Here is a 139054-nt window from a genome sequence, read left to right as displayed (position 1 = left end):
AGTCGTACTGAGTCATCTCCAACAAAATTCAGTCAATTTCGATAAAATTTTCTGATATAAACACGTGGTTTTAATTTCAGAGTCCAGCTCTCACGTGGGACCCACATTTATATATAGTTATACTATTTTGTAAAAAATATCCATTTCAACCCACCCCAACCCGCATTTATATAGAACCCGCCCCGACCCACCCCATTAACTAATACAACCCATTTTAAATCATCCAAACACACTCCATTTCAAAACCCACCCCATAAAACCCATTTCAACCCAACCCATTATCAGGCCTATGCAAACTCATCAACTTAAAAGTTATTGATGATTTATATTCCCAATGTTTGACCCAAGTTTTGTCCAAAACGCCAAGTTTTATAGGTACGGAGGGAGTACATCTCAAGGCCGTGTCCTAGTTGGTGTACCTAAAGAAAAAACTTTAAAAGTTGTATCGAGATGTGGGCCATGTTTGGATGAATGCATCAAATTTTTTTCACAAAAAGACGAATGCATGCATGAAGTACTAAACGAAGTTTATTTGCAAAACCTTTTTAGAAATGGGTGTAACTTTTCGAGACGAATCTAATGAGCCAAGTTTCATCATAATTGGCTACAGTGATGCTACAGTAACCGCACACAATCATCTTCTAATCGTGCGGTCAAAGACCTCATTAGCTAGAGCAACTGCTACAGTACCATAGTTGTGGAGGTAATTTTATAATTAGACTTTATTTAATACCCCTAATTAATGGTCAAAGCATCATTTCTCTCTCATCAAAACTTTTACACACCTAAACCAAACATGGCCGTGATGGATGCATGCATAAGCCATTAATTGCAACCGATAGATAGCATCTTAAAACTACTCAGCCTAGGCAGCCTTATCCAATTGCTGGTATGCTCAAGTACTAGCTACAGGTTGTTATATATTCATCATTAGAGCAAGTATACTGATCGGCGAGAAGCTGGCGCAATACAACGTGGCAGAGGAAAAAGTGAAGAGAGAGAAACATGCGAGCGATTCCCCACTCGCCCGCTTAAGCTGGCGTAGAGGTGATGGAGCGCCTGCTATTGGCTGCAAGCCGTGCGCCAGACGTGGGGCCCTCCTACCACCGCTGCAAGCCAGGGCCGAGACGCCAGCAAGTGGGCGTTTTTATTAGCTTTGCTCTTAGTTTCGCTGCTAGTGTGCACATTATATTCAAGCTCCATCCATCTCATTAGCACAAACCTCCACATGCCAGCTGCCGGTATTCATTACAATAATTACTACTAAATTCCAAACAGGCCACACCAATCAGACTCGGTATTTAATTTTTTTAGGATATTATGAACTTGCAGCCTTTTTTCTTCCTAATTTATTTAATTGGTGTACCTAAAGAAAAAAACTTTAAAAGTTGTATCGAGATGTGATGGATGCATGCATAAGCCATTGCAACCGACAGATAGCATCTTAAAACTACTCAGGCAAGGCAGCCTTGATCCAATTGCTGGCATGCTCAAGTACTAGCTACAGCTTGTTATATATCCACCATTAGTTTCGCTGACAGTGCGCATATTATATTCCAGCTCCATCCATCTCATTAGCACAAACATCCACATGCCAGCTGCCGGCAAAATATTCATTACAATAACTACTACTAAATTCCAAACATGCCACACCAATCTGACTCAGTATTTAATTTTTAGGATATTATGAACTTGCAGACTTAATATTTAATTCTTTAGGATATTATGAACTTGCAGCCTTTTTCTTCTTGGTATCGATATATCTTATATAAGTGCATACTCCCTCCGTACCCATAAAACTTGACGTTTAGGACAACGACACGGTCTCCAAAACACAACTTTGACCACTTGATATTATAAAAATATTTATGAAAAAGTGGTATATGTATATTTTTATGAAAATATTTTTCAAGACAAATCTATTCATATAATTTTCACATTTGCAAACTTAACCCTGCTAATGGGTTGGAACCCGCACCATACCCAACCCCACCCAAAATTAACATATTTACATACACAACCCCACTCAACCCAATTAGTTAATTTCTCAACTCTAACCAACCCGCCCCATTATAAGCGGGTAACCCATAAAAACCCATGGATTCTACTATGCAGAGGAATTTAGTGGTTCTACTCTTAATGTGGAGACCACATATATGTCTAGCCACACTACTTTGCACAGAGTATCTGTCAGTCATATTGACTCGTCTCTAAAAATTTCAGTCAATTTCGATAAAATTTTATAGTGTGAACGCGAGGTTTTAATTCCAGGGTCCGGCTCTTGATGTGGAGCCCACGTATAGTTCTAGCCACGCTATTTTGCACAGAGTAGCTGCCAGTCATACTGAGTCATCTCCAACAAATTTCAGTCAATTTCGATAAAATTTTATAGTGTGAATGCGAGATTTTAATTCTAGGGTCCGACTCTTGATGTGGAGCCCACGTGTAGTTCTAGCCACGCTGCTTTGCACAGAGTAATTGCCAGTCGTACTGAGTCATCTCCAACAAATTTCAGTCAATTTCGATAAAATTTTATAGTGTGAACGCGAGGTTTTAATTCTAGGGTACGGCTCTTGATGTGGAGCCCACGTGTAGTTCTAGCCACGCTGCTTTGCACAGAGTAGCTGCCAGTCGTATTGAGTCATCTCCAACAAATTTCAGTCAATTTCGATAAAATTTTATAGTGTGAACGCGAGGTTTTAATTCCAGGGTCCGGCTCTTCATGTGGAGCCCACGTGTAGTTCTAGCCACGCTGCTTTGCACAGAGTAACTGCCAGTCGTACTGAGTCATCTCCAACAAATTTCAGTCAATTTCGATAAAATTTTATAGTGTGAACGCGAGATTTTAATTCTAGGGTCCGGCTCTTGATGTGGAGCCCACGTGTAGTTCTAGCCACGCTGCTTTGCACAGAGTAGCTGCCAGTCATACTGAGTCATCTCCAACAAATTTCAGTCAATTTCGATAAAATTTTATAGTGTGAACGCGAGGTTTTAATTCCAGGGTCCGGCTCTTCATGTGGGGCCCGCAGGTAGTTCTAGCCACACTGCTTTGCACAAAATAGCTGCCAGTCGTACTGAGTCATCTCCAACAAAATTCAGTCAATTTCGATAAAATTTTCTGATATAAACACGTGGTTTTAATTTCAGAGTCTAGCTCTCACGTGGGACCCACATTTATATATAGTTATACTATTTTGTAAAAAATATCCATTTCAACCCACCCCAATCCGCATTTATATAGAACCCGCCCCGACCCACCCCATTAACTAATACAACCCATTTTAAATCATCCAAACACACTCCATTTCAAAACCCACCCCATAAAACTTATTTCAACCCAACCCATTATCAGGCCTACCGGGCAGCGTGGAAAGTGCGAGGGCCAAGGTCGTACAGCGTGCTTACGTGCACCATGCCGAGCAGCGAAGCCGGTCGTCGGTCTGGGGTGTGTGATCACACTGCCATCGTCAACTTTCTCCGGCGGCCGGAACGACGACAGCCACCACTGTCAGCTCCACCGTCCTGGAAGAAGCAGTGATGGCGCCTGCTAGTTGCATAGCCTGAGTTCCAGTAGCTAAAAACTTTGTAGCTCATGAAAAGTTCTTATCGTGGCTATAGAACAGAGTGTCATTCCTTGACTAGTTTCCTAACCCTTATAGAAGCATCTAGATTGTGTTTGGATTTGTATCCCAGTAGGTTCTAGATTGTGTTTGCTCTGTTGTGCACGAGCTAGAGGAAGAAAAATTAGAGGGCCAAGCTAGGCCGTGCACGTAGAGCTCAAGTGGCATTGTTTAGTTAGAATTCCGCGAGAGTCCAGAGCACTAGGCGGCCCTAGCTTCCAGTTCCCAGGGCCATTAGCCTTTCTTTGTCAGACAAGTACCCTCCTCACCAACTCCTCCATCTGCACTTCTATAAAAAAAATGCAGAGATCGAGTTCCTTTTCATCCTTGAATCTTTCTTCCATTCATCATCTTCAATAAAAGCACATCCCTTCCTTAATTGTGGCGCCGATCATTGCAGGCTTTAGAATTTCTGTCCCTGCAATTGAGAAGGAATGTGAGCAGCTGAGACTTGAATACTGCCGGTAGCTCAGTGAAGCCGAGAAGTTCTGTCCCTGCTTTTTGACTGCAAATTCCGGCGGCTTGGCGTCGGCCTCATGGGAATTCAAAAGGTGGACGCGAGCAGATTTAGCAACTCGACCAAACGTATCGATTGGCGCATGCAAGTTTCCGGTTTCCTTGCACTTTCTAGGGTACTGTCATCTGAGCAACCACACGTCATCTGAATGTACACTTGGTAGTTCAGGGCAGATTTGATCAGCAAACTATAAGAACAGAAAAGAGAGAGCATTGTGCACAGGACATGTTTGGAACGCAGGAATTCCAGGGAAAATTAATTGTGTTATGCGAAGAATTTTCGCTTTTCGAGAGTGAGCTTGGTATTTTTGTGTTTTATGAAAAAGTATATTTGTGTCATGCAACGGCTGGAAAGGAGTCATAACACTCCATCATATCATAAGTAGTAGTCATGAGTGTTCACTTATAATAAGTAGCTGGTACTAATTAAGTATAATAATCCAGCACACACTTCCTCTCCTACCAAACACAAGACATTATTGGGTCACGCTCATCTACGCAAGAAAGCTGCATGCGTGCGAGTATGTGCTTCTTTTTTCAACGGAACCTGGTGCGATGTCCTTGCCACGAAGCAATCCGTTAGTTTTTTTAAAAAAATAAAATAGTGGATTTCCCAGTGAATCTGATACAATCTGATCGTAAGCTGTGACATCCTACCATGAAAGAGGGCTACGTGTTTACTGGAAAATAGACAAGATGCTTGCACACTTAGCTCGTAGGTGTAGCCATGGGCATGACTTCAGGGCGACTGTATCATGCAAAGTCGTTCACGGTTACTTTGGTACCCATTTTTCACATTTCAAAAATAGACAGTTTGGTAGTGACTTTGACTGCTCTGATTTTCCAAGACAGAACAGAATTGGGCAATTGGCAGCATCGCTTCTTCGGTGTTTTAGCATCCAGGATCCAGCAGAGTCTAAACTTTACAGCAGGCGGCAGTTTTCCTACCTTTCAGGGAAAATTGGTATCCTGGTGATTTCTACATTGCAGAAAGAGAACGTATAATAGGTGCTAACTTTGCATGATGAGGATGTAAATTTTTCAAGGAAGAAAGAATCACTGAAAGGCGCATATTACAGCAAAAAAAAATGTAAAAAAAACTGATAAGGGTCACCAGTGAAAGATCATTGGTTAGTAACTGAAACGCTGACCATTCCTCAGTGTCGCCGCGTTGGCCATTTTCCCAAGGCCATCTCTCCGATCCTATAGCACCGTTGAACTGAAACGCGTTGTGGTTTTTGTCATTGTTCTTCATTGTGCTAAGATGCTCCTCATAACTTATGCGTGAGAGAGAGAGAGACTGAGAGAGCCAAACCACCATGAATCGAACTACAGGTTTACCGTCCTTTTTGTCTTATTAATATGTTGTTTTTCAGTGGTAAACATTGTTATAACTGCCAGTCTTAATATCTATTGATGCAGTAGCGTGATAAGTGTATGCATCTGTAGTGTGGTAACAAAAACTCTTGCTCTTCGTGAACTTGCAAAAAAAAAAGCAAATTCTTTGCATGGATGGACATATTAATATTATCCAAGAGCCCTTATTAAGAAGCCTAGATGTAGAGTTTGTCGTGGTGCTGCAAACCACGGCCGGGTGGCGGAAGGCACCCGCCCTAGCCCAGAGGGTGTGTACTCAGGGGGTAGCTAGTCTTAGATCGATCTCACTCAAGAACACGAGGAACACAGCAGGATTTAGAGTGGTTCGGGCCGCCGGATCAAAATACCCTACGTCCACTGTGTGTTGTATTGCCTTCCCACGAGAAGGTGCGAGAGCTTGAGTCTGTCTAGCTGAGTCTTGAGAGAGTCTCCGGATCTTGTGTTCTAACGGGCGTGCTCTCCCTTTTATATGTCAAGGGGAGCACGTACACTGAGCGGGGCCTCGACAGGTGGGCCCGGCGATATATTTGATATTGTACATAGGGCTGGATATCAAGCCAGCTCGGCTCGTTATGGCTCGGCTCGTTATAGCTCGGCTCGTTAACATATTGGCTCGGCTCGGCTCGTTATACTAACGAGCCAGCAGGCTAGCTCGGCTCGGCTCGTTAGCGAGCTCGAGCTAGCTCGTTTGGCTCGCGAGCCAATGTAGAGAGACAATATGAACACACATCATCACAGAGTATGGCTCGTTTGGCTCGTTATAGCTCGTTTGGCTCGTTCCAATTCTTGCTTCTTATGCTGCTCTTCTTACCCATTTTCCAGCATTGTTCCAATTCTTGCTTCTTATACAACTATTCTAACTCATTTTTTATATAAGCAACCTCTTGTTCATACCTTGAGGAGTCATAAAGCTGACTAAAATAGAACTGAATATATATCATTTTAAACTTAGGGTCAAGGATTGTAGCAATAACCATGACATTGTTCTTCTCTTCCAAATATTTATCAAATTTGTTTAACATTGCAGCACTCATTTTCTTCAAATATGAGTCATTAGAATTTTTTTTCTTTAACAATGCACCCATTTAAATTTGCTGGCTTCATAATTAACTGGCTCGTTATGGCTCGCGAGCGGCTCGCGAGCCAGCTCGAGCTGGCTCGTTATAAAACGAGCTGGCTTGTTATAAAACGAGCTGGCTCATTATAAAACGAGTCGAGCTCGAGCCGAGCCATTAACGAGCGAGTCGAGCGAGCTAGCGAGTTACGAGTTTTTCGTCCAGCGCTAATTGTACACAGCGGAGCCTTAAATGCTACAGATCCGGAGATCTTCGTCGTCGGCTTCCGTCGTAGCTTCTGACCAGGGATGGTCTTGAGCTGTCCTGTCAGAGTAGAGTCTAGCCTCTGCAGCCGCGCGTCGAGGTCATGATGAAGCGCCGAACTACTGACGCAATCCACTGTAGCAGTGTGCACTGTTGCTCCAGTCAGTAGCTGGTCATCATGACTCGTCGCGTATGCGCACGGCGCTGAGTCTTTAATGCTTGTCTTTAGTGTGGACTGACAAAAGCTGCCCCCTGCCCAGAGGCAGCAGAGCCCACCTCAACCACTCGCACTTAATGCGGGTGGGTGAGGGAGCTTCCAGCGGAAGGCTTGCGGCCGCGGCCGCGTGACACGTGGTGGCTCCGGACCCCTCCCGAGCAGCTAGCTGAGCCGAGAGCTCACGGGGGTCCGGATAGGCACGTGGAGGTCCAGGACCCATCTGCGGGAGTTCGGATGGCACGTGGAGGTCCCGGACCCACCTGCGGGGGTCCGGGTCCGCGGCCACAGGTACTGAGTATTTCCACCTCTAGGACACGTGGTGACACCGGACCCGTCCCCGAGCGGGAAGCGGGTCCGGGACCGTTGGTCCGGTGAGATGGAGTCGGACCCCAGGGGTCCGGCTGCTCAGCTCCTTAGGGCGTAGTTACGGATAACTACGCGAGTCTTGGCACAGTAGGAGTGGGTACCCCAGCTGCAGGGTACCGACAGTGGCCCCCGGGCCTGCCTCGGGAGAGGCAACGAACCCGCAGGTGGGGCCATTACTGTGAGCAACTTGGCTGCTTCTAGCGCCCAGCGGTGCGCGCCGCAAGGGTCTTGTCCTGCATCGTCCATCCTTTGGGTCACCTGCTGCATCATCACGTTTGGACCTGCACATGACTCAAGGTAGATGCTTAGTAGCGTGCCCACGGGTCCCAAATCCTGTTGGCTGTAATCCTTTGAGATAGACAGCTAGGTTCAGTGAACGGAGCTCAAGGGGCCGGCCTTTAGGTTAAGAGAAAGTCCGGACCTCCAGGTTCCCAGTCCTAGGTACTACGGCACTCATTCACAGGAGGTGGTGCGTGCAGGCTTAGGGTATGGAACCAGGCTAAGCGGCTACACGGCTCCGGACCTCCCCGGATAATGAGTGCGCTTCCCTGAACCTGCAGGTTCCCAGGGGTCCGAACCCCTCTCTTCCATGAGGGGTCTCGAGCTAAGTCACTAACTAGCCAACTCAATTCGGACCACAATCACCGCACAAGAGTAAGAAGCCACGTGGGGGTCAGCGCAAACAGAATGCGTAAATTGAAATTGGAATGTAACATCCTTAGAGGCGAACTGAGAATAAACTTTTTCTTTATAACTAGATGTACATGAGATGTGCGATGTAAGCCAGAACACGGGTTTATGAGGCCGGAGCTGTCCGGACCCCCGGGCCCCCAGTCTTAGGTACTACGGTACTCGCCCTAAGGAGGTAGAGCATGCAGGCTTAGGGTACGGAACCAGGCTAAGCGGCTACACGGCTCCGGACCTCCCCGGAGGGTGAGTACGCTTCCCTGAACCTGGTTCGCAGAGGTCCGGACCCCTCCACGGGGGAGGCTCACCGGACTGGACCACACGGAAGTACTACCTAGTTACAAAGGAAAATGTTTTATTCCTTGCTGGGCCTCTAAGGGTAGGACTTACAGAGATGTAGAGTCGGGGGTGCGACCGGAGTCGGCTTTCCGCCGGAGAAAGCCACCAGAGTCGGCTTAGTGCGACCGGAGTGGGCTTTTCGCTGGAGCGGGCTTGGTGCGACCGGAGTCGGCTTTCCGCCGGAGCGGGCTTGGTGCGACCGGAGTCGGCTTTCCGCCGGAGCGGGCTTGGTGCGACCGGAGTCGGCTTTCCGCCGGAGCGGGCTTCCTCTCATGAGTGAGGTACGCTGCGAGTTGGGATTTGTCGCTCCGCCGCTCGTAGCTTGTGAGGGGGCCCTTGACGGGCGCCCTGACTCTTGCCGACGGTGGCTGCTCCACGGGCACGGCTGCCCCTGGCGCAGGAAGGCGAGAGGCGTGTGGCGCGGATGACGCCACACCCTCCGTCATCTCCACGTCGCCGTGGTGGTGGGAGTGCTCAACCACCCGAGCCATGGAGATGGGCAAGAGACGAACTGCGACTAGCTAGAAGCCCCCTACCTGGCGCGCCAAATGTCGTGGTGCTGCAAACCACGGCCGGGTGGCGGAAGGCACCCGCCCTAGCCCAGAGGGTGTGTACTCAGGGGGTAGCTAGTCTTAGATCGATCTCACTCAAGAACACGAGGAACACAGCAGGATTTAGAGTGGTTCGGGCCGCCGGAGCGTAATACCCTACGTCCACTGTGTGTTGTATTGCCTTCCCACGAGAAGGTGCGAGAGCTTGAGTCTGTCTAGCTGAGTCTTGAGAGAGTCTCCGGATCTTGTGTTCTAGCGGGCGTGCTCTCCCTTTTATATGTCAAGGGGAGCACGTACACTGAGCGGGGCCTCGACAGGTGGGCCCGGCGATATATTTGATATTGTACACAGCGGAGCCTTAAATGCTACAGATCCGGAGATCTTCGTCGTCGGCTTCCGTCGTAGCTTCTGACCAGGGATGGTCTTGAGCTGTCCTGTCAGAGTAGAGTCTAGCCTCTGCAGCCGCGCGTCGAGGTCATGATGAAGCGCCGAACTACTGACTCAGTCCACTGTAGCAGTGTGCACTGTTGCTCCAGTCAGTAGCTGGTCATCATGACTCGTCGCGTATGCGCACGGCGCTGAGTCTTTAATGCTTGTCTTTAGTGTGGACTGACAAAAGCTGCCCCGTGCCCAGAGGCAGCAGAGCCCACCTCAACCACTCGCACTTAATGCGGGTGGGTGAGGGAGCTTCCAGCGGAAGGCTTGCGGCCGCGCCCGCGTGACACGTGGTGGCTCCGGACCCCTCCCGAGCAGCTAGCTGAGCCGAGAGCTCACGGGGGTCCGGATAGGCACGTGGAGGTCCATGACCCATCTGCGGGAGTCCGGATGGCACGTGGAGGTCCCGGACCCACCTGCGGGGGTCCGGATGGCACGTGGAGGTCCCGGACTCACCTGCGGGGGTCCGGGTCCGCGGCCACAGGTACTGAGTATTTCCACCTCTAGGACACGTGGTGACACCGGACCCGTCCCCGAGCGGGAAGCGGGTCCGGGACCGTTGGTCCGGTGAGATGGAGTCGGACCCCAGGGGTCCGGCTGCTCAGCTCCTTAGGGCGTAGTTAGGGATAACTACGCGAGTCTTGGCACAGTAGGAGTGGGTACCCCAGCTGCAGGGTACCGACATAGTTGATTTGGTAGAATCACTTACGACACCACATTTTTAACTCAGCCTGGAGTTATGCTGTGAAGATACATTCATAAGGATTCTGCATTCCATACATCTCTACGTTTGTTATTGCATTTTGCAAGTTTTGTGTTTATTGTTTAAAGCGGAAAACCCTCCACACTATGAGATATTCAAAATTTTCCCCATTTTAATTTCTACAAATACAATAAGTTTAATATTAGTCTTGTGACTTACCCTCTATACAAAAACTAACTAGTAAATAATAAATTCAAAGATTAGGGTGTTTTTCTTTTGCGGAACACAATATAGGCACAAACGCTTAGAAACACGCATGCACACTCATCCATGTGAAAACACACACCCAACCCTACACTTATGAGTACCTTTGAGACTCGAAGAGACTGAGTCGGCAGATATATGAGATTGACGAAGTCACCACAAGCACTTCACCGTCAAAGGGTACGCTGCCTAGTAGGCGCCACCACTAAAAGAATTGTGCCGGTTAAATTCTAGAATAAATCTAGAAAAATATGAGTATCTATGTCGAGTCGAGGACTCAAACCTAGGTGGCCAGGTTCGATCACATAAAACCTTCCAGCTGAGCTAAGCTTAGTTCACATATTAAGATGTTAGGTGATGATGTGATGCACAAATGGCCAATATAAAACAATCCACTGAAGGCATTATCAAATTGAGGTATTTTTTTGTCAAATAACCCACTGATGTTGTGTGTGTATTTTGTTTGTCAAGGTATTTGGGACGCAACGAGTATGTACAGTGTACAATTATTGGTATTGCGTTGAGAGGCGCCTGACATTTAGGACCAGTGGTCAATTAGAACCTTACCTAATAACCTGCGCAAGGCAGCCAGGCACGGCACCCAAGGTGCTTGCTACTCAACTAGTTCTCGCTAAAATGTTTTTATATAAATGTTAGGTAGGTTGTTTGACAAGCAAAGATCGTAGAAGAACAAATTAACCCCTAGCTTAATACTACCACACTCAGAAAAGGGGCAGGTTGCTGCTAACCACTGTTCCTATCATCGCTCCTGCTAAGGTTCGTATATTAATATTTCACGTGTGTGTATAGACTATTCACACATACTATACGATAAAAAAATCGGTCACATGCATTATGTGCGAGAATCACATTACACATACTATTTTACTGTTAGGTGAAACGCATATGCCCTAGTTAGCATGTTTTATTTTTTTGAAAAAAAAAACTGATCTTGGTCCTTTGGAGGCTTGGACGTGGTGTGAAAAAAAAAACTTCACTGGAAGGTGGGTATTACAACCAAAAAATGCAAAATATAGCCCATGATAAGAGTCATCAGTGAAAGCTAATTGATCAGCAAATGAATTGTTTTTTCAACAAAAAGCAAAGTTCATGCATTTCTATGGTCCGGCCGTCCTCTTTCTTCTTTTTCTAGCGAAACACCGTTTCTATTGACGGTCCTGCATGGGACGTACGGTAAGATGCTTGTTGTACTGTCAACCTTAATTTCTATCAATGATGCGCTGTGAGAAATGTATGTGTCTGTAATGTGGAAACAAATTCTGTGCGTGAACTTGAAAAACAAAAGAGCAAATTCTTTGCATGCATGGACATACTATGCAAGAAGCCTTAAGAATAGTAGATGTATATATTTTTTTTGGATAAAATCCATTTTTGGCCATCCAACTCTTGCCTCGGTTTGGTTTTGTCCATTGAACTCCAAAACCGGGTATCCTTGACCATCGAACTCTCAAAACCATTCACATTTGGCCATCCTGGTGGTTTTGGGTGTAGTTTTGCTGACATGGCTACCACATGTCGGTGGGACCCACCTGTCATCTTTTTTATCTCTCTTCTATTTCTCTCTTTCTTCCCCTCTCTCCTATTTCTCTCTCCGCCACGCGCAGGGCAGGCCGCCAGCCCCTCCCTCCTCTCCGGCGCGTGTGACCCTCTGCCCCCTCCCTCCTCTCCGACGTGTGCGGGCAAGCGGCCCTCCGCCCCCTCCCTCCCTCCTCTCCGGCGCACCCTGGCGGCGAGGCGCAGCGCTGGCAGCGCAACCTTCTTCCCCACCCCCGGCCGTCCTCGATTCATCGTCTCCGATGAGGCTCCCTTCAATTTGTTGCGCAGGGAGCTTCCCCATCCTCTCCTCGACCGATTCCGGTCCTCACCCGGTCGATTCCCCTTCCGCAGGTCCTCCTCAGCGGAGCTCCATCGCCACCACCGCCGGACGTCGTCGCCCCGCCTCCTCGCCGCCGGTCCCCACGCTGCGCTTGGCCAGTGAGCTTCGCCGCGCCCTTGGACAGCTGGTGCGCGCGCGCCCTGCCTCCACTAGCCTCCTGGCCGCCTACCCCCGCTGGCCGCCGTGCCGAGCCGCCGCGGCGTCGCGCCGTGCACGCGCCACGGGCGTGGGCGCCACGCCATGGGCCGCGCTCGCGCGGCGGGTCAGGGCAGCCGGCCGGACACGAACAAGGGCGGCGAGGCAGGGCCGGGCAAGCGGCAAAGCAGGGCCGGCGACAATGGCAGGGGCGGCCGGCGGGGCAGGGGAGGAAGGAGGGAGCAGCGGTGGCGGCCGCCGGGGAAGGGGTGGGAGGAGGGAGCGCCGGGGCAAGAGTTGGATGGCCAAAAATAGAATTTATCCTATTTTTTTAGACAAAGAGATGTAGAGTTGATTTCGTAGTATAATTTACGACACTACATTTTTCAGTCAGTCTCGGGTTAAGTTGTGAAGATGCATTCATAAGGATGGAACGTTCCGTACATTTCTACATTCGGTGCTTGTTACACATTTTGTGTTTGAAGTGGAAAAACCTCTCCTCACTATAAGATTTTATGCATGTTTTCTACAAATGCAAGAGAGTTTAATTTTTAGTTTCTTGACTTGCTGCTTACTACTGAAAGAATTGCGCCGATTAATTTTTGAAATAAATCTAGAAAAATACAAGCACATGTGAATTGAGTCGAGGACTCAAACCTAGTGGCTAGGTTCAAGCACATCGAACCTTACCAGCAGCTGACGGTTAGTTCACATATTAGGACGTTAGGTGATGATTTGATGTGCAAATGGCCAATATGATATAATGTACTGGAGGCATATTGTCAAGTTAAGGGTATTTTTTTGTCAAACTATCTAACGAAATTTTCCACAAGACATAACATTCTCACCAATAAAAATGACTGACAAGAACGGACCTGTACTGTCCCCTTGTTTAAGTGCATAAAATGCTGTACTGAAGCAGATTTCGATTCCAATCGTCCATGTTTCACCAGTCTTTCAGTCGTTTATAAGCAGTCAGCCATCCTATTCCTACATGCCCTGACAAACTTCGTCGTCAACATTCGACACAGCGGAGTCTTTTTTTTTTTTGATGCTTCGACACAGCGGAGTCAGTTACGTTAGTCATCACCAACCGCGCGCAGCCCTCTCACACTGGCTGACTGTCTCACGTACACCTCTATTTAAGCCGACGAGATGCTCGCCAGAACCCATCGCCAGCTGCTCCTCAGCACCACGAGGATCGGATCGATCGGAGGCAATGGCGACGGTGGAGGTGTTGACGTCGGAAGTGGTCGTGCCAGCCGAGGAGACGCCGTCGGGCGGCCTCTGGCTGTCCAACCTGGACCTCGCCGCGCGCCGCGGGTACACGCCCACGGTGTACTTCTTCCGGTCCAACGGTGAGCCGGGGTTCTTCGCCGCGGACACCGTCAAGGGCAGCCTCGCCAGGGCGCTGGTCGCGTTCTACCCGCTCGCCGGACGTCTCGGCGTCGACGGCGCCGGGCGCGTCCAGGTCGACTGCACCGGCGAGGGCGCGGTGTTCGTGACCGCGCGGTCGGGGTACGCGCTGGACGACCTGATGCGCGAGTTCGTGCCGTGCCGCGCGATGCGGGACCTGCTCGTGCCCGCGACGCCCACGCCGGACCCGCCGTGCGCGCTGCTGTTCGTGCAGGTCACGTACCTGCGCTGCGGCGGCGTCGTGCTGGGGCAGGCGATGCACCACTCGGTGTGCGACGCGCGGGGCGCCGCGCATTTCTTCGAGACGTGGGCGAGCATCGCGCGCGGGGACGCCGCCGCGGACGCGCCCGTGCCGCCGTGCTTCGACCACGGCCTGCTCGCGGCGCGCCCCGGCCCCGCGCGCGCGGTGCTGTACGACCACCCGGAGTACAAGCCCGACCCGGAGCCGCCGGTGGACGCCGCCGGCGGGTCCGACTACTCGAGCGCCATCCTCACCATGACCAGGGCGCAGGTGGGCGCGTTCAAGGCGCGGTGCCCGGGCGCGTCCACGTTCCGCGCCGTGGCGGCCCTGGTGTGGCGGTGCGCGTGCCGGGCGCGGGCGCTGCCCCCGGAGGCGGAGACGCGGCTCTACTCCATGATCGACATGCGCGCGCGCCTGGACCCGCCGCTGCCGGCGGGCTACTTCGGCAACGCGGTGGTGCGCACGTCGGTCTCCGCCACGGCCGGGGAGGTGCTGTCCAACCCGGTCGGCCACGCCGCGCGGCGCGCGCTCGCGGTGACGAGCCAGGGCGGCGACTACGCGCGGTCGCTGGTGGACTACCTGGAGGGCGTGGACGCCATGGACCTGCCCCGGAGCGGCATCTCGCGGGCGCACCTGCGCGCCATCAGCTGGATGGGCATGTCGCTGCACGACTCCGACTTCGGCTGGGGCGCGCCGGCGTTCATGGGGCCGGCGCTCATGTACTACAGCGGCTTCGTGTACGTGCTGAACGCGGCGGGCAAGGGCGGCGGCCTCGCGCTCGTGCTGTCGCTGGAGCCCGAGACCATGCCGGAGTTCAGGAAGGTCTTCGCCGAGGAGCTCGCGCGCCTGGAGGTTGTGTAGGGGTATGCACAACTGCGTATATTACTGTTGAATGTTGATTCATGGCGTTCCGTGGCAGGTTACGAACGTCCATGGCATATTGTTGTACATGCACGTGAGCGAGACAGACTGTTCAGTTCTAAGATGTGAAGTCTTTGGATGCCAAGTCATGCGTGAATGTTTGAATGTCTATATGGGTTTCAATATATATAACCAATAAACTGAACACATTTTTTTTTTTGATACTAACTGAACACATATTTTGGTATTTCAGTCCCAGATTGCTATCATTCATCTTCATATTCAAGTGTACTGATCAGTAGAAAACTCCCCGACTTAATTATTTGAGAAACCATAGTGGGCCGAGCTGAGATTTGATTTGCGCGTCTGCGCGCTCAGGATTACCACGAAGGAATTATGAGCCCCAGTGCGTTAAAATTTCATCAATATGGAAATTGTACGTTTTCTTTTTAGTGAACATGCTTGGACACATGATTAAAATTTCAAAAAGACAGCCATAGAAGCAAGGTCATATAATAGAGAATACTATGAATTGTAAGAGCATCTCCAAGAGTTTGGCAAACCGAGTTGTCATCTTTGATTTTTGGCAAAAACGTTAAAAATACTCCTCCAACAGTTTGGCAAAAGACTTGTCAATTTTTGGCAACTTGGGAAAAACCAGCCTCCAGTGCGTAAATATACGCGCGCGGCGCGCGGTTGACATCGTGGTTTCTAGTCAGGTGGGAGGGTGAAAAAAGAAATAAATAACAGAGAAGGGTTCCTGATTTAAGTTTTCAAGAGGTGGAAGGGCATAAATATAATTTTGTTTCTCTCTCAGGGTTCCTGATGTAAGTTAGATCTGGATTTGGCAAGTGAATTATGCCAAACTGTTGGAGATAAGCTCTTTTTTTACTTAGTATATCTTTTTAGAAGTTGGCAAAACACAAGATATGTCAAGTAAAATATGGCAAACTCTTGGAGATGCTCTAACCAGCCATTCTGTTATACTCCCTCCGTTCCAAATTATAGGTTGTTTGATTTTTTTTATTCCAAATTTGACTATTTGTCTTATCCAAAAAATCTGTGCAAGCATAGTCAAATTTAAGTCATTCTTGAAACTTGTACTGATAAAGCAAGACACAACAAAAGAAAGTGATATTTTGTACAAATTTTTGAATAGGACGAATGGTCAAACTTAATGTTAAAAAAGTCAAATAATCTATAATTTGAAACGGATGGAGTATTTGACAGTAGGCAATTGGCATCGATTTCTCATAGCGAACCAAATACAAGGCTCACCGTGGAGTAGTTTGGGTGGTTTGGCTCAAAAAACGATAGTGAACATGAACTTCAAGCCCAAACAATGCATCTCCGCCATTGCTTTGATACTCTCTCATCGTTTTACTTCTACAAGAAGTGATGGAGAGCACGGTATCTTTTCATTTTCAAGATGCACTGTCAATACCTTAAATTAGTCCGTCTGAAATTACAAAGTTAATTAAGAGTTAAGCCCATGAATGAAACCTGGAAAGAGACATGTACGGCAGGGTTATACCACATGCAACCGACCGACGCAAGGTGGGGCCTATCGGAAGGAAACGGATGATTAGAGGGTTGGTGGTCGGCACCTTTGTTTGGATTGGTCCATGGAGCATGCAGCGGGATGTCCAAGTGCATGCATGCAGGGCAGACCGGCTGTGACCTCTGACACTTCGGTTAACGGACAACTTAGAGCATGGCTAATAAAATCGACAAGCGGATTAGCTCTTGCAATGTTTATGCGCGGGTGAACAGTGAATGAACATTGGAACAGTGCAATAAACAGTGCGATAAACAGTATGTGAACAGTAGATGTGCTCGGCGACGGAAGCGGCGACAAACTCGGCGCTCTCTCTCCTCCAGCTCGATAGGCAGCTGACGCGTTCGGCGTTTGGCCGATTATTGGACGTGCTCTAAGGGCCGTCCCAGGCCCAGCGCACAAACTAGGAATAGTTTTCATAGTTTAGGACTTTGTCCCAAGAAACTAGGCCCTTGTTTAGATGAAAAATCAAAATTCCAAAAAAAATTTCCGACACCTGTATGGAGACTTAAATCTAGACGAAATAAAAAACACATCGCGACTGCTGTCTGTAAATGGCGAGACGAATCTAATGAACCTAATTAGGCTGTAATTAGATGCTAAATTGCTACAGTAATTCTACAGTAATTAACCTCTAATGACGGATTAATTAGGCTCATTAGATTCGCCTCGCGATTTACAGACGAGTTCTATAATTATTTTTGTGAATAGTCTATGTTTAGTGCTTCAAATATAAAAAGATGTTTTTTCAAAAACTTTAAAGAGCGCAACCAAACACGGTCTAGTTCTCCCAACGCAGCTTTTTCATCTAGAGAGCAAATACAGATCTGACCAATGATTCACCAGGTCCGTATCTGGATCCTCTGCACCCGTGGCCGCATGGACGAGCCTGTGCCGCTGTGGATTAAATCAATATGCAGTGAACATGCCTACATCCTCGCCACGGATCCAGAAGGAGCTTGGCCGGTTGGCTGCATCGTCCGCCGGCGGTTGGCTTCTCGCACATGGCACATCCGCGTCCTCGAGCAGAAGGGGACTCGCACAGTCGCACATGCACATTGCCGATGGGTCGCGACGAAGTTAGATGAAGACGAAGCACGCCCGCTCGGTGGCCGACCACGGGGAAGATGAAGACAGAGGCGCAGGGAAAGCGACATCCACGATACGGGCGTCGAGCGGCCGGCATCTGCGACGCGGGCGTTGAGCAGTATCGCACGAAGCGGGCGTCGAGCGGCAGCGTGCGGAGGATTAGAGCAGTGAGGCAGGTGCGTCGAGGCGGACGGTGAGTCGGTGTTGAGCGGCGCGCGCGTACCGGATCAGGAGCGCCATGGAAACCAGTAGTCCCCCCCCCCCCCCCCCAATGCATTTTCCGTAGTTTCTTCCTGCTTTGATTCGCGTGAGGACGTCGTTTCTCAGGGAGGAAACGATTTCTTCCTTTCATACTCTCTCTCTACAATAACTTCATTGCCACATCATCAAATTGCTGAGTTGTCACTATAATCAAGAGGGATAGAAACTACCATCAATGCCCCCATTGGGACTGCCCTAAGGCCATCAATGCCCCATTGGGACTGCCCTAAGGCCTTGTGTTGACCTTCCCAGCTGCTCAAGCTATAACAGGCCTCGTGTTTGTTACTACCCCGTCTATAAATATAAAAGATTCTACAGTTCAAATTTTTATCCACACTTATAAGGGGTTCTATTGTTAAAACTGTATCAAAAATAAACTTTTACGGCGCACAATACTAGTACTACTGAATACTCCCTCCGTTTTAAAATGTAGATCGTTTTGACTTTTTTAAATTCATATATTTTGCTATGTATCTAAACATATGTTATATCTAGATGCATAGCAAATACTATGAATCTAAAAAAGACAAAATGACCTACATTTTGAAGCGGAGGGGGTACTATATTAGAAGGCCACACATTAATTCTTTAATTATAATTCTCTAACAAATCTCATTAATCACCTAGGTAACTGACCAATTATTTAATCCCATAAACAGGGCAATCAAAATCTGCCCACAAGGATTTTATGAGGAGTACATGTGTCTTCCCCTATTCAGTTTAACTTGTCCTAATACAAATACTAAAATCTCTTGTGTTAAGGTGGGCAGAGGGAGTAGTTACCCCCTCTTATCTGATTTCCTAGTCGTATGTGACATGACATGCATTTGATCATTTCCCTAAGTACACATTGAAAAGTTAATTGCAGTATATGTACATATATGAAGGTAATCTTGGAGATATACCATGCCGGTACGTGCTATGAACCGACAGTGTTTTTCTGGCAGGGGCAGGCCAATAGGGATATAACTGTTTTTTTTCTTCAGATTGTGGTACAATTCCTTTGCTGACATAGTACATACTCCCTCTGTTTTAAAATGTAGGTCGTTTTGACTTTTCTAGATTCATAGTGTTTGCTAAGCACCTATATATATTATATGTCTACATACATAACAAAATATATGAATCAAGAAATGTCAAAATGACCTACATTTTGGAACGGAGGGAGTAGTTACTTAAATCATCATATATAATGTCGATCATGTTCAAAAGTTACTTGAAGCATTACAGTTACTAGAGTGTTTCGCCGGGTCTCTCTGTTGACGTTTGGCTAGCTATAGAAGTCTTCTCTATTTGGGGTGTGTTTTTTTGTCTCGTTGGTGGCGTGGTGGCCTGTTTGTAACACTTTGCTGGACGTCGAACTGTGTTTGGGGGTATCCGGGAATCCCTGATACTCCATCCTAGGGGGTCTACCGGTCTAGTATGAATCATGTTAGAACTCTCTTAGGCGTTGCCTCTTTTCTCTGTTTCTTGTATCGAACTATCGGATTTTCCGTTCATGCAATGGAAAATGGGGGCACCCTCGTGTCGAAAAAAGACTGTTCTTCTCCGGTGGCCTGCTGCGATCGTCCTAAGAATCCACAGATTCTTTGTTGTCGACTTTTCATATCAACGTACGTGTGGTCCAAGATTGAGATTCTTGAGCGAGTTAGGCAATCAGCTAGCCTTCTTAGCATATACTAGTCCTCGTCGAGCATTCTGCACAATGGGAACGAGAACTCTGACCATGCATAACACCATGATCTGATGATCATCAGCTGCGCCGTACCAGCCTTATCTTCTGAACACCTGGCCGGCGATCATTCCGGAGAACCTACGCAAGACCTGTCCCTCCATGACACTGACACCGCATCTGCCATCCTTTGAACGTATCTATTCTAGCTTCTTCGTCCACAAGCGCGCCGCGTGATGAAGGACGTCGAAGCGAGTGAACGGCCATGGCCATGGCCATCCATGTGCTGAGACTTGAGGCAGAACCTTATCGTCAGAGACAAGCAGCTAGACAAGGATTGGTTGCGATCGAAAGGCTAACAGAGCATGGAACGTGGCGGAAAAGGGTCCAGGCCTTCAGGGCTTCAGGCGTCTTCGACAGCTCGTTGAAGATTATATTGGCAGCAGGTTGCTGAACGCTCCAGCGGCATGATGGCTGCGTCGACCTCATCGTCAATGTGAGAGCACCCAGCTGCCCCCAGTCGTCGTCGTCGTCATCGTCGTCGTCGTCGTGAGTAGTCAACTGTCAAACTGGTTAATTTGGGGGTTGGTAGTTTCCAATGATCACCATGAAGCGAGGAAAATTGATCCCTTGGATTTGCTTTACGTGTGCGGGTGTGCCACTAACGGAACCCCTCTTTTGGCAGTGGGGAACGGTCAGATTTGCATCCAGCTACCTTTTTGACGTTTGCTATGCAGGAAAATATTCTATGTTTGACGATGAAAAGTTGCAATCTTCTCATGATTGGCTAGCTTATGCCAGGAGGAGTAATAATATGAATTCACAGGGGTTGATTTATTAATCTACGTTTAATTTACTGCTAATAACAGTTCACGAGGTACTTCCTCCGTTCTAAATTATAAGTCATTTTAAGAATCTTGAAGAGTCAAACTATCTCAAAGTTTGACCAAAATTATAGAGAGAAATATAAAGATTTATGACATCAAATTGGTGGACTATGAAAATATAGCTAATAACAAAGAATCTAATGATACTTAATTAGTAATAGTGAAATTATCCTAAAAAAGTGATATCGCTGTTTTTATCACCGGCTGGTCAAAAGCATCGTGCAACGTACAGGTGGCGATCAGATCACAGGCCAGTCAATATTGGTCCAAGATGCGTGGTGGAGACGAATAAAATGGAAGCGGCATGGGAAGGGAAGCAGGCCAAAATATGACCAGTCCTAATCAAGCCCAGCTTTGCAATCCCCCTGTGATCTGAGCTCCAACTTTGCAAGCTAAAGCACGCATCAAACCGTTCAAGCACTAATTAAATCAAGAAATTAAACAACAGGCGTTGTGTGTGTATTGTATTTGTCAAGGTATATGACACACAACGTGTATTTGTCAAGGTATGTACAGAACAATTATTGGTACTGTGTTGAGAGGCGCCTGACATTTAGGCCCAGTGGTCAGTTAGAACCTTACCTAAATAACCTGGGCAAGGCAGTGAGGCACGGCACAAAAAGATGCTTGCTACTCAACTAATTCTCGCTAAAATGTTTTTACATAAAGGCAGGTTGTTTGCCAAGCAAAGAAGGTCGTAGAAGAACAAATTAAACCCTAGCTTAATACTGCCACACTGAGTAACAGGGTCGATAAAAAGGATACATTCAGCGTCAGTTGCTGCTAACCACTGTTCCTACCATCGCTCCAAGCTAAGGTTCGTATATTAATATTTCACGTGTGTGTGTGTAGACTATTCACATACTATATGTATACGATAAAAAAAATCGGTCACAAATGTGCGAGAATCACATTACACATACTATTTTACTGTTAGGTGAAGCGCATCTGCCCTAGTTAGCATGTTTTATTTTTATTTTTTTAAAAAAAACTGATCTTGGTCCCTGACATGGTACGTCTCGATCTGGTGCCGAGGGAATCGGGGCGATTAAATAAGAGGGGTTAACTCAGCACACGCGTTTGGTGCAAAAAAGAAAAGAATTGTGGTGTGGTGGTGTTCCTTCTGAAAAATGGTGAGAATATGTTTGGTGGCGGGATGGCCGCCACTCGATCATCAGGCACGGTGATCTCCCCGCCCTAATTAAATTGTTCTACTATTCCCAGATAACCATGTTGATATGTTCCGTGCCTTTCAGATTTCGCTCGGCTTGCTCGTGTGTTTGGGAGACATAGCAAGGGAGATGCGGCCTGGCCAGCAGCCTCGCCATGGCCATGGTTGGCGCGTGACGGCGCCGCTCTTCCTACCAGCACTAGGCCAGGCTGCGACGCGCTGAGGCGGGCTTGTGGCCGGCGTGCCCAGTAGGGCCCAGTGCGCCCGGCAGCACGACGCAAGGGCGTGGCGGTGTTCCGGCGCCGGCAGAGCCGGAGTCGAAGGGGAAAGGGACGAGGAGATGCGCGTGCTCACCGGGGTTCTCTTTTTGCGGTGGGTGGGCAAGGAGGAGGACCGGAGAGGGGTCGTCGGCGTAGGGGCGCAACTCGGGTAGTACAGGGAGGCCAGCGACCGGGGAATCCTGGATTCCCAGCGAGGCAGCCGGCGGAGCACGGCTACGAGGGGTTGGGGAGGGAGCTATGGACGTGTGCGAGCTTCGGGTGCGGTGGATTTGTAATCCATGGTGGTAAGATATTAGTGGTTGAACAAGAGGACATGACTGCGGGTCTATGGACATATATAAGGATGGATTCAGATGTTTATTCGAATGTTAGATTTTTAGTCATTTTTCTTCGATTATGGACAAATAAGATATAGAATTTACTATGTAAATTCATAGCCTTGTATTTAACATTGATCTTGTAAAGATTCATAAAAACTAAACCTCAAGTTTATCATATATATTCTCAAATAATAGATATAAAAATTCGAATACGGATCGGATACGGATTCGAATCTTTTTTCACCTTTTTAATTGTAGGGAGCAAATAATACATAAAAAATCTATACAAAATTTTATTCTTATGTGTAATAATATGCTTGATAATATAAAAAAGATTAGCATAAAATTTTAAACATATCTATTTTAAAATATCAAATTTGTTCTAAGAATTCGGATGTCTAGATCCATCCTTAGACATATACGGAGAAGCTAAAGTTGAGTGCTAACCTTATATTAGCACCTATGCAAATGCTAAAGTTTTTAAATCATAATTAAAGTTTAGCCTATCCCACGTTCGGAGAAACTAGTGCTAAAGTTTATCACTTTCACTCATCAGTACCGTTGGATCCAAATAGAGCCTATATCTGTGGAATAACACAAGTCACCGAAAACAGCCAAACCGGAATACCCTTTGCAGGATAGACGAACTCACGTGTGAATAAAATAACTTTCTTGATGTCCGATTGTACTAACCTATCAATTCATGCTCCCGTATGGGATAATTGGAACTACTGCAAAAATAAGGTTTATAGATAATAATTATAATTATCTATTTCACATCCTCTTTCATCTATTATTCTAACACATACTCTAAAAATATATATTTATCATTATCTAGTTGCGATAGATTTTCAATTTGTATCACACATCCATATGTGTTAGATATATATTTAATTAAACTATTTGTTTATGAATTAATACTCTTATCTCTTCCATCATACATGAACATATGTGGTGACACACACCGTGGGTAGTATTTTTGTATAATCAATAATATAAATAATATACTCATGATGATAGAAATAGAAGCGAAAGGGTCTGTAGCCTAGTGGTTATAAGAGCATTGGTAGCACCTCAGGCCATAGATTAGACTCTCCGTAAGACGAATATCTGGATAGCGACATTTTGCTATCAGTGGTAGACGACATTCCCATCGACAGTGAGGGGCATGTGGAGACTTCGTTAGTCTCGATGATTTGCCGGCTCAGTCTCCAAAGATGGTCATAATCATAGGAGTAGAGTTTGCGTATGTGTGTTGACTGTGTTCACAAGGGTGAGTGTGCGTTGGTTATGAGTGTCTGAGTTGTACCGTGTAATCTAAAAAAATGATAGAAATAGTAATTTAGAATTTATATTGGTGCATTTTAATATTTTGTTACACTTATATAAATTAGATTCATATTTAGGGGTTACTTTAACTTTTAATAATAATATAGTTAGATAACTTATATGTAACTTTATGTGGTTATTTGCATTATTTTTGTAATGGCATAGGTGGGTAATTTATATGAGGAATAGGGGTTACTTTATGTATTTTATAATGGCAGAAGTGGGTAATTTAGGTATATATTTAGATAGTTACTTTAGTCTATTTTTATAATGATAGAAGTGAGTAATTTATTAGAAAAAATAACATATCCAATGACTGTTGTGTTTAGATTTGTCGGATTGGTGGTCGGATTTTTCTGATTTTGTGAGAATTCCTAATTTTTTTTATTTTTAAGAGTATACACCTATAATCTTATCACCGGCTGGTCAAAAGCATCGTGCAGCGTACAGGTGGCGATCAGATCACAGGCCGGTCAATATTGGTCCAAGATGCGTGGTGGAGACCAATAAAATGGAAGCGGCATGGGAAGGGAAGCAGGCCAAAATATGACCAGTCCTACTCAAGCCCAGCTTTGCAATCCCCCTGTGATCTGATCTCCAACTTTGCAAGCTAAAGCACGCATCAAACTGTTCAAGCACTAATTAAATCAAGAAATTAAAACAACACCCATTGTGTGTGTATTGTATTTGTGAAGGTATATGACACGCAACGTGTATTTGTCAAGGTATTTACAGAACAATCATTGGTATTGTGTTGAGAGGCGCCTGACATTTAGGCCCAGTGGTCAGTTAGAACCTTACCTAATAACCTGGGCAAGGCAGCGAGGACGGCACAAAAAGATGCTTGCTACTCAACTAGTTCTCGCTAAAATGTTTTTACATAAAGGCAGGTTTTTTGCCAAGCAAAGAAGGTCGTAGAAGAACAAATTAAACCCTAGCTTAATACTGCCACACTGAGTAACAGGGTCGATAAAAAAGATATATTCAGAGTCAGTTGCTGCTAACCACTGTTCCTACCGTAGTACCGTCGCTCCTGCTAAGGTTCGTATATTAATATTTCACGTGTGTGTATAGACTATTCACAGACTATATGTATATGATAAAAAAATGGGTCACATGCTTTATGTGCGAGAATCACATTACACATACTAATTTACTGTTAGGTGAAGCGCATCTGCCCTAGTTAGCATTTTTATTTTTATTTTTATTAAAAAAACTGATCTTGGAGCATGTACTTGGTGTGCACGTCTCTGGTGCCGAGGGAATCGGGGCGACTAAATAAGAGGGGTTAACTCAGCACACGCGTTTGGTGTAAAAAAAAAGAAAGAATTGTGGTGTGGTGGTGTTGCTTCTGAAAAATGGTGAGACTATGTTTGGTGGCGGGATGACCACTCGATCATCAGGCACGGTGATCTCGCTCCCCACCCTAATTAAATTGTTCTACTATCCCCAGATAACAATGTTGGTATGTTCCGTGCCTTTCGGATTTCGCTGTTAATTAATTTAATTACTAGACTTACTAGTAGTTACTAATTAAAGCAAATCGCACCACTGCATCTGCAGTGATGAGCAAGTCAGTGACGAAGCGCAGAGAGAACGAACCACACGAATACACGATTAGGAAACTAAAAGTGATCGGGACTTAAAAGAAGCTTAACTGACCATGTGCAGGAGTCGTAGTCCTAGCTGATGCTCATCAGTCATCAGTCATGTGCAATCTTTTCCTTTCCTTTTCTCTCTTCAGTACTATGGTTGGTTGGTATCAGTCAGTCAGTCAATAAGCAAGCAAGCAAAGCGCGGGTAATTCTTTTGTTCATGACGCCACCGTGCTGTGTCACTGTGCGGACCCCGCAACCCCAGTCTCATTTCCGTCGACGTCGGCCGGTCACGTAGTAGGCTAACGCTATGGATAGGCTAGGGATCGCGCCTGCTTACGTGTACGCGCGCCAGTACTGGGCCGGCCGGCCCGGACCTGCCGCCGCACCAACCCTTGTGGACTTTAGGCGTCGACGGAGACCTGCTTGGAATTTTGGCACGCGTAGATGTAGTGTGTTTTTCGTCTTGTTGTTACTGGCTAAGCTATAGGTCTTTAGTGGTGACAGCACTGATGCCGTCATCCTCGCGTACTGCCACGATGAACGGCAGACTAAGTCAGCGGCCTGGTCTGTCATCGGAGCTGCAGGCGTGCAGCTCTATCTCCATCGAGCATCTACAAGAGTGCTCAATAAATCTCTCCAATAATCAATTTTGGAAAAAAAGATCTGAAAAATAAAAGTCCAACGGTGCTCAATATTCGTTTATAATTTTTTTCCACGTGGCCGATAACGGAACTATTTTGAACCAAAATTTGACCTTCTCTTTGCACTATCAATTCCTCCGTGAGAAAAAAAAGGCCACGAGGAGGGGAGATGGAGGGGGTGCGTAGGTGCTGTGCTCTTTCTTTCACGAGAAATAAAAGTGTTGGCCCGGCTTAAGTTATTTTTATTTTGCTAGTTTGGCAAATATTTAAGGTGTGGTTGAAGAGGTGGGTATTTTTTATGTCCAAAATCCTTTTAGCAAGGTCTCAATACAGACGCATCGGGAGTAAAAAATTAGGCACACTCTTGGACATGCTCTAACAGTAGTAGAGGTGAGGCATGTTACCTGAGGCCATAGCACATTTTTATTCGCTAACAGCTCTCCATCTTAGGAAATTAATTAAGATCACGAGTTTTGTCCCATAACTCATTTTCTGCCAGTGTGTCATTATTCTTTCTTGCAAATTGGCATCGCGCCACGTTTTCTACCAGGAATTCTATTTTTCTTCGTTCTGGAGTATGTAGAATTATGCACCGCACGCGCAGAGTGGAACACAATTTGATCATGTGTTCGTGAGCAGATGCATCAGGTAGGTGTGGACAAACGTTGTGAAGTCAAGAATTCAGCTGGAGCGGGTGTTGAATGTAAACAAATCCACACCAGAGGAGAGCGGTCACCCTCACACCTCTGAGATGGATAGATTCACGGAATCCATGAACGAACCTGAACGGTCCAACGGATCGAGAAGGAATAATTTTCGAAACGGATCGAGAAGTAACAGGTTGATTTTTGAAGGAATTTGTGGTGTCGGAAGGGGATTCAGATCCTCCACAGTCGGACGTCGCGACGTCGCTCTGCAGTCGCGCTGATCCACCGTCCAGCCGCGATCCTACGAGCCTAACGCTCGGCTCGCTCGTGTTTTTGGGAGACAAAGTAAGGGAGAAGCGGCCTGGCCAGTAGTCTCGCCATGGCCATGGTTGGCGCGTGTCGGCGCTGTTGTTCCTGCCAGCACTAGGCCAGGCTGCAACGCGCTGAGGCGGGCTTGTGGCCGGCGTGCCCAGTAGGGCCCAGTGCGCCCGGCAGCACGACGCAGGGGCGTGGCGGTGTTCCGGCGCCGGCAGAGCCGGAGTCGAAGGGGAAAAGGGACGAGGAGATGCGCGTGCTCACCGGGGTTCTCTTTTTGCGGTGGGTGGGCAAGGAGGAGGGCCAGAGAGGGGTGGTCGGCATAGGGGCGCAACTCGGGCAGTACAGGGAGGCCAGCGACTGGGGAATCCTAATCCTGGATTCCCAGTGAGGCAGCCGGCGGAGCACGGCTACGAGGGGTTGGGGAGGGAGCTATAGACATGTGCGAGCTTCGGGTGCGGTGGATTTGTAATCTATGGTGGGAATCGACAGAATTTCGTCAGAGAAGATGGTATGCTCGGGCTTCGCCGCCGCTGCACCATGGAGTTGGATTTTATTGGATGGATTTGGATTAAGGAAAGTTGGATTGGACTGAATGGATATTTGATTTTAATTGGACTCCAATTGGATTTCTTCCATTGGATTTTGGATGTCAATTCATTCCCCGAAGTATCTGGAGGGCCTCGAGGGCGCCGGCAACAGCGCGGGGCGCGCGGCAGGCCACCGCGGTGGCGCTCATGGAGGTGAGCGAGCGACTACCGCGAGGAAGGAGGGAGGAGGCTGGGCGGCGAGGGAATCTAGTGGCGGGGGGAGAAGCTGCAGAGGATGCATCGGTGAGATGGAAATTAACATTCGTGTTGGTGAGCCAGTCGTCGGGCAGGAGAACCGCGAGAAAGAGCCAACGGCGGACAGGAGAGCCAAGCGTGGGAGTCATCAGGGGGGAACCGGATCAGCTGACGTTGGGGCTGCTGACATTGGGTCACTGCCAGCGGGCCCCAGCGCTAGTGGGCCCCACATGCAGTGGCTCAAAGTCAGCCACCCCAATTGCAGCGGATCTCAATCCCATCAGGGGAAGCATAGTAGAATTGTGGGTGGACGGCTGATATCGAGTGACTGCATAGCGACGTCGCGGCGTCCGACTGCAGAGGATCTGAGTCCGTCGGAAGGAGCTACCGATGCGGATCGCGCGTGTTGCCTACCTCATCCTGACATTTTCCCAGGCCCGACGCCGATCCCGTTGCCGGAGGCGCCGCCATTCCGGCCGGCTGTTCTCTACCGGCAGCGCGATCGCGGCGAGCTCCGGTGACTCTGGCGGTGGTCGCGCCGCCGTTGCCTGCCCACTCCTAGCCTCCACATGCTAACCGAAGTGCCTCGTGCACTCGTGTCGTCGTGTCTCCTTCAACCAAAGGTCGGAGTCCGTCTCGGTCCCGCGGTTAAACAAACGGCGAGAAGTACTCAGCGGCCTGTTCGGCCGTTACACCGCGGAGCTGCGCGGAGACGGCGAGAGACGGACGACCCGGCAGAGCACCCAACCGACCCGGCGGCGGCGGCGGCGGGGAGCAATGGAGTGGGGCGACGCGTGGATGGCCCCCGACAAGCTGCAGCACTTCATGGCCTCCCTCCTCATCTCCCTGCTCGCCGCCGCGCTGGCCGGCCGCAGCGCCCGCCCGGGGATCCGTCGCCGCTCCGCGGCCGTCGGCTCCGCGGCCTCGCTCGCGGCCGGCGCCGCCAAGGAGGCCGCCGACGAGGCCGGATTCTTCGGGTCCGCCGGCGCCTCGCCCAAGGACGCCGCCGCCGACCTCCTCGGCGTCGCGGCCGCCGCACTCGTTCTCGCCCTGCTCCGCCGCTGCCGCCGCCGCGAGAGGAAGGCGCGCGAGGACGGCGACGGCGTCTCCATGGTCTGACGGGCCGCCGGCCGGCTCCGATCTATTTGGGTTCGTTTGCTGTAGATTAGTGGAGTCTACTGATCTCTAACCTCGAAGGCAAGATCGATGAACACAAAGTTTAGTTCAAACAGTTGGAAAATTTGTTTCTTTTTTGCTTGGTTTTCGCGTACATTTCCCTGACAGTTTGCTGCAAAAGGAAAACAATATCTGATTTCTGCTTGCATTTATAGCCTACTAAATTTTGTATCTCAAATTCTCAATCAATTTTCTTTTTTTAGGCATAATTTGTCAATCAATTATGTGAATCGAACAACAATGGGCCTTCTTTCTCTCATCTAGGAGGCCTGTTGGGCCTCGCACCTCCACAAAGCCCGGTAAGCCTCGGCCCGCTAGGCTCGCGAGCCTCTCTTCAAGTCCATCCAGTGAAACTGAAACGGCCGAGCCCACAGCAACATGTCGCTGCTCGACGCCGCCGTCCGCCGCCTCCCGCGCCACCTCCGTCTGCTCCACCCCCGCCGCCTGACCACCACCTCCCCCTCCCCGCCCCCGCTCCATCCGGACCCCGATGCCCCCACCCCAGAGCCGTCCCCCGTCCGCACCCCGCCGGACGAGCAGTTCGCGGCGTGGGTCACGCGCCTCCGCCCGGGCTTCACCGCGTCCGACCTCGCCGCGGCCATCTCCGCCGAGCCGGACCCGGACCTCGCGCTCGCGCTCTTCCGCTGGGCCGCACTGCGCCCGGGGTTCCGCCACGCGCCCGAATCCTACCTCGCCGCGCTCAGGGCGGCCTCGTCCGGCCGCCGCCCCGCGGCCGCGGAGGCGCTCGTCCACGACGTCTTCGCGGGGGCCTGCGCGCCCGACCTCCGGCTCTTCAACGCCTGCCTCCGCTTCTGCTGCGACCGCTGCAGCCTGTTCCCGCTCGCCTTCGTCGTTCGACATGTTCAACAAGATGCGCGCCATGCCCGCGGCCGCCGGGTGCCGCCCCGACGTCGAGACCTACACGCTCCTCCACACCGCCGTCGTGCGCCGAGTCCGCCGCCCGCCGGCGTCGATGGTCTACCTCCACGCCGTCCGGTCCCTCTCCCGCCAGATGAAGGCCTCCGGCGTTGTTCCGGACACCTTCCTGCTCAACCTCATCATCAAGGCCTATGCGAGATGCGTGGAGGTGGACGACGCGCTCAAGGTGTTCCGTGAAATGCCGCTGTATGGCTGCGAGCCAAACGAGTTCACCTATGGCTACATTGTCAAGGCCATGTTTCAGAAGGGCTGGACAGACAAGGGGATGGTTTATTTTGCAGAGATGAGGGAGAAGGGATTTGTACCATCGGGAGGCGTGTACATGATTGCTGTCTCGGCATTGGCATTGGAATGGAGGTTTGAGGAATCAAGACGGGTGCTGCTGGATATGTTGGATTGCAAGAGGAAGCCGGATATGATCACATACAGGACACTGCTGGAGGAGATGTGCCGGGCTGGGAAGACTGAACTGGCGTTTGAGGTGCTGGGGGAGCTGAAAGGGAGGAAGCGAGGGCCATTGGACCAGAGGATGTACTCAGAATTGCTCGATGGGCTGCATTGGATTTCGCAGCCACATAAAGACAGCCGAACTGTCCATGACAGGGGTTCTGATGATTGAAAATCAATGTTTAAAATAACATATTAAGACGATTAGTGGTCAGTTTTCTAAAAGCTAAAAGAAGGCTATAGCGGGATATAGCTCTCATTAACCGCATTTAGTGGTTTTACAAATTAAGTAATTAAGTTCATAATTTATATGTTTGAAACATCAATTTAAATAGATATAGATTATAAAATTCATTACATCATGCACTGAAGTACGTCTGGAGTTTCATTCCTTCGTTACATCACTGATGAAATACTAAATTTTGTAAATGATGGAGTTTAATACTATTGAAAATAGCAATGCATACTTGTGAAAAGCTTTTAGAAGATTAGAGAGTATGCATGAACCATGATTGTCATGCTTTATGGTAAAATATAGAATACTCTAGAAATTAGATATTTGTATGGTATATAAGGATGAGGAAAATTCTATAGTTACATATTTTTTAGGAAATGTATAGAAGATGGACACATGGCAAAACCATATAAACCATGAAGTCCGATAAATAGAGGTCCTCCCATCCCCTCTTGTCATACTATGGCATAAGAGATCTTAAGTAGAAGATAACAAGGTTGTCGTTTAAGTAGTAGTATTATGCTAGGATAGTATACAAAAAGTGTAATTCTCGGAAGTCGATGTCAAGGTAGATGCACCAATTTTTAAACAAATACTAAACTAAAAATAAATAAAGACTAACTATACGACTTAGCTGGCTAAATAATAACTCTTAATCGAGCGGCTATAGCGAGATATAGCGGACTATTAGCGAATTTAGCTTTTTAGAGCTAAAATATAAATATCAGCATTCTCCTCTCTTAAAGGCTATAACTAGCTCTTTTGAACATTATTGAAAATGAACATATTGTCTTGTGTTATAGTGGTCGTCATGGCCATCCAAAATCAAATACATGAATGGTTCTGGTTCAGAAGATTGGCTAGCTCTGCTTGAAGCATGATGTAGGATCATCTCATCCACATAAAAGTTACTACGCTAGCACAATTGATGCAAGGCCAAGGCGTAGAGAAGATCAGCAGAATACCTCATGGGAAATGTGCTATCAAAGTTCTTTCACTATTAGGATGCTACTAGGTGGGAATGATTGCTATAAGATGTTGTTTGCTACTGTCAAAATTAAGCTCACAAATTTGCCTGCAAAGCCAATATTTGAAGTAAATCTTGTACGGCCATTTAAAAAAGTTGTTTCAAATATCATATGACACCAACAGTGAAATAAAGATTACAATGTATTACATTTAAATTGATTAAAATAACCACGTGGCCACAGATAGGCTAATCTTACACCGCATGGATAAAATGGGCTGAATGAAAGCAGCTGCGGCTAGTTTAGCATCGAGTGCCACTCAAATATTTATTTCAGCTAGGGACGGTATCATCCTTCTAGAAGCTATTGGCGCTCTCCATCTTGGGTGCTCTCGTCGCCTTCTTCTCCGAAGAATCCATGCTGTATGTACATATGAGATGATTTAATTAGTAAATTTTGAAACAACTTTCCATTTTATTAGGTACAAGTATAACTAGCAATAACATTGTGCATGGCGCCAATATACACGCAGATGGCAACGTGTACTCTTCATATATAATTTTTTTTGAAAGACTTTCAACAACAAAAAACATATTCATACTAGTATTTGTGAGAATTTTTTGGGCGTTGCTGGGGTTCACGCGGGTAACCCCCGGCCATCCTATCACACTAGTCTAGATTTTATGTTTTGGGCCTAAATTAGCCCAACAAATCGGCCCACAGGTGTAATCCAGTTAAATTTGTTTCAGAACAAAAGTTTTTTTTGGTTCCGAAACAATTTTTTAATTGTTCAAGCAAATACAAACAATTTGTTCCGGAAAAAAATAGTTCTAGAACAAAAAGAAGTTATTGGGTCTTGTGCAATAGTTTGACTGCCAGTCGCCCGAGCAACTCCTAATATTTGGGAATTTTTTAGTTGCCAACTTATTAGAGCATTTCCAAGAGTTCCCCATTTCTCTTCCCTATCTTGAGTTTTTTTAGAAAGATTAGAAAAAACACTCTCCAATAATTTTCTATCCTACTTCCTCATCTTCTAACAATTGGTAAATTAGGTAGATGTGTGCGTAAATATACGCACTCGTTCCGTCGTTCCCATCCGACTGGCCGCTGGGTTTTTTTTTCCGTCGCGCCCTCTTCCCACGCTCTTCTGTGGCCGCCGCCGCCGTTGCCATGCGCCCGGCCGCCGCCCTGCCGTGGACGCCCTGCGCCTGGCTTGCTGTGGCCGCCCTGCCCTCCTCCGCTTGGCAACGCCCTGCCCTCCTCCGCTTGGCAACGCGTGCAGATGCAGCAGAATGATGCACAACTCACGGCCACTAGGTACTATGTAGGGGTCGCCTCTTCCTTGGACACTAGCGTGTCTATGCATGATGGAAGAACAATAGTAGAAATGATACGATGACGATTAATCCTCTGCCAATTCACGGCCCCATCATAAAGTGAAAAATTCAAACCAGACCACCATACCCCATTTCTTCCCACACTGATTCCAGCCGGCACAGTGCATCACCAGCAAAGTAAGAAGTAAAATGGAATCCCCTCGTTGTCCTCTTTATTTTCTCCCAAATTCCAAGTCTTCTTGTAGTCTAAATCACTGGTAATCTGACTTGCAAGAAACTTCTATCTACCACCCATATCTTTCAACCATAAAAGTTTCTCGTGCGCAAGGCCACAACTTTTTATTTTTGGGAGTAAAAATAGAAAACTATTGGAGATAGACTCTTTTTTTGCCTCCCAATACCTATTTGAGGAGTTGGCAAATAACAAAATGTTGGGAAGAAATATTAGGAAATCTTGGAGATGCTCTTACTCTTCGAAAGTTACTCTAACAACCTATCCAAAAGTAGATCCATGATCTATGACGTGTTGTATACTGTATAGATTAGAAAATATTTTACCTAGATTCAGGAGGCATCTCGCTGTCACCGTCCACGCCGTCGTTGACGAAGTAGCTCATCTCGTCGTCCAACTCCGCAGGCTGGATGGTGAGCTGCTGTTGGTGCTCTGGTTGGGATACCACCGTCGCGTCGACCAAGAACCGGTGGTCTTGCTGCGGGACGAGCTTCCCGGCCATGTTGGCGACAGCCGCAGCGCTCGTCGTCGTCATGTCGTAATGTTGTCGTACGTCGTCGTAAGCAGCAGCGTTCATCACCATCTGCTGCTGATCACCACCGTACATTGTGATTGATGGCCAGCCACCGCCGCCGCCGTATGCTTCGGCAGCAACGTCGTCGTCGCCCGTCGCGGGCTGCAACTGGAATGGCGGCGGCGGTGCGGAGGCGGAGGCCAAGGGGTCGCCGTCGGAGTCGGGAACGGGCCCTCCTCCCTGGGCGGCGGCGGCGGCGCGGTAGGCCTGGATGGCCGCGTAGACGCGGCGGAGGTCGAGCTCCGCCTGGCGTATCCGCTGCTGCAGGTCGTGGATGATGGGGACGCAGCCGCTTGCCGGGTAGATGTCCCAGGCCTGGGACTCGTAGATGATGCAGTGCATGGCCTCGCGGCGCTTCTCGGGGCCGGCGCGGTCGAGCGTCTTGAGGATGTTGCTGACGCCGAAGAGGCGGTGCGCGTTGCGGAAGACCCGGGGACGGTCGTGCGGGAAGAACTCCGCTAGCGGGCAGTCCGGCGTGCAGCGGCGCCGCTGGTACTTGCACGCCGCGCACGCGGCCCCGGCGCCGCCGCTCGCAGCCGCCATGGATCGCCTCCGCCAAATTCAAAAAGGAGGGGAGTGTAACTAAACAATCGATATTTTCTCTGGGCCGCCCACTTTGCCTGTGATGTATTGTTCCACGTGTTAGGGTGAAAAGTCTATCTAAATCTATATTTTTTTAGATCATCCACATCTATATTTAAAATAGCATGCTAAGAGCATCTTTAAGAGTTCTCTACTTCTCTTTCCCATCTTTATTTTTTGAAAAAGGCAAAAAAATACTCTCCAATAGTTCCCCACTCTAGTTCCTCATCTCCTAACAATTGATAAATTGGGCTATCTTGTGTGTAAAAATACGCATCCCTTGCGGATCGCCCCTCCCCCACGACGTTTCTCGCGGAATTTTTTTTGTGGGGCCACAAACTTCTCATTTTTAGGAGTAAAAGTAGGGAGCTATTAGAGATGGACTTTTGTTTTTGCCTCTCCAAACCTTTTGGGAGTTGACAAACAACAAAATTTGAGAAGTATTTTTTAGGAACTCTTGGAGATGCTCTAAGATGTTTAGCGGTCAGTTTTTCAGAGGCTAAAAAATGATGTAATGGAATATAGCTCCCGCAAACCATATTTACAGTTTTGTAAATTTGGTAGTTAAGTTTAAAATTTATATATTCAAAACATCAAATTAAACAGATACATATCACAAAGTCCGTTACGTCATGCACTGAAGTACATCTAGAGTTTCATTTTTTCATTAATGAAATACTAAATTTTGTAAATGATGAAGTTCAATACTATTGAAAATAGCAATGCATACTTGTGAGAAACTTCTAGAAAATTAGAGAGTATGCATGAACCATGGTTGTCACGTTTTATGGTAAAAAGTAGAATACTCTTGAAACTAGATATTTGTATGGTTAGATAAACATGACTAAAATTTTATAGTTAGATATTTTGCAGAAAGTGTAAGACGGTCGCATGGAAAAACCATATGAGCCATAAAAGTCCTATAATTAAATAAGTGTGACCCTGTCCTCTCTTGCGTACTATGACATAAGAGGTCTCAAGTAGAAGATGATAAAGTTGTTATGTAGAGCAATAATGTTATGGTAAGATAGTCACATAAACAGTGTAAGAGTCTTTTATTGCACTAAGTTATGGTGAATAAAGATTTAACTTCTCAAATAGAGTTGGTCTCCCATATTGATGTCTAGGTGAAGGTCTTCTTAGTATAGTGTAGATATAGGGTCCACGAAAAAAATGATACCTTTATTACCACTTCTTGGAAGTCATCAGTGTCAAGTTAGAACACCGATTTCTCAATAAATATTAAACTAACAATAAATAAAGACCAATTATATTGTTTAGTTGATTAATAACTTTTAGTTTAGTAACTATAGCGGGCTATTAGTGGACTGCGATCTCTAGCCATACTCTATGGGGTCTTGCCGAGTAGCTAAGCCCTCTGCCAAATTCGCAGAGAAGGGGAGTGCAACTAACACTTGCCATTTTCTCTCGGCCGCCCACATCTCCTCTGATCCCTTGTTAGTTTTCCACGTGTTAGTATAGGGTCAAGCAGTCTATACAGGCGATTGCTTCTCACAGCGAAGTGATCCGAGCATGTGCGAGATTATTATCCCCTTTCTCGTAGCATAGTTCCGGGCCAACGGCGGCTAGGATAAATATGTAGGACCAAACATCTTTTCTGTACTAATTATCCAAGTCCTCAAAAGAGAATATATAAAATTTTGGTGGCGAAGATTAGTGATAGCCAAGTAGGATAAAAGAGTGGAAGAGACTAAAGAGTGGACAGTAGAGAAGTGAGAAAAGAGATTCGAGAGAAGGGTTTGTTTAATTGGTTTGTGGCTCCACTAGAAAAATTGGGTCAAAGACCAGTGTTTTATAAAAGGAAAGTCCATAATATATCCCTCAACTTGTCAAGGAGTCCGAAAAACCCTCCTTAAATTACGAAACCAATTACGAAACCGGACATCCTCGAACTCTTAAAACCATTTACGATTGTTCCACGTGTTAACATCCTACACCCCGAACTGTTTAAACCGTTTAAGATTGTTCCACGTGATATGGTTAAGCAAGTCTATCCACACGTTTTCTTCTCATAGTGAAGTGATCCGAGCAATTGCGAGATTATTATCCTATCAGCTCCCTTTCCCGTAGCATTATCCACAGAGGCCTTGGCGTGGGGAGGGGAGGGGAGCTCGAGGCGGGGGCAAGAAAGAGAGGATGGGATAGGTAGGGAGCAGTGAGAATGATTGCAGGATTTCGAAAAAAATAAGCAACGCCTTTCATATAGATGAAGGGGTAAGCATACCAAAACGAGACCACGGTGCTCACAACAGGCTCTATACAAGCAACCAATCATGCCCAATTGCATAATACAGTGCAAGACAGCCTCTTCTTTACCCAACCAAATGCAATTTAGTCAGAGCAAATACCCACAATGCAACCATCCGACCACAAGTTTAAAGACTTCTAATAGCCTGGCTTGGGCTGGCCATGCATAACTCACAGCCAGGCTAAGGATAGTCCAGGTAACCAATCACATCCATAGAGAAATGAGATTGGTCTGTGCTCTCCAAGAAAAAAAAGGGTCAAAGACATGACCAGTATGTTATAAAAATCATCTAAAATTTATTTGATCCCTTGTTAAGGTTGTTCCACGTGTTAGGGTCAAGCAAGTCTATCTAGGCGCTTACTTCTCATAGAGAAGTGATCCAAGCACGTGCGGGATTATTATCCCCTCAAGTCCCTTCCTCGTAGCATTATCCAAGGAGATAGCTGCAAGCCACGCGGAAGTCAGCGTCAACCTTGCACCAGGCCACCGGCTACTGGAATTATATAGAAGATTATTTTCTTAACAAGATTGAAGAAGCATTAATCAATTTATCAATCTTCTTGATATATCAGCTATCTCCAAATTCCAGAGCTATATAGGTCCTCCATGCAATGAATGCCCTCTCCAACATCCAATAGTACAAAAAGGGCCTTTAGTCCCGGTTCCATATCCCCTTTAGTCTTGGTTTTGGAACTAGGACCAGTTCCCACACTTAGGACTAAAGGGCCCGTGCAATGCAAAAAAAAAAACTCTGTGCCCAGAACTCGAATATGTGACCTTTTACCTTGCGCATAGCTTTCTTACCATTCGACCTACACAACACATGTGACACTACATGTGATGCTTTCCTTTTAAAATAACTCGTGGAACCCCTTTCGCCCCTGTCGCAACCGAAAATGGGCGACTACAAAACTACTTGATTGCTCGTGTCTCGCGCGTTGGATCGGAATGGTCTAGTACACAATGACTCGAGAGATTTAGACTGGTTCGGGCCGGAAATGCCCTACGTCCACTATGGGGGTGGTTCTCTCACTCTATTACTCGAGCCCATGTGCTCAAAGTTACAGAGGGGAGCTTACAAGCCTTCGAGTAGTGAAGGAATGGTTCGATCTCTTGCCTACGTGAGTGGGATCCCCCTTTTATACTTCAAGGTGGGACCCCCTATTTACATATCTATGTTTCTAGCGTGTGTTTTTCGTTCACCGGAGGGGAATCTTCATTCTTGTCAGTCAGTGGGTCCTGCTCCACCGGTCGGGAGTGGAGGCAGCTCTCCTGGTCGGTTTTCTTAGGCGACGGGTCTTCGCGCTCACATCCCATCCATGGTCGGCCGGGACGGTCTCCCTGCTCGATCGTGGCTCGGCGGTCGTCTTGTCGCCTGTCCATCCGTACTTCCTCCGCACGTCTTCCCCTGCGTGGGTTCCGACCAGGGAGCGGTACGCCTCCTGACGGGCTCAGTTTGTCAGGTAGCCTCGCCTGGTCGCAGTCGTTTGGAGCTGATGGAACAGTGTCAGCGCGGTCATGATGACGGCGTGCGGGACGGACGAGTTGACGCCCTCTCTCCCGTTTTCTGCCGCGGGTACGGGTAGGTGGCACAGTCCGCACTGTGACCCCGTCAGGGGGTCCTATTCGGGTGCACGAACGCGCTCCGCGAGAGTGGGCGGTGCGTACGGCGGAATAGGGGCAGGCGTGGCCGCCACGCCTTCGGCCTGGGTCGTCTCCTTGTCGAGCAAGATCCAGGGGGCTCGGTACGGAGCGATATCGTGTGTGCCTTTGGTCGGGGGGCTGCCGCGTGTCCCCGCTTCCTCCGGTTCGATCGGGTATCGGACGTGCCGCGCGCGGCTGCTGCTGCTCGCTTGGGCCCTTCTTGGGCCGGTCGTTTGGCTTTAGTTTCCAGCGGATGCATCTTTGTTGGGGGACCCCGAGTCCCTACCTCCATCAGTCTCGATTGGAACCTCCAACCGAACTAAATGGTTACTCTTTAGTTCCAGTTGGTGTTATCAATCAGACTAAAAGTTTTGAAACTTTAGTCCCGGATTGTAACACCAATCGAGACTAAAGATGGATGTTTAGTCCCGGTTGGAGACTAAAGGTCCTTTCCAGCCCCTAGACACGTGGACCCAGGACCAATGTCTTCATTAGTCCCGGCCCAGCGGCAGCTGGGACAAATGTGCATGACCAAAGACCCTTTCTGTACTAGTGATCAAAGTCCTCGAAAGAGACTATATAAGATTTGGTAGACAAGACTAGTGAAAATTAAATAGGATAGAAGAGTAGAAGAGACTAGAGAGTGACCACTAGGAGAATGAGAAAATAGGCTCGGAAGAAGGGTTTATTTAATTATTTTCATATGGAGGCTCTTCTAAAAAAATAGGTTAGACATGACTAGTGATTTATAAAAATGATCTAAAATTCATTAATTTAAATATGCCTTTCTTAAAAAGTTAGCAAAAATGGATATAGCCATTGTGAATATTTTTTTAAAAAAAGTATTTGTAATTAATCATTACAGACTACTTTCATAAAAAAAATATAATTTGTGATGTGTATTACTAATTCGTTTGTCTTTCCACTAAGACTAACTCCAACAACGCAAAGCAAAACGAGGAAGACATTCAGTAGTTTGCATCCCCCGCACCGTTTGCATCGCACACGCAAAAAAAGTCGTTCTCCAACAGCGCAGCGCAAAGCGCGCACCGCCCCTCCCACTCTCCAAGGCGGAGGCGTGAACTCCAAGGCCGAGGCCGCCGCCGCCGCCGCGTCCGCGTCGGCGCCGTCCAAGGTCACCGAGGCCGAGCTCGCGCGCCGCCGCGAGGAGAAGAGCCTCCGCCTCGAGCGCGAGGCCGAGGCCGCCAAGAAGCACGCCGCGTGGGTCGCCGAGGAGGAGGAGGAGTACGAGCGCGGGTCGCCGAGGAGGAGGACGGCGCGGCGAGCGGAGGCGGCGGCGCACGGCCTGCAGCAGGAGCTGGCCTGCGGCGCACGGCCCCAGACCGCTCTTCTCCTTCGCCGCCCGCTCCGGCAGTCCAGCATCCCCGCTGGAGCAGGGCACGCGCGCGAAGTCTGCGGCGTCAGCGAGTCAGAGGTCGTGGTCGGCGTCCGCGCGAAGCCAGGCCATGGTGCTCTGCTCTGCTCCAAGTTCACCGTCGAGCGCGAGAAGGTGAAGATCGAGATGCAGCCATTCGCCCCCGTCCTGCTGTTCGAGCAGGACCCATCGCCAGCCTCTGCTCCCCAGCCCTCCTCGCGGCGGCCGGCAGGACCTCCTCGCGACCGGCCTCCTCCTCCTCTGGTCCGCAGCCGCTTCCTCCTCTGCCGGCCGGATGCATTCGAGGAGAGAGGGGATGTATTTTTGCATCCCCTCTCTCCTCCGAAGGGAAAATGCATCGCACGATGCATGGTCTGTTGGAGAAGGGAGCGAACATGCATAGTGGCCAGCGCGAGGCTTTTGCCTCGCGCTGTTGGGGTCGGTCTAAGTTGAGTTTGGTAATGCATAAACTCCACCTCCCGACGGAGGTGCAGCGGAGGTGCAGCAGATCATGTAGTGGTAGCTGAATTATACTTTGATGGACGCTCCCTCGTCAATGGAAATCTCGAACGACTTAAAAGTTTAAGCCACTTTGTAAAACAGAAATTGGCAAACGAATGAAGGCATTGGTACCAAATAGGCCACGGTCAGGGTGGATGTCGGCTTCAATTGGCGGAATCATTTCTGCTTTATTAACTTCCAGATCAGTTCTTGGCCAGCCAGCTCAACTTTATTATTAGATTTGGGATCCCTCCTGCCAAAATAAATGCAATTCTAAGATTAGACATACAAACCAATGCATAATATAAAATTACAAAAATATTTTTTATTTTTTGTGAAAAGGATTCGAATACTGCCGGTTCAAAAAAAATCAGACACTGTCTTGTCTTTTTTTTAGAAACTTTCGAAAACTTTAGTTTTTTCATAATTGAGTCAAAATAGCAACTTTTTGTAGGACAAATTTTAAACTTTTAGAATGGGGGAAGTAAGTGAGATCACGCCTCGACATAACACGTACTCCCTCCGTCCTGAAATGTATGTCATTCTAAGGTTTGAAATTTATCCTCCAATGTATGTCATTCTTGGTCGAAAGTAAATCCAATCATCTTAATTGTGTATTGTTTTCAGGTCTTTCCAAATAGAAAGATGTGCATATAACCATGTAGGGGAGGTACATGTGTGGAAGGTGCATGGAAAAATGCATGCTAGTTTAATTAGCTCATTCTCAATGTTTAATAATTAGAGGTTGAAGAGTATTTTCTACACAACTATAATCTACTCCCTCCGTTCCTAATTATAGGTCGTTTGACTTTTTTCACTCCAAATTTGACCATTCGTCTTATTCAAAAATTTGTGCAAAATATCAATTCTTTTGTTGTGGCTTACTTCATCAATACAAATTCTTCAATAATGAGTTAAATTTGACTATGTTTTTATAAATTTTTTGAATAAGAGGAGTGATCAAATTTGGTGTCAAAAAAGTCAAACAACTTATAATTTGAAATGGACAGAGTATCCTAAAAACTGTTGAATGACATCTCAGGAGGGAGTAAAGACTATCATTCGTTGACCTCACCAGTTTGCAGGCGATAAGCCTGTACCGCGTCGTGCCACGGGAAGTTCGAGTTCCTTCAGCTCGAAGGGAAGAAATAGCCAGCCATTCCCCTTCCCCGAATTCGCAAAGCAAGCGAGCAGGAGCAGCGCGCGGGGATCCGATCCGAGATGGGCCTGTGCTCGTGCTGCTGCCGGTGCCTGGAGCTCCTGTGCTCCGTCCTGCTCCCGCCCCTCGGCGTCTGCCTCCGCCATGGCTGCTGCTCCGTGAGTCCCTCCTCCCTCCTTCCTTCCCCGTGCCTGCCCGATCCGCTCTCACCGTTGGCTTCTCCCCCTTTTCGGGTCTTGCAGATGGAGTTCTGGATCAGCGTGCTGCTCACCATCCTTGGCTACCTCCCCGGCGTCCTCTACGCCATCTACGTCATCTGCTCCGTCGACCCCAACGGCCGCCACGACCCCGACGACTACGTCTACATCGCCTGATCCCAAGGATGCGTCCCCAATTCTCCATGCTGTTCTGGTGTGCCCCTACCTACCTATCAATCTACGCCCGTGTATCTCTCTGTGTTGGGTTAGTGGACGGTTAAATCCATCCCGTGCCCGTGTATAATCTGTAAATTCCAATCTGACAATTTGGACAGATTCATCTTGTGGAGATCTGGAGTTACGTTTGTGAGTCAATTGGGTTAATTTTGGTAATTGTTCTGTAGTGGTTGTGGATCGCCTCCTTTGAATATGATTATGGGTCTTGAATCCTGGAGTAGTTTGCCTCAATGGCTCAATGAAAGTTTAGATCAATTCGAGACAGCCTATTGCTTATCGTCAATCCATCTTTACGGTGCCTGGACTTGTAGTCAGCACCGTTTCTCTAAGATATCACACTTGCTAATTTACTGAAATCAAGTCCTGAAAAGCAGTTAAGTTTTCTTGAATGCCCACTTCTTTTAGAAACAAGAGTTGATCAATTTCAGAATTTCTTAGGTTCTGTATGGTCAATTCGTGGACTCACGATCTGTTAGTGCCAGAGCATGCAATTCGAATATCTAGAGGCTCAGAAAATCTTGACTTCTGTTTGATACATTACATTTGCATATCTAGAATATCAGAGCTTCTATTAGCCATTAGTTAGTGGTGTAAGTTTTGAAGCTGTTCTTACATGCTCAATGGAGCTGGCACGCCTTGTCATCAAACTAAGTGCTAACACGAGAAAGGCCTAGCATATAAGATAGTAGCATAGCATGTTCCTAGAATCACATCTGGGATGCCTTGGCAAATCGAGCAAATCTTGAGGATTTGTGATTCACAAGAACTTCTGGGTTTCCTTCTTCGACCTAAATTGGAGCAATGCACAAGTTAGACAATATCTCACTTTAATTGGATAAGAAGGCATAAAAAAAGCTTACTCATGGCCTGGAGGTTCTAACCTGTTGTTTACCATTGGACTTGCAACATTAATTGAGTTTTTTGTTTGCCACTTATTTTTTTCTGTTCATGTAGTGTTTTAACAACTCTTTCAAACAAATAAGTTTCTCATTTGTATTGTTATCATCATATCATTCTTGTAAAACATTATGATGGTACATTTGTTCTGAGTTCATCCCCTTATCCTCTTTGTTTTTGCCCACTAGTAGTCTAAAATGGTAAGCATAGTACCACTACATACCAATTTGCCTTGATCAAGAACTAGAATATTGTCCATCTTCATCACTGTTGAAATTCGATGTGCTATGGTGAGAACCGTCATCCCTTTGCATTCAGCAGAGATAGTATTTTGCAACAGGGAGGCTGTTTGATTGTCAACATTGGCTGTGCATTCATCGAGACAAAGCACCTGTAAAATCATTAACAATTACAACTTACTTGATCAGTAGCGTATCCGCTACAAGCAATGCAGCAATGGTATGGTAGCCCGTAGCCCATACCTTGGATGATTTTAGGATAGCACGAGCAAGGCAGAGGAGCTGTCTCTGGCCTACTGAAAAAGATACACCACTTTCTTTCACATGGATGTGAAGTCCACCCATTGATTCTATCTCTCCCTTCATATGGCATTTTTCAAGAACTTCCCATACCCTGAGATCTGTTGTTGTATTGAATGGATCGAGGTTTTCCCTACCATGGATATTCATTTATTCACGGTTAAAATATTGAATGTTGAACACAGGATTTCTATTTCTTTCCCAAGCGTGAAAATGGTCAGCCTGGAAACATGTAAATATGATCAACCAGTAGTTACCTCAATGACCCATCAAACAAAAATGGACTCTGTGGAACTACTGCAAAATGTGCACGAAGTTCTCGGACAGCAATTTTAGCTACATCGATGCCATCTACTAAGATGTGGCCGCTGCAGATTGGGACCAAGCGGAATATTGCATTCAGTACACTTGATTTGCCTGCTCCAGTCCGTCCTATTATTCCAACCTAATAATTCATAGAGGATTTCACTATAGCTCCAGAAATCATAAATGGTTGGGTGAAAACCATGTTAGCATGGTACCTGCATGCCGGATGCAATAAGGAATGAAATATCATCCAAAGCTGGTGGTAACTCTGGCTTGTACTTCAGGGTTACATGAACAAACTCAATCCTCCCTTCTGCCGGCCAGCTTCTCGGCGGAGATTCAGATCCCTGGAGTTCTTCTTGAGGTATGCCAACATACTGCAAGTGTCATCATATTGTTATATCTAAAGACGCATGGTGAATAAGCATCAAAACGAATATTATTGATTTTACCTCAGCAACCCTCTCAACAGAGATCATTTCCTTTTCTGTCTCCGTAAATGTGGTTAAGAAGCCATTCAGCAGTGATACCACAGGTGCTGCATATGACAGAGCCAGTCCCACCTGCAGTGGATGTCTAGATACATGGAGCAGAACTATATTTTCATTTTCCATCAGAGGATGGAATCATGGAAAGGCCTAACTAGAAGATCGGTGAATGTATCCTGTCGAACCTACCAGTCCAGGTGTTCCAAGGTTAACAAGGGAACTGCTATGGAAGGTGACAGCAGCCATTGTTGCGATGAACAGAATGATAAAACCTGCCAACAACTGGACAGTTTGCTCGTCAATGCAGTGCCTGTGTTATAGGCCTTACTGATGGATAAACATTCTTAACTCCAAGTACATTACGATAGTATGACAAAAGAAATAAGTAGAAGATTCATATACCTGGAGTCTCAATGAGAGCCACAAACTAGCAACCAGCTCAGAGTAGGATGTTTTCTGATACAGTGTCACATGTTGGATGAACCTTTCTAAGAAGAACCCCTGTGTAGTGTATTGTTAGTATTTGCAACAAACCACACAAGCACTAGGCACTAGAGCCTTTGAGGCGTGATACTTTAAGTTCAAGAGGAAAATTATGGCATTTTAACATCCTTTTCTGGATGTCTACATGAAATAACCAGAATGCTTCCATCTAGTTCAAAAGAAACAGAAATAACTAGAATGTTTCCTTCTAGTTCAAAAAGAAACATACTTCTTTCTGGAAAGCTCTTATTGTTGATGAACCATCAAGCGTCTCTGTAAAAGATGAATAGATTGGTGAACGAGCAACACTATCAAGTCTCCGTACTTCACGTGATGTAGACCTGTAATAGAACTGTAAAGAGCATTAGCTTGTTTCTCCATAAGGTACAGCATAGGAATATGTGATGCACTGTCTTGACTAAGAGGCAAAAGAGGATTAAATGTCACACGTTGCCTAAATCAAAAGGAGTACACAGTCAAACTATCGATGGATTTGGTATATCAAGTTTTCATTCTATCCATGAAAGTGTTTACAAACTAGATATCGTGCTTGATGAATATTGGAAGAAAACTGACAGATAAAGAACAGACTTAACTAATAAAGACATAAAGAAGAATATGGATACTGTAGTGTTTTTTATTAAAGTATGGATATTAGTCTATGAAGGATCAGATGAACAACCAAGCTGGGATACATAAAAAAAAATGGGTATGTACCTGCAGCTTCCTATAGATAAGCCAGAGTGGAAGTAAGATGAGTAGGAAGGAAACCTGCAGATCAAACATTCATGAAACACAAGAAATATGTTTTAGTTTCTTTTCTCAAATACAAGGCTCGTATAAACAATTGTTCATTATTTACCTGTGAATAAGACAAAACAACCAGAGTGCCGAGTAAGCTAAAGAAGTTGGCCACGAATATATTGAGGATGAATGGAAGAGAATCATCAACGGTGTAGAGGTCTGATGATAATCTGAGGTTTCATAAAGCATCGTCAAGGCCAAGGGGCATTTCAACCTTTCAGAGCTTACTAGAAAGTAGATGCTATCAGATAACTAAGATACCAACCTGTTTAGAATGCGACCACTGGGATTTCGGTCAAAGAAACAAACTGGTGCGCTGATGATATTTTCAAGAAGAGATGCATGGACACGGATTGCTGCACGGAGGCCACCGAATGCAAAAGAAAACGCCCTTCCCAACGTGAAAAGAGAATTAATTATGCCAAATGTAGCAAGGATAATCTGCAGAGGCAAGGTTTGGATGAGCATAAATGCACTGAAGATATTTCTTCTATGAACAGCAAATGTTCAACATACCGATTATTCTGATTTATGATCACTTAAATAGAAGGAAAGCACTCTTACCAGATAAAAACTCGTGTTGTTGGTGCCTGTGCTGGTATCAACCCAGTAAGTTAACCAAAGATCATTGCCATTACGGGATGCTTGCATTAAGAATGCACTTAGGAATATTAAAACAACAATTGACCACCCCGCAAACGTTGCATATTTTCTGTAAAACAATAAGCATTATGAATAACAGAGCATAAAGGAATGACATACTTTTACCGATGTGTAGTGCACTCCAGTACACAAAATAACTCACTTGTAGACGCTAAGCTCAACTCTGCCTTCTTTCCTTGCCTCTGCTTCAACCTGTTCGTTTTGTTCCTCATAAGCAACCCCTGAATCGTCTTCATGTATAACATCAGTCTTCAGTTCACATGATACTATTGGTGTTTTATCTTTCACAGAAACTGTAAATGAGGTAGGACTTGAACTATCTGGCTTAGAGATTCTCGAATATGAAGTTGCCAAGAAAGCTTCCAGTGTTCCAAACCATTTAACGAGCCCATTAGCCATGACTACAATCATATCTGCAACAGAAATGGCCTGGGAAAAAAGGAAAGTAAAAGAAAAATGCATTGTTCCTTGAGTATCCTTCCTTTTCATACTATCAAATGAAATGCTTATTTCATGCATGCATACAGCCTAGTACAACAGATGAAACCTTAAATTTAATTCATACATTTAATACAAACATGGTGCACAGTTTGTTTGGATTAGAATTAATAAATATCACCTGAAGATTGTGTGTGCTTAGTAATCTTGTTTTCTGCATCAACTGGGGCCCCATAATGGCCTTTTCCAGGATCCATGAAGCAACTTGGGAGTCAACAGCGCTAAGGATGTCATCAAACAAGTATACATCAGAATTTTGATACAAAGCCCTGCAAGTGTAAGATCATAATGTTAGTTATTGAACTTAAGAAGTATGTAAGGTGCACAAATTTGTTAAAAACATGACCTTGCCAATGCTAGACGAGCTCTCTGTCCACCAGATAAGTTGGTACCTTTCTCTCCAATATATGACATATCTCCTCCAGTCATTGCTGATATGTCAACATCCAGCGCACATGCCTGTAGTACTTCTTTGTATCTGCATAAATTTTGTGATGCGGAATGCTAAATGAAAAGGGAACAGTAAGTTTTATGGAGCATGAGCATCTCCAATAGTTCATGTCAACCGCTATAATGTCATGTCATGACATAAAAAATAAATAAACTTGTGACAATAGTATCTGATAGAAGGTGTACAATGTGTAAGCTTGAATGTATTCATCTGAGAAACATAGAGTACAATATATAGACCTCTACCAAGGATCTTCCTCTGCCTGACTTATAGAAAGTCAGGGAGGAGATCTCCTCTACCTAATCTAGGAGAGAATCAGGGAGGAGGTTAGGGAGATCAGCCGCATAAGGCAAATGTTAGGCAGGAATGAATCAACTGCCGGTGCCTAAACAGGGAAGGAGATATCAAATCTCTAACAATATCCATTAAGATACATAACCTACCTCCTTGGATCAAATTCTTTCCCAAGCAAAATATTATCTCGTAAAGAGCCAGATAAGATCCATGGTACCTACAGAACATCAGTTGACATTTCAACTACAAATCTTAAGCATTTTTTCAAATCATAAAGTACTACCTGTGGTACATAGGCAATTGAACCACACGAGCTAATAGAACCACCGACGACATGAGTCTCTCCAATGACAGAATTCAGCAAAGATGATTTACCAGAACCAACCTGATATAGACATAAAATTTTCCTCAATTAACAGAAAAGAAAATAGCAGCAGCATCAAATTAGACAATATAGAAAGGAACTGGTGGCATTTCTTTGCAAGGACATACAAATTGAGAAAATATATGACAATCATACAGTATGTGACAGGCTATTCGGTTTCTTTTCTTTCTCAAACAGCTATTCAATTTCTCTAACAAAATTATGAACAAAGTTATGTTATCTCCATCACATAACTAAGACCCCACACACTCAGAAAAACGAAAAGATGCCAGTCAGAATAATTACCTCGCCTACGATTGCAATAAAGAGCCCTTTCTGTAGCTGCAAAGATATATCTCTGAGAACTATGTTCGGCTCAGCAACAGAGCTGCTAGACCAAGAACAGCATACATTCTGAAGGACAAAAGTCATTGGATTATGAATTACTTCGGTATATCTCTTAAACTGGTGCTTTAAAAGGTCGGTAGAGGCAGTTAACTCTGATGAGTGATGCTCTGGAGTAGATAAATAATTACTCAGCCGTCTGCTAGAGATAATAGCCTGCAGCACCAGAGCATACAAGTAAGATTAGCACAGCTCCAAATGTGTCAAGCAGTATAATAACATAAACCAATTATCCACTTACATCAATCATCCCATTAATAACCCATGGAAATGAGTTTAATGGTGATATTAATGTGTTAAAGAGTGCGACACAAGTAAATACCTGTAATAAGGATTTCATATATTAGTATGACGTTTGTTGGTCCAAAGGCATATCTTAAACATATCATTCATGATATTGTTTTACCGTGGCGGCATCCAATGTGTGTCCCATTATTGCAAAAATGGAAAAGGTGGAAAGAGAGAACAATGTCGGTGTGGTTGCCCAGAAATAGACGCACCAAGCATCCAGATATTTTCTAATCTGTTGGGGTATAGGAGTTTCTTGTTAGTTCAAATGTGCGTGACTGTGTGCAATTTATTGTAAAATGTAAAGTAATCATGAGCTTTTGCAGACCGCGAGATGATGCACTTCTGATTCTCTTCTTTCCACCAAACGCTCAGTGAATAGTTTCTCCCAGCTGTACATCTTCACTGTTCTAATATGTGCTAAGAGCTCCCCTGCACAGCTTATCCTGTGGATGGAAAATAACCCATGGATAATATTTGGAGTACAAGTTACATAATTATTGTGTTGACTAGCAAACTTTTGCATAATCACTCCTATTTTATTATCCAAAACAAATCAACAGCATATACCAATGAAACTGAGGTATAATCTAATGTGATAGTGTTTCATTTGTTCATCAAGAACTGCAGCAATATGAGGATATGGTAAATCGAAACAAAGGGTGTCTTATTTGTTCATCGAGCGGGGTGGAGGGACGATTTCTTACCTCCTGTCTTTTTGCTTCATCATCTTTTCTGTTGCACCAGCAATCCTTGTAGAAATCCATTTGTTTACTGTGCATGTGTACATGGTTACAGGCAAATAGACAACATGGTTAAAGTCAAACAAACAATATGAGCATAAATAAACATTAGTTTGAGGACGTTATGATTAGGTTATGAACATGGGTTAGCATTACAAACTATAATCTCAGTTCCTAGTACCATCAAGGTTCGCATAATATACATCAATTAGTACTTGGACTAGTATAAAAGCATTGCCTTGATCAATGGATTAATATTCACAAGACAATAAGGGCAAATTGGAAGATTGAAGAATGATCAATATTCAGTTGCACGCACCAATCAATTCAATCCAAAAGCTTAAACTGTACTGTAACACTCTCCCTCGCGTGCAGGCTCTCTCGGGCCTCACACGTGGAAGTAGGAGTCGACTGCAATTATTTTTATTTAATCATTCCTGCTAGAATTTGAACTTGAGACCTCTGGAAACCATATTGAGTTGCATGCCCCAACCAATTCAACCCAAAAGCTCAAACTGATGGGAAAAGGAGGGCAATTCACTTAGACTCCAGCAATCACAAATCCATCTTTGGAAGAAGAAAAACTTAGCCTAATGCAGAATACTAATCCTATCTTAAAACAGTAAGCTTAATGCCAAACAAGGAAGTAAAAGGTGAACATACCTGGTATTAGTATGATTGTTATTGCAAGACCAGATAGAAAAGCATAATTGACTTGTGTATACAATAGATAAAGAGCAACTCCAATCTGCAGTGGCAAACTAAACAAACACCAAAACATGCAGAGAACGAGATAATGAGGTGCAAACATATAATAATTGTTTCATAGACAAACATGAGACAGATGGGAGGTACCTCCAACCATCATGAAGGCTGTTACATAGGTTTATTGTGCGATCAGCATCAACAGACATGAAGGTCTGAATCTCACCTTCAGAAAACCTAGAACGCTCAGCTAGACTGAGACACAGGCACTGTTTTTAAGGTCCATCCAAATTTAAAAACAATAAATAAAAGTCAAGCAAAGTTATAAAATGATTCAAGTCTGGAATAGATTTGTTACATAGTACAATGTCAAATGTAGATCAAAATGACCTGTCACAGAAAGTATACAGAACATTGAGCAGCAGTTCTATGCTATATCAAAATTCATCTGAACAAGTACTACTCTGTTCCAAATACATGTCATTCTTGAATCACAGAAGACATTGTTAGCTACCATAAGCAAAATCAATTGTACTTTTCAAATGGAAATGACGCCAGTAAATATTTTAGTAAAAGCATTTTCATATGATTATCAACTATATTAACATATAATTTGCCAAAGCAATTGTCGTATTTAAGTAAAGGCCATCATGTTGATTATCTGCATGACATCTTATCTAGGAATGGAAGATATATGAACTAGCATACAACAGCTACTCAGTTTCATATTCAATGGTTTGGGTCCACCTCCTAAATGTCAATTTGTACCATTCATAATGGAAAGTCTGAGTTGTCCTTGCGAATATGTTTTGCATAATGGCTAAGGAATCAATGATTGTTGCATTACTAGTTACTCTTCACAGAACGATAATAACAGAATGGTCATACCTTACGATAAACTATCCCCATGATGCTTGATCGTAACATCAGCTTGAGCTTTGCTAGACGAAAGGAGTACTGGCTATCTAAAATTGATCTGCATGAACAAGCAAAAAATTAAAGAAACAAATACTAGCTAATACTAAGAAGATAGACACCCAAGGAACCACCAAGATGATTTTCTTTCAACAGGCAAAGGTCCACTGATGTTGTATTCTGTTCCAAAGTTTAGAATGTCAATATTATAATAAGAAAATACTGTATCCACAATACAACAAGGTGCTCGGAGACGTAACTGCTCAAATCATCTTTATCATCATCAAAGTCAACTGTTGTTATGACTAAGTGCATTATCTACTCTGCATGAGGAAACTAATCTAGATATATTGCAAATTGCAACCACATGAACATGTAACACTAGGACGAGAGTATAACATGCTGCAGCATGTAAACACTAGTTTAACACCTATCCTGTAACTTGTACTTCCCAGTATATAAGTTGAGTATAGTCTGTTAAGTGTTGAGCACAAAAAGGAGAAGTTTGAGTAGAAAACAAATCTTAAACACATCAATTGATGTGAAAAGGTGCAAATCATATACTGAGGATGGTTTACTTGATAATAGAAGTCAATCCTAGGGAAATGGCAAGAATATATCCATCCATACCACCAGAACCTGAAAAGTAATGTAGAAACCAACAGAAGATGAAGATTAGTTTATTAAATTGCTAGAAAAAATGAGGTTTAATTTATTGAATTGCTGAAAGTTTCATATCAAGATTCACGAGTAGGATGCATTTGACCAGATAAATAGCATTATTTGCATGCACTGCTGTTCTATAAGAAGGCCTATATATTTTTAGATAAAAATGTCTGTATAGATCACACAGAATTTCTAAACGAACTAAACAAGAAAGAATCCTAGAAACTACTGAAAAGTGAAAAGAGGCATCTTAGAACGTTTTCTGTTGATCTTTTGTCTCCAAATAGCATATAGCTTCAAGTGCCACTATTGACCAGAATATCTATTCTTGGAGAACTTTTAATAATGAACATTCTACTCTTTGAGGAAATAGTACCTTTGTTCCAGGGGGAAAAAAGAAATAATACCTTGCTGAAGAAATCTTATAAACTTGTTGAGTAGCAGAGGGCTAATGAAACTGATGCTGTCATTTAATACCTACACCAATAGAATGTTAGAAACTTAAGGGCAATCAGTGTGAACTTAATTTTATGAATGCTTGACTTTGCAGGTAACAGTCCTTTCTAAAAAAGTTTTTCAGGTAAGGGTAAGAATATGATAAAGTTGTTGTAAGATAAGTACTTCCATGCTGGTCCATGGAATTTCAGGTAATACTCTGATAATGTGTTTCAGGTGATACTATGACAATGTGTTTCAGGCCAATTGTCTAATACGGTCATCGTGGGTAATATTTGTTGATTGCCATAAAGAGCTAAGCAGAAAAGGACACTATGAATCAGGAGTTCGCATCTTGCAGCATCCTTTTACTCAATTGAACAACCTCAATAAAAAGAAAAGGATACCTTAAGGAGGCCCAATCGCAAGTATGTCCATCCATAAGAACAAAACATGGCTCTGAGGAGAGATGAGTCATTGTGGTGGTTTTGATATTCAGCAGTCCAGCAAGACAGAAGTCTGTCATAACAGGAGGTAGCTCGAAGCTCAGCCGGTAACTCAAGTAGATCTGTGAAGTCAAGTTGTCTTGTGATACCAGTGTCCATCATTGGGTTAACAAATTTGAAAGTCAACAGTTCCCACAAAGTATGGTCCTTTACCTGAGAAAAGGGAACATTAAGGAAATAACTCACAATCTGGAGCCACTTCTTGGTAATGGAAAAATAAACAAAAATGGACAGGATCCAGATATCGGTCGATGTTCAAATTCCAAATAGTCAGCAATAAGAAAGTCAATGCATGCGGCAGGCATAAATTCTGTAAATTTGCAGATGATAATTGTCCATACACAGAAATCTGGAAGATATTTTTTTTCTGGGGAACATGCATGCAAATTCATTTATGTTTCAGTTTTCAGCTGCCTGGTTGGCAACATTAATGCCATCGTATCAAACAAACCACGTGCAACAAAATGTACTACAAGGTCATATATTGAAATGGCAAGCCAACAGCAACTTTGTACCATGCATGAGATGAGATTATCACAGCAATACCATAACCAATATAAAACTTTTACCAAGATCATAGGTTGAAATTAAACCATCCTGATTGAACAACAGAAAAACCAAAAGGCTTATTACCCAAATGACATACCATATTTGTAATTTCACACTCAGCTTTTTCTTCATTTAAAATGAGTGGTGCTTCAATAGAGTTCACTTTTCTGAAAGAGCATAGAGCCACACATTGAATAGAGAAATTGTAGATAACATGGCACTAAAGAATTACTGTGCATACATTTTATGACAATGAAATGAAATATGTACTAGTTGCTAGATACAAAATGATAAGTTTACTAATTGTCAAAGGAAGGTTAGAAAAATGAAAAATATATGAAATATTCAGGCAGGTACCTTCTGTTGCCTGACTGACTCACTACAGCAGCCACAATTACAAAGAGTCCAAATGTAGTTGCAGTACAAAATGAGATAATCTCCATCAAAGATGCCACTGCCTGTTGATTATAAAACAAAAGCTTTGAATAGACATTTATTTGAATAATAAAGTGTTTATCTTAAATATTAAAGTGAAGTTTCTTTTAAATATTCCCTTTCCCTGTTGATATGTATGCACTTTGCAGTAATTGACACATTAAAGACTGAAAGAAAAGGGGATTTTAGTACAGTCAAAATAAAACAGCATAAATTTGTAGAAGTCTTCCATATCGTATTAACAGACAAGAAGCATATGTCAAAGAGATAGGAAGTCCTTCCGTAAAATAACGGGATACCTTTAGAACCGTAAGCTTGTATTGCAAATGAGGTATCTCAAGAAGAATCTTCAAGATCCAGCAAAAGCACATGATTGGGTTATAGATGATTTCAAACCAATCCCCACTGACACAAACAATGCTTACAGACATCTATCAAAAAGGCATATGGAAAACCGACCGTAAGTACGTTTTATTCAAATATTGTATTTACATGGCTCAAAAGGGAAAACAAGAATACGAGATCATTATGGTAAGAGAGTTCTTACCCATGTAATAAACTGTGAGCACATGAAGGATAATTCATAGTCTTCGACATCCTTCCCTTCAAATTTCTTCTTAACTAGCATAGTTAGTCCAACCAAAGAAAGGCAGGCTGCAAAGCCAGCCACGCCAAATACAAACAACTTCTCCGCTAAACCTCTCCTGGCGTTCTAAAGCAGTAGAATAATTGTTATACATAACAATGTATGAACAATGAAGAAACATAAATTAAATAAGACATTTTTATCTTCTCTCTGTGCACAACACAATTACCTACATTTGAATTCCCAGACAACTAGTATGTACGTACTAGAACAACAAAAGGAAACTGTCACCATTATTAATGTGAGAAACATCAGGCCGAACCGCCAAAGTAGTCTTATACAATCAGGAAAAGGTATCTCTTCTACCAAACCACTTACTTGACTGCCATGCAAAAGCAAAAACGATGCACAATGTAACCATATATATAATGCTCCATCTGGAGGAAATGATAAGCTAGCATCCAACTTCCCAATTCATTCCAAAATCTATGGTAGTATGATAGTATCAGTGGGTCATAACCACACCAGTAAAAACTGGTAGTCCTTGTTGTATCCAGCACCCACTGTTATCTTTTTTTTGAAGAAAAGCACCCACTGTTATCAGCTTTGTGCCATACATAAATTTGATTCAGCAGAGCCACTAAACGTAGACAGTGAAATGCTCCTCGAAACAATTGCAGAATTGATAGGTTATTTATTAACGAAGAAGCAGAGTAAAAAAACAAGTACCTGAGCTCTCGGTGCGTTCCACTTGGCGATGAAGAGGTAGACGACGGCGGCCGCGGCGATCGCATTCCCAGCCAACCCCAGCACCGTGCATCGACGAGAAAAGGATTAAGGCAAACTTAAAGGCATCAGCACAAAGCCACAAACCACAAAACGCGCGCGAGCGCGACCCGCCACAAGCCACGAAACTGCGCCACTAACTCGAGATTTCAAAATCGAAAGCAAGGATATAAATCCGCGAAGCACGGCCCGAAATGCCTCCCATCCCAAACCTGCACCGAGGGATCGCCCCCAAAAAGAAACCTCGCGGAGGTTAGCAGTTAGCACCACATCGCGATCAGAACTCAGCGTCCAACGCCGGGGGGGGGGGGGGGGGGGGGGGGGAGGAAAACAAGTCGGCGCGGCGGACGAAGTAGGGGTTAGGCGGGGGGTTTAGGAAGTTATCAATCGCACCGCGGGATCGCCGGGGCAGACGAAATCCATGGAGAGAGGCGGCGCGGCGGAGAAGCGCCGACGCCGCCGAGCCCAGCCCCGGATCCGCGAGCGCGGCCGCGGCTCGGTTTCCGGTTACGAAGCAGGCGGCGGCGAGTGGCGCGCGGGGCGGGGCGGGGCGGAGCTGGCGGTTGTGCCGGGTGGAAGTGGGAGTGGTGCGCCCGTCGCCGTCTCGTCATCATTTAACACGGTCGATCGCGGAGTAGCGCGCCGCGTCGTGATCCCCTCTGACGAGTAGGGGCAACACCCCCGTGGGCCCCCATGTCAGTAGCGTGGTAGAATCTCAAGACGGTGTTTCCTCTCGTCTGTTGACTGGGACCCATTGACCTCCCCATAGACGCAGCCCGCGGGAAGGGCAAGAGGGCGTGCGTGCCCGTGCCCGTGCCCGTGCCCGTGCCCGTGCGCGAGCGCAACGACGGCCATTGCTGTCGTGCGGGTGCGGCCGATGTGGGCGATAAAAAGGTCCCAAAGGCGGCCATTGCTACAGTACGATTAGTTACATTACACAGACACGCAGTAATAAAGTTATAAAGAGCAGCGCCCCCTTTTTGCATAGTTGGTGATCGCGCTAGCGCCGTAGCGCGTCGGGACGGCGCCACGGCGGAGAGCGGTGAGCCGGTGGCACGAAAGGCGCAAAGTGAAGTGCCGGCGCAGCGTCAGCATTCAGCAAAGGAATCGTCCGGTTTCAGCTCAAGGCGGCCGCGCGCGTGCGGTGCCCGGTGCGGGGTCTCCACTCTCTGGCCGCTTTGCGGGAGTGGGCTTTGCTTTTAGCTTTTGGGCTTTCAGTGTTCTGTCGTTTTGCCAGTCACGTGGCGCGCACATTGGGTGGGGGGCACTGACTTGAGATCAGAAAAAGGAACTAAAGGGTAAGCACTTAAACCGGGCCCGATTTTGAACTTTTCTTTCCACGAGCCCGGCCCAAGAAGTTCTCAGCCCGCTAGAGCCAGGACGCGCACGAAGGCACGACCAATTAGCAATAACCAAGCTCATCCTCGGCCCACACGGCGAACCAACGGCTACTATGCGGCCCATCCAGGCGGGCCGAAATTTGTCGTGCAGGTCAGCCACTCTGCCGAGCCCACGCCCTACGCCCCTACCTCTTTGTGTGGGTTAGCGCGTGCCCTTCCTCGTGCGCTCTCCCGTGAGGTGCGTGCCCTTCACACGAGTCTACACCTACCATCACCCGTGGATGGAATACGTACGCGTACGTGCACAGCTACGCAGACGGGCCGGTAGCTGTGTGAGCACACTCTTTCCTGTCAGCAACCTCTCCCGTGAGGTACGTGCGTACGTACACAATCCCTTGGAGTGGCCACGCTGGTTGATGCGTGCAGTACATAGGGTAATCAAGAGTACACCATGCTCCTGGTGCGTCTCGCAACGTGACAGCCGAGGGGCAGTGGAGGATGACGTGGCCGTGAGATCACCGCGGTTCACAGGATAATCTATAGACCTTGGAGAGTAGGAGTACTAGCTGTCAGTTGCGAAGAAGCGATCAGCGTGATGATGGCCGCCACCCCCTACCCGGGCTGAGCTTGGCCATACTCGCTCGTAGCTATGGTAGCTAGCCTTCCTCGGCGGGCGACAAGGCAAAGGCAGGGGCCACCACCACTAGCCCCTACCGCGCCCTACGCGCGTGCTCTCGATTGACCTACCCTAACCCTTGCTACACGTTTTTCCTTCTTCCGGCTAGTGGTGTGCCAAGCTTTTGTGCACAGTACGTGCCGGCACTGCCTGTGCCTGGTTTGCTATAGCTTCGCTTCGCACCCTAATCAATTCCGGTAGGCGGTAGCCCCACGGCCCCACCACTGCAACGGCCAACGGGCTGGGTGAAATTCGACCATGTTCTTGATTGAAGAAAAAAAACCTTAGAAACTTGAAGAGAAGAACTCTCATTTCTTTAGTTATTGATTGTCTCAGGAGTTGAATCAGGTAAAAGTCAAACATGCCAAATGTTCAGGACTTTTAATTCCCACATGAAACATTGCCCTCATCGTTTCGTATCGCCATTTCGTCCCAATCGTGGAGTATTTAGTTGACCATGATGCATGCATTGCTAGTTACTCAAAAGCATTACTGGTCTGGCGTGCCGGTTTTCCTTTTTCTTTTGCCAGGACGGGTAAAAATTCCCTCCATTATTTGCCTACCGCCGCAGTCATTCTCAAGGTTTTGACTGCATTCGTCCACCAGCTTTCCAATGGATTTGCACCATCATCACGCACTGAAAAACATGAGCTGATTTTCACTACATTATGTAACTCGCGCTCTTTTACCTTTTTTCAAACCATGATTTCGATTTTCGAACAGTGTAACTCGTGCTTCACACAGTACCCACACCCTGCACCAGATCATGGAAACTCGAGAAAATAACTCCACAACCATACACTCCACCACCTTTCCTTTACGAAAAGATCGATGTGAATCAGGCAAAGATCGCTCGACCTTTTGCTCAGAAAAAAACAACAATCCTGGCAGCTAAATAAAGATGCACGTTGGGCTCCTCGAACAAAATGCCATCTTTTTTCTCGTTTGGCCAGATGACACGTCAAAATAAGGTCAAATCCGCAAAAAGGGTTGGATGGTGTCGAAATGCAAGGCAAAAGTTAGCACAGGCAAACACACAACATTGAGAGAGAGAGAGAGAGAGAGAGAGAGAGAGTTTTCTTTCTGAAAGGGTGATATATATGATATACTATACATGTAAAGATAAAAGATAGTAGTAGGAAGGAAAGGACATGGCAGAATTGAAAGCCGACTAGCAACAAAGGAAGCGAGAAGCCCAAGAACAAAGCTTTCATCGAAAGCTGTTTGGCAGTTTTTTGGTGAATTCCTTGCGAGTGACAAAAGTTGGCAGCCGCTGCATCAGCGTCAGCAGTTCAGCACAGCGGATGGTGATGCTTTGGAGAAGAGGAGCCGGGCCGGCCTGCCGTGTCCGCTATAGGTTGCCAAGGTAGAGCGCTCTTTTTGTCTCTTGCACGAGTGGCAGCCCCTGCATCGTGCACCCAGAAAGGGAGGAAACAAAGGCAGGCCTAGTGCGTAGCGGTACGCACCAATAGCAGGGAGTGACGCGCACTCAACGATTCTCGGTGCAATTCCCGTTTATTTACCAATCTGCAATTTCGTTTCATGCTAGTTTCGTTTCAAGTAATTTTGTTATTTAGAGGAGGCACGCACGAGGATCAAAGTATATCCCTTTCACTACACTAACACCCTGTTCGGCTGGTGGATTGATCCTCCAGCCCTACAGTGACTATCTCTCACATTACTCCAGCTCCAGCCTCCAGTCTCCAGCCAGGTAATAGTGTTTTTCTCTCACACTACTCCAGCTCAAGCCTCCAGCTCCAGCCTGCCGAACACGGTGTAAGAAGACTAGTATGTTTTTACCGTAACAGCTGTATGTGACTGCAACATCGTCGGGGGTCATAATGGAAAGAAAAAAAAACACGAAAACAAAGTACGGAGAGGTTCTGCAAGGTCAAACCAAATGGCTCTTTGAAGGTCTTCGTCTGTACTTCGTCACAAGATCAAAGACCACAAAAGGGCTTCGTCAATGCAAGTTCGTGGCCATGCTCGACTGCTCGTACACCCTAGGACAGAATCAGAACACATGACAGAGTATAATAAGTGGCTGTGACAGCTTAAGATGCAAAGGACACTAAGGCTTTGTTTAGATGCAAAAACTTTTGGATGTAAAACACTGTAGCATTTTTGTTTGTATTTGGTAATTATTATCCCATCATAAATTAACTAGGCTCAAAAAATTCGTCTCGCAAATTACAGATAAACTGTGTAATTAGTTATTTTGTTTAGCTACATTTGATACTTCATATATGTATTGAAAAATTCGATGTGATAGAAAATCTTTTAAAATTTTAGAATTTTAAAGGGACTAAACAAGGCCTGGATACTAGGCAAAGGTGGGCGTGGCGCCGTGGTGACTGTGCTGGTCAGTGGTGACACAGCGGCACAACACAAGCAACGCAAAGGGCAGAGATTCTGTCCCGTACAAAAATACACATACGCATGCTGACATGCACACACAGAGGGCAGGGCACGCTTTCTCTCTGCCAGTGCACGCTTCGCCCGGGATATAGTATATACACATTTACAGTACATACGCAGATACGTACGCGAGTGCCGTCGCACGCGTCCTCTCATTCCGACTCTTCACTGTTCCCTTTCCCTTTCTCTATCTTTTTTTCACTTTATTACCGTGTCCCAGACCGAGAGGCCAGAGCAGCGCACCCGCCAAGCAGAAATCGACAGCGCCGGAAGCGAGGGACGAGCCGTCACAGCAAAAGTTGCCTGCTCGCCCGATCGCGGCGTCAAAGATCACGCGCCCAGCCGGGCAGCCAGCACAGCAGCGTCACTGCGTCAGCGCCCGGCTCGGCACGCAGCAGAGCAGACCGTGGTCGCCGGTGGGTGCTCGCCTGCCGCCCCTGCCTGCCGCCAAGATTCGTGTACGCGCGCGTGCCACTGGCCGGCGGGCGCTGTGGCCTGTGGCGCAGTGAGGAAAAAGAGGAGGCGACGGAATAGTTTGGCTGCGCAGCCGCAGGTGCCCAGAGGCATGCCGCGTGCATGCATGCACGCGGGCGGGCGCAGCGGCAGGCAAGGGCGCAAGGCCACGCCGGCCGGCCTGTCGTGGCGAGGCGGCGAGCGAGCATCTCGTCGTCTGTGGCCGCCTGAGCGCATCGCGCCGCCGCCACCGCGTGTGGCGGGCGGGCCGGCTGGGTCGTGTTGAGGCGGCCGCTTCAAAAGGGGCGCGCGGCCAGGACCCTGGCGGCCGAGCGGGTGCGCGCATGTAATTCCGCCGCGTGAATATCACCTACCTTGTTCGGCAGGTTGGAACTGGAGGCTGGAGCTGCAGTGGTGTGAGAGAAAAACCTGACCGGTGGTTAGAGGTTGATGCTGGAACGATGTGAGAATGAAATACTGTAGGGCTGGAGCAGCCTCCACCAGCCGAACACGGTGACATGTATTGGCGACGAGCGAGGCGCCGCAGAGGCAGGGGGCGTCCGTGTCCTATGCGTGTGTTACATTGGACCGTGGCAGGCAGGGCCGAATTTCTCGGTCCTGTCGAGATTGTAAAAACTTGGAAAAATGTGTAGTCTCGTGCAGTGCCGATGCGTGCGGTGAAAACAAACATACGTGCGTGGACCTCAGCTGCCACCTGAAAAATATTCCCATGCTGCGATGCTTAGCTTTCCTGCCACGCCCACGGGTAAAAACATAGTACATGGAGCTGGCAGGCAACGAGCCTGAAAATATTCCCCAAGATTTGATGCTGGTTTTCCTGCCAAGTTTCATGGGGCCTCAAAAAACTACTACGGAAATCCCCTGGTAAAATGTACTAGCGCGTAATCTTCTCCGAGGTTGCAATTCCAAATCTATATGTGCATTCACCTTTCCTCCAACTTTACTTATTAGTAAATAATAAAATCTAGATAAAGTCGTTTTTTCCTTCCGAAAGATAAAATAAACAATTGGGCGACCACACTAACCGACCGGCACGCCTAGGTAGGCCACGGCCGGCACCCCCGGTGGTCAGCTCTGATCTCCGGCACATGCCACATTGCCACACCCTCCTTTTTGCGAGAGAGGAGCCGGCAAGCAGAGCAGGCCGGGGGGACAGAAAAAGCTCTGCCCTTCCATTGCCACCACCATGGCATCCTCCCCTCCCCGTGGTCCCGACGCTAATCCCTCGTTTGACCGTTTAACGGCCGAGGCCAGGGACCATGTCGCCACACTAGTGAGAGAACGGTGGTGGTCCCCTCCCCTCTCCCCTCTGCAGCGGCGGCAATCATTGGCCAGCCGCTAATCATGGATCGTTTGAAAAAATAGTAAAACCAGAGGGGGGGGGAGTGCGATCAGATGGCCTTGATCGCGAGCCGCCGCTGGCTCTCATTGGACATTGGAGCTGTGGTCCAGGGGGGGATTCTTCCAACTGGTTGATTAGTCTAGAGGTAACCGGGCATTAATCTGCTATTAGGCGTTAATCTTCTATTATCTGGTGATTAGCCACTAGAACCAGTAGTTGTTAAAGGCTAGGAACACATGGGCGCGCTGCCATCGTCGACACGGCGTGCCTACGTTGGATGCTAAGGCCAGTCTTAGTGGGAGTGTTATCGACACAGTTATCTAGATTGAAATCTTAAGAACTGTGCCAGTGGAGGGTCATCACGATGACACTCCTCTCACATTTCATGACACTTTTTTTTCTCTCTCCTCATACTATTGGTACATGTTAGCAAATTTAATATCATGACACTCTTATGACACTCCCATTGAGATTGGCCTAATTAATCATGTTGGTGGAGAAGCCAGGGGTAGCTATAGCTAGGTTAATGAATTGTCGAGTAATTTTTTTTTAAGAAAAGAGAGAGAAAAAGAAAGCAATCTTGAGTAGTTTGTGAGGAGGAATCGTACGTACATGTGTGGCGGTATGTGTGGGGCCAGGTGGCCGTATTTTGATGCTAGGGTAGCTAAGCTAGCTGCTGCTTGTCGGTATTGTGGCAGCGGAAGATCCGAAGATCTATAGGGGTGATGACCGCTGCTTGTACGTAGGTGGAACCAGTGTGTTTGACGCGATCTGTTTTGCTTCCAAATCGAATGTTTTGGTACTGTTTAGTTCCCACCGCATAAGCTACGTAAACAAAAAAAAATGTCATATCGAATGTTTCGACACATGTATGGAGTACTAAATGAAGTCTATTTACAAACTTTTTTTCATGGATGGACTGTAAATCGCGAGACGAATCTAATGAGCCTACTTAATCCATTTTTACAACAGTGATGCTACAGTAACCATCTGCTAATTATTAATTAATCATGGATTAATTAGCATCATTAGATTCTTCTCGCAATTTACAACTCATCTGTGCAAAAAAAATTGTAAATAGACTTCATTTAGTACTTTAAATTAGTAAGATTCCATCGCAAAAAAAATTTCAAAACATCTAAACACGCCCTTTGTATTCGCTCAGTAATCATTAGCCTAGCTCATCGTCACAACTACAAGGATTAGTTGCTCTAGCTATCACAAGCCCCGTAATGTTTAGTGTTCCCTTTTTCCGCTGTTGCGATGGTTGTTCCCCGCGTACATTTTCCTTCACACGAGAGTTAGCTATTACAGTACTTCATTTGGACAGCAATACGGGTGCAATGCCAATGCGACATTTTGACTCAAAATATTAATATCTTAAAATGGAAAAGGATGTCATGGAAGTTTTTTTTATGATGAATCTAGTACTATCAATCTTATGTCCTCAATCCACATAAAAGTTTCGATATTTGTGGTCCAAGTTAAAAAAGGTAGGTCTTTGTATGATGTCTAAGAGTATTTGTTCTTAAAAATAATAAATTTAAAATGGTGAAATGTTTAGGAAATCTACATTTTTTTTCAATTCATAGAAACAAATCCATAGAACACGCGCCACGACAACTGTTGACCATGCATGAGGAAAGTAGTCCTCATTTCTATGCACGCATACACACAGTAGGAGACCTGGTGCTAAAAATTAGCACCTCCATTTTTACTCCATTTTACCTCCAATGGATCCAAACAGATGGAACTATTTGGGGCTAAAGTGAATTAGACCATCCCCAACCCTCCTAGTAGGATGGTTTGCATAGCATTAAAGAGCGAGGCTGACACATAAGCAATTTGGTGACATGACAAGAGAGTTAATGAGAGAAAAGATAGACATAATTTCTCATGCAAGACACCATGTCTACACAAAAAACCAAAAAAAAGTAGAAGAGTGATAGGATGAGGTAAGGAGAGAAAAGAGGGAACATTGGATGAGATTTATTTTCTCCATTTATCATAAAACTATGCATTGAGGAGGTAGTGTCTGAGTAGTTTCTTACTCTCTTTTTTCTTTAGACACCACCTATAGACACTATGGGCTGGGGATGGCCTTAGCACCTCTCAAAAAATTAGCCCCCAATAAGTGCTTATTGGGGCTATTTTTGCATGGGCCCCACTGAAGAGTTACTTTTTTTTCTCATCCCATGCATAGCCAATGAATGGGATATATATATTTAGTCTTCAAATTAGTCAATGGATATAAACAACTCTAGAGGCACAATTTTACTGTATAGAGCTAATTGAAGAACAAAAATTTAATTCTCAAATTAGCCCAAGAGCTAAAGATATAAACAGGGCCTAGGTCTAGGCGTGGATGAACATATGGATCACGCGAGTCCTTGCCCCGGCTGCTGCACAGCCTCCATGATTACTGGTGGCGATTGCGTGATCCGAAAAGAGATTCGGCGAGCCCCCCACTGCGGAGGACACCCAGTGGCGGAACGTGACCCAAGAGCAACGTTAATGGGACATTAGAAAAATTCCTTTGGGCAAGCAGGGGCCGGAGCCCAGTTTCGCCTCTACTGAGCTCCGCCCCTGAGGACACCCCGCTTTCTACTTCGTTTTCGTCAGTCCCGTCCGGCCTGCTGGTGGACGCCCCCGGCGGCTGATGATTCCTCCGGAACCGTCGCTGAGGCAACGCAACTCCACGCTCTCAGCTTTCTAGCTCGAAGTGATGGATCCCTGCTCCCAACAATGCATTGCCATCGTGGCGAAGATCACGGTCGAGAAACACCATTAGATCCCTTTTTTTTCATACAAAAAAGAAACACCATTAGAGCTTGTCTTCCGTTCCCTCTTCAAGTAGTAGCTCTCGGTGCTGACCATTCAAAACATACAAGTTAGGAGTAGTACGTACTCGTTCTGGTGGTTAAGGGGAAAAAAAAGAAAGAGATGGAAAAACGAGGGGCCCATCCACAGAATGCTTCTGTTCGGCAGGCTGGAGCTGGAGTGGTGTGAGAGAAAAATACTATTGCCTGACTGGTGGCTAGAAGCTGTTATTAGAACGATGTGAGAAAGAAATACTGTAGACTAGGGGGCCGTTTAGTTCCCAAAAAATTTCACCTCCCCTTTAAACACATGTATGAAGCACTAAATGTAATTAAATAATAAAACTAATTACACAGTTTGGATGTACATGACGAGACGAATCTTTTAAGCCTAATCAGTACATGATTAGCCATAAGTGCTATAGTAACCCACATGTGCTAATGACGCGGTCAAAAGTCTCAAAAGATTCGTCTCGTGGTTTTCAAATGAGTTCTGAAATTAGTTTTTTAATTAATGACCGAAAAACCTTTCCGACATCTAGTCAAACAATCGATGTGACCTTTGATCCAAAAATTTTCACTAACTAAACTACCTCTAAAGGATGGTACACCAGCCGAATGTTTTCGTGCTCGGGATGTGGATGGCATGAAGCGAGAGCCGGCCACCCGGCCAGCCAGGCAGCCAGTCCCTGCATGCATGCACGCAGAGCATGCTTCGTCTGGCTCTTGCGAGTTGTGGCTGAGCTGAGCCAGCCACTGAGCACGGCCGTTGCCGCCGCCTCCATGGCCAGCCCCGGCCGGCCGGCCAGCCGGCCCCCCCACTGGCTTCCACCCAGCGCCGGGGGCCAGCCCGGTTCCCAATTCCCAAGCAGCCCATGCAGCTTTTCCCGGGTCCTTTTTCCCGTTTGCATTAACAGCAGCAGCCACTGTGCCTGCCACAGCGGCCGCAGCCTTGCACAGGGGATGAAACGGAGCCCCGTTTGTTTCCCTATCATACCATAGGACACAAATCTCGAGAAAAAATCTCACATGTATGAAGTACTAAACGAAGTTTATTTGCAAAATGTTTTCACGGATGTATGTAACTTTCCACGACGAATCTAATGACAGTAATTAATCGATGATTGTCTACCGTGATGCTACAGTAACCGTCCTATAATTATGTGGTCAAAAGCCTCATTAGTTTCGTCTCGCGAAGTAGAGTAAGGTTGTGGAGTTAGTTTTATAAATTAATTTTATTTAGTACCTAATTATTAATCAAAATTTTTGTCCTACGACGCAAACAGGGCCCGGGAGGGCTACGGCCCGGCTACAGTGCAGACTGTCTAGGCTAGTGCTCCACGGGTCACCGGCCACTGTCCAGCCACATGGATGGCAACAGCTGCGCGCCTCGCATCAGATCCTAGGGCCTAGTGTGTGCGCTGGACGCCGACGGTGGTGCCCGCGGCGGGGTGGGACAGGGTGTCAGTGGCTGCGTGGATTCGACGCGTTGACTGTGGTCAAATCCTGGAACTGGGCCATATACTCCCTTGATAGAAAAAGTTAAAAACTTCATCAGACAATTAGATGTGCACGGTTGTATATACTAAAAGCGCAAGGGAGAAAAGTGGAATTTTACCAAAAAAAATAACAACTGTACAACAGGTCAATACTTGAATAGTTGAATTCTACTCCAGTGTGAGAAAACTGGACTAGGTCGTGACACGAAGATTTGTACTCCTTTGGGAGTTTCTGAAACCAATCACACTGAGCTTTCAATCCGGTTCCTGAAAGACAACCACCAGCTGAATCATCTCACACTTTCACCTGTGATGCGAGTTAACGGCGTGTAAAACATGAGCATTGGCCACCATAGTCAACACATGGTTTTCCCCTTTTCACCCATTCGGCTTTTCTGGCCGGATAAGATCTTGGCACCGCCAAAAAGTAAATATCCATCCAGTAAGAATTCAGATAAATGGAAAGCTGTTTTCTACAGAAGTACATGAAAGTACCATGAAAAATACTTTTTCCCAACTGACAGAGAAACAAAGGGCAACAACCCAGGTTAAGGTAGCCGAGAGAGAGACGAGCACGCGTAGCAGTAGTAAAGAGGCAAGTAAATGCAACCCCCCTCTCTCACCAAACCAACAAGCCCTCCAATTCATTCGCCTCTCTCCTCTCTGCTCTGCTCCCGTGCGTGTTTCTTGGGACTACGACCTGCTGGCTGGCCGCCTGGCCCTGGGCTGGTCTCCACTGCTCCCCGAGCAGAGCGGCGAGGAGGCGTGAAATGTAAGCAAGGGTCACGCTGAGCTGAAGCCGCAGAGAAGCTGTCGTCCCAACCCAAGGAGAGCGGCAGCTAGCGAGGAAGAGGGTCGCGCTGCCGCTTCCGCCATGAAGTTCATGAAGCTCGGCTCCAAGCCGGACGCCTTCCAGACCGACGGCAGCGACGCCAGGTGAGCCTTGTCCCTCCGCCACCACCCTGCGCCATTGCAAAGCCCTTCTTTGCCGGTGTGATCGAAAGGAAAAGCTCGCTTCTCTGTTTCGTTAGGAACCAGGGCAACGCAGGGCCTGTTTGGCTCCAGGACTTTTTCCAAAAGTCTCTATCACATCAAAAGGAATCTTACTATTTTATATTATTAAATAAAATCTGTTTATAAATGTTTTTTGACAGCTGAGTGCTTTTTCGCGAGACGAATCTAATGAGCCTAATTAATCGATGATTGGCTACAGTGATGCTACAGTAACCATTCGCTAATCATAGATTGAGATACATCATTAGATTCGTCTCGCAGTTTAGCCCCAGGGTTCTGCAGTTAGTTTTATAATTAATATTTATTTAATACTTCTAAATACTAAAAAATCCCTAGGACTTTTTTGAAGTCCCTCAATCTAAACACCCCCGCAATGTCAGTTGGTTTAGCGCCGTAGCAGGCTTTGTTCCCGATTTTCTACGCCTTAGATGAGTTCTTGCTCGATCCATATTACTCCCTTCTATCTTATCCACAGAACAATGCTGCGTTCTCTGACGGAATAAAAAGGCTTGCTCTGCAAGCATGAATCTTTCGGCGCGTGCCTGTGAGTTCTTGATTCGTCGAGAAAAAGAGTGTCTTTTTTTAACCCCATGGGTTATGGTCGGATCGAAACTGTTCCGCGGTGATTGTTTTGCGAGGTGGGGGCTGCTGCTGCTCGAGTGCTCGAGTACTCTTGAGCTACGTGGTTCCCCTGCGCGGCAGTTGATTTGACCATGGCTCCCAGCCTTTTGCTTACCAAAAAGTCCCTCCTGGCTGCACAAACAAAGCACAGCAGTTGTGGTTGGTGTGATGAGGATCATGAGGTTACATTTTTTTACTGATTGTCATGAGGACCACGAGATTCCAGAGCATGTTTGATTCATGTTCTTCCCCTTTGTCTTTCAGAAAAAAAAGGAATGTTCTTACCCTTTGTCTCAAACCACATGGCCATAGCCAAGAGATCTTGGACTTATTCCTAACTTGCAAAGGCTTGTCTTCATTTTTTGTTTTAACGTTTTCCTTTATATTCTGATGAAGTGTATCAGTATGCGAGTATATCTTGACCTCATCGCGAATATGCAGAGGAAAATAGATATTCTTTTTTTTTTACAAAAAAATGATTAGTTGAACTACTGTCTCTGTTTCTCGCAGATGCAGGCGGTCCACATTTTACCTGTTGTGCCGTGCTGACTCGGAGATATTTCTATGCGCTAACCCACAACTTGCTTTGCACGTTCTGATAAACGCCTGCAAACTGTGTTGTGTAACCATCGTGGTCATGGCGTGACTAGTGTCACAAGAACACTAGTTTCAGCCTTATAGATTTGCAGGAAATACTAACTCTTATTACTTGCCCAAGCATTTTTTTTCTGCCATTTTTCTCTCATGCGCTTTATTCTCTTATGAATGCTATTACCAGTTATGTTATGCTGACCAATTCAATCTCATATTCGCATGCAGATATGTGCTGTCTGACCTTCCGTCAGATATCGTCATCGATGTCAACGGTGCAAGGTTCTATCTGCACAAGGTAATTCCATTCTATTTTACTAAGTTATGGATCAAAAGTATGTTACCTTGTTGATTGTAGTCCCTAATGCACTTCCTGTACATGAGATTCTTTTTTTTTTTAAATGTCGTACTTGAGAGTTAAATAAAACAATGGATCTGCCAATGTACAGCTATCAGCACACTAGAAGATGCTGCAATAGTAACATCTTTTGTCAGAATGCCAGTTGTAGTTTGGATCTTTGTTGCTTTCAGAATCTTTCCCACGGTTTCATTAGATCATGTTTCAATTCCATGGATACCTTCTATTCTGCTAGGTGACAGCAATGCATGTACAATGCAAATAAAAAAAGTCTAGTTGTCTAATCTGTTCAATGTCCACTGATCAATTATATAGCCAATTTGCTGTAAGAATTTCGATTAGTCTCTGAAATTTTGGTCGTGTTGCTGTGTATTTGCAGTTCCCTCTTCTTTCCAAGAGTAGCTTGTTACAGAGGTTGATAATTGAGGCCAGTCAGAACGGCACTGATGAAATTGTCATACAAGACATTCCTGGTGGAGTGAAAACATTCGAAATCTGCGCAAAGTTCTGTTATGGCATGGTGGTAACCCTCAATGCATACAATGTTGTTGCCGCAAGGTGTGCAGCAGAGTACCTAGGCATGACCGAGGATGTTGAGAAGAGCAATCTGATATTTAAGATGGAGGTGTTTCTGAATTCCGGCATCTTCAGAAGCTGGAAGGACTCAATCATAGCGCTCCAGACCACCGATGCACTGTTACCCTGGTCAGAGGAGCTGAAGTTGGTTGGAAGATGCATAGATTCCATTGCTACCAAAGCTACTGTTAACCCGTCGAATGTAATGTGGTCATACACCTACAACAGGAAATCTGCATCCTCTGATGAGATAGTTGAAGCTCGCAAAAGCTCACAGGCAGTTCCCAAGGACTGGTGGGTTGAAGATCTGTGCGAACTGGATGTAGACCTTTACAGGCGTGTCATGGTTGCAGTGAAGTCAAGGGGGAGGATCCCCTCCGATGTTGTTGGAGAAGCACTCAAGGCATATGCTGCTAGATGGCTTCCTGAATGTTGCGACACGCTAGTGGATGATGTCTACTCTGAATCATACAGGCATCTGCTTGAAACCATCGTTTGGCTATTGCCTTCGGATAAGGGATCTTCAGGGATTTCATGCCGTTTCTTCCTGAAGCTGCTGAAAGCCACCGTCCTGATTGGAGCCGGAGAGCTTCTGAAGGAAGAACTCATGGACAGGATAGTCTTGCAGCTCCACAAGGCTTCAGTCCATGATCTTCTTATTCCTTCCAAGCCACCGGCACAGACCATTTACGATATTCAGCTAGTTCAGACACTCATTACTAGGTACATGAGGCATGCCGGAGTAGCCGAAGATGGGATTTTTCTCAACAACCTTGACCAGGTGATGTTTGAGACAAATGTGGACAATGAGTCTTTGGTAGCATTATGCAAGCTGGTCGACAGGTACTTGGCTGAAATTGCCTCTGATCCAAATCTGTCAGTTTCAAGCTTCGTGGATCTGGCGACCTCCATGCCTGAATCTGCCAGAACAGCACACGATGGATTATACACCGCCATCGACGTATTTCTGAAGGTACGATTCAGAACAAGATCAGCTCATTCGGGATTATCATATTTCTTCGTCTGACGTTCATTTTGCTTTTGCCGCTTTATTTGAGATGAGAATTGACACAAGTAAAGTCGTATGCTTTCTGATGTTCAGCTGCATCCCGGCCTACCCAAGACGGAGAAGAGGAAGATCTGCAGCCTGATGGACGTGAAGAAGCTCTCCAAGGGGGCATGTATCCACGCGGCGCAGAACGACCGGCTCCCGCTCCGCGTGGTGGTCCAGGTCCTCTTCTTCGAGCAGCTCCGTGCCGCGGGAGCCGCCTCGGCCGCCGCTCCAGGGGGGGCCAACGGCAGCATGGCGCGGTGCATGGCGCGCCTGGCGGAGGAAGAGGAGGACGACGACTGGAAGGACGGGCGCGCGCCGCAGGAGCCCCCGACGCCCGGCGCGCTGAAGAAGCAGCTGGGGAGCCTGAAGCTGGCGGCGGCCGACCACGGCGCGGGCGACGACGGCCGGCGCCTGGTGGCGCGGAGCAGCAGCGTGGCCAACCAGAGCAGCCGGCTGTCGCTGTCGTCGCGGTCGCGGAGGATCTTCGACAAGCTGTGGGTCGGCGGCGCGAGGCTCCCCGGGGAGGGGCCCGCCGGCGGCAAGGGGTCGTCGGACACGTCCGGGAGCTCGCAGAGCCCGCGGTCGTCGGCCAAGCCGCCCGAGTCCAAGTCGTCCAGCTCGTCGTCGAGGAACCGGCGGTACTCGGTCTCGTAGACCGGCCGGGCCGGCCGGCTGGCGGCGGAGGCTGTACAGAGGAAGGATGAGGAGCCTGGTCCAAATCAGACGTGAAGGATCATCAAAACTGCTGCTAACTTTCAGAGGCCGTGTTGATCCGTGTGCTGTAGTGTGGCACGCCGCACGCAGCTAGAAATCCTTGTTCAGTCAGTCCCACGTTTCCAACTGCTCTGATCTTGGGGCGATCCCTGCTTTCTGTAACAGACTCGGCGATCCGGGGCGGTCCTTTTGGTGGCTCTGATCTGCTCCACGGCTATCGCTCTTTGTCATGAAGCTAGCGATCAGAGTCAGACTAAGCCGTGTACTGAACTTGAAGATTAGTTGAGTGTGAACCTTCCCGGCTATCGTATCAGCCCTGCGTCGTCCATGCTGCACTCGGATGGATTTCTGCGGGATCGATTAGTCCGTCACACGGCGGCAGGCAGCTGCAGCGATTCCTTGCGGATTGGGAACGGCTCGTCCCGTGCCGTGAGCTGCGGCGGCAAGGCATGCGCTGCCACGGCCGCAGCGTCGGCGGGCGCCTCCTGAGCGATCGGCAGGGCGCGGGACGGCGGCAGCGTCGGTCCCTCCTAGCCGAGTAGCCGGCGCGGGATGGGGCGCGGGCGCAGCATCATGCGCGACGACCTCACGCACCGTGGCCCATCTACGACGGGGCGGCCTTTTCCGTAGCCGAAGGCCGCCGTGCCGTCGCGGATGCGGCCCATCCAATCGAGGTCGGCACGGTGCAGCAGGGAAGCTCCGTCCGTGTCTCCTCCGGCGACGGGACGGGGTCAGGGAGCTGTCCGACGGCGGCGGGGACGCCGGGCTCCGCAAAGAAAAGCGTCCTCGTGCCGGCCCGGCGGCCGACGGCGACGCGGGGGTTGGTGGCGCGCGCGGTGGTTGGCTGCCCCGTGCCCGGCGGTGCCCTCAACCATCCGAGGGCGCCGGGTGACGTCTCGATCGGCTCGCGGTGACGGAACAGGCGGTAGGCGGGAGGGATCGTCTCGATCCGAGGGAGGGTGCTCTCTTATTTTCTGGACCCAAAAACTACCATGATCACTCCATAAAAAAAAAACTACCATGATCACCGTCGTAAATACAAGAGGTGTGGTACTCCTGCACGTACGCCAAAAACTGAAGCCATTACAAAATTATAAACTGTATAGCTGTCTTAAGTAAAAAAAAAACCGCCGGCCGGGTATACATGCATAGTATCATGTACTTCCTCCATCTCAAATTAACATTATTTATATTTTTTTCTCCAAATATATAACTTTTTTCTATACATCTAATAAATACACACCGTGGGTAGAGATATATAATAAAGACTGCATAAAAATATTAGCTTATTTTTATGCAAGCAACGATCCTAAATCCCAGAAAATAAGGAGCATCTTCTTTCAGAAAGCTCCCTTTCTCACGAGCTAACACACAAACGTTGCTCACGGCGGATCAGAGCCGCTGGTGCTGGCTTGCTTAATTTGCATCACGTTTCCTTCACTAAGTTTTAGCCCTTTAGGAGCAACTTTACACCACGTCATGCTAGCACTTGGGGATGCTTAGCAGCAGCACGAAATCGCCTAGGCATGCTCAGCCGATTCGAAAAAAAGCATGATCGAGTACGGAGAATCATCGCACGGCACCGACATCGCCGGATCATGGAGAATCATCATCGCACGGCGTTCTTACACATGCACCATTGATCACGGTATGTAAAGCAAGAACAACGAAGGAATCGTCCAGGAGATGCTGCGAGTTATTACTTAGACAGGCAGATGGCGCGTTCTATCATCTCATTCTCATGGCACTTTGCTTTGCAAACAAGTCTACTATATCTCGCCAAAGGCCAGAAAATTAATTAAACGTCCCTGTGAGCGCACCAAAACTAGCTCTAGGCCTCCTCTACGCTCTAGCTGCACGCATGCCGCGTGCATCGGCCACCTAAAACATGCGCGATGTCGATTGGCAATGGCGGCAAGTGGCCGTCCCTCTTAATAAAAAACATGTTCAGGCACGGTAGCGAAAAAAGAAAGCAAGTGCCCGTCATCGCTGCGTCTCCGGATGGCCGGGGTGGTGACTAGTGAGAAGTGTGCCGTGTGCCGACCCGACCCGACCGGACCGGACCGTGTCAATGACACGACGAACGGCACCGGAGACAGGCCGGCGGGGTGGCGAGTCCAGGGAGAGGTCCCGGCCGGACCCTGTCACGCTAGATGGCCAGTCTGCTTCCGAGCAACCAACTCCAGCCTCCCGGCGGAAACACCCAAAAGTGCGTGGCGCCGCCTATAAATCCCTCACCAAACACACGCACACACACAGAGAGCTAGAGAGAGAGAGAGACGGGGAGCGAGAGATCTAGTGAGATAGCCTAGTGCCAACCCCTTGGAGGATTCTTTTCACCTTGTAAGTAGCAGCAACGCAGTAACAGGCCGGCCGCGGGCGCGTTCGAATCGATCGGCATGACGGTCGTCGACGGCGGCGGCGCGGCGGCGCCCGGGCGCGGGCAGACGGTGTGCGTGACCGGCGCCGGCGGGTACATCGGGTCGTGGATCGTCAAGCTCCTCCTGGAGCGGGGCTACGCCGTCCGGGGCACCGTGCGCAACCCTGGTACGATCGAGCGGATCGGACGCCGCCAGGCCAGGGGCGGCTCCGTGATAATCCGGTGCTTGATCTGATTTATTTGCTTTAATTTGCTGCCACTGACGGCGGCTTCTTCGATCCCCCCTACTCGATGGCGGCACAGATGACGCGAAGAACGCGCACCTGAGGACGCTCCCCGGCGCGGCGGAGAGGCTGGCGCTGTGCCGCGCCGACCTGCTCGACTACGACGCCATGCGGGCCGCCGTCGCCGGCTGCCACGGCGTCTTCCACACCGCGTCGCCGGTGACCGACGATCCGGTACGTGTGTCACGTGGCCCGCCAGGGCGCCCGTCCAGCCCATAGGGGACGGTTACTGTCTGCTAGTAATTGGTAGTGCCATTAAACACGGAATCCTCCAAAGGAACCCAAGAGATTTCGTTTACGTCCCCTTCAAAAAAAAGATTTTATTTACGAGACAAAATCCTTAAAATGCCAAGTTTAGTGCGGCCTTTAATTTTCCGTGTACCGTACGTTCCGTGTTCATCCAAATCCATGCGTCAATTTTGTCGCGTGGCATGCATGCATGCAGCCCGTCATGTGATGAGGTGGTCCCCACGCGCATGCATGCAGGAGCAAATGGTGGAGCCGGCGGTGCGGGGCACGCGCCACGTCATCGAGGCGGCGGCGGCGGAGGCCGGCACGGTCCGCCGCGTGGTGCTCACGTCGTCGGTCGGCGCCGTCGCCATGGACCCCGGGCGCGCGCCGGACGCCGTCGTGGACGAGTCCTGCTGGAGCGACCTCGACTTCTGCAGGCGCACCAGGAACTGGTACTGCTACGGGAAGGCGGCGGCGGAGCGGGCGGCGTGGGAGGCGGCGGCGGCGCGCGGGGTGGACCTGGTGGTGGTCGTCCCCGTGCTGGTGCAGGGCCCGGCGCTGCAGCCGGCGGTGAACGCCAGCCTCGCGCACGTGCTCAAGTACCTCGACGGGTCCGTCGCGACGTTCGCCAACGCCGTGCAGGCGTACGTCCACGTCCGCGACGTCGCCGACGCGCACGTCCGCGTCTTCGAGGCGCCCGGCGCCGCCGGCCGCTACCTCTGCGCCGACGCCGTGCTCCACCGCGAGGACGTCGTCAGGACCCTCCGCAAGTTCTTCCCCGAGTACCCCGTCCCGGAAAGGTCAGCAGTTTGCAAACTAGAAGTGTGTCCACAGTGGGACGATGCTGATGCTCACGCTTGATTGCTTTCGAGAATAAGTGCATGAACGCACGCATGCCGCTGTCTTTCGTTTCGGAATTCAAACTGCATGCGAGGTAGAAAGATAAAAACGTGTCAAGTTGTCAGTAGATAGTGCTCACGTGCGAGCGAATTCTGTTTGAATTTTGTGGGCTGCGAATTCGGATAGCTAGTGCCGGTGCGTCAGTTTGTCAAGGATGGAAGTGTAGGGCATGGCGATGGAGTAACGTAGGGCATACTGCAAAACCACCGATGGTGAAACTTTTTGCCGAGTCTTTCGTACGTTGGTGTGTTGAAAGTCCAACGGATGGGCACCCACCAGTCTTATCTGAGACTTGTAGAGACTTTTACCAGGAGTTCACCTGAGGGCGATCAACGACGTGATCAATCCTCTAGGCAAAATGAGGGGATTTAGAATTCCTTTTGCGGTTAAATATCTGGCTTTTTCCTGACACACGAAATTGCAGGACCTTTTGGTAATTCTACAAACTTTATGCCGCTATACAGCACAGTTTAAAATTAAGGAAATGCTTCAAATAGTACAATCCATTGTGCAATCACGTTATAAACAAGTAATGTCTCGTTTTTTCCCTCCATGAAACGAATTTGTACAATCCATAAAATTAGAAACAAGAGTAAATACAGATTAAGAAGAGTTCAAGATCTTCAATAATGCTGCGGTCAAATATATGTTCATAATTTTTTCCTGAACGATTCTTCAGAACAAAGTTACCTATCCCTTTTCAGATGCGTGACAGTCGAAAGTATTGCAAGCATCTCACCTACCAACTAGTTCTAAGCTGGTACAAGTGTCTTACTTGCTGTTCTTGCTTGGTTACTGCTTTGGGCGTCGCAGGTGCTCTGACGAGGTAAACCCAAGGAAGCAGCCGTACAAGATATCGAACCAGCGGCTGAGGGATCTGGGCATGGAGTTCACGCCGGCGGCGCAGGCCCTGTACGAGACCGTCATATGCTTCCAGGAGAAGGGCATCCTCCCAGTCCCTGCTACTGCTACTCCGTCGCCGTCGTCGCTGCCCTGATCGCTGAGCTACACATTTCAGGCGCTGATTCGATCGGTTTGATAAAAAAAAATGTAGCAGTCAATGTAATGTATTCCGTTGTGGTGGGCTTCAGGTACCGAAGTGCTTAAGATTGAGCAGCAGCAGTTTTAGTTTTTATGTCGTCTGCAGCTAGATTTGATCTCGAAATAAGCAAATGAAACAAGATGGCATGCATGCAGTATGATCCAATTAATGTTTGTTTGACTGCAGTTTGCCAAACTTTGCCATTTGTTTGTGACAACTACTCCTACTTATTGGGTTGGTGCCATGATTTCAGTGTGCCACAATTCTTCAGGTCTACGCCCACCTAGCGTATTTGGCGGCGACGGGGGAGGATCGGGGAGAGGCAATGAGCGAACGAACATAGTTGGGGTTTAATTTGGCCGGGAGGTCACCCGCGAAAGAGCCCCTGGGGTTGTTTCTGCGAAACAAATGGAGATGTCGAATTTTCTCTTCTTCGTGTCCAAATAGTTTTAGTTAACGGTGCTAAATACAAAATGTTACTTGTGCGCTTAATTGTTACTTCATCTAGCGAACAAGAGTATAAGAATTTGTATATGTTCTTCAACATTAACGGAGTTGGCAAAATCATATATGGTTACAATATTACTTTTGTTCACCGTGGTTACAATAATACACTTTGTACAATGAAGAAAATTATGTTACTATATATTGTAATGTGTGGTCATCATTACGTTTTGTTGAAGAATCTGAAGCACTTCATTTCGTGAATTTGTATAGATGAGTTTCATTCATTTACATCCGTTGAGGTCTGAACTCATGGAGAAACAGAAACGTGTTTTTGCTTCAAATTTTGACTGTATTGGAATGCAACTTTGTTGCAGCCGTCCTTTGCGCATTGTTGTTTTTCACAACCACCGATCCCTAGTGCTTCCCTTCCCCCTATTGTGCATGAGAGCGCAGCAGCATGATCGGAACACAAACATTTCTCCTTATCAACATGGTTCTGCTTTTGATGCATGCAGGTATGTATACTAAATTTTGCAAAGCCACAGAGGCTTAGGCCAGTTTCAGTGGAAGTGTTATTGATACAGTTACCTTTTTTTGAAAGGGGAACTTTATTGATTTCGAGATGTTACATCGAGAAGATACGTCTTGAAAACGATCCCGGCCTCTGCCTCAAAAAGCACACAGCCTAAAATGAGTCCGACACAAAGCCAAATACTAGTGACTATCAATCCTATGACTAGATCGCCACTCATGCGCCTGGGAGAAAATATCCTTGGCCACCTGCTCCAAGAACCGAGAGGCCGCAACAAAAGCCTCCTGCGAAGTAGGCTGTTGAAGGGTAGCCTAAGTGCGTAGTCCTGTAGAGTACCTGCAAAAAAGAGGAATTTTTGTTTTCAAATACCACAGCGTTTCTGCAGAGCCAGACAGACCAGCATAGGGCTGCCGCGCCTACAAGGATGAGGTTTTTGAATTGTTTTGGTATTCCATTAAGCCACCCTCCGAATAGATTTGCAACACTTGAAGGCCTTCTACCAGACCATTTTAGATAGACGGCAGTCAAAAAAGCGATGTTGAATTGTCTCATTTTCGTGGCAAAAACAACATTTTTGGGAGCCTTGCCGGTTCCTCCTTGCAAGATTATCCTTAGTGAGTACGACCCCTCGCCTAAGGTACCAAAGGAAGATTTTAATTTTAAGAGACGTTTTCAGTTTCCACAACTTCTTATTATCGTAGGGAACATTCCGGTTGATTAGCGCCCTGTAATGTGTCTTAACTGAAAAGACACCCAAAGGGTCTAAATCTCACTTGAACTCGTCATCCTCTTGGCTAAGGTTGAGAGCGGCCAGTCGGGTTGCCAGGTTGTTCCATGCTGCTAGGTTGTTTCCTATTAGATCTCTGCGCCAAGATAGATTGGGTTGTGGTGTCGAAAGCACTTGGCCCACCATATCCTGTTTCTTCCTGACTATGTTATATAACTGCGGATATTGTTGTCGCAAAGGTCTATTTTCTAGCCAAATGTCCTCCCAGAATTTTACTTGAGACCCATTCTTTATGGTGAAAGTGCCAAATTTGAGGAAATCGTTTTTCACTTTCATTAAGTTTGCCCAGAAATGAGAATCCCTGTTTTTCCAATGGACTTGCACCAAAGACTTTGTCCCTAGATACTTGTTACTAGGATCTGCTGCCACGTGCCATCTGTAGTTAACAGACGATACAGCCATCTGCTGAGCAAAGCTATGTTCTTTAATTCTAAGTTTTGTATCCCTAAGCCCCCTTGTTCTTTCGGTTGGCACAGAATATCCCACTTAGCTAGCCGATATTTCCTTTTGTGCTTGTCGCTCTGCCAAAAGAAGCGGGATCGAAAGTAATCCAACTTTTTACGGACCCCTTTCGGAATCTCAAAGGACATCATATACATTGGCAAGCTGCTAAGAACCAGGTTGATTAGTGTCAGCCTTCCTCTCGTGGATAGGTTTTTCCCTTTCCAGCTGCTGAGGCGCTTTTCCAACCGTTCTTGTACCCTCAACCAGTCACCATTTGATAGACGCTGATAGTGAATCGGTATTCCTAAATAGCGTATTGGGAAGGATCCGGTGTTGCATCCGAACAACTGCATGTAATGATCTTCGAATTCCTTTGCTTCCCCGAAGCAGAAGAGCTCGCTCTTATGGAAGTTTATTTTCAACCCCGATAATTGCTCAAGCGCACAAAGGATTAACTTCAGATTTTGAGCCTGTTCCAGGTTGTGTTCCATAAATAAGATAGTATCATTAGCATATTGAAGTATTGAAAGACCATCCTCTACTAGGTGTGGCACAACACCTTTCAGCTGATTATCTGCCTTTGCCCTGTTTATGAACAAAGCTAGCATATCGGCTACCACATTGAAAAGAATGGGTGAAAGGGGATCTCCTTGTCGAAGGCCTTTTTTTGTTTGGAAGAAAGGGCCAATCTTGTCGTTGACGTTAATTGCAACACTCCCGCCAGATATGAAGGATCTAATCCACTCAATCCATTTTGGTGAAAATCCTTTCATCCGAAGCGTTTGTAATAGGAAATCCCACTTTACTTTGTCGTAAGCTTTTTCGAAATCTATTTTGAAGATGATTGCGCTTTGGTTTTTGCGGTGCAACTCGTGAACAGTTTCATGGAGGGTAACAAATGCTTCAAGGATGTTCCGTCCTCGCATAAAGAATGTTTGAGTTGGGCTAATCAAGTGATCCGCGACTGAGTTAACACGGATGGTCGCGACCTTCGTGAATATTTTAAAGCTCACATTTAGTAAGCAGATGGGTCTTTACTACTGTATTCTGCTAGCGTCTTGGTTTTTGGGCAACAGGGTGATTACACCAAAATTTAGACTAAAGATTGGGATTTCACTGCTGTGTAGTTCGTGGAACATTTGTATCAGATCCCCTTTGACAACGTCCCAAAAATGCTGAGAAAACTCTGCTGGGAAGCTATCAGGGCCTGGTGCTTTATTGTGTTCCATGTCAAAGATAGCTTCCCGAATATCCTTTTCAGTGAAAGGGGCCGTGAGAAACTCGTTTTCAGCTTGGGTGACTTGGGGGATGTCTTCTGTCACATCCTCATCAAAAGAAAAGTTACTATCTACTGAGGGTCCGAAAAGGTGTTTGTAGAATTGGGTGATATAACTCTTGAGGTTATTCTGCCCCTCCACTTTGACTCCCTCGTTATCCAAAGAGAAGATACGTTTCTTACTATGCTTGCCACTTGCAACCATCTGAAAGTACCTCGTGTTGGAAACCCCCAAAAGGACGTCAGCGACTTTAGCACGCTGGTAGAACTTGAGTTCTTCTTCTCGCAAAAGCTTGATCAAGCCATCACGTGCGACTTCTAGCTGCGTCCTTTCATCATCCGTTAGCACTCTGGCTTCCGCTACTGTGTCTAACGATGTGACCGTCTCTTGGAGGTTCCGTTTTTGGATTTTATAATCTCCAAGTTGGTGTCTAGCCCAACCTCTTAGGTGTTTACGGAGAGCCCCCATTTTCCGGTTCCATCTCTGTATAGCGTTTTGTCCATTGATCGGTTTATTCCAAATTTCTGCCACGCGTTCCCTAAAGTCCTCATGAGAAAGCCATGAAAGTTCCATTTTGAACTGTTTGGAATTCCCCGTAAAGGAAGAGTCGCCAGTATCCAATAATAATGGGGCATGATCTGACACTTCTCTGTCCAGCGCATGCACCGTTACCATTGGGTATTTGAATTCCCACTCCGTGGACATCAACACCCTATCTAGTTTCTCAAAAGTCGGGTCTGGTAGAGAATTTGCCCAGGTGAATTGGCGACCTGTCAACTCTATCTCCTGAAGATCGAAACTGTCAATGACTGTGTTGAATAGGAATGGCCAGCGGGGGTTGAAATTAGTCTTGTTCTTTTCTTTGCTATGTCTCATCAAAATTGTTAATAGCTGCAGCCTGCTGCTCGCACCACCGCGCTTCGCGGGTACAGCAGCGACGCGTGTCGCCAAGCCGCGCATCACGCCTGCCGCGGCACGGGAGGGAGCGCGCGCTCCGCGCGGTGGCAGCGGACGTGTAAGCGCCCGTGCTCGCTGCCCGGTGGACCTGGCGTCCGGTGGAGCCCGGCTGGTGGCGGCAGCAGCTTGCTACGGCTAGCGTGGAGCGGCCGTGCAGCGCGTGGGTGGATAGGCTGCTCCTGCTCTCCTAACCCCCGGCCTCCCCCTCCACCTCCTCGTCCCCGCTCACCCCGTTCTCACTCTACTCCGCCATCCACCCCCGCGCGCCCGCTCCGCCGGTGCATCTCCTTGGCCAGACTGCACGGCATGGGCATCGCCACGTACAGCGCCATCCCCTCCTCCACGGCAGTCCCGCCGGGCACGGCGCAGCTCGCCAAGTCCGCCTCCATCATCAGGCGGGCTCCTGCTGAACAAGTCTGACCTCAACCACCGTCGATCTGGCTTAGCCTCCAGAAGCCCGTGGTGCGAGCGCCGCAAGCTCCAGCAAGCAGGTGAGGGGGGGGGGGGACTGAGTTCGAGCTCCTGGATTCAGCTTGCTTCTATATCACATTCTTTTTTTCCCCTTGACTCCTTCCTCCGTTGGAACCTCCTCCTCCTGCAGATCTGGTGCGGGGGTGACGACTGCTTCTGTTGGCGTGAGAAGGTCTACACCGTGTTCGTCTGCTTGGTAAGAATCACCCCTCAAGCACGCCATGTGCCCCTTCTCCATTCATCCATCTGGTTATGTAAATTTGTAAGTTGTATTTGTGTCTCATTGTTCGAGTTTGATAGAAATCAAATCCCTTGCTTCCAGATTTATGTTTTATCTGCATCAGGGATTTGTACCTGCTAGAAATCAAATCCCGGAGTACTTGTATCACTAATGCAGACACACCTCAAGCGCTCTGTTTTCTGTTCCTCAATGGAAATTCCAATAGTCGGCACCACAGGTGTCCCATCTAATGCTGTAGATAATAATTGACATGCAACTATAATTTATATCAATCAATTTTGGGATATGTTTGATTTTTGAAGGTAACGAGTTGTTAGAAATCTGGTCAACGGTGGAGTTATTCTAAAGTATTTACCATAATCTTAAGCACTTTGTCCAATTGTGCACTTCTAAACCTATTCATATTCTTATATTCTTAAAGTTCAAAGACTTGTTATGTTATGGTTGATTTGTGCACACTCAATATTTGGTGGAGTCTGCACTTGAATTACTATTGCTTATAAGGCTGAACATGCAGCCATTGTTATTTTAGAAATTGAACAAATGAAATTGTGCAAACATTACAATTCCAAGAAAAGATTAGTCTTCGACTGCCCATCTGAGCATTGTATGGGATTGTTCTTTCTTTCTCGTATACAAAAAAAAAGAAAGTGCAGCAGTCTGAACTTTTTTTGATCAGAGAGCATTACTCTGATAAAATAAAATACATGTAAGCCTTCTACCCTCATATATACACTGCTTAGATGAATATTATTTCTATCAATGCTAATCGCTAACCTGCATTTGTGATTCACACTGCTCATGTTTTTGATGTTAATGAAGTCCTTGCCTGCATCTGTTTCAGTGAAATAGGCAACACATCAAATTTAGTTTTGTGTGATTTCAAATTCACCTGCGGTGAGATTAACTTAGCTTGCCACAGCAAACAGTAATTATTTGGAGCTAACTCATGGGATATGACAAGTAATCCTTTCTGTTGTTTGTTCTAATTGTTTGCCTAATTGCAATTACTAATCCGTTACAACTTGAGATTGTTAGTAATTGTTTTGGTCTCCTGTTGGCATTAATTTGTATCCACTTGAGGCTGAGTACAGTAAAAGAATACTTGTGGCCAGTGATGCATAATAAGGGCCATGCTCGTGCCTCCTTTAGTTTCAGTTATAAAGAACCTAACCTATCTTGTTGCCTGTATATGGAATCGGGATAGCAATTTTATATGTGTTGATCACTCAATGTTAATATATTCTGACATGATTTGATTTGAGTATACTGTACTATTTTCAGCATGCTTGTTGGTTTATCATAAGTATTTTCTTATTACAATTGAAGCAAACTAACCTTCCAAATATGTATAACTAAATGGCATTTGAATTACTCTTATGTTACTCTATCCTTTGTAGCAAATATTGATGCATCATACCCATTGGCAATCATGCATGTTCTGAAGCCAGCAAACTCGTGAAGGATTGTGTGTGGCCGCACAAGTTGAGTTGATCTCATCCTATCTATGTATGCTGGATTTACTCGGCTCACAAGAGTTGATATGCTAATTATCAAATGTATATACCCAACCTGAACAATATTGAATTAAATATACTGTGTTTAATAAAATATAGAACCTATCATGTTCCAGTATCACAATTTCTAATGTTGTTGTCATGATAGGGCACACAAAGTGTTTAGGGTAAGTCTGTTTGTCAAATGATGATGACAATAGGAGCCTTTTAATTACCTTATGATAGTAAAGGGTGAAGAATTTATGTTGTCTTAAATATTATTTTGATTCTATTGCTGGATTTGATTGTTCAAATAGTAGGGCGCGCATTGCGCGCCGAAAGTTCTAGTTATGTTAAAGTCACCCCCTATCAAGGTTGGCAAAGGGTTCTGCTGGCAGGTTCGAACTAGTTCTGCTAAAAATGCTGGTTTAAAGTCATCTTGAGCCGGGCCATTAGAATCCATTTGAAATCGTCGCTCTTATTGCGAAGATGGAATTTTATGAAAAATTCCCCTTCCGCTATAAAGCTTAAATCTAGAACCGCTGAATTTATTCCCAATAGTATGCCGCCTGACCGCCCTCTGGGGGGAAGACAGTGCCAGGTAAAATCTGCACCTCCCGACAGGCGATTCAGATTCGCTCTGGACATGTCCCTCTTTCTGGGGAAGACAGTGCCAGGTAAAATCTGCACCTCCCGACAGGCGATTCAGATTCGCTCTGGACATGTCCCTCTTTCTGGTTTCCATGACAGCCACATAGTCGAGATTGTGTTCCTTAATTGCCTCTGAAATGTAGCGATATTTAGCCAAGTCTGAAAGACCTCTGCTATTCCAGTAGAATCCTCTCATGGGGAAACACTATTATATCGCTTGTGAGCCCTCTTACGGGCCTTGTCTTTTTTAATAAAAGACTTCGACTTTCGTCCGGATACCTTGAGATCACAAATTTTTGTGATCAGTTCCGAATCATCGAAGTCTGTATCTGTTAAATCCTTGACCAAGTGGGTTAAGAGCGCGTCATCTTGAAACGCGTCTTTCTCATCACTTGTGTCAAACAGATTCTCATCTCTCTTAACCCGATCTGCTCCGCTTCTATGTTGCTGTACAGAGGATCTGTCAATCTCAATTCTTTTTAGAGCATTAAAGGAAAAGTTAACAACTGTACTGCTGCCCCCCAACGAGATACCAATTGATTTTAATTTATTGGAACAAATTTCTTCGGAAAGCTTGCCAAATAAAAGAGAAGGAGGGGTACCTGCAGGAGAGCTGATTCCTGTGCTCTTGCATGGGGTCGCCTGGGGGTTCAGATTTTTTGCAGCGGTGCGTCTCATTGCCTTGTCCATAACTGGCTCGTCAGCTGCAGAAATGCCATCTGCATTATACGAGTTACCAGCTCGAGCGCTCCTGCGTTTGCCGTTTATAAAAACTGAACCAGACTGTGAGTCTGAGGGGTCGGGCGAGTTACCTGCTGTTGGAGTAGCAACTGCAGCCCGGGTCCTTGGTGATGCTATCTGTGGTGACTGGATAGCCTTAGATGGAGTCCTCACCCCCTCACTGACAGATCCTGAGGCGTCGCCCGATGCGGAAGCCACCAAAGATGCTGTGTGGCTGCTATGTGAGGCCGGCAGCAAGGCTGCAACATTTGAAGAGTCAGGTGCGGTAGCAGCTGGATTATCAATCATGGAAGCCTGGTGCTTACCGTCCAAATGCGCCGCTGCAGGTGTCACGACCGGCGATCGCGTGTTGGTGGACGTCAAGGGGGCCTGCTTCCCAGCTGAAGCTGCTGCCCTCCCCTGGCTGCCCTCGGTAGCGTACGGCAGAGACGGCGCCAGCATCACCGCGCCAGCAGCATGCAGCGGTGTTCTGTCCTCTGTAATCGCCACAACGAGATGTTCTATATCAGACACCGCAGCCATATTTATGACAGGATTACCAACGCTAAATGATTCCAAAATAGCTTGGTACTCACCATCCTGGGGCACCACTGCGGATCGCCTCTTCTCATCGTTCGTCAGTCCAGCTTGTGGAGACCGAACGGTACTCTATGACGACCTTGCCAGCTCCCCAGTTGATCCTGAAGTTGTCTTAGTTGATCGATATAGTTACCTAGACTGAAATTTTAAGAATTGTGCAAGTGGAGTGTCATGGTGATGACACTCCTCTCATATTTCATAATACTCCTCTCACATTTCATAACACTCATCTCTTCTCTCTCCTCATACTATTGGTACATGTTAGCAAATTTAATATTCATGACGCTCTTATGACACTCCCACTGAGATTGGCCTTAGGCCCCGTTTAGACTCTTGGAATTGGATTTATTATAGTTTAGGCACATATTTGAGATAAGTAGTTTTTATAACTTTACTTAAGTTGGAGAGTACAAACATGATCTATAGAATCCATTTCCCATCTAAATTTAAGTAAAGTGTGGAATCTAAATTTCAAACCAAATATCCTAATTTATTAATTAAGTAAATTCCAATTCCTCTAAAATTAAGGAATCCAAGGGCCCTTATTTATTTTGCACAAGTTGTTTGTAACACCAAATGTTAAGGATTAATCCCATATGGAAAAAATGACAGGAAATCAATTCAATTTAAATTAAAAAAAAAGTCTAAACCCCCTCCCCTATTATAACCTGACTACTTCACCCCCTGACCTACAAAACCAAGTATTTAACCCCCTCACCTTTGCAAAACCGTTCAAATAACCCCCCACGATGGTTTTGCAAAGCTGTTTTGCCACGCTGGCGCTAGTGCGGACAACAGATTAGGTGGGTCCCGCTTGTAAGTGGGCATATCAATGCGGAGCTGTTTGCCTACGTCAAAGACTCTGCTACACCTCGCACCCTTGGTCCTGCATAGAGCTGGGACTTGGACCGTGCCATTTTTGGGTGGGCCGCGACACGATCATTTGGCACGACCCAAAGCACGGCACGGCACGAAATATTTTGGGCTGTGCCGGCACGACACAAACACGAGGGTCGTGTTGTGCCTAGGATCCCAGCACGACGGGCTGTATGACACGACCCGCATTTTGGGCCATGCTTGGGCCGGCACGGCACGAAAACAGCCCATCGGCCATTATGTAGCCCTTATTCTATTATGACAGTTAATCTTGGGCGCGGCTAGGTGTCGCTACAGGCGACAGTAGCCCCAGCCGTCGCCAGTGCTATTGGGCCGAATATTAGGCCCATTACCGTGATTTATTCCACGCAAATTAGTAAATTCCGATTTTGACTCATCAACCAGTAGTCCGATTTTGAAGCATATTGCTTTCCTTTTGGACGGTTCCACGCACATGCAGGTGAGACAAATCGATGGTATCACCCACATGCAAAGGGAGTTCACATTAAAAAAATCTATAAATCTTAAACTCTGTATCCAAATTAAATTTCGATCATACTATTATCTTTTTATGATAAGATCTTCGAAACAAAACCACACTTCGCTATATTTGCACAATATTATTTAAAAATATTTGTTAGTACTAAATAATTACTTTCAACTATTGAGAACAAATACTTTAACACCACGAACAAATAATTATTTTCTACGAACAAAAAAATAAACATTACGAACAAATAATAATGTACTACGAACAAAATATTAAACATCGTGAACATTTGATTGTATATGATAAATAATGGAAAATGAATATCGCGAACAAATGGATCAACGTCACGGAACAATTTAATCTACAAAGCGAACAAATAATTTGACATTGCGAACAAATTAGTTGCACGCAGATAGATAATTTTGCATGAAGAAGTACAAGCATATATGCGTACCAAATGAGTAAGTATGGAATATAAATTAGTTACACGCAGATAAATAATTTTACATGAAGCATCACTATATTTATAGACTATAGTACCCATAGACTTAGTCTATAGAAAAAAAAAAGAAAATAGAGAATAATGAATGAAAATATTAGAAGGAATAAAAAATAAGCAACATACAAAATGAAATGAAAAAGAAATATCAACCGGAGCATTGCAAATAAATACTAAAAATGGATAGGAAAAAAATTAGTATAAAAGAAAAACTAAGGAAAAAGAAACAAACAAAAAGACAGAAAAGGTACGTCGGTTAGCATGCATGCGCATGTAGCATGCAGATACCCACTCAAACAGCTTTGCATGCAACCATATGCAACTAGATCTATTCATAGTACGATATGACTACAAATTATTAATTTACAGCGGAGAAAAAGCAAAGAACAATAAGTGGAAATGAATATAAGAAAGAATAGAGGGGAGAAAAGCAAAGAAAAAAGAATACATAAAGTAAATAAATTAAAAGAGAAGACAAATAAGAAACATATTACGAAAAATTATCAAGGAGGACTGGAAATAAAAATGCAAAAATAAGATGGAATTGAATAGAAACATAAAAGAAAGAATAAGAAATAAGGTGCGACTCTCTTTGCAACTTTGGATGCAACTTGCATGTGCCCATGCATTCGGGCCAAGCTTACGCTACTTCAGAATTCCAACGACACTAGCATTTGGCAAGCAAATCCAATAGCGCGCGCGACATGAGATTAGTGGGTTGTTAAATATTTATTAGTTGAGCCAAATAATCTCACGTCGCCCGGCCCATCTGTACCTCTTCAGGTGATGGGAAGCGATTTCATCGCTCGGGCGATGTATAGTCATCCCGGTTAATCTTCCTTTCTAATTAACAGCAATAATGAAAAAAATATTATTCATTCAAAAAATCATGTAATTTTCATAACATCGATAGTTTATGTAATTGCAATAGTAATATTTCTGTATCGATGCATATAGATCCAATTGCAAGTGTACGGAGGGCCGTGCTTGGGCCGGCACGGCACGAAGGCGTGCCATAGGCCGTGCTTGGGCTTGATAATAGACTTGTCGTGCCAGCACGGCACGGCATGATGTGCCGATCGTGCCTAAAAATCTAGACCCGACACAGCACGAGGCACGAGAGGGCCGGGCCAGGCCGGCACGGCCCAAGTCCCAGCTCTGGTTGCACCTTGTCGCCGCTGTGTAACGTCCCAGGTTCCGACCGGTATGACCGGCCGGTCAGACCGGTTGCGCCGGTTGCCGCGCGTCGAGCATCGTCGCCGGCGTGCGACGCCACGCGTCGGCCATCCCCGGCGTCGAACATCCTCGTCCCTATCCCGAGTCGGCCACCTGATATTTTTCCCCTCTCTCTCACGCTCAGCTCCCCGGCCTCCTTCTTCCTCGAGCAGAGCTCGAACGAGCTCGAGCAGCTCGCGTCCTCCGGCCCAATCCCCGGCCTCCGCTCCACCATCTTCAAATCGCCGCCAACCACAGCCCCCTCACCTCCCTAGCTCCCTCCTCAGTCCCTCTAACACGAGCTCCGACCGTCGCACGGCCGGGAAATGAGGATTCTCCGGGCGATGGCCATCCATGGCCATCGAGCTCCAACTCGATGTCGAACTCCTAGCCCCGACCACCATTTTCTTCGTCCAGCGGCTCAAATCGAAGCTAGGTGAGGCACTAATGCTCATGCTCTCCTCGTTCTTGCGCGTTCCGCGAGTTTCCGCGCTCGATTCATGGTGTCACCGCCGTCGCCATGCTGTTGCTCGTTGCGAGCTGCACGCGCGCGTCCCTGCACCGCGTTGCTATGCGCTGGCTCCGCCCTGCTGCCCCGGCCGTCGCGCCGCCCTACCCTACTGCTGGCTAGCCTCACCGCCGGCGAGAGCCCCTCGCCGCGCTGCCGGCCAAGGCACGGTGCCATGGCTGTCGTCTCCGACCGGAATCCACGTTGAGGTTTCTCAAAAAATAAAGATATCCACATACGGCATATGCACATCACTCTGATACTATAACACATATCCGTGCAATCTAGGAGCTTAAGACTTTATTTTTGTTTCAAATTGAAAACATAAAAAGTTCAGTTGGTCAAGAAAGGCAGAAGATATCAATGACATAATATTTGTTTAAGGTTGCAACAGAAAATAACCATACATACCTTATCTGCTGATCCAGTTATGAAGAGTCCATCCCCATTAACAAATTTCAAATTGGTTATCTGTGTAACTGAATGTTCTTATATGTTATAATATACATTTGAAGCATACAAAAAGTATGCCAAAATCACATGGGGAAATACCTTCTTCGAGTGACCAGTAAGCGTGCACAAAATTTGACCAGACGGCCGATCAAAGAATACTGCATTGGTATCAATACCCCCAGTGGCAACAACGTCCTGTTGATCCATGACAAGAATCATCAAGTAAAAGAAGATATCAAAAATCTCTTGCAGATTCTCACCACAAAAGTTGAAACTCGCAGAGATTCCAGAAAAAAAACTATATCAATACTCAGATCAAGAACTCAGCATTTTCTAACAAAGGTTTAGCCTCAAGATTCAAGCATAAGCTCAGGCCTTCCTTAACATGGGAATGGACCCCATCAAGAACCAAATGACAAAATGACAACCATAATCCAAATTTGACCTAAGGGGGGCAAACAAAATGACAAGAAAAGTGTTGTTAGAACACCCACGTAGAGCAAATTCTTGTCAAAAGGTGCTTATTTATAGTGGGTGCCACATGAGAAATCAAGCTGTCCAAGCATATTCACTCATGGAATAAGCAACGACAACAACCAAAAAAAACTGGACCGGTAGGGGAACATCCACCCCTACGGCATTGCACTGAGAAGAAGATCCAGGCAACCGGCCCAAAAAACCCCCCGAACCCTAGCCCACGCCCAAAGGACCAAGCTGACTTGGGCCGGCGACACCGCAACACGGGCCGGTGCTAGTGCTAGCACCGTAGCCGGCTGGCTAGCACCGCAGCAGAAGCCAGCGAGCACAACGAGGGGATTTTTTTGTGCGAGACCGGGGTTCGGAGCCCGGCTAGTGGGCACGACCACGACAAGCGACACCACCTGAGCTATCGCTGCGAGTTTCAGACAATAAGAGAATGTAAAATATGTTCAAAGACCAACATATAGCACTGAGATGAGCTGCTAAAAATGAAATGTAGCGCAAAAATTTTATTCTCAGCATCGAACAAAAGGACAATAGAGAGGAACAAGTAATATATGTGGATATAATCCATCACAGAGAGATAAAGTGATGTGCTATTATAACAATGTGAAGCCTTAGGACCTGTAACAATGCAAAAATGTGAAAGCCACGAGTATAGTGAGAACAATGTGCAATCTAAGAGGTTAAGCGCAAACCAAAGAAAATATTCAAAATAAGGCCTTGTATCAAACCAAACCTTTGATGGATGCATATGCATAGATAAGATGCCAGGTTCATTCGTCTTATGAAGTTGATGGCTGGAAATACAAGTATATCTCCCGAGCACATCAGCTGGTGCAGGAGTTGGTGGATTCTGTGACAACAGAAGAACCATTGATTCATTTTTCACAACAGAATGGAACAAAGAAGGCTAAACTTTCACAGAGTAAATGAAACATGCTAGCTGCAAGACTCTCAGGACGTGTACTTATTTCCTATTTGGTTTAATCGTGTGCCTGACCTGTGGCCCTTTCTGTTTCTGTTGTGTCCTTGTGCGCACGTGCATGTGTGTTTGGGGAGGGGGTGGGGGCAATACCTGTCTTTTATTGCATTCCGCCCAAAGACTTTCGTTGCAATCTGTAAGTTGAGCAACGACTTCTTGAATTATTTCCCTTTGTCCCAGCAAACGGCTCAATTTCCGAAGGGCACTGGATCTAGTACGACGGGCCAAGTACATTCCTTTATACACGATCAAGAGGGGCTCCTTCAATATCTTGCCCTCATATTTAGGTGCATCCTTCTTTAGCTTCAGCAGAACACGTTTTGAAAACAGCTAAGAGAAGCACACTGGCATTAGTTAAACAATAAACTTCCATCAAAATGCATGGACATTCACAAAATATTACAGTTTACCAATGAAGCTGCTACAGTTTTTTCTTCAGGGTAACATATCATCTTCAGTGCAGTTGCAAGTTTCATTAAATCCCATTCCTTAGTGTCAATGTGAGATATTCTCTTTAGGTGCTCAGCAGCACTCCGCAAGGAGTAATCATGTTTCTTCACACAACGATCACACTCACGCACCATACCTGCCAAGTTAATAATATGTCTAGTAACCTGCATAAAAGGAGTACAGAAAAAAATGTTACAAAAAAAGAGATAATGGCAAAATTCTGCTTAACAATATTACATCAAAATAGTGAATTTAAGGCTTGAAGTACACAGGGAGCAGGATAGCAGAAGTCATTTCAACAGACATGTGAGAAAGGACTGGCTCACCTTCATATCTTTTGGTTCCAATATAAAGCTATAGCTATTTAGAAGCTGTTTCATTCCTTTACTCATTGGGAAGCAATCCTTTTCATCCAACATAGATTTTTCTGCAGGCAATAAATATGGCATCTGAACCTTCAAGCCCCACATCAACTCCTCCACAGTATCACCACACAGGCAAGATATTTCCTGAAAATAGAAAAGGTCCTCAAAATGGTCCATAGAATTAAGCAGACAAGGGAAGAGCTGTACACTAACCATGCTATTCTGTATGACTTCTTGATAACCTTATTTTCAACAGCTAATTTTTGTCCTGGTTCAATACGCTTTCTGATCATATCAGCGAGCTCATCACTAACACTATTAGAATTAATGGCGCTGACCTTGGGATCAAAGGGACGAAATTCTAACAGCCAAACAGTCTGTTAAAGAAACAAACAAACAAAAGCCTGTTATGCCACGACTGGGTGTGTGTAACTACATGCATCAACCATAATCAGTGGCGGAGCATGAACTAGAATCAAGGGGGGCCTGAATCACGAAGGCTATAAGGAGCCAATATGTGATGAGAAACTCCTCGCCGTAGGGGCAACAGTCAAGCTCGGTGATGCCATCTAGTATATCTTAGTACAGTAGTGATGACGGCTGAGTTCTCACCTCAAAATAAACTATCTAGCAAAGCTTAGTCAGTTTAGGAATTAACAAAATATATATGAGAGTAGTACATCTCAATATATACTCCATCTGTGATGCACTATACTAGTACGTACTACTACTTTCATGTCTACTCTAGCTGCAGCCTTCTGCTGTTTGTGCTACGTCCTAGCATTCCTCTGTGAGCAGCAGCTGGCAAACATGGCGTTCAAACTTTTCAAACCAAAGGGGGGCCGATGCCCCGTATCGCCTCCACGAGGCTCCGCCTGCAACCATAATGATAAAGTCTTGTTCAAGTGCTCAATAAGAGTGTAAATCAGAATTAAGTTCATGTACTAAGCTAATGCAATGTATTTTGAAAATTGGCCATAGTGGTAGTATTAATACCATCACAAAGTAAGGTCTCGAATAAACCCTAGCAAGCAGAAAATTGACATATGTCAATACTGCCTAGGTATCACCAATTTGTACATGTCATGTACGGTCAGACGTACACCAGGCGTAGGCGCGCACGCGACGTACGCCGGGCTGCGGCACGCGTGGATCGGGACGGCGAGGACCAGACGACTCCTAGTGGCTAGATTAAGGAAATAAGATTTGTTATCAGTTTAGATCCTAGAATCAAGGAAGGACTCTCCTATTCGGTTGTGGGCTTGTGGCCATATAAATTGTAATCGTGACTCTGGGAAGTTTAAGCAAGATTATTATCTCTAAACTCTACCTCCTCCCTCTCAAAAACAAGCCTGCGGCGCAGGGGGAAAACCTCGCCGGAGAAGACGGATCGCGGCTACGAATTGCGTAGCCGAGGTCCAGCTATCCTAGGATCCGACGTCCTTGACAACCTGGTATCACGATCTAGGCGATCCTCTCCCTCTCCACAGCCCTCACCACCACCTGCCGCAACGCCGCCATCTCCGTCGTCCTCATCCGCTGCGTCTTGCGCCGCCGCCATGGGCGACCAAGGTGACGATCTCAAGACTACCGTGGCGTCCCTGGTCGAGTCCGTCAAAGCCCTCAAGGCCACTGCGGAGGCCAACGCCAAGGCCATCGCCGATCTCGCGGCCGACCGGTCGCAGGGCTCCAACAACAAGCAGACCTTCAGCGAACATCACAACGATCGGCCACCGAAGTTCCACAAGATGGACTTCCCACGCTACGACGGCAAGACCGATCCGCTCATCTTCATCAACCGCTGTGAATCCTTCTTCCACCAGCAGCGGATCATGGAGGAGGAAAAGGTGTGGATGGCGTCCTACAACCTCGAAGATGGGGCGCAACTGTGGTACATGCAGATCCAAACGGACATGGGGACCCCGACGTGGCGCCGCTTCAAGGAGCTGCTGAACCTCCGCTACGGACCGCCCCTGCGCTCCGCTCCCTTGGCTGAGCTAGCCGAGTGCCGCCGCACCGGCACGGTGGCGGACTACATGGACCGCTTCCAGGCGCTCCTCGCCCGCGCGGGTCCCCTCCTGGAAGAACAGCGCGTTCAGCTGTTCACTGGGGGCCTCATGCCGCCGCTCAGCCTCGATGTCCGCATTCAGAACCCGCAAACCCTAGACGCCGCCATGAGTTTGGCCCGGCAATTCGAGTTGCGCGAGCAGTACTCCACGCCGGTGACCAAGCCTGCGCCCCGGCCGCCACTGCTTCCTGTGCCGGCTCCACGCCACGCCTTGCCGGCACCGCAGGCTCCCAAGCCGGCTGCCCCCGCGACGATCACCGTCGAGGGCCGCCAGATCAAGCGCCTCACTCAGGCGGAGCAGGAGGAGCGTCGTCGCAAGGGTCTCTGCTACAACTGCGACGAGAAGTACTCCCGGGGACACAACCGTGTCTGCCAGCGGTTGTTCCTCCTGGAAGGCATTGAGGACGAGGACGACGACGAACTACCGGCCACCGCTGAGGATTGCGGACCGGAGAACGCACCGGTCTTCTCCCTGCAAGCCCTAGCAGGAGTTTCCTTCGCTGACACCATGCAGCTCGAGGTCGTGCTGGGCGCCGCAGCGCTCGTCGCCCTCCTGGACTCCGGCAGCACGCACAACTTCATATCGGAGGCGGCCGCGCAGCGCTCCGGCCTCCCCCTTCAGCAGCGTCCACGCCTCACGGCCATGGTCGCCAACGGCGAGCGCGTCACGTGCATCGGAGTCATCCGCGCCGCACCGCTGCTCATCGGCGGCGACTCCTTTCCGGCGGACCTCTTCGTCATGCCACTGGCGGGCTACGACGTGGTTTTGGGCACTCGTTGGCTGGCAGCCCTGGGCCCCATCGTGTGGGACCTCGCTGCGCGTCGGCTATCGTTCCAGCACCGGGGGCGCGCCATCAGCTGGTCCGGCCTGGAGTTACCCAACACGCCTACCCTCGTCGCCTCGGCCGCCAGCGCGCCCCTCCTCGACGAGCTCCTTGACAACTTTGGGGATGTCTTCGCCGAGCCTACGGGGCTGCCCCCCAGCGCGCCCACGACCACCGCATCACTCTCAAGCCGGACGCGCCACCAGTCGCCGTTCGCCCGTACCGGTACCCGGCGGCCCACAAGGATGAACTGGAGCGACAGTGCGCGGCCATGATCGCACAGGGCATCGTCCGCCGCAGCGACTCGCCGTTCTCCTCGCCAGTCATCCTCGTCATGAAGCCGGACGGGTCGTGGAGGTTCTGCGTCGACTACCGCGCCCTGAACGCGCTCACCATAAAGGACGTGTTCCCTATCCCCGTGGTCGAAGAGCTACTCGATGAGCTCCATGGGGCGCGGTTCTTCACCAAGCTGGACTTACGGTCCGGGTACCACCAAGTGCGGATGCGGCCGGAAGATGTGCACAAAACCGCGTTCCGCACCCACGACGGCCTCTACGAGTTCCTGGTGATGCCGTTCGGGCTTTGCAACGCCCCAGCGACGTTCCAGGCGCTCATGAACGATGTACTCCGGCCCTTTCTTCGTCGTTTTGTTCTTGTGTTTTTTGACGATATTTTGATATACAGCAAGACTTGGGCGGATCATCTTCGTCACCTCCGCGCCGTCCTTTCCGAGCTGCGGCGGCACCAGCTTTTCGTCAAGCGCAGCAAGTGCGATTTCGGCGTTTCCTCCGTCGCATACTTGGGGCATGTCATCTCTGCGGCGGGCGTGGCGATGGATCCGGCCAAGGTGCAGGCCATCCTCGACTGGCCAACGCCGCGCTCAGCTCGGGCGGTCCGGGGCTTCCTCGGCTTGGCGGGGTACTACCGCAAATTCGTCCACAACTACGGCACCGTCGCTGCGCCACTCACAGCTCTCCTCAAAAAGGACGGCTTCTCCTGGGACGAGGCGGCGACCGCGACGTTCACTGCGCTAAAGGCCGCGGTCACCAGCGCACCAGTACTCGCCATGCCAGACTTCGCCAAGAACTTCATCGTTGAATGCGACGCCTCGTCGCATGGGTTTGGCGCGGTGCTCGTCCAGGACGGCCATCCGGTCGCGTTCTTCAGCCGGCCCGTTGCTCCCCGTCACCGTTCCCTCGCGGCGTATGAGCGCGAGCTTATTGGCCTTGTCCAGGCAGTGCGGCACTGGCGTCCGTACCTTTGGGGCCGTCGTTTCATCGTCAAGACTGACCATTACAGCCTCAAGTATCTACTCGACCGGCGCTTGACCACGATCCCTCAGCATCATTGGGTCGGCAAGCTCTTGGGGTTCGACTTCTCGGTGGAGTAAAAGTCGGGCGCGTCGAACACGGTGGCTGACGCGCTCTCCCGCCGTGACGGCGACGACGGCGGCCTACTGGCAATTTCGGCGCCGCGCTTCGACTTCATCGCACGCCTTCGCCACGCCCAAGCTACGGATCCGGCCTTGGTGGCCATCCACGACGAGGTTCGCGCGGGCAACCGCGCCGCGCCATGGGCGGTGATCGACGATATGGTCGCCTACGACGGCCGCTTGTACATACCGCCGGCCTCCCCTCTCTTGCAAGAGATCGTGACCGCGGTACACGATGACGGCCACGAGGGCGTCCACCGCACGCTGCACCGACTTCGTCGCGACTTCCACTTCCCCAACATGCGACGGCACGTGCAGGACTTCGTGCGGGCCTGTGCGACTTGTCAGAGGTACAAGTCTGAGCACATGCACCCTACAGGGCTACTGCAGCCTCTACCCGTCCCCGCCAGCGTCTGGGCGGACATCGGCATCGACTTCGTCGAGGCGCTTCCACGGGTGCATGGCAAGACGGTCATCCTGTCCGTTGTGGACCGCTTCAGCAAGTACGCCCACTTCATACCTTTGGCGCACCCCTACACCGCGGAGTCAGTTGCCCAGGCCTTCTTCGCCGACATTGTTCGACTACACGGCGTTCCCCAGTCGATCGTGTCGGACCGCGACCCGGTCTTCACCTCTACGTTCTGGCGCGAGCTCATGCGCCTCGTGGGCACGAAGCTACACATGACGTCGGCGTTCCACCCCCAGTCTGACGGCCAGACCGAAGCAGCCAACCGAGTCATCATCATGTATCTGCGCTGCTTCACCGGCGATCGTCCCCGACAGTGGCTGTGCTGGCTGCCGTGGGCGGAGTACGTCTACAACACGGCCTACCAGACATCGCTCCACGAGACGCCGTTCCGTGTGGTCTATGGCCGCGACCCGCCCTCCATCCGTTCGTATGAACCGGGTGATACGAGGGTTGATGCGGTTGCCCAGGAGATGGAGGCCCGCGAGGCGTTCCTCACCGACGTCCGCTATCGCCTCGAGCAGGCCCAGGCGGTTCAAAAGCTCTACTACGACCGCCAGCACCGGCCGGTATCCTATCAAGTGGGCGACTGGGCGCTCCTTCGGCTTCGTCAGCGAGCCGCTGCTTCTTTGCCCCGTACTGCTAAGGGCAAACTGAAGCCCCGCTACGTCGGGCCCTACCGCGTCGTCGAACTCATCAACGAGGTAGCAGTTCGCCTGGCGCTTCCCCAAGGTGCTCGTCTACATGATGTGTTCCACGTGGGAGTGCTCAAGAAGTTCGTCGGTAAACCGCCGGCGTCCCCTCCAGCGCTCCCTGTTATCCACCACGGTGCGGTGGTTCCGGAGCCTCTCCGGGTCGAGCGTGCTCGCTTGGCGCGAGGCGTTCGCCAGGTCCTCGTCCACTGGCGCGGTGAGCCGGCGGATTCTGCTTCATGGGAAGAACTCGATGGTTTTCGGGCGGCCTACCCGGACTTTCAGCTCGAGGACGAGCTGGACCTCGAGGGGGGGAGAGATGTCATGTACGGTCAGACGTACACCAGGCGTAGGCGCGCACGCGACGTACGCCGGGCTGCGGCACGCGTGGATCGGGACGGCGAGGACCAGACGACTCCTAGTGGCTAGATTAAGGAAATAAGATTTGTTATCAGTTTAGATCCTAGAATCAAGGAAGGACTCTCCTATTCGGTTGTGGGCTTGTGGCCATATAAATTGTAATCGTGACTCTGGGAAGTTTAAGCAAGATTATTATCTCTAAACTCTACCTCCTCCCTCTCAAAAACAAGCCTGCGGCGCAGGGGGAAAACCTCGCCGGAGAAGACGGATCGCGGCTACGAATTGCGTAGCCGAGGTCCAGCTATCCTAGGATCCGACGTCCTTGACATTGTACACATGTATTGTGGACCTCTTCTTCACACACATCATGGTCTTTTAGGAAACTAGTTTTCAAAAATGCATGCATAGTGAAATAGAATCATATATACTTCCCTAACAGCTTTATTGAGGAATAAAATGGGTTTTGGAATCCATTAAATTAATAAACAGCCAATGACCAAATAGATACAAAGATAAATAAAACTGGCAAACATAAATCATGGAACAACGCTGATCGGTTAATTTGAGCATAAACATATTGAAAAGATATGACTACTTTTCTACCCTATTTCAACCTCTAATTGTGTGCTCATGTTTTAAATTGTGCACCCTTCCCTTGCCTTTTAAACAAGAATGGCATATTTCTCAGAGCAGCATGCATCGCCCCACCTCGCCTTACGCACGCCTAGGCGTCACCTAGGCGATCGAAAGGGGGCCAAGCGCCTCGCCTTGCCTTACCGCTTTAAAAACATAGCAAACAAGTTTTCAAAACTGGGGCAATGTGCAATAAAAGATCGGGCAACCATACCCAGCAGTCCAGCACCTTACTAAAAAAAATTAGAATCAGGGGGATAAAGGGGAACTAACTCTTTGTGCCACAGTATGATCCGCAAACTCTACCCAGATATTCTGCACGGCATAGAGAATATTAAAACATTAGCTAGCTAGAAAAAAATGGCACCAAGAGGAACCAAAGTCATAATGTTATAGTCAAACAGATACCTGAAGGGCATCTTTTTCAAGGAGCTTTATCCCATCGTACATGAAAATGGCGAAGCCAGTGTTCGTCTCAACTAGCGCCAAGATCACCCCACCACACCCCAACTTGGCAGCTAGTAAAACATAATTTACGTAATTTCAGGCTAGTAGAAGGTAAACAAATCGATGAGATGTGAAACGTTCAGCTTAGGCCAAAGGCTATCTCGCCCCCCCAGATCCAAAACCCTGACCACCCTTAATTTCCACCTTTGATCGGATCGGCGGCAGCACCGGCGATGCGGGGCCCGTTGCAGCCCTTCCCCAAATCCAGGGATCCATCCAACCCAGAACAGGGTTCCCCAATTGTGGGGCTGAGAGAATATGATGGGTGGCTCACCTAGACCGTTGTTCCACCGCGCCGCCACCGCTTCCTCGTCCTCGTCGGTGTCCGTATCCGTGTCATCGGACTCAGCGACCTCTGCCTCCACACCCTGCGAGGCCCCATCCTCTTTTCGCAAGGGCTCCGCGTCTTTCTCCGCTAGTCTGGAGAGGGTAGTGGTAGCCGTTTCCAGTTGCTGGCGGAGCCCGGAGTTCTCTCTGGAGATTTTGGCCACGACGGCCTCCGTTTCCTCCAAACGATCCCGGCCGCGCTCGACCTCCCCGAGGAGTTCCAAGTTCCGCGCCCGGACGTCTGCAACCAAAGCGTCAACAGCTGCGCAGGAAGAAAATTTCCGAAGGCGGAAAAGACACCAACCCGCGACGTGCTGCCGGGAGACCTAAGTCCCGGCGGGCGGAGTCGCGCTCCTCGCGGAGAGTATTTCGCTCCCCGCGCAGCCTTTGGCTCGTCCGCTCCGCCGCTTCGCGCGCCGTCCGAAGGCGGGCGACCTCCTGGGCCAGGGCATCGCGCACCCTCCGGGCCTCCTCGTCGTCGTCCCTCTCCATTCGCAGGAGAAGGTCCGCAAGCGTCCGGTCCGACTCGCAGTGCCAGCCCATTGGAGGACCTCTGGATAACTTGTTGCAACGCCCCTCTAGAGTCAAAACCTTATATACCTCTAGAGTCAAAACCTTATATAAAATATTATGACATAGGTACGCTATTTTCTTTTTTAAAGCGAAAACAATATCTTTTAATTTAAAATGTTGGATAATTATCGGGTAATAATGTAGACTAAAACACTAAGTATATTTATTTGTACTTCCAGAATTAATTTGATTACCTTATATTTGCACTCCATATTATTCATTGCTTCTCATAAAAAGATATTTCTTCGGTCGTTTCCTGATGCAAAATTATCAAGTGCGGTGTTCAAGCCGGGGGGGGGGACGGGGGGTGCAGCCGTAGACGCATGCGTCCAGGGCCGTACCGGCAAATTCGAGGGCCCTGTGCGAAACAATAGACTGGGCCCTAGTGGCCTAGTGCAGGATAGCAAATACCAAGCGATAGCAGCCGGCAAGCGCGATGTGCTGTGTGAAAGCACAAATGTTAGAAGTCACACGTGTGACTGGCAGTTAAATCATCACAAAAGGTCTAATAACTATTTTTTTTGTTCCGGAATAATTTCTTTTATTGCTGGAACAATTGTTATTGTTTGAGCAACAAAAATTTTTCCAAAAAAAAGTTTGTTCTAGCAACAAAGCATTGAGGGGCCTGGTTTATTAGGCCGATTTTAGGTTCAAAATATGGAATCCTGGAGAGGTTGTGGTGCTGTGATAGGTCCACTCGAGATCACACATGTGACCCTGAGTAGCATCCATGTAAAAGGAAGTGATACGCCTACAATGATTTATCTTTTAGGAGCAATTTGGGTCATATTTTGCCACAAATTAGATCAACAATCAACTAAATTAAAGTATTTACATAACTATATCTAATGTATATCTAATATTTTGGGGGCCCTTCAAATTCGGGGGCCCTGTGCGGTCGCACGGCCCGCACGTGCCTAGATACGGGCCTGCATGCGTCATGGCAGCCGACGCGATCGCGATGCGAAGCTGACCGCTCGCCCCTTCTGCGCGCGCATCCGGTGCTCTCTAGGCGGCGCCAGACGGCGGCGGAGAGGAAGGAGCGCTCGATTCGATTGGGATGATGGTAAGGGGCAATATGGACACTTTCGTAGCTGGATCCCACTTATTAGGGCTCCTCTATCGTTATCTTCTAACAGTACATGGATGGAAAGAGCACAGAGATGAACAAAAGTTGGCGCGAGGGCATATGCGACTGGTTAAAGACTCTCACCTGGAACACTGACTGGTTCCATGCCGTTACTGCTGGCCAAGCTCGCCGTAGTTATCCGTTGCTGGGCAGGCAGCAGCTGCGCGTCAACCCCCGAACCATCTATAATGCCATAAAAGATAGGAAGAATTTGATGTTCTACTCCGCTACGCGCGCACATTTTCAACAAAATTTCGATAGATCTTGATCTTTCATACATGTTTGAGTAAATGAACTGTACATGCTTATGGTCTGGCCAACCATCCCCCCCCCCACCCAAACAGTATTATGTAAGTACATTTTCGGCAGCTCCATCATCCTTCATCCTTGGTTCAGGTGGGCCCCAATTCGCATCAGAAGCAATTCGCGAACTCGTTATATCTTCAGCTCAGTCAGTTGTGATCGAGTGTCGACCATCCCAGCTACCACGATATCTTCGTCGTACTTTGGCGGGCTAGATGGAGGGCTGCTTGAGGGTGAATCTGACAGGAACACATCTGAATTGTTGTCAGACAACTCTGCAGCTGCAGCACCTCCAGCTTCTGCATCTCGCGATATTTTTGAATTGAGTTCATTCTTAGCGTCATCCACTTCTGGCTCATCACGTGCTGATGTGTCCTTGAAGATTTGACCTCCTTGAGAGTTTGGTCCGGGAGCTTCTGCTTCTGGTAAAGAACGCGCATTGGCAGCATAATCCTCACTACCATCAAACTTTGTCGCAGAAGAATGGTTATGTGGAGGTTCTGTATGATGAACCTGAACTGATCTGCTGTCCAGCAAGCTATGTGCAGCCGCAGAGTTGCTGGTTTCTGTTTCCTCTAGAGGTACCACATCAAAGCCATCATGTTCGTTGTGTAAACCCTTCTGGTCTGATTCATGATTTGTGATGTGATCATTTTTGCTTGACCAATCCAGATGACTGAAGGCATCATCAACCTTGGAAAGGCTTCCTTTCTCCTCACTTGATAGCTCAGATTTGCCTATTGTTGTGCTCATGTCCATATCAGAAAATATAGCCTGCAATTATCAGGAAAAATATGAGTAACTGTATACAAAGGTGAAATGGTGCAGGCAATTGATGCAAGAATTATCCAACTACCTCAACTCTGAAGTCTACAGGAAACCGATGTTTTGTGTCCCACAGAATGTCAATCTGGTCTCGATCGAGTACCAACAAGTTGTCATCAATAAAAGCTGTGCTAAACATCGTTCTGAACACCATAACTTCATGTTCCAAGTCCTCATCCAGGCTGATGCACTCAATTACAATGTCTCCTTGAACAGGACAATGAACATTAACCTTGATTATCTCACAGTCTTCCTGAATTTGCAAACAAGAACAGTTAGTACTCTTTCAGTTCAACACTTCAAGCTTGAAGATGTCTTGAGATACCAAAAGAATACTTTTATTAAGTCAAATATAAACCTATTCTACAAAATGGTAAAAGGAAATGCGAGCCGGATAAATTAAATAACCAAAAGATAAATATTAAGCGCTTTGAAGTTTGGACTTATCTATAATTCAGTATAAAATAAGTTGAATTAAATTTGTAAGATTGTAGCTGTATTTCAAATAGATTGGTACAATTTTAAGCATTAAACTATGGAGCCAAAGCATTATAGACAAACATCATAGACATACTGTAAAGATCAATATGCAATTCATGATAAGTTGATAACCAAACAAAATTATACCTGTGTATAAAGCTGGACAAAATCACTTGTCTTTGGGATCGAAAAGAGAACTTTAGTAGCTCTGTCATTAGGCGCAAGGGGATCTAGGCCATAAATCCGGAATATAGGCCTACATCCCCCTTGCCCGTCAAAATTTGGTACCTTCCTGATTATTATACAATTCAAATTCAGCATTCTGTCAGCAGGAGGCCATAGTTCTGGTGATTTGTGCCGTTTTGATACATACTTCAAGTATCTCAGCTGAGAAGGCACTGGGTCAATTGGTGAGAATAGCTCAGCTAGCCCAGCTGGTGCATGTTTGCAGACCATCTCCAAAGCCTTCCTCTCATTTGTACACCTTTTGAGGTAAACCAGTAGAGCTGCCAATGCAAAAGCAAGGACTGGCCACCCCCCATGTTCCGAATGGATAAGCAGGAAATTGTCCTGGCTTAAAGTGAGCCAGCTTTCACTAGACCTCAGGAAATGGTGAATCATCTCCATGGTTAGCAACGGGCATCCTTCATAGTTACGTGGATAACCCATTACGCTCATGTCATAATAAGAGAAAATGCTGGCAGTTTGGTTGTGCTTCTTGCCTCCCTCAAAGTTGAATACCATGAATGAGTCAATGGAGTAGCGACCAAGTAACTGTTTTAAGATTCCTCCAATGTATGGCATCAGCTCATCTTCTTCAAATAAATCCGTGGAGAAGCAGTGGTCAAATACTGGCAAGAAGCAATCAAGAGTCAGCATCAGTAAACGAGAGGCAATGTTATTTTTATTATTATTAAACAGTATTATGGTTATAAACAATGTACAAAGCATGACAAGTTGTAGTATGTGAATGTTTGCATAAGCACCTGGGAACAAAGTTCACATCATTTGGAGCAATTGAAAAAAGGAAATGTAGTAGTTACTACCTAAGCTGCACAGGTGGATGTCAAATGGGGGAAATGAACCTAGCTTTGGGCAATTATTTTTATCAGAATCACTAGAAGCCATGATGAAGTCCGAATAACGGGTTCATCTGAAAAAGACCTGACCAATGTCCTGGCAACACTTGATTTCAGCAATTTGACAAAATCACTTTCCCACAAACGCAATAAGACCAGATAATGCCATGATCTTTCATCTTTAGGTACATATTTGGCACGAATATGAGAATTTCAGCTTCAAAGGTTGTCATTTTCACATAAGCAAGCAAATGTGCATCTGATCCCATCCATTCTCCAATAGGACGATTGGATTACGCATGATAAAGCATGGAAAACTTAATTTGGTATGATAAATGTTAAATCCCATGAACTAACTGGTGCTAAAAACAATCAGACCCGACTGAAACAGTTTGACAGTTTCACTTCGGAACGGAGACGTGATAGTAGCTCATATGAAAGAGACAATGGCGACGTGGTAGCCAACTACTACTCTGGTCAATCCCGTGTCCCTATTTTGGTCAAACGCGTAATTTAGCAACAGCTAAGCTGAGCAAATGGCCTTTCCGCGAGTCAAAGCACGAACCAAACCCACTGGCACAAAGCCACAAAGTCTTGCAAAGCTATGTCCACTCTGCAAGCAAATCCGCGCCTCGAGATCAAACCCCGCGCACTTTTTTTATTTGTTCACGGTTTTCCCCATTCGAGAAATGGCGAATAAAGCGAGAACAAGCGCGTACGAGTGGCTTGTACGGGCAGGATTCTCGGTGCCGTGGGGCGCGTTACTTCCAAGAAACCCCCGGCGAACAGGTCCAACAAGCCCAAGCCCAGCGCGAGCGAGCGAGCAGGTTCGCACAAACACACCCAGCTAAAATAGCATGATTAACCGAGTGCCGGGGCGAGAAAGGGCACGCACCGAGGATGTTGCCGGAGATCTCGACGAGCCCCTCGGGCGGCCGCCGGTAGAACAGCCGCCGGAACAGCGCCATCCGCCCGAGCGCGCGCGCCTCCGCCGCCGCAGCCGCCGCCCCTCAGGTACCGGCGAAGAACCCGCCGCGCCGCCGGGTAGCCGCGCCGCGGGAGGCGGAGGTGGGAGGGGACGTGACGAGCAGTAGCGGAGCCCGTTGGGGGAGACGGAGACGGGGGGTGGCAGACTGGCAGGCTGGCAGCCGGTGGTGGCGAGATATATTGGCAGCGGGGGGAGCTCCGCGCCCTGTTTGGTTGAAAATTTTGAAAAGACATCTTTTTATATTTGAAGTACTAAACATAGACTAATTACAAAAATAATTACAGAACTCGTCTGTAAATCGCGAGACGAATCTAATGAGCCTAATTAATCCGTCATTAGAGGTTGTTTACTGTAGCATTACTGTAGCAATTTAGCGCCTGATTACAGCCTAGCTAGGTTCATTAGATTCGTCTCGCCATTTACAGATAGCAGTCACAATGCGTTTTTTATTTTGTCTAGATTTAAATCTCCATGCAGGCGCTGGAAAATTTTTTTGAAATTTTGATTTTTGTAACTGAACACGAACTCGGTTTGTTTAACGGGTCGTTGAGGGCGCGTGCACGAGACCTCCGCAGAGGAGAACGGTTCCATCATGGGCCGCGGGTCCCGCTGGCTGCCTTCCTTTTAAAAAAAATACTGGAAGAGAAGTTGGAACGGGTTCAAATTTTGAATCTTTATTTCCTTTGTATTTCATTATTACTGTTTACATATCCTTCCCTTTAACCATTGCCTTTATTTCCTTGCCCCTTCCTCTACCCTCTTTTCTTTATCTTTCTTTCTTTTTCTTTTTTCTTTTTCTTTGAATATTCCTAAGCAGCAGATCTCCTATCTTTGTCAGGGGGAAGCAAGTCAGGATGATGTGATCGAACTTTGAGATGAACAGTACTTGATTGAGACATTGCAGAATTTTGTCGAGGTCAGATAATCCCCGACCTAAGGGCCTAGATCCACCCCTATCCTTATTGTTCATCGTTAAGTGGAGGTTGATTGTCAAAGAACAACGCTAAAATTTGAATTTGTTAGTTTTTTATCTCACAAATGCGATCCACTATTGACATGATTTTTTTATGAAATCACAAACAACATTTCTATATATGTTAAATATTTCTTTACCGTTATTATGAAAAGCTTCTAACTATTATTCCCGCGAAAAAATATTAAGTGCTCAACACTTGGATGATTTTACAACATTTGGTTTGGGTATCAGCTATTGTACAAGGCAAGAACCATACTATGTTTGGATGCTGAGGCTATCCGCACCGCGGAAGCCTGGAAACGCCTCTGTACAGGGGCGGGCCCATATGTCAGCACCGTTTTGCAGGCGTGGAAGACCACGAACACTGCCGTCGAGCCTCTCTATCCCCGTCTCTAAATCAACCAGCCGTGGGAGAGCCCTCGAAGCTTCGCACCTATCCATTCGCGTGCTACAGGGTTGCGAGGCGAAAAAAAGGGCGACTCGTTCTCTGGGTCTCCGCCGGCGGGATCTGCGGTCTTCCTCATCTCCGGCGTCCATTTCGGCGCTACGAGGTGGGGATGGCCGTGGAATCCTTGCTGGTCGGAGTGTACAGGTCCTAGTTTATCTAGGTGTTGGTGTCCAGTGGTGGCGTTGAGGCAGCGGCACCACCATGGAATAAGTCCCTCCGTCCTCGTCCCCGTCTTGACAGCGCTCACTCTGGCGCCGTTGAGGGGTCCGTGAGGGAGGAGTCGGTGGAATCGTGGGGTTGCTTCACTGGTTTGAGGCTGCTTCCAGTTCTGGATGGCTCCTGTGTAGGAGTCTGCTCTCCGGCGCTTCAACCTGGTAAGGTTTGTGTGTCGGTGATGCTCTGCAGTGGGATGGCTGTTCTGGTGGCGGTTGTAGGGTGGGTGGACTGCTTCTTGGTTCTTGCTGTTCGTCGGCGACGAGGGCGGTTCCACGACCACAGGAGCTCGGGGTGCGTCCCCGGCCGATACGCTTTCTCTGTGGTTTCTTGTTGCGGCTCATGTCAACGCCTTCGTGCTATGGAGTCCCTGTTGGTTTTGGGGTCCCTGACGTCCTGCTCTGGCGATGGCTTCTGTCATGGCGGAGGAAGACGTCGGCGGCGAGCGGTGCTTCCAGAAAGTGCAGAAGATCCACAGGGCCTTGTTGTAATTTCATTTTTGTTTAGGGTCTTTTGTGCAAATGTGTGTGGACAGCTGTCCCCTATGTACGGTTCTAGATGGTGCTTGTATGGCCATGGTCTTGTACTCTTGTACTCGTATGCTGTTTGGTTTAATACAGGTACCGTTTGTCAAAAAAAAATCAACCAGCCGTGGACCCCCTCCTTCCCATTCCCATCCGTGGACCAACCAGCGCTCGCAGAAATGGTGCAAGTGGAGCAGTTGCAGGGATAGTGTTCGCTCAGGAAGCCTCCATCTTTGGAGATTCACTGTAGCAACCTCAACGATAGAGGTGCGGATGCAGTGCTGCGGTGCGGGAGTTGAACCTCCACATTTACAGCTGAGGGCTGTGTTTAGTTGCGCTTCGTAAATTTTTTGAAAAGACATCTTTCTATGTTTGAAGTACTAAACATAGATTAATCACAAAATAAATTACAGAACTCGTCTGTAAATCGCGAGACAAATGTAACAAGCATAATTAATCCGTCATTAGAGGTTGTTTACTGTAGCATTAGATTCATTAGATTCGTCTCGCGATTTACAGGCAGCAGTCGCAATATGTTTTTTATTTCATCTAGATTTAAGTCTCCATGCAGGTGCCGGAAAAAAAATTGGAATTTTGATTTTTGGAACTAAACACGGCGGAGGTCCAGTTACAGCTCCGCAGTGCGGATAGCCTGAGTAGTTATCGGTTTGTTACATATGACCTAATACAAGCTAAACAGAAACAACCAGTAACATAACATTAACAGTAATTAGCCACCTAGTTGCTGGACCCGTACCCTCATATTGGTTGCTTGGTTGTTCTAACGTGAATTAACGAAGGGAAATGCCATTTTGTCGTATGGAAATGTCAAATACCACCACGATTGGTTGATTTTTCAATCTTATGAAGCATAGACTAAACGTACTTTGGAATAACCTTTAAAAAATCACTGCTATTATAATCATTTCAATGAACACAATGGGGTCAATAACTCTTTCACACGTGAAAAGTGGTGGACCTCATGAAACTCCCCCACAAAATGCTTGGAATATAAAGACTATGAAAAAAGCTCCCGCGGACTCGTTTTTATGCCACTAAAGTTCTTTTGAGAAAATTTTTTATTTTGCATTTACGTTAAAGTTTTATCTCATCTTAATTGTTTAGAGCCTCTTGCAACTAGAAATTATCAAAGCTTAAGCACTTCCATAAGCTTTGTATTTGAAAATCCACCTATGTAAAACAACTAACAAAGATTGTGGTGCCATCAATGTGCTTGGATTCATAGCCAAGCCTCATTCCACCATTTTTTACCTTTTTTAAAAAGTAATATTTCACCGTTCGAGCAAAGACATTTTATACCGTGCTTTGAGGATGATGTGAGGTGAGTTCACCTCTACCTTATACAAAGCTTTTACTTTGCTACTACGGATGAATAAAATTGGCATTTTGGAGCAATTGCTAGTTTGCTAGCATACATGCTACATACTATGGACGGTAACTTTTCTGCAGCTAATAATGGTAAATATCATCTCCACTTTGGCTTAAAAATCACAAGTTTAACTCCGCAAATAGCGCGGTGGAACATTGGAGAGTCTTCCCCTTTCTTCTTACTACACTTGAGAGAGGTGATTGTGAGAGCGAGCGTCCCCGCCGGTGGAGCCAGCGGTCTCTCCCGCCTCCGATGGCCCCCAAGGCATTGCCAGGTGGCGGAGATCGTTGGCCTCCTGCCGACTGGGGTGGGGTGGGTAGTAGCTTAGGTCCTAGGGTTTCTAGAGTTAGGTTTTCGACGTTGACGTTGAGGCGGCGGCGTCGGTGTCAAGGAATAATGTCCTCCCGTGCTCTTCCCCGTCTTGGCGGCGCTTCGCTCCAGCGTTGTCGATGGGCGCGTGGAGGAGGGGTTTCCCGTGGGGATCCCCTGTACAGGAGTTCGTGGCGGGCGACTCATCGGCTGGTGAGTCCGCCACCTCTCTGGGTTCAGGGCTTGCTGGTAGTTTTATGGAAGATGGGTGGACGGATTGAGCTCGAGCATCCCTCGGCGGCGTCGGTTGTCAATGGCGAGCGTCGATCCGGGATTTGGGAAGCTTGGGGTACGGCCCCGGTCGATGGGCGAACACCGAAGGCTCCTTCTACTGTGACTCCTTTCAAAGCCACCGTGCGATGGGGCTTCTTCAGATCTATGGCGTCTCGGGGGTCTTCGTTGATGGCGGTTACTGGCAGCGTCGATGGCGACCTCCGGTGAAGAAGGCAAGCTTTGGAGCTTGGGTTCTCGCTGTAACTTTCCTTTCTTTGGGGTGCTCCTTTGCTGTTTGGTCAGGGTAGTGGTTCTTGTATCCTTATCGTGGGTTCTTGTATTTGAACGGATCTTTGTACGTTTTCCTTATCTAGTAATACAGGTATGCTTTCTAAAAAAACTCCGCAAATAGCACAGTTCGGGCACCAACTGGCCAACTGCGGCATGCAGGGCTACTAGCCAACACTACCTCCGGCTTCTCAGGCCCTGATTAGTTCCCAAAAAATTTCTTACAGTACCCGTCACATCGAATTTTTTGACACATGTATGGAGCATTAAATGGAGTTAAAAAAATAACTAATTGTGCAGTCTAACTGATTAGTACGAGATGAATCTTTTAAATCTAATTAATTTATAATTAAATATTATTTGTCAAGTAACAACGAAATCTCAATTTTTTTCACCAACTAAACACACCCTCAATCCGCGACGTGTTCCTCAAGGGCCCACTGCACAGTCGTCGAAGAAGAAACATGTGCTCCACAAGTGGACGCTCCAGATCGCCCCGCCGCCCCCATCCTCCCATCCCAGCCGTCCATTTGCAAGGGGTATAGGCAGGGGCGAAGCCACGTTCATGGTGCCTGGTGCACTGGCACCAGGGTAAGAACGATTTTTTCCACTGTTACCACTAGATTTTTCTAATGCTTAGATTATAATGCTAAGCAGTGCACCAGGGTTGTTTGAGCTCTAGCTTCGCCCCTGGGTATAGGGTTTTAAGCTCAGCCTCTCACCTCCTGCTCTCCCCCTCTTCCGCCATCGCGTCGCGAACGGCGGCCAGAAAAAAAGGAAAAAAAAAAGAGAGCAGCGCGCCGCACCAATCTCCCCCTTCCCTATCGATCGACCCCGCGAGTGTTGATCCGACAATTTTGTCCAGGAATTCAGGCCAAGTGCTAATCCCTTGCGCGCCCGATCTTGAGGCTCTGTGCTGCTGCCGCTGCCGCTGCGGTGAGAAACCCTAAGGAATGGCGGAGGTGTCAACGGCGGCGGCGCCGGAGGGGGTGCTGCACCGGAGGATAGAGTTCCACCTCGCCCGGAGGCCGCATGCCGCGGTGACCGCGGGGGGCGGCGGGTTCCGGATGGAGACGCTGAACCCGCAGGCCGCAGGTAAGGCTGGGGCCCTGGCGGCGGCGGGGAGCAGCGAGGGGGAGACGAGGAGGTCGGAGAAGGGGAACGCTGGCGGGATCGATCCGGAGCTCAGCGTCGCCAGGATCTACCTCGGGAGAATTGTGAGTCCCTAAAGTTGCAGTCTTTTTGAGGATTTGAGTTATAAAAGTTTCGTTGTAATAGGGGTTTTGGGCGGTAGAGTAGCAATGTCAAGTGTGTTTTGCCAGTGTAGCTGTCAATTTAGGTAACTGGAGTAAATTAGCTGCGATTTCGGGTATTTGGTCCGTAAGTTGCTTGTTTTGGTCTCGCCATCTCCATCTCGTAAGGTTTTAGTGTGGTGGACAATTGAACTATGTTTTGTTAAACTGCATTTTGTTGATGTCTTGCAGGGTGCTGGTTTGCGAAATCTTGGTAACACCTGCTACCTCAACTCGGTTTTGCAATGCTTGACGTACACAGAGCCGTTTGCAGCCTATTTGCAGAGCGGGAAGCACAAGTCCTCATGTAAGTGCTGTAGCTACTGTCAAATGGTCAGTTCAAGTTCAACTGTTCAACATGTTGCATCAGATGACAATGTTGCATATGAGCTTGTGGATTCCAAAATTAGCAGTAACTGCACTGACTATTATGCATGGCAGACACTCGCTCAATTACCAATTACACGCTACTTTGTTCTTAATAGTGGTGTGGCACCAAAGACGACAATGCCTCAAAATTCAAAAATACATTTTTAAGACTCAAGGGAGTCAAGGATTACACCCCTGGCCAATTCACCATTTATAAAGATTGAGTATCGTTCATCAATCAAGGGATCCAATACAATCTTCAGCAACATTTCATCAACTGGAAAGTTCGTGTAAAGGCTGTTCATTCTACTTTCTAGTTTAGAGATGTGAGTTATGCTTGGATCGGAAAATCCATAGTTTGATGAAGACGATGGATAAGAAGTCCACTATTTAAAAAGAAATTACCATGATGCTGTTCACTAACCTGAACATTTCTTTACCATCCAATCTTGCATAAATTTGTTATTTCTGGTTACCTGACGAGCCACACCCAATGGACCCAATATAAGTAAGTTCATACTGCAATCTTACTTTTCAGGTGTTCCCTCTAGTGGGATTTGGCAAACAATCCACCGTATCCAAGTTGTCCTGACCTCATTACTTAATTGCTCTTCCTGTATTTCGAAATTTACAGCCATGCCGCTAGTTCTGAATATGCTGCTGCTTGCAGTAACACAGGGTAAATAATTTTTTTTGAAGTTGGGCAAGTGCTTTGTATGTGTGTTTCCTAGTGGTGTGAGATTATTTTTTTATAACATGATTCATTAGAGTTATTGGCTGTAAACCTTGTTCACCATTTGGTTACGAGATAGTGAGGCAGCGTGAGATATTTCTTTCCCGTGTACCTGTACCGCAGAAATCAACAGGAAATGTGCTCTCTGACATTTAATCGTTACTATGACCATACTGGATGCGAAACCATATTGTTTCATGTATGGTGAAAAATGCCACAGTATCGCAATATTTAATGTTCTGTAGAATCACCTTAACTGCTGCCATCATCCTTTGATGCATGTCTGTACAGAACAAGAATGGCGCTGCGTAATGCATTTGTATGCTGAGGAGAACTGAAAGCATCTTTGTATTATCAAGCTTGTTAAACAAGCAAAGATCTTCCTTAATTTTTCACTGCATAGTATTTATGTTGTTGCTGTTGCTAATTTCTTTTCTCTTTGCTGAAGGTCGTACCTCTGGATTTTGTGCATTATGTGCTCTGCAGAATCATGTCAAGACGGCTCTACAGTCAACTGGAAAAATAGTGACACCGTCGGATATTGTGAAGAACTTACGCTGTATCCTTTTATCTTCTCTAGTTGAACTAAAATACCTATGGCCATTTTTTATTTTGGAAATTCTGCAATCTAGCTTTTATTCTATATCAATGTGATCTTTGACTGCAAAATAGGCATTTCCCGGAGTTTCCGTAATTCAAGACAAGAAGATGCACACGAGTTAATGGTTAATTTGCTCGAATCCATGCATAAATGCTGCCTACCTTCTGGGGTACCAAGTGAGTCGCAAAGTGCCTATGAAAAAAGCTTAGTCCACAAAATATTTGGTGGCCGCCTTAGAAGTCAGGTATGCTCTGTGCATTGTTGAGTTACACCTGGACTGGCACAAGAATCCTCATTCCCTTTTTCTGTGTTCGGCTACTTACAGGTGAAATGCACACGGTGCTTGCATTGTTCCAATAAATTTGATCCTTTCTTGGACCTTAGTCTTGATATTGCCAAGGCCACAACTTTAGTGCGGGCACTTCAAAATTTTACCGAGGAAGAGCTACTAGATGGGGGTCAAAAGCAATACCAGTGTGAACGCTGCAGGCAGAAAGTTGTAGCAAAGAAGAGGTTTACAATTGATAAGGCTCCAAATGTCCTGACAGTTCATCTGAAGCGCTTTAGCCCTTTCAATCCCCGTGAAAAAATTGACAAAAGAGTGGAATTCCAACCAGTTCTCGACTTGAAACCATTTGTTAGTGATTCTAAAGTGAGTAACTTGTTCTGAGATTCTTGTTTTGCCTTGTACCATTTCAATCAGCTTTTCTTCACCAAATCACCCGATTTTTTAGTTATTTTTTCTTCTTATTACCATTCATTATGGTTATTGGCGCAGGGTTCAGATTTCAAATACAGCCTTTATGGTGTCTTAGTTCATGCTGGTTGGAACACTCAATCGGGTCACTACTATTGCTATGTTTGTACATCCAGCGGGATGTGGCACAATCTTGATGATAACCAGGTCTAGTATGGCATTAATCCATTAAGCTTTGCTCGTTCCGTCATTTGTTTGTATTTCACAGTGCTACTGCTAACATTAACCTGCAGACTTATTTAGCATCCATGTAATTAATATTTCTCAAACCACTGAAGTAACCTTTTCATATGCAAGTTTTCTAGCTTCATTGACTCACAAAAGATTTTGTTCACAATTGCATTCTGTACTTTTTAAAAGCATCATTGATGTCTCATGCAGTTAATAAACGAGTTTAAGTAGTCAATCCTCAAAGTTCTCTTTACAGTAGTGAGGATTCTCATATCCTGTTTTCTTACATTACTACCTTGGGTTCACTATGATGAGAAGACCCCATTGGCTAGATTAGCTACAAATATAGTATGAATTATGAAGTTTGCGTTACTAGGAAAAACATTGAGTAATATCATGTTTTGAGCTGCATGTGGCATGTTTCTACTGTTCTACTTTCACTTTGTGCCCCTTGGCTACTTTATCGGGCTGTAGTCTTCCTCAACTCATACTGATCCTTATGGACATCAACTGCAGGTGCGCCAAGTTCGTGAGGCAGATGTATTGAGGCAGAAGGCCTATATGCTATTTTATGTGCGTGACAGTATTGGGAATCCCGTGGCGCGCAAAGATAATAGCACTGCTAATTTGACCACAAAGAAAACCCCTGAAAAGATCTCTACCCTTAATGGTATTACCCAAGGCAGTGTAAAAGCAGAACATTTGAATGGTTCGTTTCCATTTGGTGATAAGATGCACAACGCAAGCAATGGCTATTCTAGCATTTTTGGCAAGACTTCAGGAGACCATTTTTCAAAGAATGAAGTCAAAGCTGAAAATGCAGCAGCCTCTCAAAGCAATGGCCTGTCTTCCACACGAGCTCTTGGACCTCGAAATGATGGTGTTACCTTGCCTGCTAAATCAATTCAGTGTTCTGTAAATGGCCAGGAGACCTCTTCTTCCCATCAACCTTTATCAATTGCCAATACTTTTGGTAAACAAACAGTTGCTGGGAGGTCTTTGCAAGAAATGGAACCTAAGGCTGAGGCAGGGAAAAGTACTTATGCTGCTTCTCCCATGGTCAATGGTGCTGGTACATTGTCCAAGGCAGATAAACTTACTTCTCAACCTCAAACAACTCCATTGTCGAAGCCAACTGCCCATGTAAATGACACATCTGCAGGGCTTACTTCACAGACTTCATTAAAGAAGGTTTGCTTTATTATGGTCACTGCATTTTTTAAATTTTTTTTGAATAGTTCATATCTTACATATATCATGAAAATTACAGGATTCTATTGTTTCAAATGGCGTCGTGCCTGGCTCTGGATCTCTTACTTCCAGTGAGAAAGCCAAGAACTTGCCAAGATCTGTTGAGCAAGCTAATGACATCGTAATGGCACTTCCTATGAGCCAGGCATAACACCCCTTTTCCTCCATATCTGTTGCTTTTTTTGCAGATGAACTAAATCATATAGTACCATGTTAAATATGAGGTGATATTTATTACATTTGTCACATGTGCCTATATGCAGAACAAAACTGCACCGGAAGTTGCACAAGTCAAGTGTGGACAACAGATCAGCTCTGGTGGTTCTGTGCAGGTTGCTGTGGCTGCTTCATGCAATGGCACAACAGCTCAAAAGGCAAATTTGAAGTCAAAGAAGTTTGTTAGGTATCCTGTTGTGAACATGTGGTTAGGTTCCAAAAAACTGTTGGTGGCTTCACTAAAGCCAGGGAAGAAAACAAAACACAAGCGAACTAGAAGACGTCTTGTGGATTGCAAGGACGTGGCAAATATATCTTGTTTAGGTGACAGCATGAATGATCAGCTGACATCAACATCGGCAACTGCACAATCTGAAGCCGTAGAGTGTACTTCCGTCCGTCAGAAACGCTCACATGCTAGTGAAAGGCCCGGAAATGATACTCAGTCCTCCAAAAACAAGCAGAAGGTTAATGGAGCATGTGTTGATACTGAGACAAATGCACCTTCTGCTAATGTTGACATTCCAACGTCTGGTTCAAGCTCTTCCGTAGACCAGACGCAATCAAGGAAACATGTAGATGCTCAGTTGGGAGTGCCCCAACCTGTCAGTATTCGTGCGTCGGACCTGGTGGAAGCTACTGGTTAGCACATTCTCTCAATGCCATGCACATTGTGTTTTATAGATGAAATGGAAGCTACTGTTGCGTCATCAATTTTAACCTGTCATTTGATTAACCTGTTTGATTTTCAGTTCCGTGCTGGGATGACATAGACATGCCAAATACCAAGGTTGCGGAGCCGCAACATAAAAAACGCAAAAGCCTTGGTTACGTCTTAGATGAGTGGTGAGTCTCTATTTGGTATTTGCAGTATATCACAAGTAATGTTTTTTTTCTTTCATGTTGGAAGTTTTTTGTTCCCAATTTTGTAGTAGACTTCTGTTGAGCGAAACAAGTAGCTAAACGTTTATATCATATTCACTTGCGTCTTCCCAGGGACGAGGAGTACGACAGAGGAAAGACAAAGAAAGTCCGGAACTCAAAGCAAGATTTCGGCGGGCCAAACCCCTTCCAGGAGGAGGCAAACTACATCTCGCAGCGCAAGTCAAAGCAAAAATCTTACAAAGGCAAATCCTGGAACAAGCCTAACATGACAGAAGGGTTGAGAATATGAGACAGAAAATCCCCCCCCAAAGACGCACAGACTGCTGTTGTTTATGTTGTAGTAGCACCCATTGGTGAAGAGATTGAGTTGCATGATTCGTCATTCGTTGTGGCTATGTTGTTTTAGCAGTTTTGATAGACATTCGAACCGGTTGTAACGTGTTCTGTGTAGCGGAACAGGCGGAAGCCAGACACTGTGCTCGGACCTCAGCTGTTTGTTATTGTTTTTTTCATATCGAATAATATGTTGATCAGTTACATGATAAAAAGTGTTTTGACAGCTGCCTGTTGCAGTCGGCCTGTAATTATTACGCCATCTCTGTTCTGTAATGCCGTGCAAATTGGTTGAGCTAGGGGTGAACAAGCTCCGCCCGGCCGAGATCCTGCATTCTTATTAGCCATTGATCTTGGCGGCCCCATACCGGGGCCTGGTGTGCTACTACTATGCTACTACTAGGTGACCTCCCACGAGCTCGTTAAAATGGCGAGGTGGAGTACGAGGCGGCTCGCGAGGTGGGACGGGTGGTGCGGTGCCTCTCTCTCTCTCTCTCTCTCTAGCCTGGACCGGGGAGTAATTGCGGCAACGGATAGTGATACGGCGGTCGCGCGTGGGACTGACGGATCGGTTGGTCCGTCTAGGATTCAGCTCCGGTACGGTGGCTCCCGGACGCGCGGCCTTGAATGCGCTGTCCTATCTGGCCCTCCGTGTCGGGCCGCCGCCGCCATGGCGCGCGCGGCAAACAAACACCTCCTGTTTGGAGAGAAAAATTTCAGCGGGGAACGAAACCCATGTGACGAAATGTGCAGTGTGAATTCTGGATTTCCTAAGATCAAGTATAATAGGTGGCTGGGAGCTGACTGAGTCTGACGTGGTAAAGAGAAAAAATAGGAAACAAGAAAGCGAATGTCTCACGAGACACCGGCAGGAGCAGTGGCGGAGCTAGGGGGTGCTGAGGGTGCTCCAGCCCCCCTACTACCATGAAACCCATGGAGCCCCCAATATTTTTCAAGCATGAGTGAAGAAGAGGAAGAAGAAAGGAGGAGGAAGAAGAAAAAAAAGAAAGGAGGGAGGAAGAAGAAAGGAAAATGAGCCCCCCTCAATTTGAATCTCAGCTCCGCCACCGGGCAGGAGCTGGCGGATGCGCGTGAGCCGGACTTCTATTCGCTTACTGCTGCGCCACTTACCCCTCATTGGTCGCGGCAGCTGCACCGATGCTGCAGCAGCATTAAATAGTCACCACGTTGGCTTTCTTTTCGCCCGCCGCCGCCGCATGCATTAGCCATGCTCTTAGCAGCCTCGGATCAGCCCGGTATTATCCTTGCAACGGGAATCGGAGAAGCAGCGCGGCCTTGGATCGGAGAAGTACACGTGGCTTTGGAAATCTTCTACTATCGTTTTACCTTTTCATTTCGCGTGCACACTAGAAGTCTAGGATTCCGGCCTTCCAAAGACTGGCCATCCACGCGAGCAATCGTAGGTGTTTTCGTATTTCCCTCTCCACGTAGATCGGGCCGGCCCTTGCACGTACAGTGCGTATCAGTGCCATAAGCTCGAGTACGCGTACGTATCATGTACACTGGACATACGCATACGTACGTGTACTACTCCTACGACTGTTCCGCGAAACAGCTAGCCCCCACCTACCGTACCCGATCGTTTGAATCGTGGCGCGTTCGCCGGCGGTGGCTCCTGCCCACAATCTTCGTTCCAGGCCGAACGCCACGTGGATGTATACGTATATAAATACCATGCACGCCACGTGCAGGTACGCGTGGGTCGCCAGTACGTCCGCGTCCATGATGGGTGTGACAGGGTAGTGGTATGCCCTCCCCCTCCTCGGGCGGGCGGGGGCGTATTAAACTTCGCCGTGCCCGTGCACCGAGTAAATGTACTGCTTGCCGCGCCCCGCCGCCTCACGCGTTCCCTATGACCGGCCGGGGCGCCCGGCGGGATCTCGCTCCCCGCGACGGCCGGAGCTAGCGCCGCCTTGGCCTTGCCTAGCTCTCATACAGTAGTATCGAGTAGCTAGGAGGGGCGGCGAAAGTTTTACGCCTGCCGTGACGGCAGATACTTCTTCGTTCTCGTCTCCCCGTCGGCCAGGGGCATCGTCGTAAAACGGGGGACGGGCACGTACGGGCTCACGCGCGCATTGATGGATGCGATGATCGGCATGAGAGTTGAGAGGATCATATGTACAGTACATCCATCGATCCGACGGCGAATCGGACAGGCTGCCGTATGATTGCCGGAAAGCAGCAGCTAGCTTAGGGCAGTCCCAACCCAGACTCTACTATTAGAGTCTAAGGCTCAAAGACTCCATCACAAGAAACTATACTCCCTCCGTATCAATATTAGAGGTCGTTCTGCGCGTTGCATGCCAGAGCAGAATAGAAGTCGTTCTGCGCGCTCGTGGGGAGTTTGGACGTCTTTGCCCCTCCTTAATTGCTCCGCGCCGTAACTGCCCCGTCGCACGCCTCGCGTCGTAACTGGCTGTATCTTCCTCGCATCGCCTCGTAACTGCCCCCGTCTCACGCGCTGAGTAAATGATGCTGCATGCTGGCTTCCTTCATTGCCTCGCCTTCCTTCCTTCATCGCCTCGCCTTCCTTCCTCCATCGCCTCGCCGCTCCGTGCACATGGACGCCGCAGAGGACCTTCCTCTCGCGTCGGACCTCGCGCCAGACTCCGTCGCCGCGTCGCTAGTGCAAGGCTCCTTTGTGCCGGCGTCGTCGCTCGTCCCGGACTCCTTCGCGCCGGCGCCGGCATCGTCGCTCGTCCCGGAGTCAAGCTCCTGCCGGACTTCTTTGCGCCGCGCGCCCAGGCAAAAAAAAAAAGTACCCAGCGTCCGCGTGCGCGACGCCATGCATGCAAGCCCATGCAAAACTGAAACAGACCAGCAAAAAATGTGTGCTGCGGGAGTTCGAACCCGCACCGTATTGGCCCCAGCACCAGCCTCGATGTGCTAACCAGTCGACCATTCGTGTGTAATCATATGAAACATAGCCCCAGATTCATTTAATAAGGGCAGACAGGGAAAACTTATCCCTAACTAATCACTCCTTGGTATGCACAATCATGCCCTAAACGACCTCTAATACCAGTATGGAGGGAGTACTTCCCAATGCAAAGTGTGTTACTTTGGTTTATATAGCCCACTTATCTCTCTCACATTTATTCTTGATTTGCGTGAAGACTTGGAGTCTTGATTTCTCTCCATCTCTTTTCCATAAATATACTGCTACATCAGCAAAACACAATAAATAGGAAGCTTAGACTCCATAGTAGATTTTGGGTTGGGACTGCCCTTATTCAAGATTGGAATGTCGTCGTCAGAAAGCAGTTTATTTTTTTTCAAACAATTGAAAGCTGTTTCGAAAAAAAAAGCAGCAGTTTCGAATTAACTCTTTGAAGCTTAATTTATTTCCACGATTGAATTGCGTGCACGTGATGCGCGCGGTGGTGCCGCTGCAGCAGCATGCCGAGCACGTTGCATGATGTGGATCGGAGCTTCCCAATCATCGGCGGCCGGCCGGCCGGCGAGTGGCGTGGTGGCCAGCGGCGGGGCTGGAGTACGATACGAAGCGGGCATTCATCAGCCAGGGGGTCCTCAGCTCCGGCCGCCGGCGCCCACGCGCATCGTTCATCCATCTGGGGGGGAAATTTGAACGGCGCGCCATACGGATGGAACCCTCTCTCCCTCCCGCGTACGCGTACGCGCTGCGGCCGGATCGATCCATTGATTAGTACTTTAGTAGGCATCGTTAATTGGGGGCGCCCGGTACGCTACTCTGCCCTGTACCGCCCGCTAGGCACGAGTAATGGGCACACGCCACGCCATCCTCCTTGGTGTAATTTTTCTTTTAAAAAATGCCTGGAATATAATGCTACGGTTTTGGTACATCTGGTAGTCCAGGGTGTGCGATCTGGTACGCGCGCGTCGGCGCGTGTGTGTGCTGCAGCATCCAAAATTTTGAAAATTTTAACTCTTTCACGTCTCCGGATAAATGACACTACCGCGCGCTTCAGTTCGATCGTGTTGCGACGATGACTAGGCAATGATCACCGTCTACATGTGTTTAGGACTTCAGGTCCTCCTCTGCATGCAGTACTTGGGTTTAGGCGAACTGGGAACGTACTACGAGTGTCGTCGTAGGCGGTCGCATCTTGCACGTACTGTTCTGCATGCCGTAATGTGGTCGGAAAGGCTGTAAGAGTGCCGCCGTGTGTACTAGTAGACTGGTCTCCCCAGAGCAATGCAGTTAACTCGATGACTTCCCCCTGTTAATGATTCAGTCGTCAATAAGACTGGCCGAGTTATAATTTACGTGATGTTACGGAGGAGTGTAAGTAAAGTCGTAACGCTCTACTCTTGTTGTTTACTGTTTATAGGCAAATCTGTGCCGTAACTTTTGGGGCGGCATGCAGTACGCCGTCTTCACCGTCGGCTAGCTGTTGTCATCAGTCAGACAGCCGGTATTCATCGCCCTAATCGTGTACGCACCAGTTGGTTTAATTTGGCTTCGTTACAGCTGACTGGAACATGCATGGTGGTAGTAGCTTGTACGATACTATTACCGAGCAAATTCGAACTCAACGGTCAAAGCCTCAAAGTATTTTAACCTGCTGGGAGGAGTAAAACGTGCCCGTGGGCTTCCATTCAATTCTTCGACGGGTTTCAATTTGAATTCGCATGGGTACAGTAATTAACGCGGGGTGTTAGTACGAGAGTACTCCTACGTGCCTCTAATCGCCATGGCGCGGTTAATTATGATATGCATGCATGGCCATGCATATGTTCCAAGATTTTACCCCCAGCCCGGCAGACTGATTCCTCATGTGTGGCCGCCAGTGGCAACTGCTCTAGTTAGGTAGGCCACAACCAGAAAACAACGCGCACGAAAACTTAGCTTCACCTATCATGCACGACCCCATCTACCTTGATTTCAAAAAAAAAGGCCATCTACCAATACCTTGTCTAGTCGCAAACAAGTGATGCTTTAGATTGAGAGCTTGATTGAGGAACAAACTTATTATGTAAACACAGAGTGGTCCATCATGGGTTAGTCACCTGTCACCCTATGAATTTTGATGGAATTGGATAATTTCTACTAGTTAAAGTAATCATGTGCTTGAAAGCGACGAGATGTTGATAAATAAACTTGTTTTTCTGTTCCTTAAACCAAATAAACTCATCACTTGCTCATTCCACAAACCGAACACCTCCTTTTATCTTCAGTCCCGGCCCGAGAATATGTGCAATCGGCGTGGTTTCTAGGGCAGCTCGTGCTTCCGATCAGGAGGGGCACAGATATCTTTGCCGAAGCTAGGACAGGTGTGATTGTCTCCTGCCGTCAGCACAGTACGCAAAATTTCAAAACTCTAACCCTGCCGGGGGTGAAATTTTCGATTTCTCAGAAACAACCGGGCTGGGATTGTGGCCGGGATCACATCGCATGACGCCGCACCACTCGTCTTGCCGGTCTCGATCTCAGCCGTCGGATGCCTGATCCGACGGCTCCCGTCACCTAGTTCCTGAAATGCCAGCCCACGCAAACCCCCATGCCTGCCTCGTGCGCCTACCCACCTGCAGGCTGCTGCTCTGCCTCTGCACTGCATCTCCCACGCCCAGCCGCAGCACAGCGCCACTGACATGAGGACACACCCCCTCCAGTCCCCAGAGCGAAATTCCCCTGGCCTGCCACTGCTCTGCTCGGTTCGGGCGTCAGTAACACTCAGGATTTCACAGTTCCATTTCAAGAGCTTGCAGAAGGTAAAAATGGCAGCACGGCGCAGCAGTACAAGCAGCTTCTCTTCCCTTCCCTGCGCCTGCAGGCCGCGGCAGCCTCAACATGGGTTGCTCGCCCCCGCACTTAATCCCCCCCCCCCCCCCTGCGCCCAAATCGGCCGGGACCATCGCCATTAGCGCGGCCATGCAAGCTTCCAAGATCATTCATCGTCTTTGCTTAGTACCCGCATTTAATCCCGCGTTTTTAAAACTTGCTGAGCTTCCCTCCAAGGTTGCCGCGCGTTCCGCGCCCCCCTATAAATATGCGGCGTGCCACCGGAGCACGAGGCGTGTCCAAGAATTCGAATTCCTCGGCTCGTGCGCCTTCGCGCCGACGCGGGCAGTATAGCTCGGTTGCTTTGTCGCTGGCGATGGAGAATTGCGTGAGAGGTCGAGCGGGGGCGAGGGTAGCGCAGGAAGCGGGGTCTCTGCCCCTGCCCCTGCCGCCGCGCATGGCAGCAGCGAACTCCTCGGCGGCGGCGGCGGCGTCCATCCGGGCGCACCTGGCGCGGACCGCGAGCGGGGTGGACGCCCAGCCGTCGCCGCGGTCGCTTCTGTCGCGCATCCTGCTGCGCGGGGCCGGCGACGGCGGGAGTGGCGGGGGAGGGTTCGGGTGCCGGGTGCGGCTGCCGCGGCGCTACGGCGGCGGCATGAGGGAGGAGCGGAAGGACGTCTCCGTCTCCGAGCAGGGGGAGACTCCCCGCGTGAAGGTCGTGGAGCCGCCGCCGCCGCCGCCGCCGGAGCTGCCCCTCGAGACGCCGCGGAGCTCCTTAGGTACAATAGGATTAAGAGGAAATGCATGCATGGATCGTGCTGCATCGAATCATGGAGAGATCACGGACGCTAATGCTGAATTCTGCAGGGAGGAAGAAGCCGGAGGAGGAGCTGGTGTCCATGAACCTCGGGCTGGGCGCGAGCCTGGTGCTGCTGCTGTCCAAGAGCGCCGTGGAGCTGAACAAGATGGTGGAGCTGCGCGCGCAGATGGAGGCGCTGGTGTCGGAGATCAGGCACGCGGCGCCGTGGAAGGAGAACGCGAACCACCCCGCCGCCTCCATGTCGCGGGAATCCAACGGCAGCAGCGCCACCACCGCCAACGTGAAGGACCCGATCGCCTTCCCCGCGGCCGACGCCGACGCGGCGTCCAACTGCTCCCGCACGACCGCCGACAACGCCGTCTCCGGCCGCGCGGCCGCCGTCGTCATCGACCAGCTGGAGGCGGAGCTCCAGGCCGAGCTCGGCCGCATGCAGAGCGGCACGGACCGCCCGGCGCTCGGCGGCAGCGACGCCGACGAGCGGATCGCCCCGATGCAAGGACTCGAGGTACGTACGCAGCACACCTGTCGCGATAAATCAGCAGTACGTACATGCGTTTGCAGCTTGCTGATCGTCGTGTGTCTGTGTCTGCCATTGCCGCCAGTTGCCGTTGCTGAAGGTGAAGACGAGGGGCGGTAACAACGCCGTCGGTAGCGCGTCGCGGAGCCGTGTCGTCGTCGTCGGCGGCGCCAAGGACGACGGCGAGGTGGTAGATGGCAATGCCGCCGAGGAAGAGGAGGAGGACGACGACGACGATGAGGAGTACGAGGAGGCCGAGGAGGAGGAGGAGGAGGAGGAGGGAGGGTACGACGAGGACCGGGCGAGCCCCCCGCACGGCGGCGTGTCGGCGCGCGCGCTGGAGCGGCGGCTGCACGAGCTGCTGCAGAAGCGGCAGCAGGAGCGGATCGTGGAGCTGGAGGCGGCGCTGGACGCCGCCCAGCGGCGGCTCCACGAGAAGGAGCGCGAGGTGGTGTGGTGGCGCGACGCCGCCAAGCTCGTCTCCCACCGCCGCGACGAGTCCCGCCGCTTCGTCCGGTAGAGGGGTTTCCCGCGCGTGGGGCGTGGGCGTGGCGCGAAACGCGTTCCCGCGCGCGAAGGGTTCGGTTGGCAGAGGCCCGGGTGGGTGGGTGGCACGTGCCCCCCAACCGCCGCCTGCTGCAGCGGCTGCAGGGGTGTCAGGGCGGTTGCCGGCGTCACGCTGCGCGGGTGACGCGGTGTAACTGCTGCGAGCCGGGACGACGAGGCTCTGCTCTGCGGCGTCGTGTCGGCTGCCGCGCTCTGCCGTGCGTGCACGGGCGCTGGAGCCGGAAGTTTCGGTGCGTGCGCCGGCCGCTGCTGCCGGGGGTCGTGTCCGTGTCGTGTTGCAGTCCGGTCGGTTCCGCCGGACGAAATCTTTTGTGAATCCAGGCAGGCAGGCAGAGTCTGTACTTGGGTCCGTGCTCGTGTCTCGGAACTTTTGGAAGGGAAGGCCATTTCGATGTCGATCGCTCCTTGTACCAAAAAAAAAATGCTGATCGTTGGGATTCGTGCAAGAGTACAATCTTGATGTGTGAGTGAAATTCTGAAAAGCGGGAAATTTCGGTGGTACTGGCGGATTGGATGGAGCCTCTCGAATTTGAACTGGGAACGCGGGAAGGTGTTCAGATTAGGGAGGAAGAGAGGAAAATATTGTTACTACTAGAAGCGAATTAATAAACCAAGATAGATGATTTTTCCAAAAGAAAATTTGGCTTGTAGGAGGCGATTCTAGCATCGGGGCGTTTCAATCTCAGTTTCTGCCTCGTTCCAAATTCAGGGAGGGAAATACAAATACTAGTGCAATGTCCAAACCGGGGGGACCAGGCAGCATTTGGTCCCCTCGAGCAACAGTAACGTCCTGCATCTGAGGCTCTGACTGAATTTACTTGCACTGCAGTTCGCAGAGGCCTGCGCTACAGTACTCAGTACAGTACACCGCAGAGGCATTAACGCCTGGGCATCAGGACTGGCACTGGTAAAAAGAACAAACAACTGCAGCAGCACACACGGGGGAAGTAGAATACTAGAAGGCGCAGGGGCTGTTACCGCAGCAGTTTCTTCGCCGCCAGAGCAGAAGCGTGTGCAGTGCAGAATTAGGCAGCTGAGCCTTCTTCAGAAACAGCAGAATTAGTGCCCCACTGATGAAATTGATGACGCGATACGCCGGAACTGTTCCTCACTCTCCCAGTACCCGGGTGGGGGTCATACTTTAACGAGAATTCGAATGCAGCGCGGCGCGTGAGGTGTCCGGTTCTTCACCCCCATAGCCGCCTTTTTTTTTGAGGGCGATCGGATGAACGCCGGCCGACAGAAGCCGAGATAATGACAGAAGCCGGTTTTAGATTCCAATTTTTTTTCTAAAAACATCACATCGAATGTTTCGATATATATGGTGACGTGGCTCTGGAAAGTAGGGCCACAGTCGGGTGGCGTAGCGCACCCGCCTAACCCCAGAGGGTGGATACCTAGGGAGGAGCAAGCAATTCTTCAGATCTACTCATGGAGCAAGAACACAAGAACACTCGGGATTTAGAGTGGTTCGGGCCGCCGGAGCGTAATACCCTACGTTCACTGAGAGTTGTATTGTTCTTGGGTCTGTTGATGAGTCTATCCTCTGCCTCCAAGTCCGCTGCTGGACTTGGCCTTTTCTAACGGGTGTCTCCCTTTTATAGAGCAAGGAGGACGCGTACACAAGCGTTGGACCCCGACAGGTGGGTCCAACAAGGATGTAAAAATAGACACTAATGGTGCTACAGTGATGGAGAGTTTTTTGACGGATACACTTCATCGTCCTGTAGACACTCTGACCGAGGGGGGTCCTCTCATGTCCCATCGGCGAGGCACCCGTTGAGGCAGTGTAGGTTGCGGCGTAGACTGTTGGGTCTACCGCGTAGGCGTTATGATACTCCATCGCCGAGTTGTCGTGTCTAACTGGCGTAGCAGACCCATGCGCGTGGCGTGAGTAGTGCCAGCGGCTGTACTGTGCACCTTGGTAACGCGCGACCAACAGTACAGCCTGGCGAAAGTCTCCTCGGGCTCCGCTGTGGCAGAGCGCTCTTAACGTCTCCCGCATTGAATGCGGTAGGTGGGCAAGTCTTCCCGAGGAAGTTTGGCAGCCGCGCGCGTACCTATGTCTACGGACACGTGGCTGCTCCGGACCCCCTCAGGCGGGGTGTCTGTTTCTCTTCCCGCTGAGGGGTCCGGACAGCGTATGGGGGTCCGGGACCCCGTGGGGGGGGGGTCTGGGCCCCCCGGCTGTTTGGCTGAGCGCTCCATTCTCCGGGACACGTGGTGACACCGGACCCGCCCCGAGCGGAAAGCAGGTCCGAGACTGCTGATCCGGTGAGATGGAGCCGGACCCCAGGGGTCCTGCCTAGCTTCTTAGGGCGCAGTTACGGATAACTACGCGAGTCTTGACGTAGCAAGAGGTGGTACCCCAGTCCAGAGGTACCGACAGTGGCCCCCGGGCCCACCTCGGGGGAGGTACGAACCCACAGGTGGGGCCATTGTCCTGACGCAATCTTGGTTGCGCCGGTGTGCTCATGTCGGGAGCGGGTGCTCCGGACCCCTTAAAGGCCGTAGCACTTGTTGCCAGGTTCAGGTACTAGAGCGCTCTCCGCAGGGCAGCGAAGGTGCAGGCTTACGGTACGGAACCGAGCTAAGCGGCTGCACGCTCCTTGAACCGCCCAGGGAGCAAGCACTACTTCCCCGGACCCGTCTCCAGGCGACCGTGGCGAGCGGTCTCCACCGGAGCGGGCCACCGGAGTGGACTTGAAGCGACCGTGGCGAGCGGTCTCCGTCGGAGCGGGCCGCCGGAGTGGACTTGAGTCGACTGTGGCAAGCGGTCTCCGCCGGAGCGGGCCACCGAAGTGGACTTGAGTCGACCGTGGCGAGCGGTCTCCGACGGAGCGGGCCACCGGAGTGGACTTGAGTCGACCGTGGCGAGCGGTCTTCGACGGAGCGGGCCACCGGAGTGGACTTGAGTCGACCGTGGCGAGCGGTCTCCGCCGGAACGGGCCACCGGAGTGGACTTGGAGCGACCGTGGCGAGCGGTCTCCGCCGGAGCGGGCCACCGGAGTGGACTTGAGTCGACCATGCCGAGCGGTCTCCGCCGGAGCGGGCCACCGGAGTGGACTTGAGTCGACTGTGGCGAGCGGTCTCCGACGGAGCGGGCCACTGGAGTGGACTTGAGTCGACCGTGGCGAGCGGTCTCCCCCGGAGCGGGCCACCGGAGTGGACTTGGAGCGACCGTGGCGAGCGGTCTCCGCCGGAGCGGGCCACCGGAGTGGACTTGAGTCGACCGTGGCGAGCGGTCTCCGCCGGAGCGGGCCACCGGAGTGGACTTGAGTCGACCGTGGCGAGCGGTCTCCGCCGCAGCGGGCCACCGGAGTGGACTTGAGTTGTTGCTAACAATCTCGTGAATTACGCCACCGGTCCTTGCAGCAAGGTGCAGGAAACCAGGCCTTATACTAGAAAGGAGCCCGGGACCTCTAAGGACAGCAGTCTCGGATACTAGGGAACTCGTAACAGGGCAGTGAAATACGTAGGCTTAGGGTACATTACCAGGCTAAGCTACACAGAACTTCTCTACCCCAGGATACGGGCACTACTTCTCCTGAGCATGTCCCTAGGGGTCCGAACTGCCTTCCAGCTAGAAGGGGTGTCCCCACCTGACCACAAGCCTGCGACTCAATTTGGATTGTTAGCAACAAAAGAAAAAATTCCGTGCGGGAGAAGGAGACATGTAAGCTGAACGGACAAGCGCTATTAGGTTAATGTAAAGATAGGGCTGAGAAAGCAAATCTCCTTCAATACTTAATTCGTGGTGTACATCAGAGATCGGGATTACGAGGGCGGACTTCTGCCGCTCTGGACCACTTGTTGGTGTCGCATGTTTGTGCGATGAAGCCAGAGGTCGGGTTTACAAGGGCGGACCTTTACCGCTCTGGACCACACGTAGGCACCATATCATTACAAAGGAGAAACTATCTCAATCCTATCTAGTGGTAACCTACAACCGCCGCTTCGTTAGGCATGCATGTTCCCGGCTGGAGCGGAACCGCCACCTTGGAGACTCCTCAGTTGTTGGGGGCGGAGGCGCCCTGGACGTGCACATACTGCATCATCCAGCATCACCTCGGGAGCTTGCAGGGTCCTCCCTTGCACAAGAACTGTTTCATGCTTAGTTTGCATGAGAATAAATTCTTTGGCTTTGAATGAGAGTGGCCCTGCCGTTGCCGGCTGCCGGCGGAAGCCAGCCCGGTAGCTGCCCTTGATGTGCTGAAGCCAGCTTGACATCCTGGCACAGCGGAAGGTTGGGTGCTCGTTTGGACGAGCACGGAGCGTGGAGAAGGGCGGTCGTTCGCCGGCTTCGCCTTGGTGCTGGCACAGGGCCCCCGCGCCCTGTGGCGGAGGTCGACGCCTGTCTGCAGCAGCGCCAAGAGAGGCCTGCACCAGGCGAGGGAGAAGGCGACAGACATCCTTCCGGCTCCAGGCTCCATCTTGAGAGGAAACCTCGAGCCGACGCCGTGCCGCCGCAGGGGGCCCCGGGTGGTTGCTTGAGAGGAAACCTTGAGCCGACTCTGGGATGACGTAGGGTGCCGCACGGCAGGCGTCGCCCCTGCGCCCCACCGTGCCGGCTCTGATGTGTCGTGGTGGTGACGCACAGCAGGCGCCGCTGCCGCGCGCCACGGCCGGGTGGCGTAGCGCACCCGCCTAACCCCAGAGGGTGGATACCTAGGGAGGAGCAAGCAATTCTTCAGATCTACTCATGGAGCAAGAACACAAGAACACTCGGGATTTAGAGTGGTTCGGGCCGCCGGAGCGTAATACCCTACGTTCACTGAGAGTTGTATTGTTCTTGGGTCTGTTGATGAGTCTATCCTCTGCCTCCAAGTCCGCTGCTGGACTTGGCCTTTTCTAACGGGTGTCTCCCTTTTATAGAGCAAGGAGGACGCGTACACAGGCGTTGGACCCCGACAGGTGGGTCCAACAAGGATGTAAAAATAGACACTAATGGTGCTACAGTGATGGAGAGTTTCTTGCCGGATACACTTCATCGTCCTGTAGACACTCTGACCGAGGGGGGTCCTCTCCTGTCCCATCGGCGAGGCACCCGTTGAGGCAGTGTAGGTTGCGGCATAGACTGTTGGGTCTACCATGTAGGCGTTATGATACTCCATCGCTGAGTTGTCGTGTCTAACTGGCGTAGCAGACCCACGCGCATGGCGTGAGTAGTGCCAGCGGCTGTACTGTGCACCTTGGTAACGCGCGACCAACAGTACAGCCTGGCGAAAGTCTCCTCGGGCTCCGCTGTGGCAGAGCGCTCTTAACGTCTCCCGCATTGAATGCGGTAGGTGGGCAAGTCTTCCCGAGGAAGTTTGGTAGCCGCGCGCGTACCTATGTCTACGGACACGTGGCTGCTCCGGACCCCCTCAGGCGGGGTGTCTGTTTCTCTTCCCGCTGAGGGGTCCGGACAGCGTATGGGGGTCCGGGACCCCGTGGGGGGGGGTCCGGGGCCCCCGGCTGTTTGGCTGAGCGCTCCATTCTCCGGGACACGTGGTGACACCGGACCCGCCCCGAGCGGAAAGCAGGTCCGGGACTGCTGATCCGGTGAGATGGAGCCGGACCCCAGGGGTCCTGCCCAGCTTCTTAGGGCGCAGTTACGGATAACTACACGAGTCTTGACGTAGCAAGAGGTGGTACCCCAGTCCAGAGGTACCGACATATGGAGTATTAAATATGGACAAAAGAAAAACCAATTGCACAATTCACGCGTAAATTGCGAACGAATCTTTTGAGTCTAATTGCATCATAATTTGACAATATGTTGCTACAGTAAACATTTAATAATGATGGATTAATTAAGCTTAATAAATTCATCTCGTAGTTTACAGGCGGAATCTGTAATTTATTTTGCTATTAGTCTATATTTAATACTTCAAATGTGTGTGCATATACTTCAAAAATTTTATGCCAAAAGAACTAAACACACCCATAGTAAAGGGATCTCATATTGCAAAGATGTTTGCGTGGCATCCGGTTCTTCTCTTACGTAGCAGCTTTGTTTGCAGTACTTGTGGGTGGGAGACTAGACCGCCAAATCTTAAGATTGATAAGTTATCAGAAGCACATTGAGATCGACGGGTTTGTCACGTGTCACTAAAAGAGATAACACTGCACTAATATGACACACACACACACGACATCACCCCTCTAAAGTTTGATCCATCGTTGACAGGGCACGCAACAACTTTTGCTTTCCGTCCAAACTATTGCTATGGTGCAAGAAACAAGGCCTCATTCGGTCATTATCTATAATTTTATTAGTAATTGTGTGACAACATTTTTAAACAAAGGAAAATATCTGGTCTTGAACATTCACAAGTGAATGTCTACTACCACAAAAGAACAAATCTAGCTACATAGCTAGACAAAACAATAGTCCTTAGACTCCAAGCCTCACACAGAGAAACTCCAAACAACAAGCTAAAGACTAAGCGAGAAACGCCAAACAAACAAGCTAAAGACTAAGCGAGAAAATAAAGATTAAGCTTCGATTTCTTTCATGTCCTAGCTTCAAACTTGAAAAGTCCTCACGCTTCGATTTTCTTCCATGTCCTACATGTCCTAGCTTCAAACTTGAAAAGTCCTCACGCAGCACCAATTCTTCACCTCTCTTTACTTAGGAAACAATTGATGCCGACTGACCATAGCTTGATGCTCCTGTCACACAGTAACCGCACTGAGTCGATCGTAAATGCAACCTCAAGCTTGAACAACATCACAGTAAACGCGATCTCGACCACAGCACAGCAGGGCTCAATATCTCCATGACCGGCAACGCCCCCAAGGGGGAAGCGACATCAAGATGCCGCCGCCGCCTGAACCAGCCAGGTAGTTCAAAGATTTTCATCCCGAGGAGTCGACAAGATCCTTCAAACGACGACTTCAGAAAGGAGAGCGATGCACAAAACCACCGCCGTCGTCGACCGATACAGAGATCGAGTAGAGCTTTCGCCCAAAAGACCTGCTGTTGAGCCCAATCAACGGACCTCGCCGGATGCCGGAACCGGCCAAGCGGAGCCGCATCCGCCGCAGAACCGTCCGGCAGCTGACCGCCCGCAGTCACTGCCCTAGAACGATTCGGGCAAGGTCGAAAGGCCCCGCCGGGCACACATCTTGCAGCGGCGGCCGCCCGCCACCTCCGCCATGAGCAGGGCGTGGCCCGCTAGGAGCTGCCAAGGCTTGGGGGCGGGAAGATCCGCTCGCAAATTGCCCGCAAGGAGCCGCATCCGCCGCAGCACTGGCCGGCGGCCGCCCGTCGACGCCGCCATGCGGTAGAACCGGCGAAGCCGAAAGGCCCCGCCAATTGTGTGATAACATAATTATCAGGATTGATGGTTCGTTAAGCATGTGATTTAAAGGTGTATTTACGTTCTTCTAATGGAAATGGGATTAGACTAAAAAAATGATTTATAGACTTTTTAGGTTCTAAGGATGGATTCCAAATCATTGATGTCCAAATCAAGCTATAAGTCAGTAATTTAGGGGAGTAGGTAAGTTGATTGAATTGGACAAGTTTTGTGTTTGACAAGCTTAAATTTGTTGCATCAACGTTCGTGCTGCATAGGGTGTTTCGCCTTTTCTCATTAGTTGATACATTAGAGTTCGCTCAATACCAAGTCCAATTTATACCGCTAATGAGATTTCTCTTTTTCGTTTCATCACGTATAAGTTGAGTTTCATTTCAGATTCTGCCAGGTGACTTACAGTATGATGCCCTACGTTAGGAAAATTCATTTAGAATTTTCAAGATTATTTTTCCCAACTAATGAAAGAGAACAATTGATATGGTCTGACACGGATCAGAATTCAGACGGCAGTGCAAAAAAGAGGCATGCGGGCGGCGGGCACGTTTTTTTCATTTTTAATATTTTTAATTACTTTTTACAGAAATATACGCTAAAAAAATAACTACAGAAATCGCCCCATGGCGCCCGCCCAAGGGGCGCCAGGGTCCCCCCATGGGCGGGCACCAGGCCCCCATGTTTTTTTTGTTTTTTTATCTTTTTAATGTTTTTGGCAGTTTTTTCATTTTTAATGATTTTGTGCAGAATAATACAGTTAACTAAAAACGGTAATTAGATAGAACTAAAAATTTGACAACATATTAAACATACATTAACTTGCCACATCAAATGTTCATTACTCATTCGACCACCACAACTATGTCTAAACTCATAGGACACATCTAGCCACCCCTAGGAGTACGGGTCCTTTTTCCACGCTGATTTGCGTGAACGTGACCCGCGGAGTAGGTGAAACGGTCTGGGGAACCTGCAGCGCGCTGAGGACGTGAGGCGAGCACGGGGGTCTGTGTAGGCACATCCTGCGATGGCTATAGCGGGGCCTCTCCCAACTGTGATACCATAATGATATCGAAGTCGTCAGGGAAGTCGCCTCCACATAGATCCTCCATGGTGAATATAGTATTTCCATCGGAGTACCCTCCCACGACGTCAGCATCGGCAGAATGTGATGATGGCCCGGCTCCCATATACGGTGGTTGTCCCGGCGGCAAGTACGTTGGAGGTCCCATAGGGACGTGAGGTCCTGTTAAAACAATAAGTTAATACATGTGAGCCTAATACAATGGTATTTTCAAGTGTAATGTATATAACAATGAATTAAAATTGTAAATGAACCGAAAGAAACGGAACGTACCTGACGCCATAACCAGAGGGTACCCATCGTAGGCTGGCTATCCTCATCATCGTGCCCGTAGAACTTAGGCCCGTACGGCACAAGGCTGACCATAGGGCGACCAACAGCCAACCTCTCGTACGACCAGAGCTGTAGCAGAAGTGGGCATCCCGTGAGGATCCCGTTACTCTCAGACTTCATGCAGCCCTCACATAGTCTATGGTGCGTGGCTGCAAGAACTGCAGAGCCCTAACTATACAACGGCATGTCCTCCTCTGGGTCTGAATTGGCAATCTCCCGTGCGTAGTCGATGAGGATCTTGTCGACGGAGTTGCCATGGCCGTTGCTGAATATGATGTACCCGAAGAGCCACAACAGGTACGCCTCAAGCGATCGGGAAATGCTATCCTCGTCTGCATCAGCCACCAACATATGTGCCTGCATAAATAAGGCAATTGGTAAGTACAACTATATAAAAGTGTAATTGCTAAGTATAACATACTGAGGTGGAGTTGACAAGGTAACCTGGAACTGCAGGAGCCACCTCTTCGATGGCCCACGTGCGGACGTGGGATGCGGGACGATGGGCCTAAACTCATCCTGGAGGTCCACATCCGTGAACCGTGCCTCTAGATCGTACATCCACGTAGGCGGAATCACGCGGGGTCCTACAGCCTCCCCAACTAGTGGTAGCCCAAGTATGAATGACACGTCCTGTAGGGTTGGTACCATCTCTCCGCATGGGAGGTGGAACGTGTGCGTCTTAGGCCTCCACCTGTCAACCAGCGCGGTCAACAGGGATCTGTCGAGCCCTATCCTCGAACTATCCCCGCCATCGACGAGACGTGCCAAGGCAAGAAGACCAGCACCGCGCAACCTGTAACAGAAGAACAATAACCAATGAATATGTAAGAGAAATACAATAAACATACGGAGTTATCATTTTCAAATTCATAAAGTTACCTCGGAATCCAACGGTCGTCCACGTGGAGAAGCTCAGCTGGTGGACGTGACCGCAATACAGTCAGGTGCTTATGCTCGCACGCGGTCTGGAATGACCGGTGCCCAGAGTCTATAGCTGCGTCTAGCAGCTCAGGGGTCGGTGCGTAACCCTCGGCCATACCTAAATCACATTTTCTAAATAAGTATAATGCACTACTAAACATTATTCTAAATTAACCTAAAAAAATAAACTAAAATGACTAAATTAATCTCTAATTAATAATCTAATTTCCTATGTAAATATAATCTAATTTTATATAATTAAACTATTAAGAAAGATACTCATTATACTAGATCATATTTCCTAATAAAGTATAATACACTACTAAACATTATTCAAAATTAACCTAAAATATGAATAAACTAACATAACTAAAACAAACTAAAATAACTAAATTAATTTCTAATTTCTTCTAAATATAATCTAATTAATAATCTAATTTCCTATCTAAATATACTCTAAATTTAGCTAATTAAACTATTAAAAAAGATACTCATTACACTAAATCATAATTTTTAATAAAGTATATTACACTACTAAATATTATTCTAAATTAACCAAAAAATTAAACTAAAATAACTAAATTACTCTCTAATTATTAAACTAATTTTCTATCTAAATATACTCTAAATTTACATAATTAAACTAATAAGAAAAGATAATTTATTTACATAATTAAACTACTAAGAAAAGATAATGCATTTACCTGCTAATCCCGCGAAACTAAACTAGCAGAGCTTCGCCACGGCTGACTTCCCTCCCTCACTCCTCTCTCATTTCTAGGCTATGTGGATGGTGGGTGAATGAAATGAGGGGGAGAAGGGAGGGGAGGGAATATATAGGGGGAGAGGGGCCTAGCGCCCGGCGGTGAGGCGCCAGGGTCCCCCAAGGATCTGTTTGTAATTTTTTTCCTAAATTTTCTTCACATCGGGGTCCCCGAGGACTCTGGCGCCCCCTGGCTTGGCGCAAGGGGGCTATTTATGTAATTATTTCTTTTTAGCGTATATTTTTTGTAAAAATGATTAAAAATATTAAAAATGAAAAAAAACGTACGGTGGGTTGCCGGGCTGCAACTCGTCACGGGCCAATCCCATACGGCCCTCTCGCACTTACAAGGCCACAGGCCCACCAAGGCGGCGGCGATTCCCTCTTGCACTTACTAGCGTTTTTTTATTTCTGTATTTTTCAAAAAAAATTACAAAAATATATTTTTGGTTTCAGGTTTTACAGTTTTATACCCCTACCGCCCGGCAGGGAGGCGGCAGGGGGCCTACCGCCCGGCCGGGAGGCGGTAGGGACCTATATGTAAATAAAAATAAATTTGTTTTGCGCAGAGGTCTTTGGAGGGAGCCTGCCGCCCCACCAGTTGGCGGCAGGGGGCCTGCCGCCCAGCAGGGGGTGGCAGGCTCCCTCCTCAAATATAAAACTCCGGCCCTTCTCTTTGCGCTCTCATTTTCTGCCCACGAGATCCAGAGAGGGGAGAGGGAGACAGGAGGGGTGAGGGAGGTAAAAAAACCGGCGAAGCCCTGCAGGATTTTGGATCCGAACCGCAGGTAACCAATATTTCTCAACTATTATAGACTTGTTTCTAAAATAATTATGAATTAGAATAGATTTAGTTTTTGGATAGTGAAATATAGAATAGTAAACTTAGAATGACAGTACCTTATTATTATTGCAGCATAAGACAATGGCTGCCTCCAATTCTGTTGGATTTTCATGGACCGAAGAAAAATCTAGTATATTTCTTGACATCATGACACATCTTCTAATCAGTAAGAAGTTGGATCCATTAGCGGATGGTACGATAGAGATGGTGTTGTCCAAATTAGTTGAGTTTAAAGATTTGACATTATTTCGAGGTATTACAATGCAAGATTTAAAGGAACACCTGCTAGAACGTCGGAAGATATACATGAGGGTATGTGAACTAGCGAATCATCCTTATGTTATTGGATTCTTACAAACTAATTGTAAGATATGGATGCGGCCAGAAGTGTATGAGATGCACATTAAGGTAACTCTTATTTAGTTCTAACCACGTCCGTTATTTGTAATCCATATTTACGAAATAGTAAAAGTATTGTGTAATTATATGCTAGGATTACTCCGAGGACACGGAGTTGATTAACAAATCGATACCAAATTTCCGTAAATTGGTATGTATCTTTGGTGGACTTATGCCGCAAACTAGACGAAGGAGGTGGATAAGATCTTCGGGTGATAGTACTTGGCCTGCGCAAGAACAGATGCCCGGAGGTTCGTCGAGTCATACTACCTGCGGATGAATCTATTCTAATTCATAATTATTTTAGAAACAAGTCTATAATAGTTTGAGAAATATTGGTTACCTGCGGTTCGGATCCAAAATCCTGCAGGGTTTCGCCGGTTTTTTTACCTCTCTCACCCCTCCTGTCTCCCTCTCCCCTCTCTGGATCTCGTGGGCAGAAAATGAGGGCGCAGAGGGAAGGGGCGGAGTTTTATATTTGAGGAGGGAGCCTGCCGCCCCCCTGCCGGGCGGCAGGAGTCCTGCCGCCTACTCCTGCCGCCCGGCAGGGGGGCGGCAGGCTCTCTCCAAGGACCTCTGCGCAAAATAAATTTATTTTTATTTATATATAGGTCCCTACCGCCTCCCGGCCGGGCGGTAGGCCCCCTGCCGCTCCCCTGCCGGGCGGTAGGGGTATAAAATTATAAAACCTGAAACCAAAAATATATTTCTGTAATTTTTTTTTGAAAAATACAAAAATAAAAAAAACGCCACTTACTAGGCCACAGGCCCACGAATGGCTTCCCCGCTTCCGCCTCCCTGGCCCCGGCCGTCCCCATCCTCCAGCCGTCCAGCATCCACGATGCCGTCGCCGCCGCCTCGACTGCCCTCCGGCACCGGAGCTCTGGACCACGCGGTAATTCTAGATCTTTTCCCCTACCCTCTCTCTCGCTTACTCGCCGTTAGTTCCGCTGCTACGCGCTTCGCCGTTGGTTGCCCTACAGTTGCCCTACAGTTTTAGCAGGCCGTTTGGAAGTTCCCTTCCCCTGATTGTCTTATCTGGTTAACAAAACTAGTTGGGTTCCGCTTTGGAGAAGACGGTTTGCAATCCTGTGCCGCGCGTGTAGATCAAGCGCTTAGCTGCGTTTGCCTTGGATTGGGCTCTTCCGTTCATCTAGTGCGTCGCTGAATCAGTGAATCAGCGGGGTGGTGTGGATGCGGTACCCATATGCTGATATCATTAAAGGATGAAATATGGAACCTTAAGCTGATTCAGTAACCTGTCAGTTGTGCTCGTGTTGCCCGTCCTCTTTTGGACCTTGACTCCTTTGGGTATTAAAAGTTAAAACATCTGTGTTCATTTCGAAGGTTACGTTAGGTTATGCCTTGATGACTTTAGGTATTGAATTCGGCGGCTTTAATTGGTAAGCTCTAGTTTCCCCAGTACATGCATCAATCAGCTATGTAAGGTTGTAGCATTTCTTGATAAACCTCAGTGTGTAATTAATTTGTTGCATATATGGGGAATTGTGACTATATGCCACCCCATAAGTTTGTGTTTCAGAATATGCTTGTTAGAATATGTTCAAAACTTGCAGGGACGCTTGTCCTCAAGAATTGAATATATTGTTATTGTGTAACTGTCTTCCATGTGCTATTCGTTGAATTCTGATCTATGCAGCACGGATACGGATACGCGTATCGGTATCGGAAGGATACGGATACGCGGATACGGCAATTTCCTAAACAACCCGATACGCAGATACGTTTTACTATTTTTTTAAATAAATAAATAATGGCACATATTAAATTTGTGAAATTAGTAAATTACCTTGCAATAGCAGTTACCAGCCAAAGCAAAGACCGGAAGCATCTCCATTCTCCAATTGTGATGTCCAATTGTCCATTCTCGAGTTCTCCTTCTCCTCCAAGTCCAGAATTTGCACACAAAAACCAACTATTAATATAGTGCATGTGAAATATATTAGCAGCATATCAGTGAGCAATTCCTCTGTTTTTCAATTTCAGCAAGTGAGCCTCAACTCTAGTATAGCTAGTGGCTTTGCTCATTGGACAGTAATTGACTAATTGCATTTCCATAAAGTATTGCCTCCACCTGATTTTGCCTTTTCCAATATTGTGACATGATCCCACAGGGGAGCTCTAATATCAGTAGGTGTTGAGGATGCAGATCCTATACTAGCACTACCACTGCTTGAGCTTGTTGTCCTCCATGAAGGCATCTACCGGAAAAGAAAAGCAAAGGCATGATTGTATTAATCTACTATCTACTCATCTACTGTCTACGGGGAAAGAGGGATTGATAGAAATTGGAAAGGAAAGGGAGAGGGAAACTGGGAAAGGGAGCCGGCAAGCTACCTGGTCGGCAGAGGAGGTGCTGCTGCTGCCGCGCCCCTAACCATCCGGCCGCCGCGGTGGACGCAACGCCGTTGTCGCGCGCCAAGACATCAGGCATGCGCGTCTTCCACAGTTCCACTCCTCGGGCGGACAGCCGGCCAGGGCTCGCCGTTGCTGGATCTCGAAGGGTCGCGGGCGCAGCTCTTCGTCGCCGTCGCGGGACGCGGGGGCTCATTGCGGAGGCTGGTTGCCGGCGGGCGGCGGATCTGGACGCCGCGTGGGGGAGTCGGGGACCTGGACGCCGCGTGCGGGCGGTGGCTGCGTGCGGACTTTGCGCGTGGGAGGGGGTCGGGAGCAGGTCAAAAGAGAATGGGATGGTGGTAAGTTGGGCTGGGCCATATCCGAACTGGGCCGAGACGTATCCATTCGTGAGTTTCCGGTCCAAATAAGCAGGGATACGCGGACACGCCGTGGATACGTATCCCTGCCGTATCCCGGCCGTATCCATGTCGGATACGTATCCGACACGGGATACGCACGTAACCTGCCGTGTCCGTGTTTCTGAGATTCTGATTACATTTATACAAAAGATACAATTTCGAATGGCGCTGAAAACTCAAAGGATAACCTGAAGAATGTAATATATTTCTATTGTGTGAACATGTGCTATTCGTGGAATTCTGATTAGCATTTATACATATACAGTTTCGGAATGGCCAGTGAAGATTCGAAAGATATCCTGAAAAATGTGGACTGGAAGACTGTAGGTGGCTCGGTGACTGTCGGTGTCCTGACCCGGGGGTCCGGATCCCAACTAGTAAATGCTGCGTGTTTCCTCGTCCCAGATGATGATGCAAGAGGCAACACAGTAACGCACGGTTTATCCTGGTTCCGGCCGCGGGGCCGTACGTCCAGCAAAGGGGGTGTGCGAGGGCACTGTATTATCTTGCACCCGGGGTGCTTGTAGTAGGGGTTACAAGCGAGGCGAGAGAGGGAAGAAAGCTCTCAAGTCTCTACTAGAAGTGGAGTCGGTTGGGGTGAGTGCTCAGTGACCCCTGAACGTCCTCTTGGAAGAAAGGAGCCAGAGAGTGAGGGAGAGCAGCGAGACCAGAGAGACCAGCCAGCCCAAAAAGCCGAGATCCCCCGTTCGGCCAGCCCACCTCCTCCTTTTATAGTCATAAGGAAGGGCGGCGTACATGAGTGGGGGCATGGAAGTCGTCGTTTTTCCCTAAATCGCGGGGGTACAGTGGTCGGACACTGTAGGAAGTACACTGTGGGAAGGCGGCGCACGGCGCTGTTGTCCTGGATTTCGTCCTTGGTCCCGCGGGGATGGCGCCGGTCGTCCTGCAGTGCCCCGGCGGTAGTAATGGCGCGAGTCGGCCCCGGACCCCCTGGTCGGAGTGCGGGTGTGCACACTAGAAGGTCCGGGGGACACGTGACGTTGCCGGACCCCTTCCTCAGTGGGAGGCGGGTCCGGAAGGTCGGCGGGAGCAGTACCGAGCCTGTCTTGTCCCGCATCGCAGGTCCCAAGGCGCTGCTACAGCGTCCGGGATGGCGGAGTGGTGACTAGAGTCAGCGGATGGGACCCCGGTCACATCTACTGTGGGAGTGGCGGCCTGACGCCGCCCGTCCTTTGAGCCGTGGTGGAGTGGCTGGCTTTTAATGCCTTCGTACGGCGAGCGGTTGGGCGGCGGAGCTGTTTGTCCCTTGTGCCGAGGGGTGGCCTAGAGCGAGGCGGAGATGAGTCACCTGCTCGAGGGTAGATCCGCTACCCTCGAGCGAGGCGGAGATCGGTCACCTGCTCGAGGGTAGATCCGCTACCCTCGAGCGAGGCGGAGATTGCCCAGCGGGCCTGAGAGGTACCCTCGAGCGAGGCGGAGATCGTTCCGCGGGTTCGAGGGGGATGCGAATGGGCCGCATGCTGGGCTTCTTCGAGTCATTCCCTTTCCTCTGAATGAGAAGCAGGCCGTGGGCCTTCGTGGGCTTAGCCATCTTATCAGGTGTTTGTGTTTTAAAAAGCGGTCTTAGTACCCCAATTAGGGTGTCCCTAATTGTGGCACCCGACAGTGACTACTGAATCTAGCCAACCGATTGTTAAGAAACGCCTCCCAAAGAAAATCAGACAAGTCCCTGACTGTTATTTTCTGCCTCGGCGATCCTGGCCTTCTGCACTGGCCATCTATGGTGTTGTGTGTGCTGCTAGGGTTGGTGCAGGGATGCTTCTTGAGGTGTGGATAGACAAAAAGATCAAAGGTATATTCCTGGATTTCATGGCAGGAGCAATTGATTTTCTTACCAATTATGAGCTAATAGCACTGATAGCATAGATTGTATACTTTGCTTTCTTACTACATACTTTGCTCACATTCATACTCTTGTTCACTGCTGCATTCAGAGGATGGTGGCATCATCTGGGAGATGGATAAATGATATGGAGCACATTTTGATGCAGTAAAACCTCCCTTGGCATTATGGAGATAGCTAACTCTGAAAATGCTGATGCAAATTAACACTGCCTTGCTTTGTTTTAAAGGCGATCTAAGGCAAGCTGGGTACGCCTGGACGCATAGGCGACAAGGCGTGGCTCCCAAGGCGAGCTGGGTACGCTTATGTATCTGGATTCATCTTTGTAATAGCAGTATGGTGCTCCAAACTTCCAAGCTTCATTAAACAAGCAGACTGAAAGTGTCAGAACTGCAATTCATAGAGATTTTGGAATTTTGTGAGACATTATAATTAGTGCACTGGTAAGCATTACTTTGAATGTCTTTGTGGTTTTTCCAGCCGTCAAGTGGCATGTTGTGGCCAGATTTGACGATCAGTGTATCTGCCATTATGTGAGAATTCATTCATTTGTGTGCATCAAACTCTTACTATCTTTTTTCTTTTCTTTTTTTGAAAAAGTTGTATCAAACTACTATGCATTTGCCTTACATAGGCAAAAGGCCAGAAGATGCTTGGGCATTTTCTTTTGTGATCTTCTCAGAGATTGGATCAATCCAAGTTGAGATAAACATCAACTTTAGGATCAAAAGCCAAAAGGGTAAGCAACCTTGATGCACCAAAATGGACTTACCAAATAAACTACCATCATTGTCCCATGATATGTACTAGCTGTAAAATGCATAAGTTATGGGTATTCCTATCTTTTTCCTTTACATTTGATCTGTTGTGATCTTAAACCTTTTTTTCTTGCTGTGCTTGCTAATTCATATTGCAGCAATTTAAGTATTCTTTCTGATTCCTGTAGAATGTTAGCACTCAAGTCCTTCACGTTCTTTTAGAAAGTGCTCTGGTCCCTGTCTTCATGTTCTTTGTGGTACTACATTTTCCTTCCCCGAAAGGGCTGGTTTCTTATTTGATTTGTGCCCTCTTTCTTGTGCAAATACACTTGCAGCATTCACTAGAAACATGGACGTCCATGGATGACATTTCTCTCCATTCCATTATAGTATAGACAGGACATTAATCTCCTCTATCATCTCCATCCATGGCTGTTGGGGAATTCGGGTGCAGGCAGATTAAACTAATCCAGGGGCCATTAATGTTGCAACCAGATTTGATTAGTGCAGTTAATGCGGGGATTGACTGACCTAAACCCTGCCACTGCTTCTCCCACTGATCCGTCCATTCCCCTTGGATCTTCAGCTCTGCAAGAAGAATGTGTCAGCAGTTAATGCTCCCTGCTGACTTCGTGCCACCCCCGTGCACGCTTCTTTTTCTAGACGAGGGAGGAGAGAATAAAACTGCGCGATCGTGCGCTCTTCTTAGCCCCTTGTCAACGGATTATCTGATCCTAAATAATCATACACAGGTTTATTGCCTTGACCAATTCTGCATCATGCTATCTTTATTCTTTTTACTACATCTTGTGTCTATGCTTTTGCTGTCATGATTCATGATCTTTTATGATCCGCAGTGGAGGAGAATTGAGTCGTCTATCTCTAATACTGTGTCTATATTCATTCATATGAAAGCTTTACTGTAGATGAACCTAGAAGTCCCAGTGTATTCACCCCTAGCATCAGTGCTCTGCAAAATAACAATAGTTAGCTTGTACCAGTTCGAACCTTCCTAGTTACTGTAAAGTATTAATCTTATATCTACAAAAGCCGGTACGTAAAGCTGATACTGATCTTAATCTTTTTTTTCTATTTTGAGCAGTTATTATCTTGATCTTATTTATCTTTACCTTTTACAAGTTGCAGTGTCTTCTCAATCAGCCAGACCTTTTTCTCACTTTACCAAAGGATCTGAGAGCATTTTGCTATG

General features: G+C 47.9%; 11 protein-coding genes, 2 long non-coding RNA genes and 1 pseudogene across 14 annotated transcripts; 9 read left to right on the top strand and 5 right to left on the bottom strand.

Moving 5' to 3' along the window:
* Nucleotides 1-13548: 13548 nt before the first annotated feature.
* Nucleotides 13549-15162, top strand: LOC120702845 (hydroxycinnamoyltransferase 4-like). Its single transcript, XM_039986803.1, has one exon. It carries the CDS (start codon nucleotides 13646-13648, stop codon nucleotides 14942-14944), a length of 1299 nt encoding a protein of 432 aa, XP_039842737.1. The 5' UTR covers nucleotides 13549-13645; the 3' UTR covers nucleotides 14945-15162.
* A 12620-nt stretch (nucleotides 15163-27782) lies between these two features.
* LOC120702843 lies at nucleotides 27783-28822 on the top strand. Its single transcript, XM_039986802.1, has one exon. The coding sequence runs from the start codon at nucleotides 28276-28278 to the stop codon at nucleotides 28615-28617; it is 342 nt and encodes a 113-aa protein (XP_039842736.1). The 5' UTR covers nucleotides 27783-28275; the 3' UTR covers nucleotides 28618-28822.
* Nucleotides 28823-29013: 191 nt separating this feature from the next.
* On the top strand, nucleotides 29014-30551 carry LOC120702842 (annotated as a pseudogene).
* An 857-nt stretch (nucleotides 30552-31408) lies between these two features.
* On the bottom strand, nucleotides 31409-40036 carry LOC120702841 (LOB domain-containing protein 4-like). The gene is made up of 3 exons (XM_039986801.1): nucleotides 39910-40036; nucleotides 33159-34026; nucleotides 31409-31683 (listed from the first exon to the last, which is right to left on the bottom strand). The coding sequence occupies exons 2-3, from the start codon at nucleotides 33947-33949 to the stop codon at nucleotides 31620-31622; spliced, it is 855 nt and encodes a 284-aa protein (XP_039842735.1). The 5' UTR covers nucleotides 33950-34026; nucleotides 39910-40036; the 3' UTR covers nucleotides 31409-31619.
* Nucleotides 40037-40831: 795 nt separating this feature from the next.
* On the top strand, nucleotides 40832-41634 carry LOC120702840 (hydrophobic protein OSR8-like). The gene is made up of 2 exons (XM_039986800.1): nucleotides 40832-41094; nucleotides 41179-41634. The coding sequence occupies exons 1-2, from the start codon at nucleotides 40999-41001 to the stop codon at nucleotides 41308-41310; spliced, it is 228 nt and encodes a 75-aa protein (XP_039842734.1). The 5' UTR covers nucleotides 40832-40998; the 3' UTR covers nucleotides 41311-41634.
* A 227-nt stretch (nucleotides 41635-41861) lies between these two features.
* Nucleotides 41862-54757, bottom strand: LOC120702839 (ABC transporter C family member 13). 2 transcript variants are annotated; one of them, XM_039986799.1, is made up of 36 exons: nucleotides 54570-54757; nucleotides 54348-54388; nucleotides 54120-54204; nucleotides 53352-53516; nucleotides 53104-53235; nucleotides 52727-52827; nucleotides 52467-52536; nucleotides 51722-51973; nucleotides 51287-51356; nucleotides 50792-50852; nucleotides 50187-50274; nucleotides 49449-49567; nucleotides 49257-49354; nucleotides 48558-48624; nucleotides 48179-48296; nucleotides 47969-48085; nucleotides 47804-47884; nucleotides 47464-47718; nucleotides 47077-47178; nucleotides 46943-47010; nucleotides 46395-46526; nucleotides 46170-46317; nucleotides 45693-45979; nucleotides 45452-45599; nucleotides 45153-45328; nucleotides 44946-45057; nucleotides 44801-44854; nucleotides 44313-44435; nucleotides 44003-44101; nucleotides 43790-43882; nucleotides 43565-43675; nucleotides 43328-43489; nucleotides 43064-43251; nucleotides 42750-42939; nucleotides 42491-42658; nucleotides 41862-42158 (listed from the first exon to the last, which is right to left on the bottom strand). In XM_039986799.1, exons 1-36 carry the CDS (start codon nucleotides 54597-54599, stop codon nucleotides 42078-42080), a joined length of 4392 nt encoding a protein of 1463 aa, XP_039842733.1. In that variant the 5' UTR covers nucleotides 54600-54757; the 3' UTR covers nucleotides 41862-42077. The 2 variants fall into 2 exon arrangements, 1 of the variants encoding a protein (XP_039842733.1); XR_005686548.1 differs by lacking the exons at nucleotides 41862-42158; nucleotides 42491-42658; nucleotides 42750-42939 and having other exon boundaries at nucleotides 43565-43688; nucleotides 54570-54730.
* A 10577-nt stretch (nucleotides 54758-65334) lies between these two features.
* Nucleotides 65335-69985, top strand: LOC120702838 (BTB/POZ domain-containing protein NPY1-like). The gene is made up of 4 exons (XM_039986798.1): nucleotides 65335-65680; nucleotides 67199-67268; nucleotides 67708-68877; nucleotides 69007-69985. Exons 1-4 carry the CDS (start codon nucleotides 65619-65621, stop codon nucleotides 69610-69612), a joined length of 1908 nt encoding a protein of 635 aa, XP_039842732.1. The 5' UTR covers nucleotides 65335-65618; the 3' UTR covers nucleotides 69613-69985.
* A 1939-nt stretch (nucleotides 69986-71924) lies between these two features.
* LOC120702837 (cinnamoyl-CoA reductase 1-like) lies at nucleotides 71925-74726 on the top strand. Its single transcript, XM_039986797.1, has 4 exons — nucleotides 71925-72219; nucleotides 72356-72510; nucleotides 72823-73367; nucleotides 74281-74726. The coding sequence occupies exons 1-4, from the start codon at nucleotides 72072-72074 to the stop codon at nucleotides 74462-74464; spliced, it is 1032 nt and encodes a 343-aa protein (XP_039842731.1). The 5' UTR covers nucleotides 71925-72071; the 3' UTR covers nucleotides 74465-74726.
* Nucleotides 74727-75456: 730 nt separating this feature from the next.
* Nucleotides 75457-97305, bottom strand: LOC120701825. Its single transcript, XM_039985638.1, has 15 exons — nucleotides 97089-97305; nucleotides 96710-97003; nucleotides 96337-96446; nucleotides 96202-96243; nucleotides 89415-89597; nucleotides 89049-89252; nucleotides 88732-88968; nucleotides 88393-88509; nucleotides 87273-87368; nucleotides 87132-87191; nucleotides 83129-83233; nucleotides 82859-83029; nucleotides 82625-82792; nucleotides 82415-82516; nucleotides 75457-75824 (listed from the first exon to the last, which is right to left on the bottom strand). The coding sequence occupies exons 1-11, from the start codon at nucleotides 97303-97305 to the stop codon at nucleotides 83171-83173; spliced, it is 1623 nt and encodes a 540-aa protein (XP_039841572.1). The 3' UTR covers nucleotides 75457-75824; nucleotides 82415-82516; nucleotides 82625-82792; nucleotides 82859-83029; nucleotides 83129-83170.
* Nucleotides 97306-98704: 1399 nt separating this feature from the next.
* LOC120702836 (formin-like protein 6) lies at nucleotides 98705-102331 on the bottom strand. Its single transcript, XM_039986796.1, has 4 exons — nucleotides 102047-102331; nucleotides 100220-100923; nucleotides 99624-99845; nucleotides 98705-99541 (listed from the first exon to the last, which is right to left on the bottom strand). Exons 1-4 carry the CDS (start codon nucleotides 102117-102119, stop codon nucleotides 98900-98902), a joined length of 1641 nt encoding a protein of 546 aa, XP_039842730.1. The 5' UTR covers nucleotides 102120-102331; the 3' UTR covers nucleotides 98705-98899.
* A 4918-nt stretch (nucleotides 102332-107249) lies between these two features.
* On the top strand, nucleotides 107250-113394 carry LOC120702835 (ubiquitin carboxyl-terminal hydrolase 23-like). Its single transcript, XM_039986795.1, has 11 exons — nucleotides 107250-107777; nucleotides 108045-108159; nucleotides 109403-109513; nucleotides 109627-109799; nucleotides 109881-110207; nucleotides 110334-110459; nucleotides 111000-111674; nucleotides 111754-111879; nucleotides 111998-112592; nucleotides 112703-112796; nucleotides 112947-113394. The coding sequence occupies exons 1-11, from the start codon at nucleotides 107514-107516 to the stop codon at nucleotides 113122-113124; spliced, it is 2784 nt and encodes a 927-aa protein (XP_039842729.1). The 5' UTR covers nucleotides 107250-107513; the 3' UTR covers nucleotides 113125-113394.
* A 5797-nt stretch (nucleotides 113395-119191) lies between these two features.
* LOC120702834 lies at nucleotides 119192-121241 on the top strand. Its single transcript, XM_039986794.1, has 3 exons — nucleotides 119192-119672; nucleotides 119761-120218; nucleotides 120316-121241. The coding sequence occupies exons 1-3, from the start codon at nucleotides 119270-119272 to the stop codon at nucleotides 120748-120750; spliced, it is 1296 nt and encodes a 431-aa protein (XP_039842728.1). The 5' UTR covers nucleotides 119192-119269; the 3' UTR covers nucleotides 120751-121241.
* Nucleotides 121242-134456: 13215 nt separating this feature from the next.
* Nucleotides 134457-135031, bottom strand: LOC120702833. The gene is made up of 2 exons (XR_005686547.1): nucleotides 134804-135031; nucleotides 134457-134667 (listed from the first exon to the last, which is right to left on the bottom strand). It is a non-coding gene; the product is annotated as an uncharacterized LOC120702833 (long non-coding RNA).
* A 1519-nt stretch (nucleotides 135032-136550) lies between these two features.
* Nucleotides 136551-137660, top strand: LOC120702832. Its single transcript, XR_005686546.1, has 2 exons — nucleotides 136551-137035; nucleotides 137178-137660. It is a non-coding gene; the product is annotated as an uncharacterized LOC120702832 (long non-coding RNA).
* Nucleotides 137661-139054: the final 1394 nt, after the last annotated feature.

Source organism: Panicum virgatum, chromosome 4K (assembly GCF_016808335.1).
Source record: "Panicum virgatum strain AP13 chromosome 4K, P.virgatum_v5, whole genome shotgun sequence".
Taxonomy (NCBI): domain Eukaryota; kingdom Viridiplantae; phylum Streptophyta; class Magnoliopsida; order Poales; family Poaceae; genus Panicum; species Panicum virgatum.
This window is presented reverse-complemented; position numbering and strand designations above follow the sequence as displayed.

Bases quoted from the DNA above. Each gene is read 5' to 3' on its own strand.
- LOC120701825 (XM_039985638.1), bottom strand. From the start codon at position 97,305: ATGGGCTGGCACTGCGAGTCGGACCGGACGCTTGCGGACCTTCTCCTG. The intron at 89,598-96,201 runs GTTAGTTCCCCT...TTCTATTTTCAG, and splicing joins ATCATACTGTGGCACAAAGA to GAAATATCTTGCCTGTGTGG. The intron at 87,192-87,272 runs GTATTTCCCCAT...TCAGTTACACAG, and splicing joins TTACTGGTCACTCGAAGAAG to ATAACCAATTTGAAATTTGT.
- LOC120702835 (XM_039986795.1), top strand. From the start codon at position 107,514: ATGGCGGAGGTGTCAACGGCGGCGGCGCCGGAGGGGGTGCTGCACCGG. The intron at 107,778-108,044 runs GTGAGTCCCTAA...GATGTCTTGCAG, and splicing joins GGATCTACCTCGGGAGAATT to GGTGCTGGTTTGCGAAATCT. The intron at 111,675-111,753 runs GTTTGCTTTATT...TGAAAATTACAG, and splicing joins CACAGACTTCATTAAAGAAG to GATTCTATTGTTTCAAATGG.
- LOC120702840 (XM_039986800.1), top strand. From the start codon at position 40,999: ATGGGCCTGTGCTCGTGCTGCTGCCGGTGCCTGGAGCTCCTGTGCTCC. The intron at 41,095-41,178 runs GTGAGTCCCTCC...CGGGTCTTGCAG, and splicing joins TCCGCCATGGCTGCTGCTCC to ATGGAGTTCTGGATCAGCGT.
- LOC120702841 (XM_039986801.1), bottom strand. From the start codon at position 33,949: ATGGCGGCTGCGAGCGGCGGCGCCGGGGCCGCGTGCGCGGCGTGCAAG. The intron at 31,684-33,158 runs GTAAAATATTTT...ATGTACATACAG, and splicing joins GAGATGCCTCCTGAATCTAG to CATGGATTCTTCGGAGAAGA.
- LOC120702836 (XM_039986796.1), bottom strand. From the start codon at position 102,119: ATGGCGCTGTTCCGGCGGCTGTTCTACCGGCGGCCGCCCGAGGGGCTC. The intron at 100,924-102,046 runs GTGCGTGCCCTT...GCTTCTTGCCAG, and splicing joins GATCTCCGGCAACATCCTCG to TATTTGACCACTGCTTCTCC. The intron at 99,846-100,219 runs GTATAATTTTGT...TTGCAAATTCAG, and splicing joins TTGTCCAGCTTTATACACAG to GAAGACTGTGAGATAATCAA.
- LOC120702839 (XM_039986799.1), bottom strand. From the start codon at position 54,599: ATGGATTTCGTCTGCCCCGGCGATCCCGCG. The intron at 53,517-54,119 runs GTACTTGTTTTT...CTACTGCTTTAG, and splicing joins GGAACGCACCGAGAGCTCAG to AACGCCAGGAGAGGTTTAGC. The intron at 53,236-53,351 runs GTAAGAACTCTC...CCTTTTTGATAG, and splicing joins GCTCACAGTTTATTACATGG to ATGTCTGTAAGCATTGTTTG.
- LOC120702845 (XM_039986803.1), top strand. From the start codon at position 13,646: ATGGCGACGGTGGAGGTGTTGACGTCGGAAGTGGTCGTGCCAGCCGAG.
- LOC120702837 (XM_039986797.1), top strand. From the start codon at position 72,072: ATGACGGTCGTCGACGGCGGCGGCGCGGCGGCGCCCGGGCGCGGGCAG. The intron at 72,220-72,355 runs GTACGATCGAGC...ATGGCGGCACAG, and splicing joins GGGCACCGTGCGCAACCCTG to ATGACGCGAAGAACGCGCAC. The intron at 73,368-74,280 runs GTCAGCAGTTTG...TGGGCGTCGCAG, and splicing joins GAGTACCCCGTCCCGGAAAG to GTGCTCTGACGAGGTAAACC.
- LOC120702843 (XM_039986802.1), top strand. From the start codon at position 28,276: ATGGAGTGGGGCGACGCGTGGATGGCCCCCGACAAGCTGCAGCACTTC.
- LOC120702834 (XM_039986794.1), top strand. From the start codon at position 119,270: ATGGAGAATTGCGTGAGAGGTCGAGCGGGGGCGAGGGTAGCGCAGGAA. The intron at 119,673-119,760 runs GTACAATAGGAT...TGAATTCTGCAG, and splicing joins GACGCCGCGGAGCTCCTTAG to GGAGGAAGAAGCCGGAGGAG. The intron at 120,219-120,315 runs GTACGTACGCAG...CATTGCCGCCAG, and splicing joins CCCCGATGCAAGGACTCGAG to TTGCCGTTGCTGAAGGTGAA.
- LOC120702838 (XM_039986798.1), top strand. From the start codon at position 65,619: ATGAAGTTCATGAAGCTCGGCTCCAAGCCGGACGCCTTCCAGACCGAC. The intron at 65,681-67,198 runs GTGAGCCTTGTC...ATTCGCATGCAG, and splicing joins ACCGACGGCAGCGACGCCAG to ATATGTGCTGTCTGACCTTC. The intron at 67,269-67,707 runs GTAATTCCATTC...GTGTATTTGCAG, and splicing joins CAAGGTTCTATCTGCACAAG to TTCCCTCTTCTTTCCAAGAG.